Source organism: Crinia signifera, chromosome 19, assembly GCF_055691185.1.
Source record: "Crinia signifera chromosome 19, ASM5569118v1, whole genome shotgun sequence".
NCBI lineage: Eukaryota > Metazoa > Chordata > Amphibia > Anura > Myobatrachidae > Crinia > Crinia signifera.
The window spans coordinates 11,852,069-11,980,758 of NC_139226.1; the positions used below are offsets into that span (position 1 = coordinate 11,852,069).

Here is a 128,690-nt window from a genome sequence, read left to right on the forward strand (position 1 = left end):
AAATATTCATTCAGTGGAAAAGTACTCATTTAAATAATAATTAATAGGCATGCAAGCATAATTACAATATAAGACGTTACAAATGATTTTATTATGCACTTATCATATAATACTGTAGTGTATTATTGTTGCAATGAATAAAATGTTTCTTTAATTTACGATATTTTCTTTCTTCAATTTATTTGTGTCCTACTTTTCATTGTAAAAAAGTTGGTCACCTTATTTAAGCCGCTCTGCACCAGTATTTGTGTTTCTACTGAAATCCATGTTCGTCACTGGAAACAAGGGGGCAGATTTATTAAGCTCTTGTGGTCTATCCCTATATGGCAGTTGGTATGTGAATGAGGAAATAGGAGGATACGTTATTGTTAACCAGTTCCTGGACACTGAATCAGTGCAGCAGCAGCAGAAGCTGGAAACCCCTGTTCTGCAGGTAGGTGACCAGGGCCCCCCCGCCCACTGTGGCCTCTGCTTGTTATATTACTAAAGTGTGTATGATGCAGCTCCCTATTAGCATTGTGTTATACTGTAAGTGTACTCTATCCTCTGTATCCCAAGTGTGTTGATTCTGGACATAGATTTTGACGGCCCCTACTTTTACGCTGATCAACAACATGTTGAGTCTCCAGGTGTGGACACGCTATACAAGTTTTTTTAGTCTTAAGGCCTGACGGACGTACGGGCAAAAGTTTAATCTTCTGCAGTTCTCACGAGTTTTGGAAAGTGAAAGTGTTTTTTATTTAATAGGCCTTTAAGGGTCTGCTTAAGGGAGCCTGTTTATTATGTTGTATTCAGTGCTGTCGAGAGGGGGGGGGGGGGGGGGAGTGGATACTTTTTACTTATGCCTGAGTCTGATGGATTGTCCCGTGCCCCTGTGTTCCCCCCCCCCCCCCTGCTGCAGAGACCGGGCAGTGGGAGCGCGCGAACAGGCTTGGCTGGTGTTTAACACGCCACAGCACAAATCAGCTCGGAAGTAATGTTCAAACCATTAACCAATTACCCAAAGTGTATGTTGTTTATTGCATTCAATTAACTCATTTTCTTCTCCAATTACACTACAAATTAACCCTTCACAAACACAACACTGGTATCTAAATACCTGAGAAGATAGACGTGTGTAATGTGATTACAACATCATGGTTGTGTTTGCATGCAAGTATGACACAGGTTGACCTGTTGTAACTGTGTGTACTATTGTCCTAACATGACAAGCGTACTTGTGCGATAAGGTTGGAGCTACAGAATTGGCACATAATAGCAAGGGCCGCCACTAGAAATTTTGGGGCCCGGGACTCACTTAGCCCGGGATCGCCGACCCCCACACGCACCAAGTTAGTGTGGTGATAAGGGATCCCCAGTACCTCCCTGGCACAGCACCAGGAACTATAAAGCATATATATACCCTATATACACATAAGAACATAGGTTATGAGTCTCTCACCAGCTTCATTGTCCCTGCACATTACAGCCTCCCAACACAGCAACAGCAGTCACCATGATGTTCCTTCCCGGCACTGCACGGCATGCCGGGACTCGTAGTTCCCCCACAGCCTGTCATGACGTCACAATGACATTCCCCCCACCGCAGTCTATCCCCAATCAGATGGAGGCAGTCCCGTTGCGTTCCCCCGCGGTGCACCCCGGGAGATGTAGTCCTGGCCGGCCGCTCCCCCCTCACGCTCCCCGAGGAGCAGCCGGCGGTGTCTGGAACTACAACTCTCAGAGTCCCCGCGGCCTCCTTGGCTGACTGAGAGCTGCGCCGCGGCTGTTGAGCGTCAACATGGCGTCCGGGAGGCGGCAGACAAAGGCAACTGAGGCTGGGATGTGAGCGGCGGGGAGGACGCCGGGGGGGAATCGCAGCAGACTTGCCGGGTGAGGGACACTGGGTGCGGGGGTAGGGGGGCTGTGGGCAGCTGCCCGGAAACCTCCAGAGGCCGGGGCCCGGGACAACTGTACCCAGGGCACCCCCCTGTCAGCGGCCCTGGTAATAGCAGATAAGAATACTGCTGCATTTGTGGATAAAAACTAAGAGATATATAAGAGATATGAACGCAGGGAAGTGTAAATGGTTAAACTGCAAAGTGTGCTTCTGTGTTACTGCCATGTAGTTAGTTAATTGATTAATGAGAGAAACGTCTATGCTTCATGGGTGTATATTGTGCAGCTGAAAGTAATTTAGCTATTGTGCATGTTGATTGCCCGAGTGAATGTGGGCCCGCTAAGGCGGCTGGGCTGCGAAGCGTAAGAGTTGCTTTTTTTCAAGCGTGTGTTTTTCAGCTGAAATGGTCCGAGCGCTCGCTCATTCGAGTGAGGCCGCCGCCCAGCACTTGTTGTCACCACCCATGTACTGTTTATGCCCCGGTTGCCGCCCAGTTTTGCCACCGCGCCCATCAATACGCACATATTACGCCTATTTTGCCCGAGCATGCTCGGCAGGGTATTTCTGTTCACTGGGTCACATCCGTGCTGGGGTGACAGAACCTGCACATGCGCATAGTGAGCGTTACACATGCGCAGTAGGCTAAGAAACGCGCTCCAAACGAATTTGTATCCAAGCAAGTCAACCAGAATAAGGGCCACAACCCCTTCCATTGTCCATGCCCCTCCCATTGACCACACCCTTTTATATACCAAGGCCCAGCAGTACTTTCAGTGGCTCTGTTTGTATACAGAACGTCATAAGCTTTCCAACAACATATCACAATGCTAGAAAACAACAGAAATAGCCCGACCTTGGGCCTTATTCTAGTTCACTCTTTCTGACAAAATCCTTCTTAGATGGACAAAACCATGTGCACTGCAGGTGGGGCAGATGTAAAATGTGCAGAGAGAATTAGATTTGTGTGGGTTATTTTGTTTCTGTGCAGGGTAAATACTGACTGCTTTATTTTTACATTGCAATATAGATCTCACTTTGAAGTAAAACCCCACCCAAATCTAACTCTCTCTGCACATGTTACATCTGCCCCACCTGCAGTGCACATGGTTTTGCCCATCTAAGAAGGATTTTGTCAGAAAGAGTGAACTAGAATAAGGCCCCTTATGACAGCGCCCTTACCGGGCCAAATAATCCCATCTTTGAACTCACATTGGGGGTTATTCTGATCGGTGCGGCCAAACGTGCGTACGTTCCATATTAGCGTACGCTCTCCGTACGCGGCCGTTGAGGTTAAGTCCACCCACAAATCTGCCGCATACGTACGGCCAAAAACAACGTCGAAGGGGAGTGGCGTACAATTGAGCGTACGCCAACGTACACGGACGGATCAGCCCTTAGACTCCGACAACTGGCGTACAACAGAGCGTACGCCCCTGTTTACGGACGTCTCTCGTCCGTCTTCCCACCGACTTCTTGCGGCTATCTGAGCGTACGCCACCGTGCACGGATGGGTCTCTATTGTTTTCAATGGAAAACTCAGCGTATGTCACCGCTCGTGAGAGTGAGCGTACGTCCGTGCACGCTGGCATACCCTTCACATATATGGACCTGCAAATCTTGCCTTTCAACTATGATTAAGGCAATTAAATGAATTATTCTAATTGTTATTCAATTATTGTTTTATATTACCTCAATTGTCTACCTTAATGAACACCCTAATAAAAATACATTTTAACCCTCCTTACATGTATATTTATTATGTTCTAATGTTGCATTTTAATCACTATCTATGTGTCCCCACATTGCTGTTACTTTTAGATCAACTTATGTTGATGTTACAGTGAAAACGTTGACACATGTCGACTTGTGTAGATTGAGTGTGCTACTGTGTAAAGTCTATGAAAGCACGTAGTGAATGTGTATAACTGTTTAACAAATACCTACCTTAGCATATATAAGCAGGTCTTAAAAAGATTCTTATCTTAAATTAAACAAACCTTTAAATGTAGAGAAGTATAGAAACATAAGCTTCCAATGTGTTTGCGTGATGTGTGTGGCTTGCAGGTAGTGAAATCATGGTTTGGACTTAATAGGCTGCAGCATTGCTTATTACATTCAGGTGTATGTGTTTGGTAGTAATCAGCGTAAATTAGCAAACCCAGGCGTCCGCTGTCATGCGGTATCTGTAGGGGTGGTCTGAGGTGGCGGTTGGCGGCCGCCTGTTTTGTGTCCGAAATGAACGGTGCTTTAGCCGATCGTGCGGTAGTAGCACCGTTCATTTTTTGTGCACACCCCCGTGTAGCCCATGTTTACGCCCATTTTCCCTCATTATTTCGGCCGCTCCCCTCAACACGCCCCTATGCCGCCCCCAATGACCGTACTCTCACGTACAGGGTTTTTCGCACGGAGAGACCCGTCCGTAAGCGTTGTGGAGTGTTCGCGCCTGCGCATTGGAGATGGTACGCATGCGCAGATCATTAAAAACCCCGGAACGTACGCGTACGGCCCAGCCGCACGAACCAGAATAAGGCCCATTGTCCCTTAAAATGATAATGTAGTGTGCCAAGTGTGAAGTTGATTTGTTAAAGCATTCTAAAGTTATCGTGGAACATCCGCACACACACACACACACACACACACACACACACACACACACACAGGCACACAGGCACATCGTTACATAATTATATATGTAGATATACACGATAATGGTATTATAGTGCATATCGTCTACTATGGGACTCCTGTTATCTATACATGCAGTCAATTTTTTTACTATCTCGCCAGCAACAGAATGCTCAAGTAAATGACCGCTGAACGATATGGTTTAGTGTGTATGCACTACACCAGTGGTTCTCAAACTGTGGGTCCCAACCAATGTTCCCTCTAATTTTACAAAGTCTGTGTGCGGCTAAAGATTTTGGCTGTGCAACTTTGGAAGGAAATTAAAATTTTTGTTAGTCACTTATATATAACTGGAAAATGACGTTCAGCATTTGTGTTAACTTTACTTCAAAATTATATTAAACATTTGGTACTCTTTACCTAGAAGGGCGCCAGCGATTGAAATCGCGGGCGTCGGGGGGTAAAATCGCGGTCATCGCGGGCATCGCGGGTAAATCGCGGGTACATAAAAATCTGCTGCCCGCGATGACCGCGATTTTCCCATAGGGAACAATGTTAAAAAGGCTGATTGACCGCGATTTTCATGTAAAATGCCTCAATGCCCGCGATTTTGCCATAGGAATCAATGTTAAATGGGCTACAGAGCCCAAATAGGCACAATTAACCCTTAAATGTCCCCCCAAATTTTTAACGCCACCCCACGATCCACGCCAACCCGAAGCGTGGCGAGCGGAGCGAGCCCGCGAGGGGCGGCGGTACGCGTCCTCCGACCTTTTCATGCCCTACTATTAACGTTGGCGTGGAGTTGAGAATAGAATAGTGTGGCGAGCGCAGCGAGCCACCGAGCCCGAAGCGTGGCGAGCGCACGCGGATACCTTCACAGGTAAACGCGTCCCTTCGCGGACTTCACAGGTGTCCGCGTGGCCACGGACACCTGTGAAGCCCGTGAGGGGACGCGTTTACCTGTGAAGGTATCCGCGTCCCCTCGCGGGGCTCGCTGCGCTTGCCACGCTTCGGGCTCGGTGGCTCGCTGCGCTCGCCACACTATTCTATTCTCAACTCCACGCCGACGTTAATAGTAGGGCATGAAAAGGTCGGAGGACGCGTACCGCCGCCCCTCGCGGGCTCGCTGCGCTCGCCACGCTTCGGGTTGGCGTGGATCGTGGGGTGGCGTTAAAAATTTGGGGGGACATTTAAGGGTTAATTGTGCCTATTTGGGCTCTGTAGCCCATTTAACATTGATTCCTATGGCCAAATCGGGTCCATTAACAGTAAAATCGCGTCGGTCGGGCCATTTAACATTGATTCCTATGGGAAATCGGGTGCATCGCGTCGCGGGCATCGCGGGTACATTTATGGCTGGCCGCGACGCGACCGACGCGATTTCCATGTTTAACATGGGTTTCAATGGGAAATCGCGGGCATCGCGTCGGTCGCGTCGCGGCCAGACATAAATGTACCCGCGATCACCACGACGGGCGCCCTTCTAGGTAAAGAGTACCAAACATTTAAACATTCAAAACACAGCACACAATGTAGTTAATGGGTGAAACACACATTAATTGAGTCCAGAACTGCAAAAAGGGACCACTGCTGCTTTGTGCGCTCTTATAATGTCTGTGCGCACGCTCGGCGAGTTGTGTGCGCGCGCACGTGCGCACAGCTTAGAGGGAACACTGGTCCCAACCCCAAAGTGGGTCCCGACCACCTCAGCATGGGGTCACGACTATGTTGCTATTCATCAGGCTAATGTGTCTGTGGAGGGTGGACAGGGTATAACTCATTAAGTAAACACCCACTGCTTCCCTCTTCCATACCCCTGTCACCCTTTTCCATCCCCCCATTACCCACTGCCTCCCTGTCACAATAGCGGTCACTTCACTTCACTGACCACACATGTGGCGGCCATTCAGTAGTAACTTGCTGGGGTCCTGTAATCATTTTTATTGTCTGACGGGGTCCCAGAGCAAAGTAGTTTGAGCACCCCTGCCCTTCACATTTGTCTAGGAGCATAAGCAGTACCGGAGCAAAATAATTAACAATATCGTATAGAATAACTGCACCTTCAGGGTAAAATCCTGTTTGCAGAGGGATACGGCCACTAGCTCTGTGCACAGGTGCCGGACGGCTCCCCGACAGCCGGGATTCCGACAATCATTCCTCCGACGTCGGAATCCCGACTGCTCCCTCGTAGGGGTCCACGACCCCCACAGAGGGAGAATAAAATAGGCCACCGTGCCCGCAGCGTGGTGAGTACAGCGAGCCCACAAGGGGCTTCATTGCGCTCACCACGCTGTGCAGTCGGGATTCCGACGTCTGACTAGTGACTGTCGGAATCCCGACCGTCGGGGATTTATACCAAACCCCTGTGCACATCTTCTGTTTGCTGTATTAGTCATCTGGACAGTATCAGATATATAACATGAAACAGCAAATTTCAAACCAGGTACATATTTTGTATCTATTTATGTAGCCATTTCAATTATGGATCTAAATCACGGATGAGGAAACTACAGCCCTCCGGCTGTTGTTGAACTACACATACCAGCATCAGTGGTGTAGCTAGGTGCCACGGTGCCAGGAACAAGGGCATGTTCCCCCCCTTCCGACACAGAGTGGCAAGGAACGGCTAAGGCCATGGCCTATGTTCTTGACCAGTGGTTCAGCTTCCCACGATGATCAAAGTCCTCCTCCTCCTCCTCCCCACCCTCTAGAAAATGTATGAGAGTTAAGCTGTCAATGAAAAACACAGCAAACTCTGCCTTCTAAAGACGTTTTTTTTTTCTGTCTAGACTTTTTTACATATTACTGTTTTAGAAGATATTGAAGCAAAATTCATGTAGTGCTTCACAAAAAGACAAACTTGAGAATTATGATGCATATCATTCAGTTTTATGAAGACGACAAATGAAATGTGCAGAGTACTCTGAAACAGAACAGTCAGAAGGAAGCCTGTAGACCAGTGGTAGCCAACCCTAGCCCTCGAGAGCTACCAACAGTTCACATTTTCCAGACAACCTAGCTGCTGCACAGCTGCACTCATTAATCACTGACACATTTTAAAAGATACACAGATGGAGCTAATTAGCTCACTTGTGATTCTGTGAGGAGACCTGCAAAACATGCACTGTTGGTAGCTCTCGAGGACTAGGGTTGGCTACCCCAGCTGTAGACAAAGGGCTTATAGACCAGATTTAGAATAGAGCCTTTATATGCAGATTCACTGGCACACCCCATATACTAAAGGGGATATAATAAGGAAGGGGTACGTCTGGCCAGTAGGTTCCGCTCCTTTGTAGCTCTTGCATTCATAGGTGCCGATTTATGTTTTTGCTAGTGGGTGCTCAAGCCAAAAATATAGGGGAGTGGCTTCATGGGGAAGGGGCGTGGCCACAAAATAATACAATATATATATATATATATATATATATATATATATATATATATATATATATATCTGTAGAGGAAAAACAGCACTCCCAAAAATCTTTACACAACTGCTGGGGTGTCCATGTAACTCAGACCACAATCCAAAGAGGCCATATCTATCCAAGGAGATAAAGAGCGCACTCACCAGACTTGAATTAAAACTTCAAACTTTTATTTGATCCATTAAAAATTCCACAAGGCAAGGTCGACGTTTCGGGTCATCGCATGACCCTTTTTCAAGACAACAGACGCCTGGATCCCTGAAGCAGTGTGACAGACACTATCCCCTCTCCAACTCATATACCATGGGACACCTCCCCCTAAGTTAACATCCACCAATCACAGTTAGTAGTCATAAATCAGACTCACCTGTTGCTCTTTATATCAGGTGCATTCATGTTATTCACAGCCTTGTTACCTGGCGTGCGTTCCATATAGTCGGAAGAAGCTGTTATGCTTACTTCCTATCAGCGCATGTAATGCGTGTCACTAGATTTAGTGCATATGATAGGCTTACTATCGCTGACGCGCACAGCGAGCGTCACCGGGTTTTAAATCACAAGTCTCACAGCGTCTACATCACCGCGGTGATTGGACCATGCTAGGTCACGTGGACATGATCCGGCCTGTTTGTGTATTCCACAATGCTAGGCAACGGCCACCACGTTACTCCTATAGGTCTGTATGTAGTCACATGGGCGCAACATCAGGACTGTGCTATTGGTCAATTGTCATTGGTGTCAAATGATGCATGTAGCTGTCATCCAATTAGGAGCGCAATATAGCGCTGTCAAAATATTAGGATTCCAAGGGATACTTGTCAGATTTAGGAGGATAGTGTCGACACATTCAGCAATAATACACAAATTTATTAACAATAAAAATTAAAAAAGGAGAGGCGGTGTCAAACGGATCATCAGTCGACAGTGCAGAAACTGCATGTCGACCAGGCGATCAGTGGACACCAACTCACCTCAGACGCACATCAGTCTATAAATTCATATCTACTGGAACAGATTGTAGCTAGCTTATACAGCCTAGTGGTCCTGTAGACCGAACAGTGGTTATCATAAGCAAAGCATTCATAGAGCAAATGTTTAGACATCATAAGAAAATCATTAATAAAAAACTTCTTTGCAAAAACTTTTTGAAAAAAATCCCTGGAAAAAATTCCTTATAATAAAGATTATTCTTGTGTGAAAAATTCTTTGAATTGATGGGCACCAACTTTTATGGAAGAGAAAATTTTCAAAGAAAGGGGGACTCCTTTAAGTTCATTACTGATAATCAGTCAAATTCAAGTCTCATCAATCTTCTCAGAAAACTCAGTCCATGAGTCATATTGATGCACAAAGATTTTTGTCAGAGAAACATAGCCAAAGAATTCTTCTCATTCTTTGTCACACTGCTTCAGGGATCCAGGCGTCTGTTGTCTTGAAAAAGGGTCATGCGATGACCCGAAACGTCGACCTTGCCTTGTGGAATTTTTAATGGATCAAATAAAAGTTTGAAGTTTTAATTCAAGTCTGGTGAGTGCGCTCTTTATCTCCTTGGATATATATATATATATATATATATATATATATATGGAATAATGAGCGTCACTCCGGAGGGCTTAGTTCAGAAGTCATAATCTTTTATAAAGTAGTCAAAGCAGGATACATGTACATGAAGTCGACGTTTCAATACAAAGCTGTATTTTTATCAAGACCACATGTTCCTGAGATAGAGGTTCTATCTCAGGAACATGTGGTCTTGATAAAAATACAGCTTTGTATTGAAACGTCGACTTCATGTACATGTATCCTGCTTTGACTACTTTATAAAAGATTATGACTTCTGAACTAAGCCCTCCGGAGTGACGCTCATTATTCCTTTCCTGTTCTACACCAGAGAAATATATATATATATATATATATATATACATACAGAGCCAGATTAAGGTCTAAATGGGCCTGGAGCTGAAAATGATCAAGGGCCTATTATGCGCAATAATAGGGGTTGCGACCAGCGCCTAATAATGTGTGGGGATGTGACCAGTGTTCTGGTTGGGTGGTCTGCTCATGGGTGTGTCTCTATTTGTGTAAATACTTTCAACTAATTATATATGCCTGGAAAAGGCACGGGGCTTGCATAAGAAAAATGCAGGTAGTTATATTGGACCGGTGCCCTCCAAAGGTACACCCGCAGGACGCCGATGTCCTAAGATACTTGCGGGGTGAGGCGGCACTCCAGTCATAAAAAAATACTGAAAACCGAAACTTGGTAGACAACATCTCAGCACCTTTTATGTGGTCACCTAAATTTACCACACCATATACCCCTTATACAAATCATGCAACACAATAGTAACTTATACTGTACTTGCTTCTTACACATTATGCCACATGGAATGAGACAAAATTCACACCGACTGAGCAACAATTCACACTATGGCACACAGATTAAGGCAAAATTCACATTTTGCCACATGGATTGAGCCAAAATACACACTATACCGGGCATGTCCAAACAGTGGCCCTCCAGCTGTTGTGAAACAGCGGAGGCAGAGCGGGTACCACAGAAGCCGGGAGCAGCGTGTCTTGAAAAGCAGATGCCGGGGTGGACGCCACAGGACAGGTGAGTAGGATTTCCTTCCCCAGGTACCCATTTGGATTACTACGGATCCAGGACCCCGGACTCTTCAGCCCTGGAGCCCCGGACCCGGACCAGCCCCGGAACCAAGCCACCGGACCGGACCCAGGGACCTACCTACGGGATCAAGATAGGTAAGTATCAGTGTGTTTGTGTAATGTATGTATGTATTAAACTTTTATTTTTCATATGTGTCAGTGTGTATTTATTTAACTATTTTTTTTTCTGTGGAACTACAAGTACCAGCGGGCCCTTTAATGCCCCGCATGCTGAAACTTGTGGTTCTCCAAGTCCCAGCATGCAGGGGAGGCTTGCTGGGACTCATAGTTCCACAGGAAAAAACAATAGTTTTTATTCTATTTTTTTACACCATTCCATCAGCCCGATGCCCACCGCCCAGGGGCATCGGGGACAGTACCAGGCTTCAGCCTGGTCAGGTATGTCCTGGATGGGGGGGGACCCCTTCATTGGGGGGGTCCCCACTCCCCCAGGGCCCCTGGCCAGGCTGACTGGTCAGTAGGGATGAATATTTTGGCCGCGGGAACTTATATCATAAGTGTCCCCCGGCTGTGGCATTACCCTGCTGGCTGGTTGTGCCTGGGACTGGTTCTTGAAATACGGGGGACCCCTAGTCATTTTGTCCCCCGTATTTTGGGAACCAGCCCCGGACCTGGAGCCTGGGGCTGGTTTTAAAAAATCAGCAAAGCCCTATTTGTCGGGTTTCCTGATTTTTTAATCCTTCAGCCTGGTGCTGGTTACGGCTGTGGGGGGGACCCCACGCCGGTTTTTTTTTTTAGTCAAAGCTAGAACGCCCACATGGGCATTCCAGCTTTGGCAGTATAGTCGCAAGGATGGCAGCATATCGGTCGGACGTGCGTACACACTGCACTTTTGTTCCGATATGGGGCCGTCCTGTCGGATGAAAATTAAACAGCAAAGAACCGTCGACCGACCGAGTATGGACGGTCAAGACAGTTTTTTGCCGTTTATCGGTCGGTAGGGACAGTGTACACACCTATACAATTGAATGGCTGTCCGACCCAGAACGGAAGAACGGCCCGACAATTGTATATATGTGTACCCAGCTTAAGTCTTAAGAACTCCTCCAGCGGTGAGATACAGCATCTTAAATAAATGCATTTATTTACACAAACATTATCACCCCAATAGAGGGACTTTACTCTCGCCAGTTGTACAAATTGTGATGTTCCCCTAGCTGCTGCGCTATAGAATAGAATAGAATCAACTTTATTGGCCATGTATGCTTGCGCACACTAGGAATTTTTTGTGGATTACAGTGCAGCATCAAGCAGGGATGAAAAGGGGGGGAGGGAGACATTACATATATTACATAAAGACATTACAAGCATTTAATTTCTAGCTACGACTATGGTGGTCAGGTCGCCAAGTAGGGACACGTTGTTTGGCTGTTGATATTGGGATTGCATTCGCTTTGATTGGATTGTTCAGGTGATGGACGGCTAACGGAAAGAAGCTTCTTGCGGATCTGGACGTTTTTACGGGGATGGACCTGAACCGTCTTCTGGATGGAAGGATGTCGAACAGGTTGTGACCAGGATGCAGCTTGTCCTTCGCGATCTTCTCAGCACGTTTCCTTACCCTGGATGAGAACAGGTCCCTTATCGGGGGGAGGTCGGTCCCTATGATCCTTTCTGCAGTCTTCACTACCCTCTGCAGTTTTTATTTGTCGTTCTCGCTTGCGCCACCGTACCAGATTGTGATAGAGGAACATAAGACAGACTCCACGATGGCGGTGTAGAATACGCACAGCAGCTCCTGTGGGATGTTGAATTTCCTGAGTTGCCTCAGGAAGAACAGGCGCTGTTGGGCCTTTTTGATGCTTGTGGTTATGTTTAATCCCCATCTTAGGTCACTGGACATGGTTGTCCCTAGGAATTTGAAGGAATCAACCCGCGACACCACTGCGTTGGCTATTGTTAGCGGGGCTAGTGCATTTGGTTTTTTCCTGTAGTCGACCACCATCTCAACTGTTTTGGTGGGGTTTAGATCGAGGTTGTTGCTGCTGCACCACTGTGTGAGCTTCTCCACTGCATGCCTGTACGCGGTCTTATCACCAATTATCAGGTTATTTTTACGCTAATCAAATTTTAATCTTTTTTTTTTATTTCTTAATGAAATGTCTTACATTGTCTGTATGTATAGACAATCTTGCTATATCATTGATAATAATATTATTGTTTTAAATAGAAATACAACTAGCGCTGTTTTTACATACTCACTGCCTGTTCAAATAGCCTGACAGGACTCACTGTCTGTCACTGGAGTCAGATCATATGCCGGGCGGGCGCTGGGTGGTCCCGCTCCTGCCAACCTACTCCAAGAGCCTCTGCTTGTTGGGGTAAGCTGCCTTCTCGCACTGTGACGGGCGCACTGTGTGATCGCGCACGGTGGAGGGAGATGGAGGGGGGAGGTTGGCGCCGCCGGCGCTGGCATGAGGACGCGTAAGAATGCACACTGCGCAGGCCGTGGACTGACTGCAGGGCGGAAGTGTGCTTACTGTATGGCAGTGGGTATGATGACATTGAGCAGCAGCAATACGGCGGCCCAGCAGCGGCCAGCGGGACTCGGGCAGTCCGTGGATGCTCAAGCCCTTGAGCACCCACAGAATCGGTGCCTATGCTTCCATTCATTGGCTTCTCTTTTCTACCCGGGTAAGAAACCCTTGGCCATTGACAGTGTATTGCTTCCTCTCGCCTAACTTGCTATAAAACAGAAAGTTCCTGAAGTTCTTTTGGAAGCTCAGAGCAGATCTCACTGCTGCCCAAATCATCCCCTGCTCCTTAGCTATATGTATTTTAATACCCATCAACCAATAATGTAAAATCAGCTAACATGGCATCCAACATTGCCAGGCACAGTGCCAAGAGGTGTAAGACTTCCAGAGCCAATTCTTTCAGCAAATGTGTAGACATTGGACGATCAAGCCATATATTGGGGTTATCCTTTATTAAAGTTTGCTTGTAAGTCAGGAATGAAACTTGTGAAGATGACATGTTGAGACGTCCATGGAGTCACAAGTTCAGTCCCACTGCACCTAAGCTCATGACTTTGTGGCTCTGTAGATGTCAACTTGCAGGACCAAGCATAGGCTGAAACTGGTCTATCACAACATAGTCTGTATCTTCATCCTCAACCCTAGGTTACTAGGCATGGAGGTGTGGTGTGAAGTGGAGACCACCATGTGACAGTGCTGCAGGGGAGGCCGCATCTGACTGTGTGACCATGTTACAGTTACCAGGCCTGGAGGTGCGAGTGAGGTGGAGACCACGGTGTGACAGTGCTGCAGGGGAGGCTGTGTCTGACTGCGTGACCATGTTACAGTTACCAGGCCTGGAGGTGTGTGTGAGGTGGAGACCACCATGTGACAGTGCTGCAGGGGAGGCCGCATCTGACTGTGTGACCATGTTACAGTTACCAGGCCTGGAGGTGTGTGTGAGGTGGAGACCACCGTGTGACAGTGCTGCAGGGGAGGCTGTGTCTGACTGCGTGACCATGTTACAGTTACTAGGCATGGAGGTGTGAGTGAGGTGGAGACCACCATGTGACAGTGCTGCAGGGGAGGCCGCATCTGACTGTGTGACCATGTTACAGTTACCAGGCCTGGAGGTGTGTGTGAGGTGGAGACCACCGTGTGACAGTGCTGCAGGGGAGGCTGTGTCTGACTGTGTGACCATATTACAGTTACCAGGCCTGGAGGTGTGAGTGAGGTGGAGACCACAGTGTGACAGTGCTGCAGGGGAGGCTGTGTCTGACTGCGTGACCATGTTACTGTTACCAGGCCTGGAGGTGTGTGTGTGGTGGAGACCACAGTGTGACAGTGCTGCAGGGGAGACTGTGACTGACCGTGTGACCATGTTACTGTTACCAGGCCTGATGTGTGAGTGAGGTGGAGACCACCATGTGACAGTGCTGCAGGGGAGGCTGTGTCTGACTGTGTGACCATGTTACTGTTACCAGGCCTTGAGGTGTGAGTGAGGTGGAGGCCACCATGTGACAGTGCTGCAGGGGAGGCTGTGTCTGACTGTGTGACCATGTTACTATTACTAGGCCTGGAGGTGTGTGTGAGGTGGAGACCGTCATGTGACAGTGCGGCAGGGGAGGCCGCATCTGACTGTGTGACCATGTTACTGTTACCAGGCCTGGAGGTGTGTGTGTGGTGGAGACCACAGTGTGACAGTGCTGCAGGGGAGACTGTGACTGACCGTATGACCATGTTACTGTTACCAGGCCTGATGTGTAAGTGAGGTGGAGACCACCATGTGACAGTGCTGCAGGGGAGGCTGTGTCTGACTGTGTGACCATGTTACTGTTACCAGGCATGGAGGTGTGAGTGAGGTGGAGGCCACCCTGTGACAGTGCTGCAGGGGAGGCTGTGTCTGACTGTGTGACCATGTTACTATTACTAGGCCTGGAGGTGTGTGTGAGGTGGAGACTGCCATGTGACAGTGCTGCAGGGGAGGCTGTGTCTGACTGTGTGACCATGTTACTATTACTAGGCCTGGAGGTGTGTGTGAGGTGGAGACCACCATGTGGCAGTGCTGCAGGGGAGGCTGTGTCTGACTGTGTTACCATGTTACTGTTACCAGGCCTTGAGGTGTGTTAGGTGGAGAACACCATGTGAGGCTGTGTATGACTGTGTGGCCATGTTACTGTTACTGGGCCTGGAGGTGTGTGAGGTGGAGATCACCATGTGAGGCTGTGTCTGACTGTGTGACCATGCTACTGTTACTAGGCCTGGAGGTGTGTGTGAAGTGTAGAGCACTGTGTGACAGTGCTGCAGGGGAGACTGTGTATAACTGTGTGACCATGTTTCTGTTCCTAGGCCTGGAGGTGTGTGAGGTGGAGACCATGTGACAGTGTTGCAGGGGACTCTGTGTATGACTGTGTGACCATGTTACTATTACTAGGCCTGGAGGTGTGTGTGAGGTGGAGACCACCATGTGACAGGTCTGCAGGGGAGGCTGTGTCTGACTGTGTGACCATGTTACTGTTAGGAGGTGTGTGTGAGGTGGAGACCACCATGTGACAGTGCTGCAGGGGAGACTGTGCCTGACTGTGTGACCATGTTACTGTTACTAGGCCTGGAGTTGTGTGTGTGTGTGAAGTGGAGAACACCATGTGACAGGTCTGCAGGGGAGACTGTGTCTGACTGTGTGACCATGTTACTGTTACTAGGCCTGGAGGTGTGTGTGTGAAGTGGAGAACACTGTGTGACAGTGCTGCAGGGGAGGCCGTGTCTGACTGTGTGACCATGTTACAGTTATCAGGCCTGGAGGTGTGTGTGAGGTGGAGACCACCGTGTGACAGGTCTGCACCTGTCTGCACCTGTGTCTGACTGTGGGGTAGATTTACTAATTTTCCCTTAATGATCCTTATGGGCGCAGGTACGCTTCACCACTTTATCGTGCTTTCGCCCAAATCTATTATTGTTTGTTACCGACAGAGCATGTGTTCCATGACGCACAATTTAGTGATGTGGGGGGTGATGGGGCATTTAATGTTTATGAGGTTGGCTAGATAACTATGTTCTGGTGGGAGGACAGCTTGCTTGACTGCAGATATCTTCAGTTCCCAGAAATAGATTTCTTAGATTTTAATGGAATTAAAAACTAGAGGATCCCACCTACCAAATGGTATTGGGGACTAGGGGATCCGAGTTCAGGAGGCAGAGCAAATCTGCCAACGAGTATATAAAACTACATACCAGGTGTGTGGAGCTGGAGCAGTAACCAGCTGCTGGAAGGCTGATATTTCTGGTTATGGGAACAGTAGAGAGAAGCTACTAGTGTCCGTCAAGGGGGGAGAGTCCCAGCTTTTGGAATATACCCTCAGAGAAACTGTAAGTCAGACAGAACCTGAAATATCTGACTGGGAAGAGCAATCAACAGGCTTGAATGGGGACCACTGCTTTGAAGTCAGATATCTCCGGTTCCCAAGGGCCGATTTTTTTTAATTCTTGTACCCATGGAAAGAGGGGACCCCCAGGACATGGTGTATTTGAACAAATCGTGATATAGGCTTAGATAGTTATATTAGACTTGCAACAGTTAATACCAGCTTACTGGTGTCGTTCAGATGGTCAATTCTAAACACTACATGGGGGGTTATTCTGGTTGGTGCGGTGGGACCGTACGCAGTCAGATCTGGATTTTTTAAAATCTGCGCATGCGTAGCTTTCGCTATGCGCATTTGCAGCGACCTCACACCGCTCACGGACGGGTCTCTCCGTGCGAAAAAACCTGTCCGCAAGAACGCGGTCATTGAGGGCGGCATGGGGGCGTTTTTATGGGAGCGGCCGTAATAATGAGGGAAACTGGGCGTACACGGGGGTGTGCACACAACATGCACGGTGCCACAACCGCCTCGATCGGCGAACGCACCGTGCATTTTGGCACAAAAACAGGCAGACGCCAAAGAGTGCTCATGACCACCCCTAGAGATACCGTATGACTTTGATTAGTTTGATTACTACTCAAACACATACACCTGAATGTAATAAGCAATGCTGCAGCCTATTAAGTGAAAACCATTATTTCACTACCTGCAAGCCACACACAGCCCTCAAACACATTGGAAGCATATCTTTCTACACTTCTCTGCATGTAAAGGTTGTTTTCATTTTAGGTAATATTCATTCTAAGACCTGCTTATATATGTCAAGGTAGTTATTTTATAACCATCTACACCCATTCAGAAAGTGTTTTTTTTTCTACTTTAAAAAGCAGGACACTCAATTCACAGGAGTCGACATGTGTCAACTTTTTCACTGTAATACAAACATACCAGTTTTTTTATGATGAAAAAAGACACATAAACCACATCTAAGAGCAACAAGGATGTTTTTGGACTCGACTTCTACTTGCAAACAATTATTAAATAACACTTAATAATAAGTAATTGTCGTAATTGTACTTCAAAGGCAAGATTTGCAGGGCCATATATGTGAAGGGTATGCCACCGTGCACGGACGTACGCTTCCTCTCACGATCGGTGACACACGCTGAGTTTTCCATTGAAAAAGGCAAGACCCGTCTCTACACGGTGGCGTATGCTCTGATGTACGCCAGGTATCGGTGGCTAAGAGGGAGATCTGTCCATACACGGTGGCGTACGCTCAAGTGTACGCCACTCCCCATTGTCGGTGTCTGTGACCGTCCATCTGCGGCTGTTCTGTGGGCGGACTTACGCTCACCATGAGCGTACGGGAAACGCACGGTGTGATGGACCGTACGCACGTTTCACCGATCCGATCAGAATAAGGGGGTGTGGCCACTCAACAGGGGGCGTGTCCTTGAGTGTAGTGTAGTGTACAACACCATATACAACTTCTACACATTATGCAACAAAATACTAGACTCCATTAAACTTGCCCCTTACACATGATGCCAAATGGAATGAGCCAAAATTCACATAATGCCACATGGATTGAGCCAAAATTCACATAATGCCACACGGATTGAGCCAAAATTCACATAATGCCACACGGATTGAGACAAAATTCACATAATGCCACAGGGATTGATCCAGAATTCACATAATGCCACACAGATTAAGCCAAAATTCACAATACTCTTCATAAACAGGGACATTGTCCACCAAAGGCGGGCATTAAATGTCCATTACACGTTAAGTTACACGGCATTATGTCCATTATGTATTATGCCAAACACCATAATGCTTATTAAATATTATGCTACATAAGTGCTGCTTATCTACATGCTCATTGCCAAGGGTTTCATGCTCATTGCCAGAGGTTGCATGCTCGCTGACAAGTGATTACATGCTCATTGCCAAGGGGGCATACATGCTCGCGGTAAATGGGGGACAGCCGCCGCCAGGCAGAAGTGATAGCCACTGACAGTGGCAGAGCCTGGCTGTATTCAGAGCACTGCAGGTCCCGGCTATTTGAAATAATACCCCTTTCACACCAGAAAATGCATTCACAGGTTGGCCCCTTTTACACCAACCTAGTGCCTGCAATTTCTGGTGTGAGGGGGAGAGAAAACCACCCCTCCCCTCCTTTAACCAGTTATCTCAATTTACTGGCTATATCTTCGGAACCAACTGACCCATTTACATGAGACAAGTATCATATTGAAGAACTTTTGAGTGGGCTTTGAATTATTTTGGTCCAGTGAAACTGGAACATTTGGTTCCAGAGTAATCTGCCCTCAAAGAACATGAACAGCCATGAAATTACATTACAAAAATAAAAAATCGGTTTACACGCAATATCTCTGGAACCGATTAACCGATATACCGATATGGACCAGCCTGGTATCATATTGAAGGCCCAGCGATTTGGAATTGAATAAACTACAAGCTTCTGTGATGCCAGGGGGGGAACTGGCAGCCGTCCCGGGTGGGGGTCGGAATTGACGGTCCCATATTATCCTATGGGGAAAAAACGTTACAGCTTTGCCAGGCAATATCTCCTGTTCCCGGGGAAATGACAGGGGGGGGGGGGGGGGGGGCACGTGCCCGGGTAGCCCCCCCCCCCCCCCCCTGAATCCGCCACTGGGGCCAGCTGCAGTAAGCATAGGCTAGTGTAATAACTCAGGGCATTATTCTGATCGGAGCGGCCAAACGTGCGTACGTTCGCCATTACCGCACGCTAGCCGTACGCGGCCGTTAGGGTTAAGTCCACCCACAAATCACCCGCTTACGTACGGGCAGAAATACCGTAGAAGGGGAGTGGCGTACAAATGAGCGTACGGCAACGTACGCGGACGGCCCAGCCCTTGCACTCCGACAACTGGCGTACAACTGAGCGTACGGCGCCGTTTACGGACGTCTTTCGTCCGTCTTCCCACCGCCTTCTTGCGGAGATCTGAGCGTATGCCAGCTTGCACGGACGGGTCCCTATTGTTTTCAATAGAAAACTCAGCTTATGTCACCGCTCGTGAGAGTGAGCGTACGTCCGTGTACGCTGACATACCCTTCATATATATGGACCTGCAAATCTTGCCTTTCAACTCTAATTATGAAAATTAATTAATTGATTGAATTAATTAATGTGCAAAATAGTGGCCATGGGCTTAAAACATTGCTGAAACATCCTTTGTAGGTGTTAGATGTGGTTTATGTTATTGTATCATAAATACAAAACCTATGTTTGTATTAGAGTGAACACGTTGACACATGTCGACTTGTGTAGATTGAGTGTGCTACTGCGTAAAGTCTATGAAAGCACGTAGTGAATGTGTCTAACTGTTTAGCAAATACCTACCTTAGCGTATAAAAAGATTCTTACCTTAAATTAAACAAACCTTTAAATGTGGAGAAGTATAGAAACATAAGCTTCCAATGTGTTTGCGTGCTGTATGTGTGGCTTGCAGGCAGTGAAATCATGGTTTGGACTTAATAGACTGCAGCATTGCTTATTACATTCAGGTGTATGTGTTTGAGTAGTAATCAGCGTTAATTAGCCAACTCAGGCGCACGCTGGCATGCGGTATCTGTAGGGGTGGTTTGAGCTGGGGGTTGGCGGCCGCCTGTTTGGTGTCCGAAATGAACGGTGCCTTAGTCGATCGTGCGGTAGTAGCACCGCTCATTTTTTGTGCACACCCCCGTGTACGCCCATATTTACGCCCATTTTCCCTCATTATTTCGGCCGCTCCCATCAACACGCCCCTATGCCGCCCCATTACCCGTACACTCGCGTACAGGTTTTTTCGCACGTTGAGAGCCCGGCCGTAAGCGTTGTGGAGTGTTCGCGCCGGCGCATTAGTGTATCTGCGCATGCGCAGATCATGAAAAACCCCGGGACGTACGCGTACGGCCCGGCCGCTCAAACCAGAATAAGGCCCTCAGTGTGAGGACTGAGGAGTCATTCTGTGTGTTCCTCTGCGATACGGGCCACTACAGCACTAGCCGACTAACTGCTTACTCATAGCTACATCTATTTACATATCATAACTGAAATTCGGAGATGAATCAGTTTAATCATTTCCATCATACTTGCCTACTTTTGAAAACCAGTTTCAGGGAGATTCCTATAGCATACCTCCCAACTTTCCCGACGCGGGCCCCCCCACAGGAAAGAGCGGAGCTACAGGTCATGTGGGCATGGCCTCTATAATCAGGACAGTTCGGAGGTATGCTATAGTACTAAAAGCAGCAAAAAGAAAAAAATAGTGTAAGTATTGTACTGCATCCATACATAGCTCGCATAAAACACTGGGCGTTCCTCTGTTCCAGCCCCCTGCCCGCCCCCTTCCCTCCCCTGAGAGTGCGAACACCTCGGCGAGAGTGATACTGGACGTGAATCAGCCCCAAAGTGCATTATACACTGCCACCCCATATTACACACAGAGCCATATTACATTTTACACAGCCCCCATATTACATTATACACCACCCCCCATATTACACTATACACAGTCCCCCATATTACATTATACACAGCCCCCCATATTACATTATACACCACCCCCCATATTACACTATACACAGCCCCCCATATTACATTATACACCAACCCCCATATTACATTATACACCACCCCCCATATTACACTATACACAGTCCCCCATATTACATTATACACCACCCCCCATATTACACTATACACAGTCCCCCATATTACATTATACACCACCCCCCATATTACACTATACACAGTCCCCCATATTACATTATACACTGCCACCCCATATTACACACAGAGCCATATTACATTATACACAGCCCCCATATTACATTATACACCACCCCCCATATTACATTATACACCACCCCCCATATTACACTATACACAGTCCCCCATATTACATTATACACCACCCCCCATATTACACTATACACAGTCCCCCATATTACATTATACACCACCCCCCATATTACACTATACACAGTCCCCCATATTACATTATACACTGCCACCCCATATTACACACAGAGACATATTACATTATACACAGCCCCCATATTACATTATACACCACCCCCCATATTACATTATACACCACCCCCCATATTACATTATACACCACCCCCCATATTACACTATCCACAGTCCCCCATATTACATTATACACCACCCCCATATTACACTATACAGTCCCCATATTACATTATACACCACCCCCCATATTACATTATACACAGCCCCCATATTACATTATACACAGCCCCCCATATTACACTATACACAGTCCCCCATATTACATTATACACCACCCCCATATTACACTATACAGTCCCCATATTACATTATACACCACCCCCCATATTACATTATACACAGCCCCCATATTACATTATACACCACCCCCTCATATTACATTATACACAGTCCCCATATATAACATTATACACCACCCCCTCATATTACATTATACACAGTCCCCATATAACATTATACACAGCCCCCCACACACACACATTGCACAATTTGCACAATTACTCCCCCATATGACATTATATACAATATACATTCACCCCATAATACATTATAAACAGCCTCCCCCTATATTACATTATAAACACTCCCCCCCCCACAGTGCACAATGTGCACACAGTTTCTCTCCCATATATTTCAGCCCACACTCCCCAGTACACACAGCACTCACCTAGCTGTGTTGATCCTTGTAGGGGCCCTGTGTATGGTGGGAGCAGGCAGTGTGGTGAGGGGGAAGCATTGGGCACTGGGCAGCCGGTGACATGAGGAGCAACCAGCATGAGCAGGGCTGAGGCACGGAGTGTGGTGGGCGGAGCCAACTCCGGAAGCCCTGGCTGCTGCTTATGCTGACACTCCTGCAGTGCCCCTCCTGACTTCCTGATAGCAGCAGCTCGGCCACCCATATCCCCGCGGTGGCCGGCAGTGATGTTGCCGCACAAGCCCCGCCCCCTACGTTTCCGGATGTGCACATGCGCAGTCCGGATTTTATTGAGGGACCCAAAAACCGGGAGGTGCCGGTATGTTTCCGGGGCAGCGGGAGGGTAATGCAAATAGCGGGAGCCTCCCGCTAAATGCGGGAGGGTAGGCATGTATGATTTCCATTCATTCATAGAAAGTGTTCTCCTGTTTCAGTTAAACCTATATAACCGCAGGCTCGGGAGGGAGACACAGCTGAATGTTTTGTTTCTTATTGTCATAACATTGTAATGTAATTAGCACCATATTTATAGACGATACAGCTTGTGTATATCTCTCTATCCAGATGTATCATTATACACTGTGGCTTATAAATATCCCGTCTGGGTGCACCGCATCCTCATGTGTCGTATCTGTATAAATAAAACCACAAAAATACACTGTTAGATTGGGATGTGGTCATTTGGTCGACAGTCATTAGGTCGACATGGGTCTAGGTCGACATGGTTTGAGGTCAAAAGGTCATTAGTTTGACAGGTCGTTAGTTCGACATGTCATTAGTTTAACAATGTCTATTTCGACAGTCAAAATGTCGACATGGGGTTTTTCACTGTTTTTTTGAGACGACATGTGCCGACAGGCAGTATTTCATGCCCAACCATCCACTAGGGCGTGGTGGGAGAATAAAATAGTGTGCCGAGTGGATGCGGTGCACTTGAAACTGTGTCCATGTCGACTATGTTGACATTCAGGTAAAAAAAAACATTAAAAACCCCATGTCGACCTTTTGACTGTCGACATAGACATTGTCGAACTAACAATCTGTTGAACTAACGACCTGTCGAACTAATGACCTTTCGACTTAGAACCATGTCGACCTTTTCCCATGTCAACCTTATGGTGTCGACCTAATGACTGTCGACCATCATGCTGTAGACCAAATGATCCCAACCCGTTGAATTACACTGATCACTATGATGTGCGACTGATTGTGCATCTGTGCACAGTGGCGCAGTGGGCGTGGCTTTGCTGATGACACTTTCTGTTGGGCTTCTCCTGCGGCTCTGTACATGTGTAACACCAGCTGCGTGGTCGATGCTGCCGCCAGTGCTATTACTATGGGCATAACTCCCAACGGGTCATTAGGTCAAACAGAGGAAGGTCGACATGCACTGGGTTGACCACTGATGGTGGACAGGCCTTAGGTCGACACATGCAAAAGGTTGATATGACTTATGTCAACTGGGTCGAAAGGTTGACACAAGCATTAGGTCGAGGTTGGAAAGGTCGACCGTTAAAAGGTCTACATGGATATTTCAAATTTTTTGCCCTGAATGTCAACATTGAAACTGAAAAAGTGCACTGCGTATGCTCAACATGTTTCGGGCTCGGTGCCTCACTACGCTTATATTCTCACTCCTAGAGCGGAGGTTCTCAAAATGTGGGTTTCCGACCTTCTCAGCATGGGGTCACGACCCCATGTTGCTGACCACCAGGCTGCTGATTTTTCTAATCTCAGTCAGTAATTCATGGAGTCTGATAAATCTGTTGAATTGTCTGTTATTTTAGACTCCTCCCATCACTCTGTGCCTCCACAATGCTGCCATGTATGTGCTGTCTGCTGACTACACGTGTGATGTGTTATGGTATATCAGACTCCTCCCATCACTCTGTGCCTCCACAATGCTGCCATGTATGTGCTGTCTGCTGACTACACGTGTGATGTGATGGGTTATGGTATATCAGACTCCTCCCATCACTCTGTGCCTCCACAATGCTGCCATGTATGTGCTGTCTGCTGACTACACGTGTGATGTGATGGGTTATGGTATATTAGACTCCTCCCATCAGTTTGTGCCTCCACAATGCTGCCATGTATGTGCTGTCTGCTGACTACACGTGTGATGTGATGGGTTATGGTATATTAGACTCCTCCCATCACCCTGTGCCCCCACAATGCTGCCATGTATGTGCTGTCTGCTGACTACACATGTGATGTGATGTGATGGTATATCAGACTCCTCCCATCACTCTGTGCCTCCACAATGCCGCCATGTATGTGCTGTCTGCTGACTACACCTGTGATATGATGGGTTATGGTATATCAGACTCCTCCCATCACTCTGTGCCTCCACAATGCTGCCATGTATGTGCTGTCTGCTGACTACACGTGTGTTGTGATGGGTTATGGTATATTAGACTCCTCCCATCACTCTGTGCCTCCACAATGCTGCCATGTATGTGCTGTCTGCTGACTACACGTGTGATGTGATGGGTTATGGTATATCAGACTCCTCCCATCACTCTGTGCCTCCACAATGCTGCCATGTATGTGCTGTCTGCTGACTACACGTGTGATGTGATGGGTTATGGTATATCAGACTCCTCCCATCACTCAGTGCCCCCACAATGCTGCCATGTATGTGCTGTCTGCTGACTACACGTGTGATGTGATGGGATATGGTATATCAGACTCCTCCCATCACTCTGTGCCTCCACAATGCTACCATGTATGTGCTGTCTGCTGACTACACGTGTGAAGTGATGGGTTATGGTATATCAGACTCCTCCCATCACTCTGTGCCTCCACAATGCTGCCATGTATGTGCTGTCTGCTGACTACACGTGTGATGTGATGGGTTATGGTATATCAGACTCCTCCCATCACTCTGTGCCTCCACAATGCTGCCATGTATGTGCTGTCTGCTGACTACACGTGTGATGTGATGGGTTATGGTATATCAGACTCCTCCCATCACTCTGTGCCTCCACAATGCTGCCATGTATGTGCTGTCTGCTGACTACACGTGTGATGTGATGGGTTATGGTATATCAGACTCCTCCCATCCCTCTGTGCCCCCACAATGCTGCCATGTATGTGCTGTCTGCTGACTACACGTGTGATGTGATGGGTTATGGTATATTAGACTCCTCCCATCCCTCTGTGCCCCCACAATGCTGCCATGTATGTGCTGTCTGCTGACTACACGTGTGATGTGATGGGTTATGGTATATTAGACTCCTCCCATCACTCTGTGCCTCCACAATGCTGCCATGTATGTGCTGCCTGCTGACTACACATGTGATGTGATGGGTTATGGTATACTCCTCCCATCACTCTGTGCCTCCACAATGCTGCCATGTATGTGCTGTCTGCTGACTACACATGTGATGGGTTATGGTATATTAGACTCCTCCCATCACTCTGTGCCCCCACAATGCTGCCATATATGTGCTGTCTGCTGACTACACGTGTGATGTGATGGGTTATGGTATATCAGACTCCTCCCATCACTCAGTGCCCCCACAATGCTGCCATGTATGTGCTGTCTGCTGACTACACGTGTGATGTGATGGGTTATGGTATATTAGACTCCTCCCATCACTCTGTGCCTCCACAATGCCGCCATGTATGTGCTGTCTGCTGACTACACCTGTGATATGATGGGTTATGGTATATCAGACTCCTCCCATCACTCTGTGCCTCCACAATGCTGCCATGTATGTGCTGTCTGCTGACTACACATGTGATGTGATGTGATTTTATATCAGACTCCTCCCATCACTCTGTGCCTCCACAATGCCGCCATGTATGTGCTGTCTGCTGACTACACCTGTGATATGATGGGTTATGGTATATCAGACTCCTCCCATCACTCTGTGCCTCCACAATGCTGCCATGTATGTGCTGTCTGCTGACTACACGTGTGTTGTGATGGGTTATGGTATATTAGACTCCTCCCATCACTCTGTGCCTCCACAATGCTGCCATGTATGTGCTGTCTGCTGACTACACGTGTGATGTGATGGGTTATGGTATATCAGACTCCTCCCATCACTTTGTGCCTCCACAATGCTGCCATGTATGTGCTGTCTGCTGACTACACGTGTGATGTGATGGGTTATGGTATATCAGACTCCTCCCATCACTCAGTGCCCCCACAATGCTGCCATGTATGTGCTGTCTGCTGACTACACGTGTGATGTGATGGGTTATGGTATATCAGACTCCTCCCATCACTCTGTGCCTCCACAATGCTGCCATGTATGTGCTGTCTGCTGACTACACGTGTGATGTGATGGGTTATGGTATATCAGACTCCTCCCATCACTCTGTGCCTCCACAATGCTGCCATGTATGTGCTGTCTGCTGACTACACGTGTGATGTGATGGGTTATGGTATATCAGACTCCTCCCATCACTCTGTGCCTCCACAATGCTGCCATGTATGTGCTGTCTGCTGACTACACGTGTGATGTGATGGGTTATGGTATATCAGACTCCTCCCATCACTCTGTGCCTCCACAATGCTGCCATGTATGTGCTGTCTGCTGACTACACGTGTGATGTGATGGGTTATGGTATATCAGACTCCTCCCATCCCTCTGTGCCCCCACAATGCTGCCATGTATGTGCTGTCTGCTGACTACACGTGTGATGTGATGGGTTATGGTATATTAGACTCCTCCCATCCCTCTGTGCCCCCACAATGCTGCCATGTATGTGCTGTCTGCTGACTACACGTGTGATGTGATGGGTTATGGTATATTAGACTCCTCCCATCACTCTGTGCCTCCACAATGCTGCCATGTATGTGCTGCCTGCTGACTACACATATGATGTGATGGGTTATGGTATACTCCTCCCATCACTCTGTGCCTCCACAATGCTGCCATGTATGTGCTGTCTGCTGACTACACATGTGATGGGTTATGGTATATTAGACTCCTCCCATCACTCTGTGCCCCCACAATGCTGCCATGTATGTGCTGTCTGCTGACTACACGTGTGATGTGATGGGTTATGGTATATCAGACTCCTCCCATCACTCAGTGCCCCCACAATGCTGCCATGTATGTGCTGTCTGCTGACTACACGTGTGATGTGATGGGTTATGGTATATCAGACTCCTCCCATCACTCTGTGCCTCCACAATGCTGCCATGTATGTGCTGTCTGCTGACTACACGTGTGATGTGATGGGTTATGGTATATCAGACTCCTCCCATCACTCTGTGCCTCCACAATGCTGCCATGTATGTGCTGTCTGCTGACTACACGTGTGATGTGATGGGTTATGGTATATCAGACTCCTCCCATCACTCTGTGCCTCCACAATGCTGCCATGTATGTGCTGTCTGCTGACTACACGTGTGATGTGATGGGTTATGGTATATCAGACTCCTCCCATCACTCTGTGCCTCCACAATGCTGCCATGTATGTGCTGTCTGCTGACTACACGTGTGATGTGATGGGTTATGGTATATTAGACTCCTCCCATCACTCTGTGCCTCCACAATGCTGCCATGTATGTGCTGCCTGCTGACTACACATATGATGTGATGGGTTATGGTATACTCCTCCCATCACTCTGTGCCTCCACAATGCTGCCATGTATGTGCTGTCTGCTGACTACACATGTGATGGGTTATGGTATATTAGACTCCTCCCATCACTCTGTGCCCCCACAATGCTGCCATGTATGTGCTGTCTGCTGACTACACGTGTGATGTGATGGGTTATGGTATATCAGACTCCTCCCATCACTCAGTGCCCCCACAATGCTGCCATGTATGTGCTGTCTGCTGACTACACGTGTGATGTGATGGGTTATGGTATATCAGACTCCTCCCATCACTCTGTGCCTCCACAATGCTGCCATGTATGTGCTGTCTGCTGACTACACGTGTGATGTGATGGGTTATGGCATATCAGACTCCTCCCATCACTCTGTGCCTCCACAATGCTGCCATGTATGTGCTGTCTGCTGACTACACGTGTGATGTGATGGGTTATGGTATATCAGACTCCTCCCATCACTCTGTGCCTCCACAATGCTGCCATGTATGTGCTGTCTGCTGACTACATGTGTGATGTGATGGGTTATGGTATATCAGACTCCTCCCATCACTCTGTGCCTCCACAATGCTGCCATGTATGTGCTGTCTGCTGACTACACGTGTGATGTGATGGGTTATGGTATATCAGACTCCTCCCATCCCTCTGTGCCCCCACAATGCTGCCATGTATGTGCTGTCTGCTGACTACACGTGTGATGTGATGGGTTATGGTATATTAGACTCCTCCCATCCCTCTGTGCCCCCACAATGCTGCCATGTATGTGCTGTCTGCTGACTACACGTGTGATGTGATGGGTTATGGTATATTAGACTCCTCCCATCACTCTGTGCCTCCACAATGCTGCCATGTATGTGCTGCCTGCTGACTACACATGTGATGTGATGGGTTATGGTATACTCCTCCCATCACTCTGTGCCTCCACAATGCTGCCATGTATGTGCTGTCTGCTGACTACACATGTGATGGGTTATGGTATATTAGACTCCTCCCATCACTCTGTGCCCCCACAATGCTGCCATGTATGTGCTGTCTGCTGACTACACGTGTGATGTGATGGGTTATGGTATATTAGACTCCTCCCATCCCTCTGTGCCCCCACAATGCTGCCATGTATGTGCTGTCTGCTGACTACACATGTGATGTGATGGGTTATGGTATATCAGACTCCTCCCATCACTCTGTGCCTCCACAACGCTGCCATGTATGTGCTGTCTGCTGACTACACGTGTGATGTGATGGGTTATGGTGTATTAGACTCCTCCCATCACTCTGTGCCTCCACAATGCTGCCATGTATGTGCTGTCTGCTGACTACACGTGTGATGTGATGGGTTATGGTATATCAGACTCCTCCCATCACTCTGTGCCTCCACAATGCTGCCATGTATGTGCTGTCTGCTGACTACACGTGTGATGTGATGGGTTATGGTATAGTAGACTCCTCCCATCACTCTGTGCCCCCACAATGCTGCCATGTATGTGCTGTCTGCTGACTACACGTGTGATGTGATGGGTTATGGTATAGTAGACTCCTCCCATCACTCTGTGCATCCACAATGCTGCCATGTATGTGCTGTCTGCTGACTACATATGTGATGTGATGGGTTATGGTATATTAGACTCCTCCCATCACTCTGTGCCCCCACAATGCTGCCATGTATGTGCTGTCTGCTGACTACACGTGTGATGTGATGGGTTATGATATATCAGACTCCTCCCATCACTCTGTGCCCCCACAATGCTGCCATGTATGTGCTGTCTGCTGACTACATGTGTGATGTGATGGGTTATGGTATATCAGACTCCTCCCATCACTCTGTGCCTCCACAATGCTGCCATGTATGTGCTGTCTGCTTACTACACATGTGATGTGATGGGTTATGGTATATCAGACTCCTCCCATCACCCTGTGCCCCCACAATGCTGCCATGTATGTGCTGTCTGCTGACTACACATGTGATGGGTTATGGTATATTAGACTCCTCCCATCACCCTGTGCCCCCACAATGCTGCCATGTATGTGCTGTCTGCTGACTACACGTGTGATGTGATGACCTTCTGCAGTAATTTGCTGGGGTCCTGTCATTATATTTATTGTCTGATGGGGTCCCAGAGCAAATTAGTTGGGCACCACTGCCTTAGAGGATGGTAAGGCATTATATACCGCCTTTCGGCACGTCGGCTCAAAAAAATGTGAAAAACCTATGTCAATATTTCGACTGTCCTAATGTCAACTGAATGCTTGTGTCGACCTATCAGCTGTGTTGACCTAAGCCATGTCGACATTTTACATGAGTCGACCTAAGGTCTGTCGACCTTCAGTTGTTGACCCAATGCATGTTTTCCTTAGCTGTGGCCACATAGTGACTGTTTACTCTCCCAACATATAACCCACAAGAAGGAAGGAAGATGGGATGGCTAGACAGGAAACATGGATGACTGTAATAGGCAGCTGTGCTACTGCATTTTAGGTTTCAATGAACCAGTCAAATGTTGTTGTTGTTGTTATTACTATGACTATGATTATTAATAAAAACTTTTTCTTTTTTTTTTTATTACAAAACTTTTATATATTTGAAATCTGTGTAATGCACCTTCTGAGTCCTTGATGTTTATTTACAAAGAAACAGGTTCTAGTAACTGGTTGGTATACAGTCTCTAGGTCGACCACTGAAGGTGGACATGCATGAAGGTCAACATGACTGAATGTTGACATGGGGTTAGGTCGACAGGGTCATTAGGTGAACATAAGCGTTAGGTCAACATGGGGAATAGGGTTCTTCAGTTTTTTGAGCCGACATGTGCCGACAGGCAGTATTTGATGCCCTACCATCCACTAGGGTGTGGTGGGAGAATAAACCTGTGTGCCGAGCATGGTGAGCGTAGACCTAGCCAAAAAAGTCAACACCAATAAAAAGGTCACCATGGCGATAAGTTTGACATTTTTTGGGTTGAACTTTTTCACACTTAGGTGTGGACTGATTGGGAATAGTGAGGTGGAGGAATGATCCACCTGATCCAAAGCATGGCAAGGGGAAGCGGTACGCTAATTTGGGGTCCACGTGCTGCAATCTACAAACTGCCACCAAATAAAGCCATGAATAACTCCTGTCATCTCTTTTTTCTATGTCGACCGTTGTCATGTTCACTTTTTGCTTGTGTGTGTTCAGCTTTTGTCAATGTTGACCTTGTCCATTAAAACATCGACTGACAGGTTCCCGACGGCCACCAGCTATTCTCCCTCGTGGGGGTCCACGACTCCCATAGAGGGAGAATAGAATAGGTGGCGAGTGCAGCGAGCCACCGTGCCGACAAGGGGCCTTGTTGCGCTCACCATGCTGTCTGAGTCCGGCCAGTCGGGATCCCGATGTCAGGCTAATGACCGTTGGGATCCCAACTGTCGGACCCCTGTACCACACCCGGGCTGCACTACAGTGGTCTCAGGTTATGAGATGGTGGGGGGTTGGGATCATTTGGTCTACAGCATGATGGTCGACAGTCATTAAGTCTACACCATTAGGTCGACATGGGTCTAGGTCGACATGGGTCTAGGTCGACATGGTTCTAGGACAAAAGGTAATTAGTTCGACAAGTCATTAGTTCAACAATGTCTAGGTCGACAGTCAAATGGTCGACATGGGGTTTTTCAAAGTTTTTTTTACCCAAATGTCACACCGTCAACATGGATACACTTTAAAGTGCACCGCATCCCCTCGCATCGCTTGCTGCACTCGCAATGCTTCGGGCACGGTGCCTCGCTGCGCTCAGCACACTATTATATTCTCCCGCCACGCCCTAGTGAATGGTAGGTCATGAAATACCGCCTGTCGGCACATGTCAGCGGCCTCAGTGGTTTGTTCAAGATGTGGTTAAATGATGGGGGGTGCTGCGCACTTTTTGTGATTGATGTTTTCTGAAGGTTTTTCTGTGGTTTTGCTTCCAGTAAATCATGCAAACACATGCCAGGGACTGGCAGGGATTGCTGGAACTTGCAGTTCAACAGCTGCTAGAGAGCCATAGGCAGTTCAGTTCAGCACCTGGGTCCGGTGTGTCCATTTATATGACTACTATAGTATAATCCAGTGGTTCTCAAACTGTGTGCCATGGCTCCCTGGGGTGCCTCGGGACGCATGCAGGGGTGCCGTGGGTTGGTGGTACAGGACCAATACAAATTATTTATGGTTAATTGTATATGGGCAAAACCAGTGCTGGTGGCTGCCAATCATAAAATATGAGTACAATCAGAAGCAAATCCTGCCCTTTACCACATAACTGACCTTAATGGTGTGTACACACGGGCACGATATGGCTTCCGATGTTGCCGATATAGTGCACATCTCGATATAGTGCCATATTGCAAGCCTATTGTGTACTTTTTAGGGCTAACGAGCCCGATACGCTGCCGATGCGCGCTCCCGAGTGAGTGCAAATCGGCAGCGACATAGTGAGGGCAGGCAAGACTATATAGTGCAGATCTGCTCCGGCGGCCAGAGGGGCTTCTCCTGGGGCTGCAGGGCTGATGCGCAGTGACCCGGAAGTCCTGCGTATAAAGGACGGCGGGGGGTGTGGCCTCTGATATATGCATGGGGGGGGGCAGCGAGGGAAACTGTTGCTGTACCGCGGCCCGGGTGTTGCAGCACCCTGGTGACAGGTATTGTGTTCTCTTCTCTCCTTCATGCCATGCGATAATACCCTCTTTTATTTGTTGTTTTTTTTTTTGTTTTGTTTTTTGGCCAAGGGGTTCTGTGAAAAAAATCTGATAGTGTAGGGGTGGCGTGATTCAAAAAAGATTAGGAACCTCTGGTAAAATCTGTTCTTGTAACTGGGAATCCCCTCACCCTTCTTGCACAATATTTACAGGCGGAAGTGAGGGAGGAGAAATCTTATCAGAAGTTACAGTAGTCAGACAGTACAACGGGGTAACAGCAGCAGCCAGGACTCGGAGCCCGTACTCTGTGGGTAAGTCATTACCAGGCCCCCAGCACCTGGGTGTTATATTACCAGCGTTCCCTGTCCCTATAAGCAGTGTGTTATGTGCACAAGTTATGGGGCTGGCTGTGTACTCTGCCTCTATGCAGAGAAAGTCCTTCATTAGTTTTGTTTTCATTAGTTTGAAACTTTCTCCCCTCCCCCCTCCTTCTTCCCAGTACAGTACTCTTTATTCTTTATGTAGTTCCTTGGGGGTCAATTATGGATTAAAGGAGTAACAACCACATTTCTGATAATTGTATACTTACTGTGAGGCATCTACTTACCCCATGAGGCATCTACGTACGCCACGTAGGGCAGCTACGGCCTACCTAATGGTATCAGAGGGCCTGTCCTAATTATCTCATGATACATGATACATGATCGCACAGCTGGGAATCCGCACAGTAGCCGATTATCGATAGATTGCGCACGGGTACGGTTCACAGAACGCAAGCACGAGGTTATACCGCGATGAACTCCTGCTACTATTTTTGTTCGCTGTCCGTTTGCAAGGTGATTGACAGGGAGTGGGCGTGTGGGGATACGACCGACTGATTTTTGGTGAGTGCTAAGTAATACGTTGGTGTGCCGAAAAATACCCAGGAAGTGTCAGAGAAAATGTTAGGCCAGTTAGGGGAGGGTGTGTGACGTTAGAAGCAGGCCGGATGTCTGTATTCATCGCAGAGTAAGTCCTGCCCTGCGCGGTGGCAACGATGACTGGTGCCCAGTGTAAAAATTACTCAATGGTGAGCGGCTTCCGATGGAATTTGGACAAATTCGCACATCTGCAGCCGTACACATCCATCACATCCTATAGATTGTAAGCTTGCGAGCAGGGCCCTCCTACCTCGCCTACCTACCCTGTTGGTTTGTATCTACCCAGTTCGTTTAATCACTGTTGTTTCCAATTGTAAACAGAATCTGCTGCGCTATATAAGACACTGTAACGGAATCTGCTGCACTATATAAGACACTAACGGAATCTGCTGCGCTATATAAGACACTAACGGAATCTGCTGCGCTATATAAGACACTGTAACAGAATCTGATGCGCTATATAAGACACTGTAACGGAATCTGCTGGGCTATTTAAGATGCTGTAAGGAAATATGCTGCGCTATATAAAACCCTGTAACGGAATCTGCTGCGCTATATAAGTCACTGTAATGGAATCTGCTGCGCTATATAAGACACTAACGGAATCTGCTGCGCTATATAAGACACTAACGGAATCTGCTGTGCTATATAAGACAATGTAACGGAATCTGCTGCGCTATATAAGACACTGTAACGGAATCTGCTGCGCTATAGAAGACACTGCAACGGAATCTGCTGCGATATATAAAACACTGTAACGGAATCTTCTGCACTATATAAGACACTGTAACGGAATCTGCTGCGCTATATAAAACCCTGTAACGGAATCTGCTGCGCTATATAAGACACTGTAACGGAATCTGCTGCGCTATATAACAAACTGTAACGGAATCTGCTGCACTATATAAGACGCTGTAACGGAATCTGCTGTGCTATATAAGACGCTGTATCGGAATCTGCTGCGCTATATAAAACCCTGTAACGGAATCTGCTGCGCTATATAAAACCCTGTAACGGAATCTGCTGCGCTATATAAGACACTGTAACGGAATCTGCTGCGCTATATAAGACGCTGTAACGGAATCTGCTGTGCTATATAAGACGCTGTAACGGAATCTGCTGTGCTATATAAGACGCTGTAACGGAATCTGCTGCGCTATATAAAACCCTGTAACGGAATCTGCTGCGCTATATAAGACACTGTAACGGAATCTGCTGCGCTATATAAGACACTGTAACGGAATCTGCTGCACTATATAAGACGCTGTAACGGTATCTGCTGCGCTATATAAGACACTAACGGAATCTGCTGTGCTATATAAGACACTGTAACGGAATCTGCTGCGCTATATAAAACCCTGTAACGGAATCTGCTGCGCTATATAAAACACTGTAACAGAATCTGCTGCGCTATATAAGAAACTGTAACGGAATCTGCTGCGCTACAGATGAATCTTGCCTCGTTGTTGCTGGCGAACCGCCAGCAGCATGCTGCTGGCGATCCGCCAGCAACACGGCGCCTCTATTTGACTGAGACGCGCGTGCGTCCCCCACGCACGCGCGTCTCAGTATCCGGGCGGCGAGGCGGACGCAATACTGTCCGCCTCCCGCTCAAGGGGGCTGGGGGGGACCCAAGGCACTGCGGGGGGGTGCGGTCGCCCGGTGTGGGCACCGGGCGACCGAGGGCAGCACCGTCGGAAGGGGACGCGCGCGCACCCCCTTCCGGCATACAGATGGCGGCGGGGCAGGGGATGGCGATGGCGACGCCATCACCATCACCTGCAAAGATGAATCCCGCTACATCTGTATATAAGATGCTGTAACGGAATCTGCTGCGCTATATAAGACACTGTAACGGAATCTGCTGTGCTATATAAGACACTAACGGAATCTGCTGCGATATATAAGACGCTGTAACAGAATCTGCTGCACTATATAAGACACTGTAACGGAATCCGCTGCGCTATATCAGACACTGTAACGGAATCTGCTGTGCTATATAAGACACTGTAACGGAATCTGCTGCACTATATAAGACACTGTAACGGAACATGCTGCGCTATATAAGACACTGTAACGGAATCTGCTGCGCTATATAAAACCCTGTAAGTGAATCTGCTGCGCTATATAAGAAACTGTAACGGAATCTGCTGCGCTATATAAGACGCTGTAACGGAATCTGCGGCGCTATATAAGACACTGCAACGGAATCTGCTGTGCTATATAAGACGCTGTAATGGAATCTGCAGCGCTATATAAGACCCTGTAACGGAATCTGCTGCGCTATATAAGACGCTGTAACGGAATCTGCTGCGCTTTATAAGACGCTGTAACGGAATCTGCTGCGCTGTATAAGACGCTGTAATGGAATCTGCTGCGCTATTTAAGACACTGTAATGGAATTTGCTGCGCTATATAAAAAAACTGTAACGGAATCTGCTGCGCTATATAAGACACTGAATTGAAGCCAATTCATCCATGGCTGTTTTGTGGGTTAGGTTTAGGTGTGATACCGCCATCTCAGGAGTAGTGAATGCAGAAATAGGAGCAAGCTGTTGTTGCAGAGAGGAGGAGAGTACTTAAAAATTAATACATAATGTTTCTGCAGCCCTGAGGTGGATTAAAGGATTTCTGTGCTTTTGAGTTAGAAGTACTAGAGGACAGCATGCAGGAGATAAGGTTGTGATCTGAGAGAGGGAAAGGAGTATTGGTGAATGCAGACACTGAGCACAGCTTAGTGAATACAAGATCAAGGCAGTGGCCATCCCGATGAGTAGAGGAGTCAGTCCATTGGGAGAGGCCTAGAGAGGAGGTTAGAGAGCAGCGGCGTAACTATAGCACCGCAGCCCCCGCCACCGCGCGGGGGGGGCGCTGTGCATGTGGGGGCGCCGGGGGCTGCGGTGCTATAGTTACACCCCCCCCCCAATCCCCCGCAGACTTACCTATCTCGCTGGTCCCGACGGCTCCGTTCTTCTGCTGAGGACCACCACAAAATGGCCGCCCCCATATAGCACACAGTTCTCTGAAACTGTCTGCTGTATGTAGGCGGCCATTTTGTGGTGGTCCTCAGCAGAAGAAGAACGGAGCCGCCGGGACCAGCGCGATAGGTAAGGCTGCAGGGGATTGGGTGGGGTGGGTTTGCATGGGCGGCGGGGGGCGCCCCCCCCCCTAATGGCGGGGGGGCGCCCAAAACTTAGTTACTCCACTGTTAGAGAGAATAGTTTGGAGGTATAAGCAGCAGATTTTGGGCTATCAATGATGATGGTTGAGATGTCAGAGGAAAGGAAGTGAGGGAGCCAGGCAGAGAAATCTTCCAGAAATCGGGTTGGCTGCCTAGGTGAGCGATAGATAGCTGCAACACGCAGCGAGAAAGGAGTGTAAGTTCTGATGGAATGTACTTCAAATGATGTGAATGTGAGTGATGGAACATGTGGTATAACTGTGTATGTGAAGGATTGGGATAGTAATATTCCAACCAGGGCCGGATTTGTGCCTAGGCCCGTGGGGCACCGGCCTCAGGGCGGCACCAATTAAGGGCGGCAGGCTGGCTGACATTCTGTTAAATGGCACAGTGGATGGGCAGCGGCTAGTGACGAGTGCCACCGCCGCAGACATGAATTATCATATGTAGGCGGCAGCGCCGCTTGTCACTCGCCACTGCCCACCCACTCTGCCATGCACATTACATCACCGCTTAGTGGCTGGGTCCGACTGTCCCCCTGCGCGTCCAGAAATGGCTCAGGCTCACTGCTGCTGGCTCCCGCCCATTGGCTACAGTGTGTGAGCCGGAGAGAGACTGACGGAGACACTGTGCTAATCACTGTACTAATAAGTGCCTCCCTTCCTCCGGGTCCTCCATACAGTGAGCAGCCCAGAGTGCTTAAAAAAATATTAAGGTGGGCTACAGTTAAATTTTTATGAAATATATATAAATAACAATGTATATACATATATGATTACATTAAAATAGGGGGAGGGGGAGGGGCACAAAAATGTTGTGCCTAGGGGAGGCCTGACCCCTAAATTCGCCCCTGATTCCAACCCCACCTCCTCTGCTGTCACCAGGCCTGGGTGTGTGTTTGAAGTGGAGACCACCGTGTGACAGGGCTGCAGGGGAGGCTGTTTCTGATTGTGTGACCATGTTACTGTTACTAGGCCATTGTATAATTTCTGTAGCGCTCGCTGATCTAAGTCACTCTCTGGTGACTTCAATTAGTGGCACCCTGCTCCAAGAACAGGGCAGGCCGCCTCCATTCGCATGGAGATACCCAGCGTTTTCTTGGGTGCACCCAGTGTTTTCGTATGTATGTCAAGGACACTCAGGGCATTTGCATGCCCCCCACTGTAAGCACCCATAGTGAAGACCTGCACATGAGTGTATTCGCTTATGCTCATGGGCAGATCTTCACCATTAAACTCCCCGCATGGTTGAGTTCGGTAATCAGAACTAGGGCCTATTTGTCATGATCTTTTGGTTTGTCTGTAGGTAAAAACCTTTACGGTAATGTTTTATGTTTCTGTTAATAAGTTATGTTCTATATCTAATATATCTAGGAACACTTTAAAAAGCCTTGAAGAACTTCAAGACAAAGATATTCCGTGGATTAAATATTCAGCCAGTGGAAACTGTGTCACCGTCGAGGGAATAATTACCGGTATGGAGAACACGATGAGCCCCAATGTGGGAAAACCTGAGGTTGGGACCATCGCTTCACAAGCTGGAGAACACACTCAGAACATCAGCACAGAAGTAGGGTTGGTTAATGATGAAACTAAGCAGAGCAGCTACATGGAAACAGGTGAACTTGAGAATGATGTTGGTAAGCCAACAGGGGTTGACGCCACCATGCAATCTGAAGAGTCTGAGCATACAGAAGTGGGTGTGCCATACGAAGAAAGCTTACCATTTGAGGAGCCTCTGGCTGGAAACAAAAGTGGCCCGAATTATAACCAGCATGAAAAAGAGGGGCTAACTGACACCAATGATGAGGATCTTATGTTGGACAAGGCTGAAGCCAACAATATCCATACTGCAAAAATAGAGAAAACTACTGATGTCTTAAAAGATCCTGAGGCAGATATCAACCATACTTCAAAGAAGAGAAAGCCAAATGCCAAGAGGGAAAATAAAATTCATAATGCCAAGGCCAGTGAAGTCATGAATCAGATCAAAGTTACTGAAACCCTTGGTAATGTAGATCCCATCAACACAAACATAGGAGGCATTAAAGCACTATATAGGGAAGACTCTAAACTCAAAGCAGTTCTCAACACAACAAGGATTACGGCCACAAAGAGGTTGTCTCAATCAAAGTGGCCAAGTGGACATAAGAAGACCCAGCAGTGGACTTTGCTTGGTGAGTGGATTTCTATTAGTGTGGTTATAAATATGAAGGACACCGTCCTCATATGACTGTAAACTGGAATAACCCCTATATCTGTTTATGTAAGCAGTCATTACCAGTGGCGGCTCGAACCTCAGCGGAGGAGGGGGGCTGCTGCCGTGCTCCTGGTCCCGGTTTCCGCCGCTCCCAACCACCGTTCTTGGTCCCCGACATGATGGCTGGGGCATGCTCAGTAGCTTCTCCGACCCTCAGCCTCTGTGGGCTGCTTTTGCAGCAGCCCACAGAGGCATATTCAGGGTCCCAGGTCTGGCGCATGCATAGCATCATCCTTGTACTGTGCATGCGCAGAACCCGTTTTTATGCAGCAGCTCATATAGAGGTGTCCAGGAGGTAGGGAACACCTCCCAATGGGACTGCCTTGGTGACTGGCAGGTCAGACTTCCACACTCATAACCTTATAGAGAACAAGAGACACACAATCATCTGGCACCAGTATGGCATAGCTAGGGTTGGATCAGTAAAATGGCAGTGCCATATCAAGGCACAACAGCCCCTGTAGAACACTGCTGCCATCAATGGGGATGTGGGAAACCCACCCAAGGGGAGATATGCTACCATGGCACCCACACACTTGTCATGACCACCATTGCCTTAATTATACATATAGTTTAAAGACATTTACAGCAAGATACTGTGCTTGCAATGCCAAAAGTATGGGGGGGGGGGGGTAGTATACAGAACCTCCGATGGTGGTGACCAGGTGGAGATGTGGACGTGTGACATGATTTTTCCTATTGGCTGGTTTGAATTACCCACCCAGCTTAGCTGAGAAGGATCTGGGTGACTTTATGGGTTATCTAGGTGGAGATGTCCGGACCAATGAGAGGTTGGGGAGCAGGGTGCAGGAGTTGGTGGGAGCCATGGCAGAGGGTATGAGATGGCATCCCCGTAGACAGGGCCGGTGCTAGGTTTCTTGGCAAACCCCCCCCCAGCTGTCACATAATTACAATATCCACAATTAGTGGCACTCTGAACTAATTAAATACATCAAAAAAGGCATCATTAATTCAATGTTTCAGTGCTTTATGCAAATCGCATCTGCGGGTCACTGCAGCCTCTGTCTGGAGTGGACCCAGTTGGAGGCTGATTGACAGGCATGGGCGGGGCTGAGTAGTGCGATCGGTGGGTGTCCCTGTAAAGTCACCCGTACAGGGAAACCCATCTGGAGCTGTCAGTGCTGAGTGGCTTCGCTACAGAAAGCGCCGGGCAAGCAAGACATGGTGCACAGGGAGTGAGATGAAAAGGATGACAGCATGTGAGTGTTTGGCACAGTGTGGGTGCGCTCCTGGATTATCGCTGAACGCAACTTGTTCTCCTCCATACGAGGGGAGATGGACAATTAATATGCAAAAAAATAAGCGGGTGTAAGGTCAGGCAGGCGGCTATTGTTTGTGGTGACGGGCGTGGTGCGGGCGGAAACTGCACCACAAATTGGGATCCGTTGAAAGAAGAGTGTCCTCCAGCGGCCGGTGCCCTAGGCAGCTGCCTAATGGTATCTCCGGCCCTGCCCGTAAAGATCACATAGTATCGGAACATTAAATAGAAACTGGAAAGAAATTAATAAGATACATTTAGATAAAGCAATTTTTTTTTAAAGTGATGCAATGTCTGTATCTCACTTCTGAGATACAGACCCATTTGAGCTGCCGTTTAGTTTGTTTAAAATGCTGAAAATAATTGTCACCCTTCTTGCTACCAGGTAAGTATCGTGCAGTAGTTAGGTGACAGTCCTTTCTCCTTTGCAGGTAACACCACGTAAGTATAATTTAACAGATTTTTATTACGACAGATTAGCCAACGTAACAATGCAAATGGAACAGCGTTCACAATATTGGCAAACAGATGCCAAATTGTTTAATAACAAAATTACAACACAGACTTTATTAAACTGGAACGTGATCCCAAGGTGGAATAACTTGTTCTCCCTCAACGTTCCTATACGCAAAGATCATACAACCTTACCTTGGTTGTCACAGGTTAAATATTCAAATAACTCTTACATTCTATCAATATCATGTTTATAGTACTTAAAGCAGTAAAAACAGAACTTAGAAATTGAACTCAGCATATGGTTATGATATTATTGCGCAATAATGCTACGATTATGTGGGTGCGTGTCAAATCTCTAATAAGCGCTTTTTCTTTTAGGGCCCTATGTGATAAACCGGAACTTCTTAGTAACAGGTAAGCCTATATATTAATACCATGCTATTACAAACCAGTAATGACAGATAACCTCATACAGTATCAATCCTGGACTGATTTAGCCAGTAGCAACTATGTGTCTTTAGTTCACAAACAGTCTAAGCTGCGGCAGCATTTACTCATTAACCTCTCTGACCTTCACTGTGCACAGACTATGTTAGCAAAATTACCCTGAATATCCGGAGAAATGTGAAGAGTTAGGGATTTATTGTCTTTACTCCTTCGCCTGATTTCTCCTAAACTGATGTGGATGCTGTTTCTTCTAAAGTTGGGTTTAGCCCTCCTCCACGAGTAGCTCCTGAATGAAGAGGATACTGCACTAAGTATTGGCTGGCTGCCCCTGTACCCTGCGTTAGCTAGCTTACTTAAAGACCAGTTTATTACACAAACGGTAGAAACTCCAACTCGTGATGAGGCGCTCTTGGACTTAGTATTAACAAATAACACAGACTTAGTTTCAAACACGAAAGTAATTGAACAATTAGGGAATAGTGATCACAATATGGTTTCACTGGAAATCAACTTCAGTAAATTACATAAAAAAGGATCTGCAAAAATACTAAACTTCAGAAAAGCGAACTTTGAATTATTCAGGGAAGCCCTAACAGGAATTGGGTGGGAAACGGTTATGGAGGGGAAAAATGCAGAGGAAATGTGGGATACTCTAAAAAAGGTGCTTGATTCACTAACTATTGAATACATTCCTAAAGTAACTAAAGGTAAATTCAACAAAAAAAAGCCACCATGGTTGGACAAAGAAGTAAGGTCAGCTATCAACAATAAAACCAGAGCCTTTAAATTCTATAAAAATAACTTGAATGAGGAGGCGTTCGCAAAATACAAAGAATCAAACAAAACTTGTAAAGGGGTAATCAAAGCAGCTAAAATATTATATGAAGAGTGCATAGCCACTGAAAGCAAAACCAACCCAAAGAAGTTTTTTAAATACATAAATAGTAAACGTTTAATTAAGGAAAACATAGGCCCACTAACTGATACTAGTGGAAAAAGTGTTACTGAGGACAAGGGAAAAGCAAAACTGTTAAATGAGTTCTTCTCATCAGTATTTACTAAGGGAGAGCAGACTGTGGAACGAACATTTACCACAAACGGGACAAATAAGCCAGATCTCATTGTGGATTTCACGCCAAAGGAAATAATACTGAGGCTAAGCAAACTCAAAACAAATAAGTCACCAGGGCCAGATGGGATTCATCCGAGGGTATTAATGGAATTAAGGGATGAACTAGCTACCCCCCTACATTATATCTTTAGCAAGTCACTATCGTCAGGTATAGTACCAAAAGATTGGAGAATAGCAGAGGTAGTGCCAATATTCAAAAAAGGAAAAAAGGAAGATCCCGCTAATTACAGACCCGTTAGTTTAACATCAATTGTGGGTAAACTATTTGAAGGATTTTTAAGGGATGGTATCCAGGAATATTTAGATCATCACCGTCTACTCAGTACTAACCAACAAGGGTTCGTGAAAAATCGTTCATGCCAAACTAATCTACTAGGGTTCTATGAAGAGGTTAGCAAAAACCTCGATAATGGAAATGCTGTAGATGTGATTTTCCTAGATTTCGCTAAAGCATTTGATACTGTCCCACACAAGAGATTGATTAATAAAATGGAGAACCTAGGATTGGGTGAAAATATCTGCAGATGGGTAGGGAATTGGCTATGTAATAGAGAACAAAGAGTGGTTGTGAATGGTGCCGTATCAGATATGATACCGGTACTAAGTGGAGTGCCCCAGGGTTCGGTTTTGGGGCCCATTTTGTTTAACATTTTTATTAATGATATTGGGATAGGGTTACTCAGCAATGTATCCATCTTTGCGGATGATACAAAACTTAGCAAAGTCATCAAATCACCAGAAGATGTCACCATGCTTCAAAATGATCTTGCAATTCTAGATGAGTGGGCAAAAAAATGGAAGATGAGGTTCAATGTAGATAAATGTAAGGTTATGCACCTTGGGAGACACAACCAGTGTGCAAGTTACAACCTTAGCGGAGAGGAACTGGGTAATTCCATACTTGAAAAGGATCTAGGAGTCCAAATAGACAGCAATCTAGGATGTAGTGCCCATTGTAATGTAGCTACAAAAAAGGCCAACAAAATTCTGGCATGTATTAAGAGGGGAATGGAAACTAGGAACTCAAGGGTAATTATGCCACTATATAAAGCATTGGTGAGACCTCACCTAGAGTACGGAGTACAGTTCTGGGCCCCACACTATAAAAAGGACATCATAGAATTAGAAAAAGTCCAAAGGCGAGCAACAAAGCTTATTAGGGGAATGGAGAATTTAAGCTACGGGGAGAGATTAAGCAATTTGGGACTATTTACATTAGAAAAGAGACGTTTAAGGGGGGACATGCTCAACATGTACAAGTATATCAAGGGCCAATATAAGGAACTGTCACACACCCTATTTTCTACTAGAAAGGAATCTAGGACGCGAGGGCATGAGTATAGATTAGAAGAAAAAAGATTTAATTCAGCTAGTAGAAAGAATTTCTTTACGGTCAGAACAGTCAAACTCTGGAACTCTCTTCCCAGAGAGGTGGTAACGGCTGGCTCATTAAATGCGTTCAAGGCAAAGTTGGACAAACATTTACTGGAGAAAAACATCCATGGGTACAAATAAGAAATATAATTTGTCTGTAAAATACCAGAACCTACCAAATCAGCAATGGATATCTATACCAGGTTGAACTAGATCAGGGATCTTCAACCTTTAAGACAGCGTGGGCCACCTAAAAAAATCCAGTGAAGCCCGAGGGCCACTAAACTCTACTGCAGTATTTCGGACAGCCCCATAGAATCACAGCTCCCCTATAACGTCAGCACAGTCCTTCATAGATAATTGGCACAGCCGCCCATACTCAGCACATAACCCCCCCACACACACATACCCCAATAGTTTGATATTGAATAAATTGCACGCGCCGTAGGCGCGCTCCCAAAGAGGGGTGTGGCCTTATTAAAAGGAGCGTGGTCTAATTATAAAGAGTGTGAACTAGCAGGAAAACAATTACCTGACACCTCTTTTGCAACCTGCATGACCAGACATTGGTTACCGCAGGAATGATCTTTGTCCTGACACGCTTAAGTTGACTGAAGGCTGCACAGTGACATATAAACATGAAGGCCCACACAGTGAACTAGTATGCCTCACAGATCAAACCCAAACAATGAAAGGCTACTTAAATCAATATACACTGTTACACTGTTTATCCGTAATGCCCATTACACATTGTGCATCACACCATAGTGTCCATTAGACATTATGCCACACACCGTAATACCTGTTGTACTTTATGTCATACACCGTAATGCCCATTACACATTATGCCGCACACGTGATGCCCATTACACATTAATCCACACAAAATTATGCCCATTGCACATTATGCCCCACACTAATGCCCATTATGCCACAGACCATAATGCCAGCAGTACTCCTGCTTATACATATGATGCCCCAGCAGTGCCCCTCACCCAATGCCCCAGCAGTGCCCCTCACACAATGCCCCAGCAGTGCCCCTCACACACAATGCCCCAGCAGTGCCCCTCACACACAATGCCCCCAGTAATGCCCCACACACAATGCCCCCAGTAATGCCTGCAGCTTTACCAGGTCCCCTGCTCCCGCCAGCTGTACCTTCTCAACCTGCAGCTTTGCCGGGTCACCTGCTTCCACCATCCATGCCTCCTCCTGCAGTTTCGCCGGGTCCCCTCTGCCAGCTGTGCCTCCTCCTCCTGCAGTTCCTGCGCCAGGTCCCCTGCTCCCGCCAGCTGCGTTGCCTCCTCCCGCAGCTTTGCCGGGTCCCAGCTCCCACCAGACGTGCCTCCTCCTCCCTCAGCCACGCTGGATCCACTCCTCTGCCCTGCCTGCAGCCAATGAAAATCGGGTAGGCGGCACCCGGGGGGACTCCATTACGCTGCCTCCCTCAGCAGCATTTTCTTTTACTTTAAAAAAAAATCATGTGCATGGCGGGCAGGGGGCCACTGAGATCAGCTCCGTGGGCCACTCGTGGCCCGCGGGCCATGGGTTGAAGACCCCTGAACTAGATGGACGCAAGTCTTTTTTCAACCTTACCTACTATGTAACTATGTAACTATATATTGGAGCGGGCGTCCACTGACCTCAGCCGGGTTTAGCCCTCTAGCTATGCGGTGTTAGACTGTATGTGTTCTGAGCCTTGCTGGATACACTGGGGGCTGGTCTGGGCGGGCTAACACACTCACCACTGCCTCGGACCTCCCCGTTTCACTCCCTCCTCCTTACGGCACCTCCTTCCGGATGACGCGTCACCACTTTGCTAGCTCCGGCTCCACCTGACTCACGGAGACAGTCTGGGAACCTCCAGACATCAATCACCCCAGCCCGGTATCGGAGCAGCTCGCCGGAGTTCATGTAAGTCTCTGCTGCTTCTCCCAGCCACGCTCTCCACCGCTCCTGGCTGCGTAGCTCTGCCTCCTTCAATTTTTCACCGGAGAACTGCGACACAGCCTTTAACGGCTGCTCCTTTTATCCTCAGCCCCGCGTGCCTCACACACCAAGTCCTGCTCCCGCGCCGGGCAGCTTTATTGAAAGCAGGCTCCCCGCTGACAAACTCCTCTGAGCACGGGGACCGCAGCCTTTCCCTGCTATGGTAATAAAGTGCACAGTCTCCTCTGCAGCATGCGGGTCCACAGTACCCCATAGTTTTAACATGCATCATCATATGTACATATATACAATTCACCCCATTATGGGCGTTCACATTCTTCCCCTCTTAACATTTGCATGTCCCCATGCATCTCGACACCATTCCCATAACTCAATGGTTGCCGATTCATTTTCTAACAGGATATGCTCTAGTCTCGGTACCTAGATGGTACCACCCCTTTTGTACTTCGTTCGGAACGACGAAGTTCGGGTATGATCACTTTTAAAGATGCGGATTCTAGATTCTCTGACAACTTAGCCTCCCTGTCCTCCCCACAGGTCTTTACATTAACAGCATCATCATTTTCATTTACAACAATATTCACATAAGAATCGGTAACGGGCAACTCTACCACTCATAGGCCAAAATAACATCATCATGTGATCAAACGATTCCCAGGGTTGTTGAGAGGAATCCAAGGTCGCTACTGTGGTTGGTGCTCCGGTACATCCCTCTTTCAGAAGCATTTCCTCCTTCAAGGCCTGCGACCCAGAATATTTCTTTAATTGGCTGCGATGTACCATCCACACCCCTTCTACTCCCGGCCTTGAGATCTGATACGTATCCACTTCAGGGTATGGAATAGCAACGATTTTGTAAGGCTCCAATTCCCAAAACGGCTCCAGTTTAGTCTGGCGACACTTCTTCCTCCTCCAGACAAGATCTCCGACTTGTAATGGCTCTGCTTTTGTATCGGTATTGTAGTAATTGGTTTGCTGCTGTTGAGCCTGTTTCATGTTGTCATTGACCGCTCGATAAGCCACCTTCAACCGCTTCTTGTGTTCCTGTACCCAAGGACTTTGACCTCTCTCCTCGACCAGCATATCCATGGGGAACTCCACTCGTAGGTCCACCGGTACCTTTCCTTCTCTCCCGAACATTAAGTAAAATGGAGTATAACCGGTTAAGCTATGAATGGAGTTGTTATAAAGATATGTCAGTTCTGGTAACACAGCGGGCCACCCATTTCTGTCCGTCACTGAAAGTGCCGAAGCATTCTAATGAGAAATTGGTTAGCTCGCTCACAGAGTCCGTTACATTGCGGGTGATAGGTGGTGGTTCTCAGTTTTTTGCAATTATATAATGTACAAAGTTCTTGGGTACTCTTTACCTAGAACGGCGCCCGCGATCAGAATCGCGGGCGTCGGGGGTAAAAAATCGCGGTAATCGCGGGCATCGCGGGTAAATCGCGGGTACATCAAAATCGGGTACCCGCGATTACCGCGATTTTCCCATAGGGAACAATGTTAAAAAGCCTGATTGACCGCGATTTTACTGTAAAATGCCTCAATGCCCGCGATTTTCCCATAGGAATCAATGTTAAATGGGCTACAGAGCCCAAATAGCCCCAATTAACCCTTAAATGTCCCCCCAATTTTTGTACGCCACCCCACGATCCACGCCAACCCGAAGCGTGGCGAGCGCAGCGAGCCCGCGAGGGGCGGCGGTACGCGTCCTCCGACCTTTTCATGCCCTACTATCCACGTCGGCGTGGAGTTGAGAATAGAATAGTGTGGCGAGCGCAGCGAGCCACCGAGCCCGAAGCGTGGCGAGCGCAGCGAGCCCCGCGAGGGGACGCGGATACCTTCACAGGTAAACGCGTCCCTTCGCGGGCTTCACAGGTGTCCGCGTCGCCACGGACACCTGTGAAGTCCGCGAGGGGACGCGTATAACTGTGAAGGTATCCGCGTCCCCTCGCGGGGCTCGCTGCGCTCGCCACGCTTCGGGCTTGGTGGCTCGCTGCGCTCGCCACACTATTCTATTCTCAACTCCACGCCGACGTGGATAGTAGGGCATGAAAAGGTCGGAGGACGCGTACCGCCGCCCCTCGCGGGCTCGCTGCGCTCGCCACGCTTCGGGTTGGCGTGGATTGTGGGGTGGCGTACAAAAATTGGGGGGACATTTAAGGGTTAATTGGGGCTATTTGGGCTCTGTAGCCCATTTAACATTGATTCCTATGGGAAAATCGCGGGCATTGAGGCATTGAATGCAAAATCGCGGTCAATTAGGCTTTTTAACATTGTTCCCTATGGGAAAATCGCGGTGATCGCGGGCATCGCGTCGCGGCCGTTTATGTGCTGCCCGCGATGTCGCGATCACCGCGATGGGCGCCGTTCTAGGTAAAGAGTACCAGTTCTTGGAACAAGCAGTATTCGAATGCGGGCCCTTGATCTGTGAGTATGAGCTCAGGGAATCCGTATGGCCGAATAAACATCTTCCACAATGTTTCCGCCGCCACTCTTGCGGAAACATCTTTAACAGGATAAGCAATCATGAATTTCGAAAAATGGTCTACAATAGTGAAAGCATATTGATGTCCCGAACTACTCTGCTCCAGCTTTACATGATCTACTGCCACCAGTTCCAAGGGCCTCTTGGTAACTATCGAATGTAATGGGGCTCGCTGTTGTAGCGTAGGTTTTTCATGGCGCAGTGAGAGCACCAAGAGCACCAGTCCTCAATATCTTCCTTCATCCCCACCCAGTAGAAACATCTTCGCAGAAATGCCTCTGTTCTCTGCACCCCAAAGTGTCCAGAGTGATCGTGATAAGCCTGCAGAAGACTGTGCTGATGACCTCGAGGTACTTCGATCTGGGTCATGGGACTATGAGTTTGCGGGTTAGTGCCACAACGCACCAGCAGACTTTTCTGGATTCTGAGTTTCTGCCTTTGTCGAAGCAACTTAACCAATTCTGGCACGGCCTGCTCTTGTTCCCCCTTGCTGAGAGTCTTGTTAGCGATTAAGAGTTCCTTCAAGCTCGTGATGACGGAGCTTCCCAACTGAAGTTGCGTACACTTATATTCCGGTTCTTGTTCCACTAGCTGTTGTGCGGTTTGTCTGACACTAGGGGACGACAAAGGTTGCTTCTTAGTCTGCTCTGGTTGTTTTGCAAAGACGGCCTGGAACGCAGGCATTTCCACCTCCTCCCACTCATCTATTTCCTCCTCACTCTCCTCAGGAGCTGTTCTTCTAGACAAGGCATCCGCATTGGTGTTTGTCTTTCCACTACGATATCTGATGTTGAAGTTAAAGTTTGACAGCCTGGAAGCCCATCTTTGTTCAATTGCACCCAACTGTGCCGTGGTCAAATGTGCCAACGGATTGTTATCTGTATAGGCCACGAAGGTATGTCCCAACAAAAAGTTTTTGAAACCTCAGTAATTGCCCAAACGAGTACCAGAAACTCCAACTTGAAAGCGCTGTAATTTGAGTCATTACGTTCCGACTTCCTCAGACTTGCATAAGCAACGACCCTCTCGGTTCCCTGCTGTTTCTGCGAGAGGACGGCTCCCAAGCCCTGATGACTAGCATCGGTATACAGTACAAAAGGACAATCATAGTCCAGATAAGCCAGCACAGGCGCTTGGATCAGTAACTGCTTCAGGAGTTCAAAAGAGTGTTGCTGATGCTCGGTCCATAATACAGGCAAATTCTTTTTCATATTCGGCCTGGTGACGGCTCTGAGCGTTTCGTGCAAGGAGGCTGCAATTTGGGCAAAATCCTTAATAAAACGGCGGTAATAGCCCACGAAGCCCAGAAATTTCCTAACTTCGGTTAAATTGGTCGGAGTGGGCCATTCCCGCACAGCTGGTGTTTTATCCGGATCCGGCAACACGCCTTCTGCCCCTACTATGTGTCCCAAATACTTTACTTGGGTCTTCAGAAGATGGCACTTTGAGGGTTTAACTTTAAGTCCGTAGGCTGCCAACCTCTGAAAGACTTCGTTCAAGTGTTCCAAATGATCGTGATAAGTTTGGGAGTTAACAATTATGTCGTCAAGGTACAGGAGAACAAAATGAAAGTTTTTATCGCCCAAACAATGTTCCATGACGCGTTGAAACATGGCGTTGGTCAAACCGAAGGGCATTTTTTACCATTCGTACCAACCCATCGGGGTAGTGAAGGCGATCTTCTTCTGATCAGCCGGATCCACCTGCACCTGCTAGTATCCACTGGTGAGATCGAGTGTAGAAAAGTACGTGGCTTGTCTCAAAGCCGTAAGCGACTCCTCTATCCTTGGAAGCGGTACGCATCGCGTGAGTAACTTGATTCAGGCGTCGATAATCTACACAGAATCTGAGCGTGCCGTCTTTTTTTTTTTTGACCAGGACAATGGGAGATGCCCACGGACTATAGCTCTTCTGCACCACGCCAGCAGCCTCCATCTCCTCCAACATGTCCCGCAGCGGTTGGTACAAACTGGGAGCCAGCGGACGATACCTCTGCTTTATGGGATGGGCGTCTCCAGTTAAGATTCGGTGTTGAATCTGGGAGACTCTTCCGATATCTAATGCTCTTTGACTAAATGTCTCAGCGTTCCGCTGCACAACATGAAGCACTCCGGCCTTTAACTCCTCCGGTGTATTTAGTTATGATATTATTGCGCAATAATGCTGATGTGGATGCTGTTTCTTCTGCGGGCGTCCCCTGACCCTAAAGTCGGGTTTAACCCTCCTCCACGAGTAGCTCCTGAATGAAGAGGATACTGCACTAAGTAGTGGCTGGCTGCCCCTGTACCCTGCGTTAGCTAGCTATATATTGGAGCGGGCGTCCCCAGACCTCAGCCGGGTTTAGCCCCCTAGCTATGCGGTGTTAGACTGTATGTGTTCTGAGCCTTGCTGGATACACTGGGGGCTGGTCGGGGCGGGCTAACACACTCACCACTCCCTCGGACCTCCCCGTTTCACTCCCTCCTCCTTGCGGCACCTCCTTCCGGATGACACGTTACCGCTTCACTATCTCCGGCTCCGTCTCACTCACGGAGACAGTCGGGGAACCTCCAGACATCAATCACCCCAGCCGGGTATCGGAGCAGCTCGCCGGAGTTCACGTGTCTCTGCTGCTTCTCCCAGCCACGCTCTCCACCGCTCCCGGCTGCGTAGCTCTGCCTTCTTCAATTTTCACTGGAGAACTGCGACACAGCCGTTAACGGCTGCTCCTTTTATCCTCAGCCCCGCGTGCCTCACACACCAAGTCCTGCTCCCAGGCCGGGCACCTTTATTGAAAGCAGGCTCCCCGCTGACAAACTCCTCTGAGCACGGGGACCACAGCCTTTCCCTGCTACGGTAATAAAGTGCACCAGTCTCCTCTGTAGCATGCGGGTCCATAGTCCATGGTACCCCATAGTTTTAACATGCATCATCATATGTACATATATACAATTCACCCCATTATGGGCGTTCACATAATGATTTTTTTTCTCTTTTGCAGGATTTACATTAAAAAAACTGTGTTTATTCCTGCTCATGTCCTTCTCGGGTGCTCAATGTAAGTATGGTAGCTGCTAATGATATGGCATATTCCTGTTCACTTTGCCAGCTATTAGGATTGAATATGGCATTCTAGAACACGTACTGTACCTACATTATACGGCTCTCTCGGATATCAGGTCCGGTGCTGGAGCAAAACGAGGCACCTACCGAGTAGGGATGCCAATCCCGGGGCATTTTTTCAATCCCGGGATCCGGGATTGAAAAACGCTCAATCCCGGGATTCCCGGGATCCCGGGATTGGCATCCCCAGCAAAAAAAACCCCATTTTTAGCATAGTACCCACCCCGGCCGACCCGCACATCTACTTACATTAGGGTGCGGGCGGGCGGCCGGGAGTGGGTTTGGAGGTGCACAGTGCCTCCCGGCAAGTGCACCTCCATAGAAGACGGCAGGCGGGCGGCGGAGACGAGGCTGGCAGGCGGAGGCGGGCGGAGTCAGGCCGGCGTGCTGTCGGGAGGCGGGCAGGCGGAGGCAGGCCGGCGGTCACTGGTGACGTGTGGCCTGCGCAGCGTGACCTCTACTGTCACGCTACGCAGGCCCCACGCCGGGTCAGGCTACGGGAACAGCCGGGCAGCGTCTGAGATAGTGCTCAGACGCTGCCCGGCATTAGACTGATCCCGAAATCCCGGGATTGGATTCTCCAATCCCGGGATTGAAATCCCGGACTTTTTTAGGCCAAATCCCGGGATCCCGCCGATCCCGATCCCGGGATTGGCCACACTACTACCGAGGTCTATAATGTTCAGGATCAGCTTAAATACTGTCATTTATCCAGTAATTCTTATGCCATTGCAGTGCCCATTTGTGGTGTGCACACACACTAGACAATATCGTTGTCATCGTTTATCACCTAGTGTGTACGCAACTATACACACACTCAATCTATTAAAGAATCAGTTCCCCCCAAAAAAGATTACAAATAAATACTGGAATGTTGTTAAAATTCAGGCTGTCAAAAATTACACAGTCAAAATGACGGCACCAGAATTTTTGACTGTCACAATGTTCACCTGGTCGAAATGTCGGCAACTAAAAGGTCAATACGGACATATCATCGTCAAGGTCATAAGGATGACAGTCAAAATAAAAACAAATATAAGGTTGACAACCAAAATGTAGACAGTTAAAATATCAACAGTTATTGTTACGATCCGCCTCCAGCGGATCGGTGTAAATGTGCAGTTTTTCATATTCTGTGTGTAGTTTGTGTTTTCCCTGGATTCTGCTCCCTGGGTTTATTCCAGCCTGTGTTTGTGTTTGCTCGCTGGTGGCCTCCAGTAGTAAGCCTGGGCCATTGCAGCTCACTCTATGTGATTTGTTTAATTAGGCTTCAAGCCTGCAGTGCTCACCTGCAGGCAATGTGTAATTAGCACCACATTGTGCTCAGTATATAAACCCTCTGGTTATTCACTCCCAGGCCGGTTATAGCTTACTGTTAGCTTACTGATAGCTTTGTGTATCCTGCCGTGTATTCCCTCTATGTTGTGCTCCAGAGTCTTCCCGGTCCCAGCACCTTGTGTACAGCGTCCTGTGTGCCAGCTTCGTTTGTGCCTCAGTCCTCAGTACCTGCAGTGTCCTTGCCAGAACCTGCTGCCAGCCTTCGTTTCCAGAGTGTTCCTGGTCCCAGCACCTTGTATCCAGCGTCCTGGGTGCCAGCTTTGTTTGTGCCTCAGTCTGCGTGTATCTGGTCCTTGGTCACCTCAGTCCGCAGTACCTGCTTCATCCAGCCTGCAGTGTCCTAGCCTGAACCTGCTGTCAGCATTCGTTGCAGATAAGGGGTGCACCCTGCCAGTTACCCTTGTGCTTTACAGTATTGTATTTTGTTATATTCCATCGTTGAGCATTGTTGCCATTTGTATTTATTATATTACACCATTTGGGCATTGTTGCCATCCCTGTAGGGGTCTCAGTCCTGCACGTCAGGTTAAGTTAGAGGTCCTTTTGCTGCTGGTCTGCCTCCACAGATACATTGTCCTGAACATAAAACCTGCCTGTAGCGGAGTGGGGCGGGCATAATTCGCCCTTCAGCCGAGACGGGTACAGGAGAAGACTAGCTCCGCACGTATCTCGTGGACGTCAGGCTGGGGCAACAGAGTCAGGGAGCAGGTTTTCTGACCACCTACAGAACCGTAACAGTTATAATGTTGACATAGTAAAACAATAGCGAATAGTGACCAGTAAACAGTGATCCTGCCATGTCAGACTGATTGCAATTAGCGCAGTTACTAACGGTAGACCTTTCCTCACCCAGAGGCATATGTTTGTGATCCAAATGCCTAAGAACCCTTAAGAAGGCATCAAAGTGAAACGCGTAAGGTCTAATATATCTGAGCAAGCAGTATTCTATATGAAAGCATTTGGGGAATAACAATTTAATGGACTGTTTTCGGTATTATAGGTGCTCCTGTCTCTGCTCTGTGGAAACGCCTCATTTTTGAGTCTGAGGTGGACTTTACAAACCATCATTTATCTATCACAAGGAACTTGACGGTCGTATGTGAGCTCAGTCCGCCAAGCTCAGGAAAACTGTCCCAGTGCACAGAGGAGGAATCTTTTGTTGCCCTGATAAATGAGCACACCGTTCACCTTTACACAAGTAAACTGGATACAGACGGGCTGATCATGGAGTACGAACAAAATGCCAATCGGATCACGGTTCATCCATCAAGCATAGGTATGAAATCATTCATTTATGTGAGGATATAAGTTGGGGAAATCAGTTATTCTGTTATGACATCTTTTAGCACTCAAAGGAGAGATTTAGTCCATCGATTGGCCTCTAGTGGTCAATGGCGGTATTCACCTCATAAAGGTGAGGAGTAGTTAGCCTTTGATAGATAGATAGATAGATAGATAGATAGATAGATAGATAGATGGAGAAGAAAATAAGGTACATGTGTAGTTTCACGGCGGCCCTTCCCAGCGGATTGCATCGTATGCAAATCGCATGCAAACGATTTGCATACAATTTGCATATGATTTCATCCGCAATGCGATTTAGCACACCCCCACTATCCACATCAGTCCGAAGCGTGGCGAGTGCAGCGCGCCCCGTTAGGGGACGGGGTACGCGACCTGTTCATACCCCATTATCCACGTCGGGATGGAGTTGACTTTATAAAGTGTGGCAAGCGCAGCGAGCCACCGAGCCCGAAGCGTGGCGAGGGGACGCGAAGAACGAGCCCGAAGCATGGCAAGCAGTGAGCCCCGTGAAGGGACATGGATTACTTGACGTGTATTCCGCGGCCCCTCGCCATGCTTCAGGCTCGTTTTAGGTGTCCCCTCGCGGGACCCGATGCACTCGCCGCACTTTATGAAATCAACTCCACACCAACGTGGATAGTGGGGGTATGAACAGGTCGGGAGGGCACGTACTGCGTTCCCTCGCGGGGCTCGCTGTGATCGCCACACTTCGGGCTGACGTGGATAATGGGGGTGTGCTAAATTGCATCGCAGATCGAATCGTATGCAAATGCAATTTGAATACGATGTGCATGCAATCCGCTGGGAAGTGCCATCGTGAAACTACACATCTAAAATAATACATAAATGTAAGTTGTCGTCAGGTCAAAATTCAACATGAATTTTCCGTGATTTTCTCTCTGAAACTGACCTGTTCACACTTTACCATCCCAGCGGATGCGAAGGGGCGAAATCGGTACCGTACCTGGAGAATTGTGAGCGCAGCGAGCCGTGCGAGGGGACACGTTATACTTATACAGCGTCCATGTTGATCTATGTCCAGGGCCGGTGCAAGGCTTTTCAGCACCGCAGGCAAACTTCAACCTACCTACCCCCCCCCCCCCCCCCCCCCCCGCATGCTGCCAACAATACCCACTTTCCAACTCCATAAGGCATACTTGCCTAACACTCCAGAAAGGCAGGGAGGCTCCCCAAAATTGGGTGATCTTCCCAACCCCCTGGGACGATGGGCAAGTTCTCTGCTTTCCCTGGAGGCATCCCTTTGAAACCCACAACAGATTGCAAGGAGAAGGGGGCAGCAAAGTAGGTAAATTTGCCTCAAGGGAAAGTATGGGGGTGAGGTCTTAAGGTGCGTACACACAGGGGCGATTTTGGGCAAAGTCGCGGGAAATATGGTCGCTGAGCGACCATATTGCCCGCAATGGGAGTGTGCACCGGCGATATATCGCCGGGTGCACGCTCCCGTTTTTGCCCCTGTGGTGATCGCTGGTCGCAGGAACATGCTCCTGCGACCAGCTGATTACCGCTGCCGGGCTCCTCCCGGCAGTTTCTTTTTCATCAGCGACCATCTCTGGTCGCTGATGTAAAGTAGAAACTGAGCAATATATTGCTCAGCCATATATCTCAGCAATATATCTCCCCCGTGTGTACACAGCATTAGAAGTTCCACAGCAACCGCCTGCATTAAGTACAACAAGGATCCTCATAGACAACCTTGATTTTTGCTAGGGAGACTTGGTGGCGCTCCCCCAGATCCCGGGGCCCTAGGCAGCTGCCTAATGGTAGAGCCGGCCCTGCCTATGTCAATATAGAAACCCAATAAAGTAAGGCCATACATCAGCAATCTGCAATCCATGATTTCACCAGATATTTACCAGTGACTTGGAGATTTTTTTTTTCATATTCACATTGGATCTTTAATTCTGAAAATGCCCATACACCACCTAATTGTATTCTTTGTAGCAGTGATTGTCAGCAAGTTGGGGGCAATTTGTTTGGGGGCAATTCACTTTTTCCTGTATAACAGTGATGGCGAACCTTGACACTCCAGTTGTTGTTGAACTACACATCCCAGCATGCCCTGCGTCAGTTTTAGCATGGCCAAATAGTAAAACTGGAGCAGGGAATGCTGGAATATGTAGTTCAACAACCGCTGCAGTGTCAAGGTTCGCCATCACTGCTGTATACTGATACTGGCCTTTTAAGATTAACAGATCTATATTTGCTGAAAACGGTCTGCAAATCACTGAAAAATATCTGCAATATATGGGTGCAGATTGGGGACAAAAAAATCTCAGAATCTGCAAATCATTTATATATATATATATATATATATATATATATATATATATATATATATATATATATATATATATATATATATATATATATATATATATATATTTTTTTGGTGATTGTTGATCTATGGGGGCTTTTAGTTAAACTTCCTCTTCCACTTTAAGCTATTTGTCTTAAGGGCAGGCCCAGCTGATGAAAGAATGGTGACTCATCTGCAGTTAGAAACAAAAGGCATGACTTAGAATTGCAAGCAAAGCACAAAACTTGGAAAAAACATGGATATGGAGGATGAAAAGAATAAATTATTTTCAAAAGGATTTACGCTGGGTGGTTTGAGCAGCTTGATTGTGTAGGAATTTATGCAGATGAGGTCGTTGTGGAATACACAACGTGGATCAAGTGCTGGGGAGTGGGGAGGGGTTAGGTTACAAGGAACAGATTGATTGACATAAGGGAAGGAGGAGAAATTAGATTATAGTATGGAAGAGAAGATAAAGAGTAAATAAAAATAAAGAAAACAATATAAAATAAAAATAAGATAGAAAAAAAAACATATAAAAATAATAAAAAATTAAATAAAAATAAAATACCAATTCAATGTTTACACTCGTTGTTGGGGTTTGTAGAGGCAGTCCAGATATGTGAGAGGCTAAGCTGTCTTACCCTGCACTGAGATAAATGTTATATCTCTAGCCGCTGCTTTGTAAATTTTCCGGCGGAGCTCCGGGGATTTTCGGCGGTGACGTCACCTGCCGGCTTTTCTGTGGTAGCGGCGCTTGCTGGGCACCTTGACAAAGCACCTTAGCGCGTGAAACGCGTTGGATTAGATGCAGAAGCGTCCAGATGGAGAAACAAGCAAGCCCAGCAAGCGCCGCTACAAGAGAAAAGCCGGCACGTGACGTCACCACGAAAATCCCCGGAGCTCCGCCTGAAAATTTACAAAGCAGCGGCTAGAGATATAGGGGGAAATTTGTAAAAAATAGGTGTATTTGTATCCAGAAATACACTTATTTTTGACATTTACTATCCCGAAAATACGGCAATTCGTATTCGTCGTGATGTGCTATCAATACAAATTGCCGTATTTTCGGGATAGTAAATGTAAAAAATAAGTGTATTTCTGGATACAAATACACCTATTTTTTTTTACAAATTTCCTTTAGTAAATTTCCCCCATAACATCTATCTCTGTGCAGGATAAGACAGTTTAGCCTCTACAAACTCCAACAAGGAGTGTAAACATTGAATTGGTATTTTAATTTTATATTTATTTAATATATATATATATATTTTTTTTTTTTTCTATCTTATTTTTATTTTTTTATTGTTTTCTTTATTTTTATTTACTCTTTATCTTCTCTTCCACACTATAATCTAATTTCTCCTCCTTCCCTTATGTCAATCAATCTGTTCCTTGGAAAAACCATGCTGCACTGCAGTTGGGGCAGATGTAACAAGTGCAGAGAGAGAGCTATGCTGGGTACACGCCTACAGATTTATCTGTCCAATCTATCTGATGGGAACAAAAGTCTAGCAATGTATGGGAGCATATGAGACTCAACATTCAGATAAACTGATTAAAGTCAAATTGATTTATCAATTTAAAACCGAACAATCATGTTTATCCATTTCCCAGTGTTTGGGAGCAATTGACTGTCATTTTCTCCCATACATTTCCAGATTTTTGTTCTCACTAAATAGATTGGAAAGATAAATCTATAGGTGTGGGTACTTGTTTAGTTGGCACCCGCTACTTCTGGGTTCGGCGCTTGGAAAACTATCTAAAACAAAGTCCATGCCAACGTGAATTGGTTCATACCCCCACTATCCACGTTGGCATGGAGTTTATCTTAGCACGGCAGGCGTAGCGAGCCACCAAGCCCATAGCGTGGGGACACAGATGCTACTGCGACTGAGACGCTGCTGCCGTGAAACTAAACAAGTACCTAGGTGTGTACCCAGCTTTAGATTTGGGTGGGGTGAGTTCAAACTGAAATCTAAACTGCTCTAAATTAAATTAAATTAAATTATGGTGTTTTGTAATTGCATTGATGTGGGAGCACCTATGAGTGACAGAGCAACAGGAAAGATCCGCTCGTCTTACACTGCAATTTAGTTCTAATACACCCCACCCACAACTCTCTCTGCACATGTTACATCTGCCCCACCTGCAGTGCAACATGAGTTTGCAGGGCCGCCTATAGGAGGGTGCTGTGGGTACAGCTGTCTCGGGCCCCGGCTTCTGGAAGGGCGTGGGCAGCTAAGTTTTCCCACTACAACAACCCCCCCCCACCCCCTCCGACTGCCTCCGCTGTGCTCTGCACGGTGCACTGAACAAAGCACAGGCTTCTTCAATATAAAATAGCATAGAAGGAACCTCATCTCTCATCATACTCACCATTCCCCTCCACAGGGTCAGATTAACAATGGGGTGGAATGAGCTGCAGCTCCAGGCCCCCACATAAAAATAGGCCCATCCCCATGACAGTATGATGATAATAAGCTGACTAGCTGTCTACGTGTTCGATCATAAATTGTACATATTAAAATTATATTTAAGGTTTTCTCATAAAAATTCAGCATTTTTTTTTTTTTTTTTTTTTTTTTAGGAGACATTGGGTCTGAGAGGGTAGGGGGTGTACACACCCACATGACACTGGCCACACCCACATAGCACTGACCACACCTACGCAACACTGGCCATAGCCCCTCCCCTTCTCTAAATAGGCCCACAAAACATTTTCAGCCCCAGGTTCATGTGGCCCTTCAAAAAAATGACCACAAAAAGTGTGTTACCCCAGGTTGTACGCTCCCACATTTTGACCTACATTTTTTACAATTCCCAAAAAAACGGTATTCTTGCGATAACTTTTGCTGTCAAATACAGAAAAAACTGTTGGAAAAAAATGGGGAATCTGCCTGTACCTCCTAAAAAGCCAAACTAATATAGAGAAACAAGTCTATTCGTGATCCCAATAAAAAGGTTTGTGGTAATGTGAAAACAGTATTTAGCACCTACTTGAATTTTCCCCTATAAAGGCAAAGATTACATCAAGAAGACCCAGTAGTCTGATTTGCTACTTATTAGCCCCGGAGAACTGAGACCACCTGTATTCTTGTTTCAGACTCCAAGCCTATAGACGTAGTGAATACCATGAGGCATATTTATAGTAGGACAACCGAAGTGACTACAGCAGCTACCACGGAACCAGATCCTGCCAACACCAGAAGTATAAATGATGGACGAGAAGCTGCTGAGAGGATACCTGTCATGTTATCTGCAATATTTATCTCACTGCTGCTCATTATAAGGTACAGTAGAGTAAAGATGTTCTTGTCACAGTAGCAAACATGGTTCAACTCTAATGGGGCCTACACACGGGGAGATGTGCTGAGCGATGATAGATTACTCAGAACACCCAGCTGTATTGCTCAGCACACAGCGATGTGTGCTGAGCCAGGCGATGTGCGGGGCTGCACATCACTATCGCTATGGCCTGGAGCGATGTAGGGGTATTTTATAAGCCAGTGGTAGTGTGCGGTCAGGAATCGGGCCCCTCTGTGTCTGGCCGCTAGCTGTGTGCTGTCTCCGGTAGCGGAGGAGTAGTGTGCGGTCAGGAATCGGGCCCCTCTGTGTCTGGCCGCTAGCTGTGTACTGTCTCCGGTAGTGGAGGAGTAGTGTGCGGTCAGGAATCGGGTCCCTCTGCGTCTGGCTGCTGGCTGTGTACTGTCACCGGTAGCGGAGGAGTAGTGTGCGGTCAGGAATCGGGTCCCTCTGTGTATGGCCGCTGGCTGTGTACTGTCTCCGGTAGTGGAGGAGTAGTGTGCGGTCAGGAATCGGGCCCCTCTGTGTCTGGCCGCTGGCTGTGTACTGTCTCCGGTAGTGGAGGAGTAGTGTGCGGTCAGGAATCGGGTCCCTCTGTGTCTGGCCGCTGGCTGTGGGCTGTCTCCGGTAGTGTGCGGTCAGGAATCGGGTCCCTCTGTGTCTGCCCGCTGGATGTGTACTGTCTCCGGTAGTGGAGGTGTAGTGTGCGGTCAGGAATCAGGTCCCTCTGTGTCTGGCCGCTGGCTGTGTACTGTCTCCGGTAGTGGAGGAGTAGTGTACGGTCAGGAATCGGGTCCCTCTGTGTCTGGCTGCAGGCTGTGTACTGTCTCCGGTAGTGGAGGAGTAATGTGCGGTCAGGAATCGGGCCCCTCTGTGTCTGGCCGCTGGCTGTGTACTGTCTCCGGTAGCGGAGGAGTAGTGTGCGGTCAGGAATTGGGCCCCTTTGTGTCTGGCCGCTGGCTGTGTACTGTCTCCGGTAGCGGAGGAGTAGTGTGCAGTCAGGAATCGGGTCCCTCTGTGTCTGGCCGCTGGCTGTGTACTGTCTCCGGTAGCGGAGGAGTAGTGTGCGGTCAGGAATCGGGTCCCCCTGTGTCTGGCCGCTAGCTGTGTACTGTCTTCGGTAGTGGTGGAGTAGTGTGCGGTCAGGAATTGGGCCCCTTTGTGTCTGGCCGCTGGCTGTGTACTGTCTCTGGTAGCGGAGGAGTAGTGTGCGGTCAGGAATCGGGTCCCCCTGTGTCTGGTGGCTGGCTGTGTACTGTCTCTGGTAGCAGAGGAGTAGTGTGCGGTCAGGAATCGGGTCCCTCTGTGTCTGGCCGCTGGCTGTGTGCTGTCTCCGGTAGCGGAGGAGTAGTGTGAGATCAGGAATCGGGCCCCTCTGTGTCTGGCCACTGGCTGTGTGCTGTCTCCGGTAGCGGAGGAGTAGTGTGCGGTCAGGAATCGGGTCCCTCTGTGTATGGCTGCTGGCTGTGTACTGTCTCCAGTAGCGGAGGAGTAGTGTGTGGTCAGTATTTGGGTCCCTCTGTGTCTGGCCGCTGGCTGTGTACTGTCTCCGGTAGCGGAGGAATAATGTATGGTCAGGAATCGTGTCCACCTGTGTCTGGCCGCTGGCTGTGTACTGTCCCCGGTAGTGGTGGAGTAGTGTGAGATCAGGAATCGGGCCCCTCTGTGTCTGGCCGCTGGCTGTGTGCTGTCTCCGGTAGCGGAGGAGTAGTGTGCGGTCAGGAATCGGGTCCCTCTGTGTCTGGCCGCTGGCTGTGTGCTGTCTCCGGTAGCGGAGGAGTAGTGTGAGATCAGGAATCGGGTCCCTCTGTGTATGGCTGCTGGCTGTGTACTGTCTCCAGTAGCGGAGGAGTAGTGTGCGGTCAGGAATCAGGTCCCTCTGTGTCTAGCCGCTGGCTGTGTACTGTCTCCGGTAGCGGAGGAGTAGTGTGTGGTCAGTATTTGGGTCCCTCTGTGTCTGGCCGCTGGCTGTGTACTGTCTCTGGTAGCGGAGGAATAATGTATGGTCAGGAATCGCGTCCACCTGTGTCTGGCCGCTGGCTGTGTACTGTCCCCGGTAGTGGAGGAGTAGTGTGCGGTCAGGAATCGGGTCCCTCTGTGTCTGGCCGCTGGCTGTGTACTGTCTCTGGTAGCGGAGGAGTAGTGTGTGGTCAGGAATCGGGCCCCTCTGTGTCTGGCCGCTGGCTGTGTACTGTCTCCGGTAGCGGAGGAGTAGTGTGCGGTCAGGAATCGGGTCCCTCTGTGTCTGGCCGCTGGCTGTGTACTGTCTCCAGTAGCGGAGGAGTAGTGTGTGGTCAGTATTTGGGTCCCTCTGTGTCTGGCCGCTGGCTGTGTACTGTCTCTGGTAGCGGAGGAATAATGTATGGTCAGGAATCGCGTCCACCTGTGTCTGGCCGCTGGCTGTGTACTGTCCCCGGTAGTGGAGGAGTAGTGTGCGGTCAGGAATCGGGTCCCTCTGTGTCTGGCCGCTGGCTGTGTACTGTCTCTGGTAGCGGAGGAGTAGTGTGTGGTCAGGAATCGGGCCCCTCTGTGTCTGGCCGCTGGCTGTGTACTGTCTCCGGTAGCGGAGGAGTAGTGTGCGGTCAGGAATCGGGCCCCTCTGTGTCTGGCCGCTGGCTGTGTACTGTCCCCGGTAGTGGTGGAGTAGTGTGCGGTCAGGAATTGGGTCCCTCTGTGTCTGGCCGCTGGCTGTGTACTGTCCCCGGTAGTGGTGGAGTAGTGTGCGGTCAGGAATTGGGTCCCTCTGTGTCTGGCCGCTGGCTGTGTACTGTCTCCAGTAGCGGAGGAGTGGTGTGCGATCAGGAATTGGGTCCCTCTGTGTCTTACCGCTGTGTGCTGTCTCCGAGATTCCCGCTAATGTCAGCGTGGGGCAGATGACCGCTGATGTTTGAGGACAACGCCGGTAGCTCCCGTTGAATTGCTGGTCAGGCAAAAGCACAAGGAGACGCTGTTGATGCTGCAGACAGAACCGTAAGTGACACAATTTGGTTCGTCTCCAGGGCAATTGGAGACTTCTTCTGCCATCGGGAGCCTTCTTACTCTTCTTCCACCAATTAACAATATTATTTTCAAGTACCCCCAACTGGTCTACAGCAGACCCCCAGGGGTGCATCACAGACAGTGTAATGGTTAGCACAGCACTGAGGTCATGGGTTCGATTCCCACCATAGCCCAAACTTTGCGGAGTTTGTATATTCTCCCCGTACTTGCGTGTGTTTCCCCCGGGTACTCCGGTTTCCTCCCACAATCCAAAAATATACTGGTAGGCTAATTGGCTCCTAACAAAATGAACCCTAGAATATCTGCGTGTGCGTGTACATGTGGTAGGGAATATATTGTAAGCTCCACTGGAGCAGGGACTGATGTGAATGTTCAAATATTCTCTGTAAAGCGCTGCGGAATATGTATGTGCTATATAAGAAACTGTTAATAAATAATAAAATAAATACAAGTAACTCAGGTTGGGAACCGCTTCCCAAGAGCCTGCTACCCTACAACACATATTCAACCATCTCACCTCTCCCTTCCCATGTCTTCACTTTTTCCCTGCAGCGTATTCTGTCTTAGACGAAAAAAATGCAGAACCATTTGTTGGAAACTTCAAAAAGCCGCACAATTGGGAGGTAAGACAGGTCTTCCGGTTTGTATTATTTTTGCTTTTTCTCAATAGTAAATGCTGCATTAAGAGTTACTATTATAGAACAGGCAATACCAAACTATGGCCAGTTGTTGTGAAACTACAAGTCCCATCATGCCTTGCCACAGTTTTGCTATAAGGGAGAGCTAAAACTATGGCAAGGCATGCTGGGATGTGTAGTTTCACAACAGCTGGAATAGCCACAGTTCGGACATGCCTGGTAAAAAGTTTAATAGTATCTTTCCCGTATAATAATAATAATAATAATGGTCCCAACTAGAATGTGAATTATTTAGAGAGTGGACACTTATCTAAAGTATATATTTATATAACATTTTATGTACTTAATATCTGAATTTATACTATAATAGGCTTACAAGTAGGTAGGCTTTACATATTATATGCAGTAAAACCGTCCCTTGAAGCTGGTGCTAGTTAAAAGAAATCCAGGGGACCCCTATTTGGATTGTCCTGTGTTTTGTTTGTTTTTTAAACCAGGACCGGCTCTATGAGCCTGGGGCTGGTTATGCGCAGGAGGGGGGACCCCACGCGGTTAAAAAAAAATATGTTTTACTTTAACACATTTTTTTTGGACAGAACCATGCACAGATCTCAATGATTTTTTCGATTTCTGGTAACGTTTACCAAAAACCGCACCCTATTAAATTTGCGAGTTGTCTACTTTAAAATGGGAAAACTTCTGGTTGCGAATTGAAGTGTGTGAAAAAAAATCGACAGGTCTAAATGTGCGATTTTCGCGCAAAAAGTGCAATATTAACGCAATTTGCATCCTATTAAATGTGCGATTTTCGGAAAATGTGCAAAAGTCTAAAAATCGCACTGTATTAAATCACGCCCTTTATCTCTCTCTCTCATGTTACAGTGTTTGACTAATACTGTATCAACCTGTATGTGAATGTTATGCATACTGGGCCGGCGCCACCACTAGGCAGCTTTAGGCATTTGCCTAGGGCGCCAGCCACTGGAGGGTGGTAGTTGGGAGTAGGGCCCCCCGGATAGAGGTGATCGGCGCACCCCCCTCCCCTGGCCCCCGGAGCAGTATGGCGGCCGTTTCCCCCCCCCCCCCCCGAGCAGCACGGTAGCAGTATTCCCCACCGGAGCAACGCAGCAGGCACATTTAGCATCCTCCACCCCCACCCCCTATGAAGTAGCCCCCCCGCCCCTCTGCCCCGGGCGCTCCGGTGCCTGTATGTAGTAAATTGTTTATTTGCATACACTCTAATGGTCAGTGGCGTATGGTGGTAGCTTGGAGATTCTGTGTAAGTGCGGGCGCCGGGGGGCTGTTGTAATGCCCCCCTCCATCCCCCGCAGCTCCCCTCCTGGCTTCATTCTGATGCTATGGAGATGGACCTTCATAGAATGTCTGCGCTGCTTTATTATCGGCAGGGGGTGGAGGCGCTTAAATTATAGTTACGCCACTGCTAATGGTGCCCATACATTTGTGTGATCAGAAGCAACATCGCAATGTGATATCCCATCACAATCCGATCGCATCTTATGCTGCCCAAGTGCTTTTTTTCCAGCACCTGATGTCACATGCCAACTGCGATGCCACATCGAGTGCTGGAAGAGGGATGGCGGTGGGTGTCAGTGTAGCAGAGCTGGCGAGCAGCAGTAGTCAGCGGCAGGCATCAAAACACGTGGGTGGCCCTCTAATTGGCTGAAAGATCTCTTAGCCAATCAGTGGCCTCACATTTAGATGGCCGCTGATTGGCTGAGAGAGCTCAGAGGGCCACCCAGTCTTTTTAAATGTTTATTTTTATTTTTTTTATTATGTTGCCCGCCACTGACTATCGCCGCACCCCAGCCCTCCTGGCGCCCGCTCCAATACAAAGCTGCCTGCCGCCAGCGCTGTTGCTATCCGTTCCGCTACACCGCTGCCCACCACCAGCACTCCTGATGTCCGCTGATCAAATTGCAAGCGATCAGCATTTGGTTAAAAACCACATGTGATCACTCATGCAATTAGATTAATATTAAGTGCAGCACATAAGACCCTCAGACACGAGATTCGACCGGCGTACCCACACATCGCGTCGCACGGTACATAAAATGTGCGCACAATCATTCGATTTATCACACAGATGTGGTCGGAATCGAATGATTGTATACAATATCTCATAAGTGTATGGGCTACATTACTTTTCACATACAGTAGTGCGTACAGTCTTTCTAGATACACTATCCAAATGAATTTAAACATATATTATAACTGAGTTGCTTATTAAAAGGTATATGAGTTATTAATTATACATGTTTATAAATGAGAATGATAGTACATTTGATTGAGGAATATGAAAGGTTAATGAAACGAGGTAAATGGAGGGGGGGAGTGAAACCTCCCTTTCACAGATAAATGAAAAAACTTTTCCCCTTTATACATTCGGTAGGCAGAGAGGCGCCATATGACTTTCGCCAGGTGACACAAACCCTAGTTAAAGCCTTCTCCAGTCAATGCTTAGCCTGTATAACGCTGCTCTCAGCTGGCGTTATTAGCACTAGGCTCATCTCTGGTATTTTTTTCTTCGCTGGTATTGGATTTGTACTAAGGACACAGTAACAGATATTTCTGTATCTTGCAGATCCTGGAGTGGAAAATCAGAATAATGCAGATATGGACGTACAGTATCAGCTGATAAACAAGACATTGTTATTGGACATATAGAGGATACGTTGTGAGCATTGTACTTCTGATTAGAAATGGAAGGCAACACAAAATATTACTGACGTTTGTTTACTGACTGACAATGATCCATTGTTCTCCCTGCAATGATATTTTAATTAGTAAAAAAAGTTTTTATCTTTCTATTTGTCTACTGGAAATGTTTTACACAGGACTTACTAATATTCTTATTAAGATTTTCCTTTTCCCATTAGAGGTGCTACACAGGCTGCCTGCTGAGTACAGAGTCCAGTAACTTTCTCCGTGTCTCTGTACAGGAAATATACGGATGACCGGTGGGATTCCCTCGATCGGGATGCTGGCATCGGTATTCTGACTGCCGCCATTCTGATAGACAGAATCCAACAGGAGTCAGGTGAGTAAGCTTGCCTTCACCCTGCCCCCCCTTAACCCTCCCTCCCTGCAACCTACCCCTAACTCTCCCAGCCTAAACCTAACCACCATAACTAGTGCCTGACCCTTATACCCCAATGCCAAAACCTACCCCCTTCACAGGCTAACCCTAAATCTCTCCTCCCACAGGCTAACCCTACATCCCCACTAGTGCCTAACCCTTATACCCCACTGCCAACCCCCCTCCTAACTCTCCCCTCCCACAGCATAACCCTCTCCTCCTATTGCCTAACCCATTTACCCCACTGCCAACCCCCCTCCACAGCCTAACCCTAACTTTCCCCTCCCACAGCTTAACCCTAACCATCCATGGTAGTACCTAACCCTTATACCTCACTGCCAAACCCCCCTCCACAGCCTAACCCTAACTCTCCCCTACCACAGCCTAACCCTCTCCTCCTACCGCCTAACCCTTATACCCCACTTCCAACCTCCTCCACAGACTAACCCTAACCATCCCTGGTAGTACCTAACCCTTATACCTCACTGCAAACCCCCCTCCACAGCCTAACCCTAACTCTCCCCTCCCACAGCCTAACCCTAACCATCCCTGGTAGTACCTAACCCTTATACCTCACTGCCAAACCCCCTCCACAGCCTAACCCTAATGCTCCCCTCCCACAGACTAACCCTAACTCTCCCCCCCCCCCCCACAGCCTAACCCTCTCCTCCTATTGCCTAACCCTTATACCCCACTGCCAAACCCCTTTCCACAACCTAACCCTAACTCTCCCCTCCCACAGCCTAACCCTAACCTCTCCCTGCAGCCTATCCCTAACCTCCCCTCCTGCAGCCTAACCCTAACTCTCCCCTCCCACAGCCTAACCCTAACCCTCTCCTCCTACCGCCTAACCCTTATACCCCACTTCCAACCCCCCTCCACAGCCTAACCCTAACTCTCCCCCTCCACAGCCTAACCATCCCAGCTAGTACCTAACCCTTCTACCCCCCTCTATAGCTTAACCCAGGGGTGGGCAATAAGCGGCCCTCCAGCTGTTTATGAACTACAAATCCCAGCATGCCTTTCCCCTCCCACAGCCTAACCCTTATACCCCAATGCCTAATCTTACCCCCTCCCCCACCACCACCACCACAGCCTAACTCTAACCTTTCCTCTCCACAACCTCCCCCCGTAGTGCCTAAACCTCTGGTATATGGTAAATGCAGCTCTTTAAAGCCGCCGTGCCTTTGATGGTTTCGCCCATTGAATTTAAAGGGGAAATTATATTAAATACAAACCCAGGTATTTTTTTTTATTTATTGGTATTGCCTCTTTAAATCCAGTGGAAAACTCAATGGCATTGAGGTGCACCATAATTTACCCCTTCTGAGGGGCCCGGGTACTTAGGGCCAGATGCACTAAGCTTCAAAGGGATAAATGTACAGTGATAAACAACCAGCCAATCAGCTCATGCCTGACATTTTTCAAACACAGCCTGTGACATGTCAGACAGGAGCTGATTGGCTGGCTGTTTATCACTCTCCATTTTAACACTTTTGAAGCATCTGGCCCTAAGTGTCCACTCCCCCAACCCCCCTACTCTCCTCTTGATGGCAGTGGTGTCTTCCCACTAAACCATTCTTGTCCGGTATTTCCCATACTGTAGACCTGTGAGCTGATATGTTTTCATGTTCCCAGCATCCCAAATGTAAGTACACGGGAAGCGGTAGCTTTAAGTGGGGAGGTTGGGTTTAGGCACAAGGGGGGATTTGGTGTTAGACTGTGGGGAGGGAGGTTTAGGCATTTAGAAGTAGGTTTAGGTTGTGGGGTACAGGGCATATGGTTAGGCACTAACGGGGAGGGTTTAGGGTTGAGCCACATTGAGGAAGGGGGCAAGGGGAATGTGAGAGTTATCTGTACCCTATTTGTGTTGTGATTCCCTCCATGGGGATACCAACGTCTGTATTCTGACATCCAGCATCCTCACTGCCGTTCCTCCGAATGTATCCTGTTTACACATTCTGGTATCATAATTGTTCTCTACACTGCCCAACGTCATATTTCCTGTGAATGGCAAACTCAAAATTCAGAAGGGCAGCTCTAACTTACATCTCCGATCTTGTCTCATTGGTTGCACTCTGATGAAGCTTCCATACAGAAGTGAAACGCGTCAGCATGGGAGAATCTACTTGCTATAGCTGCTATTTAATATCTCTGTTGTCTTCCAGGAATTTGCACATTTAGCTCACACATTAGGCAGACGGGCTTGGCCATACTGTATCCGAGCTGGCGAAATGAGTGACCTGACAGTAGATTTGGATTTCAGAGGAGCGGTAATAGGACTGTGTTACCATTCACTCTAGAATCTCACCATAGGAGTACCTGATGAACGTCAGACATATATTATCAGTAATTGACAGAGACGGGGATCATCTGCAGTGTCTGCAGCTGCTGTTATTTATCATTATTGACTTTGTATTTAATCTACTTTATGTGTCATATTTGTTCCTGAATTTAGGGGGTTTATCTACATGATTGGACTAGAGCACAGATTCTCAAACTCGGTCCTCAGGACCTCACAGTTCACGTTTTTCAGGTCACCCGGCAGGTGCCCTCATTAGTCACTGACACACTTTAAAAGATCCACAGGTGGAGCTAATTATTTCACCTGTGATTCTGTGAGGAGACCTGCAAAAATGCACAGTGTGGGCTCCAGAGGACCGAGTTTGAGAACCTGTGGCGTAGAGGTTAGACAACTGATAGCACTTACCAGTGTTCACGTAGTCTCTCCATCATACACATACAATGCTATAGACAATACAGACAAGAAAAGTCCTGTGATTAAATAAATATTGTGAACCAAAGATGCAGGTATAATGGATGGTTATATTAAAGTCTACCTTTTTTATTATCACAAATGGAAAAAAAAATCTTTGTGTATTAAAAACATGTATTTATATACAGTATATGTCTATTGTCCGTGAGTCTCCAAAACACTGCCATCTGCTGGCAGAGAGTGAATCTACACCTCTTTCTCACACATGCACAAACATAGAAGGTAGCAGACTAGCTTTCAAAGAGCTTACTATTATGTACATAGGCAAACGCAGGGGGGTTTCTGGTTGCCCAGAAACCTCCTTCTCTTGGCAAGTGTCCTAAATTATGACAATAGCACTGGTATATAATATGGTCAATAGAGCTGCCACCACATCATGCAGTGTAAGGGACAGAGCGGAGCTGCTGCACAGGCCCAGTGTACCAGCTTCTTCTACCACCTTTACTGTATTTGAGGATCTGAGCCCTCAAACATCATACTGGACCAGAGAGCAGCTACCAGGAGGAAGAGACATGAGCCTTACCATGAAGTGGGAGATTGAGAGCTTAAGGTGTGTACACATGGAGCAATAACAGCCTATATTATAGACAATCTGTACTGTTACATATTAATACTGTATTCCATATACACAGTATATTGTGTAAAAATACCAATTTTTAGGGATGCTACCGCTCCCCCAGACTCCCGTACTTATCGCAATGTGCTGCAGAGTGGGAGATTTTAGATTACATTTGGAAACCCATCCAAAAAATCATGCGTTTGCCACTGATGTATCATATATGTATCCTAAATCAAAGAAAAGTACTGTGATTTGGGTGTGGCATAGGGTACCGACAGTCGGGATCCCGACCGCCCGGACTCAGACAGCATGGTGAGCGCAACAAAGCCCCTTGCGGGCAGGGTGGCTCGCTATGCTCGTTGCCTATTCTAGTTTCCCTCTATGGGGGTCATGGACCCCCACGAGGGAGAATAGCGGGTGTCCGTCGGGCACCTGTCTGTTGGAGTTTTGACAGTCGGGATCCCAACGTCGGGTAAATGACTGTCAGGATCCCGACTGTCGGGATCGCTGTGATTTGTGTGGTAGACCAGGGGTAGCCAACTCCAGTCGTCGAGAGGTACCAACAGTTCATGTTTTCCAGATCTCCTCACAGGTGCACAGGTGCACTCATAACTCGCTGACATTTTATAAAAGATCCACAGCTGGATGTAATTACTTCACTTGGAGAAGACCTGGAAAACATGCACTGCGTGGGCTCCTGAGAACTGACTTTGAGAACCTGTGTTCTTGAAGGTGCTAAATAAATAAGAAGTAGAATCTGATGGGATGTTGCTACGGGCAACCAATCAGATTCTACTTCTTATATATGTTGCACCTTCTAGAACACAGGTTCTCAAAGTCGGTCCTTAGGACCCCACACAGTGCATGTTTTCCAGGTCTCCTCACAGAATCCAATGAAATTATTAGTTTCACCTGTTGATATTTTAAAATGTATCAGTCAGTAATGAGTGCACCTGTCGGGTGACCTGGAAAACGTGATCTGTGTTAGGTCCTGAGGACCGAGTTTGAGAACCATGCTTCTAGAAGATAATAGACATAATTTAATTGGTTGCTATGGGCAACATTCCATCTTCACTAGAACTCCCATCTTAGTAAATGACCTCCTTAATGCTCCTCTGGGTAGACTTCTTCTGGACTATAAATTCTGAAAAATAAATAAATAAAACAACCTATGTTGTGTATACTGGAATGCAGTCAATATACCAACAACCACTGGCAGACAGTCAAAATGCCGACATTTAAAATGTTGGCATGTCAAATAGTCAACATGTTTTTTTTTTTTATTATTTTACTCCCATTTTTATGCCCACTTGGATTGTGAATTAAGAACAAGTGCCAAGAACGCCTAGGCGATATTGTTCACATAAAAAGGTCTTTCTGAGCGATATAGTAGACAATATTGCCCAGTGGGTACTCTCCCTGTCCCTAACGACAGGGCCGGATTGCCCACTAGGCTCGGTCTATGGGTGGCACCTGATGGTGGGCGGCAAAGCATCCCCCTCACTGGCCAAGGTTCACCGGAAGGGGGGGGGGGGGTTGCATATCATGGAAGAGAGGGAAGGGCAGGAGCCGGGCCTGTCTCCCCCTCTCAGCCTTCTACTCACCCAGACCTCTGCTGCTCAGCTCCCCGTCCATATGGGTGGGTGGGGAGGGGGGCAGCGGCGGCACACGGGTGAGGGCAGTGTCGCGGTGCTCTCGGAGCTGGCATCGGAAAGTGTGTATGGGGCTGTTAGATTATAATAGTGTTTTTGCATTTTTCTTAAATGTTGCTTGTAAAATACTGGAGAAAAACATCATATGTGACATTACAATACAATGCAATCAGTAAGGCCGGCATATACACACGTCCTTCAAGATAATTTGTGTTAGAGAATTATTAAATTGTGTTTTGGAAAGCTGAAATATGCACACATAACATATCACAGATGGTAAGCCTCTACTGTCCAATGAGTGCGCAAATGACTGTTTAGAAGCGATGAGAACATGGGTGTATGCAGTAAATACCTCTGAGTCCCAACGGTCCTGCATTCAGAAGGACAGTCCCAGTTTCCTATGACAGTCCTGCTGTCCCAACCATGAGCAGCAGTGTTGGGGGGGAAGGGGCAGTTGTGGGGAGCACACATCGATGCTGCGTATAAATGCTGAGGATTGATAATACAGGGCGGGCCAACATCTTGGAGCCAAAATAAACACAATTACCAAGTAAGAAGCTGCACATTTAACACAAACCGCACCACGAAACCACTGCAATGCTAACAACACAAGGGGAACATTCTAAACACAATTACCAAGTAAGAGGATGCACATCTAAAACAAACCACATCAAAGAAACCACTTCAACACTAACAACACAAATGGAAAGTCACAAATACATGCACATTACTACAATTATACAGTATGTAACCACAGTTTAAAAAATACCACAAAACCGTTATACAGTACATTAAGCAAATAACATTATTTTCAATGCATACACCAAAAAAATGACATCCCCCCCCCCCCCCACAAAAAAAAAGGCAAATAAACATGGCCATAACAAATATGCTGTATAATACTGCTTTCACATTGCAGAAATGGGTAATGACACGGTATTCTTAAATGGGACTTTAAAACGGGTCTGAGCCTTGAGACCTTTCACATTGCAGGTGAAAACCATTCTAAAAATCATTTAATACCATTCAAACATTCAACCCGTTTAACCCCCAAGGGACACGTTTCAAGCCATTGAAATAGAGCCATTCACACTGCCAAAAAAACGGCTTTGAACCGTGTAGGACTCTGCTTTTTAACCGTGTTGAAATACCGGTTAACGTTAACCGGTAAATCAACTCTGCACTTTCACATTGCAGCCTTAAACGTTTTAAAATGGAAAAAAAACGGCAATATACCGTTTTAAAAGTGCAATGTGAAAGGGGTATAAGTAAGATGACATTACTATCCATTACACACCATACAAATATAGGTTGCAGTTCAAAATCCTTTATAAAAACAGGTTTTGCAAAAATACATCCAGCAAAGTGTGCGACAATTTACCAGCAGGGCATGTGCTAGGGTGTACAGCACCCCCTGCAAACTATCATTTTGCACCCTTCGTTCCATAACCCATAAAGGGACAGCGCACATTATAACAATGGATGTGGTCTTAAAAGGATGGGATGTGGACACACAATAGTACCCCCCCAGGGCCGGTGCTAGGGTGTCTGGTGCCTCCCTGCAAACTGAAATTTTGCGCCTACCCTTCCATAGCCCATAAAAAAAAGCAAAATCTGCCGCTGTCCTGACCCCCGACACCCGCTGGCGCTACTTCACATTGCTACTTCACAGCACTATGCTACTTTGCCAGCAAACAGGGAAGAGGTTTGCTAAGAAAGCCTTTTTTTGTAGTATAAGCTGTCCCAGTGCCAGTGACACATTGCGTGTCAGATAAACCGGCGCATGCGCAGAACACACAGCCGGGGAGGAGCGCACATCCGTTATGGGAGACAGCGTATCCCCGTCGAGTGGGGATAACGCACTTCCATAACGAAAACATAAGGTATGATACAATCGGGCGAACTGGGGGTCCGCTTCACCACGAAAAAGTGGTGAAGCGAGACTATCAGCATAACGAACGTTAGGGACATGATAATAAATCTACCCGAGAGAGAGAGAGAGAGTCACACAGAGACAGGTATAGACAGAGAGAGAGATAGCAAGACAGGAAGGCAGAGATAGACATAGACAGAGAGAAAGAGAGAGGGGGAGAGAGATTGATAGATATAGACAGACAGACAGACATAAAAACAAACTCACTTAGTCAGTCAGCTCCTCCTCTGTAGGGTTGATTTAAAATCATTGATGGTTTGTGGCCGATGTCGAGTACTTTTGCCATCGATGTGGGAGTACCAGATGGTTTCCCTACATCGATGGCAAAGGAGAAGCAATGTTTCCTTTTTTTTTTTTTTTTCAAGGTGCCGGGACACGGGGCATAATTCTGACCCCCGGAAGTCCCGCCCCCGTGTTCTGATTGGCTCACGGGCCATACAGTGAAATATAATGGATGACCATCGATAGCTAAAACTATCGATGGTTATCCATCAAATAGTTTGCCACTATTGATGGCTGGGTGCAGAATTGCCATCAATGGCAACCATCGATGGCGTCTGCACCGATGGCCATCCCTACTCCTCTGTACTGTCCCGGGCCGTCTCTCTTACCACTGATAAGGCCATAATTCCACACAGTGGGATCACATGGGGGCATCTAGTGGCTCCTAGCAGTACTGCAGAGCCTTCCTCTGCCGATCACTCTGCTCTGCCTCCCCCGACCCTCGTGCAGGACATCATCGGCGCTGGTGAGAGCATCATGTTACCGGCGCCTCTGTCTGTCATGCCATGTGACAGGCAGTGGCAAGGTGCAGAGCAGGAAAAGCGCCTCTACTGGTCGGCGCCTACCTGCTTTGCATCCCTCGCTGAGTGGGTTGCGCCGGCCCTAGTACCCCCCAATTCACATGACGCCATAGAGTAACACAACCTTTTTCCCATTGCACCGCAGGTAGTGACCATGATTCATATTACACACATTGTAGAGCCCCTTATTCACATCACTCCACACAGTGGTACCACTTATACATGTTACGCCACACAGTATTGCCCCTTATACAGATGACCCTGCACAGTAGTAACCCTTATACACAATGCCCACAGCAGTAAAGCATTAGCAAAGATGCTCTGTATGAATGAGCATCTTTGCATGTGACTTAGGGGCCCATTTATCAAGTAACATTTGAGGCTAAATCGGGGTTAACCGCAAATATTATGTATCACTGAAATGTATTAAAGGGGACCGCAGCAGGAATCTCCGATCCCTGCTGCGATCCCCCTCCTGCACCGTGGCCGGCCGCATCCCCCATAGGTTTCTATGGGGGATGCGAAGCTGCCCGATGTATCAACATCGGGCAGCCCGGCATCGCACCCCTGGGCTATCGCCATTCTGTTATGGCGACAGCCCATTGTAGCCTATGGCTACACATCGCACTGCCGAGCAGGGCAGTGCGGTCAGAGAGGTCGGCGGTGGTCAGCGCATAACCGCGCATGCGCAGACCCCCCGTCTTCTGGGTCAGGGCTTCGCAGGGACGGGCTCCTTTCAGAGCCCTGTCCCTGCGTCCCCATAATGATACATCTCGGCGGTATAAGATGATACCGCAATGCGATGCCCGGCGATGTCATCACGCCAGCTTCGCAATATAATGATAAATGTGCCCCTTACCCTGTTAAAATTGTAAGTGGGAGAAACGGAGGAGGTTGTGAAGGTGATAAGGATGTGATCCAAAAGCGGAATGGGGCGTTAGTGAATTCAGAAACAGAGCATAGCCTAGTGAACACAAGATCAAGGCAGTGTCCCTCCTTGTGAGTAGAGGAGTCACACCATTGGGAGAGGCTGAGAGAGGAGTTTAGAGAGAGGAGTTTAGAGGCATGAGGAGAAAGTGGGCTGTCAATAGCGATCATAGGCGTGCGCATGGGGGGTGCCGGGGGTGCACAGGCACCTCCTAATGATTGACACCCCCAGCACGATTTTACAGGGGCTGGCAGCTGACACTGTCTGGAGAAGGAGCAGTGGCAGCAGAGTCTGTGCTGCGGCCGGGAGCGCAGAGATAATGATGTGCAGTGCAGGTCCTTACTGCACTTTTGGCATTGTTAGCCGTGCAGGATGACTCGGAGACAGAGCGGAGAAGGGCTGTGTTACAAAGGAGTCAGTGGGCGGGGTTACACGGGAGCCAGGGGCGGGGCTACACGGAGGTCCCTACTGGCCTGCTCACATTGCTGCTGATGTCATGGAGGGAGAGGAGGGGCAGCTCCACATCCTTCCAGACCAGGGCATGCCCATCAGGAAGATTACCCTCTGTTCCTCAACAGTGAGTAGAGGGAATACTTCTGTGTGTGTGTGTGTGTGTGTGTTTTTTGTGAAATTAGTTATGTAAGGTGGGTTAGCATTAGGTTGGAGGAGGGAGGATTAGATTTAGGCACTAGATGGGACATAGAGTTAGGCTGTGGGGGAGGGGCTTAGGTGGAAAAAAAGGGAAGGTTAGGCGGCAGGGCAAGTTAGTGCATCAATGTGATAGACTGCAGGCCGCATGGTGTGTCAGAGTGAGGGAGAGCGCTAGGGTTATAGAGCACAGGCTGCAGGGTAAGAGAATGTGTCAGTGTCACAGAGCGCATGCCGCAGAGTGGGGGAACACATCAGTGTGATAAAGCGCAGGTCGCAGGGTAGCGGAGTGTGTCAGTGTGATTTAGTGCAGGCCGCAGGGTGAGGAAGCATGTCAGTGTGATAGAGTGCATCAGTGTGTGATAGAGCACAGACCGCAGGGTGAGGTAAGGCGTCAGTGTGACAGAGCGCAGGCTGCTGAGTGAGGGAGCGCGTCAGTGTGAGGGAGCGTCAGTGTGACAGAGCGCAGGCTGCAGGGTGATGGAGTGCATCAGTGTGAGATAGCGCAGGGTGATGGAGCGCGTCAGTGTGAGGGAGCGTCAGTGTGATAGAGCGCAGGCTGCAGGGTGATGGAGTGCATCAGTGTGAGAGAGCGCAGGGTGATGGAGCGCGTCAGTGTGATTTAGTGCAGGCCGCAGGGTGTGGAAGCATGTCAGTGTGATAGAGTGCATCAGTGTATGATAGAGCACAGACCGCAGGGTGAGGGAGCGAGTCAGTGTGATAGAGCGCAGGGTAAGGGAGTGTTCAGAGTAATTTAGTGCAGGCCGCAGGGTGAGGGAATGTGTCATTGTGATAAAGAGCAGGACACGGGGTGAAGGAGATTGCTCCATCTAGAGCTCCCAGATAGCTGATGCTGTTGCTTTGCGCAGTTAAGGTAGGTAATATTTGTCTCCAACACCCTGTCCCATGTCACTAATACTCACACGCCACTGTCACCCATATGCCACTATCACTTACTATCACTGTGTGGCATAATGTGTAATGGGCATTATGGCATGTGCTATACTATGTAATGGGCATTATGGCATGTGCTATACTATGTAATGGGCATTATGGCATGTGCTATACTATGTAATGGGTGTGTGACATGTAATAGGCATTATGGTGTAAATTTTTGGCACACACTGTCCCTATTTTACAAAAATACAGGGTGTGGCATTATGTAGAAGGGCCATTAATATGTGTAGCATTATGTGTGATCTGGGCATTATGGTGTGGCATTATGTGCAATGGGCATTACTGTGCATGGCATTTTGGCGGGCACATTCCCTGTTTCTAGTACACGTGGGGGGGGGGGGTGATTCATTTAAAATGCATGTACATAAATAAATCACCTACAGTATTTAGTTTGCACAGCCCAGTAGGCTGTAATATACATCCCCAGTAGATGTGATGGACAAGCCCAGTAGGTGGTGATGGACACACCCATCTAATGGTGCACCCCCTAAGGAAATGGCCTGCGCACGCCTATGATAGCGATAATGAAGTCACCCAGGATGATGGTGAAGATGTCAGAAGAAGTATGGGAGCCAGGCAGAGAAATCTTCCAGAAATTGATGTTTGGGAAGCCCAGGTGGGCGATAGATAGCTGCGACATGCAGAGAGAAAGGGATGAAAACCCTGATAGAGGGAACTTCAAATGATGTGAATGTGAGTGAAGGAACCAGTGGTAGGACTGTGTATGTGCACAGCTGGGACAGTAATACAGGGCCGGTGCAAGGCTCCGGAGCACCCCAGGCGAGTCGGGGTGTGGGTGCCACGGTGCAGGGGGGTGGGGTACCTGTTGCGCCGTCTGGGGAGTGGGCTGGAGGGTCCATGCTGGCGTCTGACAGGAGCCTGCAGTGGTGTCCTTGCCGCGTGGGTACCTGCGGCGCTGTGTATAAAGCTGGCAGTGGCGGGGGTCCCTGCAGTGAATAAGAAATAACTAGCGCTATGCGGTGACGCGGGAAGCGCTTCTGTTTTGAAAACACTGGCCGTACGCTGAATCTCAGCCAATCAGCGTGCGGCCGGTGTTTTCAAACCCAGCAGCGCTCCCCGCGCCGCCGCATAGCCCGGCGGATAGCTCTAGTTATTTCTTATTCACTGCAGGGACCCCCCACAGCCGCCAGCTTTATACACAGCGCCGCAGGTACCTGCGCGGCATGGACCCCCCTGCCCGCTCCCCAGACGGCGCAGCAGGTACCCCCTTTGCACGCGGGGCGAGGGGCAAACTGCCACCCTCCAGTGGCTGGTGCCCTAGGCAAATGCCTAGACCTGCCTAGTGGTGGTGCCTGCCCTGCAGTAATATACCTAGCCCACCTCCTTTAGGGCCGCATTTATCAACTAATATTTGCGGCTATTGCGCAAATATTAATTAACGCCCTAATGTATCAAAGTGGGACCGCAGCAGGAATCTCTGATCCCTGCTGCGATCACCCCCTGCAGGTTTCTATGGGGGATGCGAAGCTGCCTGATGTATCAACATTCTGATATGGCGATAACCCATTGTAGCCTATGGCTACACATCGCACTGCCCGAGGAGGGCAGTGCGGTCAGAGGGGTCGGCAGGGTCAGCTAGGGTGACCAACTCATCCCTTTAATCCGGGACACATATTAATTACACAGTTTCTGTGGATGGCTTTCACCTGGTTTTAAACTGCCACAGAACCTGTGTAATTAATATGTGTCCCGGATTAAAGGGATGAGTTGGTCACCCTAGGGTCAGCGCATGTGCTGACACCCCCCCCCCCCCCCCCCCGGCTTCCATGTCAGGGCTTCACAGGGGCGGGCTGTCCCTGCACACTCAAATTTCATACATTCAGCCGGTATGATCGCATTTTACAATGCGATCCTAGGCGGTAGTATTCCGCCCAGATCGCATTGTAAATGCGATTAATGATAAATGTGCCCCATACTGTTACCAGGCCTGGAGGTGTGTGTGAAGTGGAAACCACCATGTGACAGTGCTGCAGGGGAAGCTGTCTGATTGCGTGAGCCAGGTTTCTGTAATGGCCAGAAGGTTGACGTTGCCAGAGATGAAGAGGTCATGGGCAGATGTTAGTTTATTGCAAACAGAGCGTGCATTCAATAAGGTACATTTTAGTGACTTGCAGGGTGATGGGATACATGTGACATTTATGAGGTTGGCTAGATTTCTATATTGTTATGACTCAGCTAATTGTGAGTGTGGCAGGTGATTAGGGCCTGGATTTGTGGATATATCACCAGCCAATAAAAGCAGAAGAGCTAAATAAATATTAGTGAAGGTTTGTGAATATTTGGTGTAGTGACAAGTTTTGGATGATAAAGTGCATGTAGAGAAAGAAGTAAAAAGCTCATGAGTGTTAAGAAGAGGGGAGTGAAGAATGGAAGCACAAATGTGCACAGAGGGGATAGTTGTAGGGGTAGTGTAGGATGAGTAGATTTGGAAAAGAATTCCATGACATGATAAGAAAAGGAGTAGTTTGGCGAGCATGCTATCAGTTATAAGGCTAAAGTTAATATCAGAAGGAAAAAGTAATAGTTCTTTACCTTTCCTTAATGTTGTCTACAGCAAAAGGACTTGCGGGTATTATGTGCAATGAGAGGTTTGTACAGAATAAATACCAACAATTGCAGGACACTTGGAACATTACTGATGGATCAGATCCAGTGCTGAGGATCCAGGTTACACAGTCAGGAGATGCATGCTGAGAGTGGAGGCCAAATTGTCCTTTGTTGCGTAAAATGTCTTCACTGGTCCGTTGTATGGATAGATTGTTTGCCTTCAGTGTAACATCGAAGTTCTTTTTTTTTTTTTTTTTTAAACAATTTTTATTGTTTTGCAAAAATAGAGCAGAATAGAACAATATATACAACAAATGTCAGAATTAGTTGAACACGATTGTATAACAAATTTTCAAGTGTTGTAGTATACATAGTTTTCAATAAAGAAATTGTAAAATACAATAAATTGTATCGTTTCTATGAAGTATTCTTAACATATTAGCATTATTCTATACATCACTCTAACAATAGTAACACGTGGGTAAAATAAGGTTAGGGAAGAAGAGGGAGGAGAGGGAGGGGGGGGGGGGGAGACATGAGCCAAAACCTATCATAATTTCCAGTATAAGGTTCAGTTCTTTCCATATTATCTATCAATTCTCAATAATTAGATCTCTCCGGGTCCACAGACATCACATTAGGGTGGGGATGAAAGCTATAACTGTCGAAGGAGGAACCAGGTAGTGGACTCAAACATTTTTTGTATTTGTAATTGTACCTGCTGGTCCAGACTCAGTATATAAATTTCCCATTTTTTATAGAAGCGCGGAGCCCCTTTCTCCAGATCAGATCTCATTGCTTGTCTTTCATAAAACAGGGTACTCAGGATAGATTTTTTTAACTCAGTAATAGAGGGGCCAACTCCATGAATCCAATGTGTAAGAATCAGTTTTTTTGCTAGAGTTAGAATAATGGACAAAACAGGTATGATCTGGGGTTTCCTAGGGCCGAGGTCCCAGACTTGATAACATAGAAATAGACATGCAGTCGGGTGCTTTCGTAGTTTCAGGGAATAAATACCATTTATATAATTGATGACTTTGTCCCAAAAATATCTAATTTTCCTACACTCCCAAAAGTTATGAATGTAAGAGGCATTGGATTTTTGGCACTTGTAACATGCCCCAGTATCAGTGGGGACATAGTGCGCTCTCTGCTCTGGAGCCATATATGCTCTATTTATAAATTTGGAATGGGTTTCTTGCAAAGCAGCCGACTGCAGATGCCTCATAGAGAGTGACAATTTGTTATATAAAGTATTTGGCTCTGGAAGGTCGGGGATATCCAGTAACCATCTAGTGTGGAGTTTCTGAAGTTGCAAATCCTTCCCTGCCAAAATAAGTTCTGAATATAAATATTTGATCCTATAGCCCAGCACATAATCCGGGCGTATTAAAGACACAATTGGGTCTGTCTGAGTGGTCAAACTCATGGAGGGTGGTTGAGACTGCACAAAGTGTCTCGACTGGAGATACATATAAAATTGTCTATTAGGTAGATCAAATTTTTCTACCAGTTCAGGGTATGGGCGTATTGAGCCCCCCGGGTCAAATAATGTACGAACATTAGATATACCCTTGTCTCTCCAGCCAAGGAACTCCGCATTATCAAGTCCCGGGAGGAACTGGGTTTCCCCCATAAAGTTGTAAATGGGGATGATGTATATTGTCTGTGCAATATTTTATTAATTTGCCTCCAGGACCTGTAAGTGTCCTTAAATATAACTAAATCTCTGATTGGTTTGGGTATTAACCTTATTGGGGCGTGTAATAACGCTGCTGGTGAATAAGGGTGGAATAATTGTTTTTCAAGAGAGGGGGAAGTATATTCTGCCCTAGCTGTGAACCAGTCCGTGATATATCTGAAATGTGCCGCCAGAGTAAATGCTTGTATATCAGGCATGCCAAAACCTCCATCCGCCTTGTTAAGTTTTAATCTAGTATAGGGTACACGTGCCCCCTTTCCCGCCCAGGCAAATTTAAGAAACAATGATTTGAATCTTTGCAGATCTCCCTTTCTGATTTGTAGTGGCAACATCTGAATAAGGTAGGATAGCTTGGGAAAGGCTATATTTTTAATTACAGCTATCCTGCCCGCTAGAGACAGCGGCAATCCCATCCAGCCATTCAAAAGTTTTTCAATCGATAGGTATGAGGGGTTAATATTTACATTATATAGGTTATCTAGTTTTTTAGGGATTTGGACTCCCAAGTATTTAAGCGAGTGCGTACATATGGCAAACTGAGAAGTGAAGGAGGGGGAGTTAAAATATGCTGAGGAGGAATTCAGTGGTAGTAAACGGGATTTATCATAATTTACCCTAAAGCCCGAGAAGGTAGAGAAACGAGATATAATCTCTTGTATGGCAGGGATCGAAATCGTGGGATTGGCTATGAATAAAAGTATGTCATCCGCAAAGAGACTAAGTTTGATCTCCATATTTTTCACCCTTACTCCAGTAAATTCGCTCGTAGCTCTCAGAGCTATTGCTAATGGTTCTACTGCGAGTGCAAATAGCAGGGGTGACAGAGGACAACCCTGCCTGGTGCCTCGATATAGTGAAACCGGGTCCGATAAATAATTGTTCGTTAAGATATGGGATTTTGAGTCTGTATATAATAGCTTAATAGTGCGGATGAAGTCCCCTGGTAGCCCAAACCTTTCCATGGTATCATATAGGTGTTGCCATGTGACTAAGTCGAAAGCTTTCTCAGCGTCCAATGAAAGCAAAGCATGGTGTCCGGGCTCCCCAGTGGACTCCACCCACTGCATAACTGTGAGGGCCTTACGAACGTTAAGAACTGAGTGGCGTCCCCAAACAAAACCTGTCTGATCAAGGTGTACCAGCGAGGGAAGCTTGAGTTTGAGTCTATCCGCTAATATTTTTGTAAAAATTTTATAATCAGAATTTAAAAGGGATATGGGTCGGTAGGAACCCGGGAGTAAAGGGTCTCTACCAGGTTTGTGTATAATTTTAAGGAGGGCCGAATTAAAGTATAATGGAGGAGGTGTTCCTTGTAACATGGAATTATATAATATGGATAGGGGTTTTACAATTTTAGGGGCCAGTAATTTATAATATTCATTAGATAATCCATCCGGGCCTGGAGATTTACCTATTTTAAGTGTCTTAATCGTAGCTAATATCTCTTCCTCCGTTATAGGTGTCAGTAGAGAATTTGAGGAATCTGGATCTAGGGTTGGATGTGTGAGAGACTCCCAGAAAGTCTCCCCCCGCTGGTCCCCCCCCGAAGGTGGAGCATACAATGTCTCATAGAATTTATGAAGTGTGTCAGTAATCTGCTGTCCAGAGTGTACCACTGAACCATCTACTGTCTTAAGTGCTTGGATTACACTAGGGGGATGCTGGCCTTTCAATAAATTAGATAGCAACCTGCCTGATCGATTACCAAATCTATGGAATCTGGCTTGTGACAGAAATGTGATTTTGGACTCTAACTGGGTTAAAAGGGCATCAAATAAAGTCTTTTTTTCATTATATTTAGCTTTGTTGGTCAATGTTGGGTTATTTTGGAATGTTTGGTACGCTTCGGTTAATCCCCTCTGGGCATCTAAATATAATTTTTGGGCATCTTTTTTATGTTTAGAAGTGTAGGAGATAATGTTTCCTCTTAACACAGATTTAGAGGCCTGCCAAAACAATGAGGGGGATTCTTCCTCTGCCTGTATATTATTATGCTTGTATTCCATCCAAGATGCCTCTAACATATTTCGAAAGTTCTGAGTGTCTGTAAGCTGTGATGGGAATCGCCACTGTCTGTTAGGGCCTTAACATCGAAGTTCTTATTTAAATGAATGCTATCCTTTGAAGAGCTGTCCTTAGGAGAGATGGACCTACAGGCCTCCCTGCTGCTTATTAAATAATGGACTTCTAACATGTGTCACTCTACACTAATTACACCTAGGACCCCGTGAGACCCTCCCCCAGCAATAGTTTGGTAATAAAACTTTTTAAACAAAGACACAAACCAAGATACAAACTCTAAATTAGCTAAGAGTCATGCCCTCTAGCTATAGTCAGGAGATAGCAAACATTTCAGTTAACAACCCATCAAATGCATAGGCAAGCTATTGTAGATAAAGCGAGGGCTGCCTAAGCCAGAGCGTACTTAAGAGGCTTACATTTTTTGGGTTGGCAGGAAAGAGTTAATGACTGCTAGTTGCCTAAAGTTGGTTTCAGTTTAGTGGTCAACCTATGGGAGAGCTTAGGGGCGTGAGCTTAGGAGAGGGGTATATAGGCAGGTCCTTACAGGAAATGCTTCCTCTTGGAAAAGTTCTTCAGCCAGCAGCATGCAGTCACAGCCCAGCAGCATGCAGACACAGCCCAGCAGCATGCAGTCACAGCCCAGCAGCATGCAGTCACAGCCCAGCAGCTTCTCCTCAAAGCTAAGTGCCTGCTTGTGCAGCTGATATTTATCCCCATGGCCAAGTAGTGCTGTTATCCAGCATGTCCCATCCCCAGCACTCAGGCCCCCCTCCCTGCCTGTTTTCTGGATACTACCTTCCCTTCCAGGGATAGTGCGCCTCCTCTAACCCCCCCCCCCCCCCCCACCTCCTCACAGCATGTCCCGGCTCCCCCCAAATCCCCACCCGTTCCGTAGCCCACAGCACGCTGTCCCCCCCCCCCCCCCCTGCCGGATACTACCAGGGCCCGATCCGGGCACCCGGATCCGGCACAGCCACTGCTGCCTCGCAGCGGCGCTATCCCCCCGCCCCTTCCCCTGTGCCTCCCGCGGGCTCTCTCTTACCGCACGCCACTTTCCTTCCGTTCCCCTTACAGCGTCCCCGCCGGGTGCCGGCAGCCACGTGGTCTATGACGCGACGGGCGGCACTTCTGCCCGCGCGTCTATGCCCGACCCCGGCACCTCCGGGTCGGGCGATCCAACACCATACCCACTGCACTCCGCACATCTCCCACCCGGTTCCAGGTCAGGGGGGGCGCAGGGTTTAACGCCGCCACGCAAGATGGCGGCTCCCGGGTGCACGGTCACCCACAGGTACCCCCGTTTCAGGCCCGCCCCCACCCCCATCTGCCGCCATTAAATAAGGGGCCTCATTCAGCCCTGGTTGGGGCTGCGCCGGCCGCCGAGTTAACCATCCAGCACCCCCTTTCGCCCCAGCAGCGAATTCCCTGCGGTACAGGCCCCTCCCGGGCCTGGGGTCGTGTGTCCCCGCCCGTCCTTCCCACAAAGGAGACCGCTTATCTCACCTGTGCCTCCCCTGTCCTCGGCATGGGTACGAGCACCGGTGACCGCTCCACCACTGCCCGCGGGGTACAGGGGATGGCGGACTTCGCGGCCCCCTACCCCGTGCCCAACCGTGGTGCCAGCCCCCACTCCACGCCAGGCCCCAGCGGGCTTGGCGCGGTATACCTGGGCCAGGGCCCCTGCGGCTCTGGCTCCCGGATTGCGCCGGCTGGTGTCCGCCCAGTCCCAGTGCTCGCCAATTTTGCCACACCCTTGGGCCTTACCCGGCCCGGGGATACGGGCAGGGGGACTGGTCCCAATCCAGCCCGTCCGCCTTGTGGCCTTACCCCTCCCAGCAGCATACGCTCACGGTGGCCAGGACACCTCTTTCGCCCGTCCAATTTCCTGCGCTTCCCCACTCCCCCCCCCCCCTACGACGGTCCCCAGCCCACATGCACATTCAATTCCCACCTGTGACCATGCTATAAAAGGGCAGGGTAGGCCACCGTCGCCCTTGCCACCATTGGGGAAATGGCAACCGACCATCGATGGTGGATGACAGCCGATGGGTGTTACATATCGATGGTCGGCCATCGCCATGCAGACAGAATACAGTGCGGGCTTCACAGGTGCCTGCTCGGAGCTTCCCTCCGCAGCCAAGGCAAAGGGCGGTACAAAAAACTATTATTTTATGCTTGACATCGATGGGGGGGAAGCCATCTGGCTCTTCCACATCGTGTCCAAGCTAGTTGACATCGGCCATAAACCATCTATGTTTTCCAAACTTCAAAGACCATCCATGTGGGGCCCCACCAGGCCTTGGCAACGCCCAAAATATTGGTGACAGCCCCATCGGATACCTCTCTCCTGGAAGTAGCTCAGATCGAGGGCGCGTTAGCTTAGCATGAGGGGGTAGCGGGGCCGGCGCTTTCATTTTCAATATTAGTCTGGGTTGGTCTTCAGGGCCAGGGGGTTCCTCCCCTTGTTGTCAGTGTATAGTGTTGTTGGCCAGCTGTACCACGCATACATTACTGTGGCAACACCCCCCCCCCCTTCATTAGTAGCGCGCATCCCCCGTTTGTGGGGACCTTGTTCGTTACTTTAGCGGATGGTCAGGGTTTAACATTTTCTTTTGTTTCCTCCGAGGTGTTACCCAGGATCCGGTGGAGTCTTCTGGATCCCTGCCATCAGCCGGGTTCGATGCAGTCCTGACGCCCCCCCCCACCACGTGCTGTCAAGAGATAAACTGGTTTCCGTGCAGGCTTCCCTCACGCTTCGGCCGACGGGAAGCGGAATTCCTCCTCTAGGTATTCAGACAGTACCAGCTTTTCGAAAAGGCCCTGGATATTATCCTGGGTTTTTGGTGCTGATCCACTTTTGGCGTCGCCGCCGCAGGCCTTGCGGCGGCTGCAATATTTAGTGCTGAAATTGCCTGTGCGGGCAGCTACCTGCGCAGCGGCCAGCAGGCTTCCTGACTCTTCCGTTCAGGCAATGGGGACGATGGAAGTCCGCTGCAATTAGGATTTATATAAGGTAGATAAGATTTGGATGTAGTGCGCCTGTGGCGCTGACCCAAAAACGCTGTTTACCCGCTGGTTTTGGAACAGCTAGTGTTCCGGAATCAGGGGTGTGAAGGACTTGCTTGCATTTTTACCTCCGGCCCACCTCCCCCTTCCGGGACACACGAGAGGTTTTTATCAAGTTTTCGACTTCACTTGGGTCCATTGTACTAACTTACCTTGTCATACTAATCAATGCAATGTATATTTCTAACGGTTAGGAACTTTTTCTTTCAGGCTCCCCTTCAATAAGGATAGGGGGTTTTGTTGAGGTATAGTTCAGTTTTAGTTTAGGATAACGGACACTTAGGTGGGTCTTCGCGGGTGGCATGCGACGGCTCTTAGAGCTCATCTAGTTAATCTCTTAAGAGCCTGGCGGTGGCGGTAGGGCGTCACGGTCCAGCGGTCACTTGTGGCATGAGAGGGCGCTGGGAGGCACTACCCCCGGGAAAGACGGCGGGGTGTCCTGCCTTTGCGGGGGGGCGCTGTGGGCACTTCGTCAGCGGAGTGTCCACACCAGCCAGAGAAGGGGTGGTGAGACTTCCCAGCGTTAGGTTGTGCCTTAGTCGGATGGGGCCGTCTCAGTCGTCCCCATGTTAATATCAGTCAGTTGGGGCGTTTAAGTCGCCGCCATTTTTGATGTGACTAGAGCTGGGCGCCGTGACGCCTTATTGCCAGCCCTTTACGAAGAAGGGTCATACCACATAATAAATATACTATGCCCTTTAAATCTAATTGCTTTGGTGTCCGTGTCGTTATTGTGTCAGTGTGAGTTATTCTTTAGTTAAGCTAGCTTAAAGTGTATGCTAAGGTTCAAGCCAAATAAATGTATAGACGCCTTAAAGATACCTTATGCCTATTGCAATGCTATCATTCCTAATCACCCAATTAGACAACTGATATTTCAGTTCAAACAATAGAGATAATCTGCAGGGATATTCTAAAAGAGTTACAAACCAGTTTCCTAACAGATTTGGGGCGGGATTCTCTAATAACCCCATGCAGCACATCACCGGCACTCGCAGTGTTAATTGTCGCATATGCAGTAACATATGCGATTATTAACGCAAAAGCGATGGGCGGCGATGTGCTGCGGGTCCCACCTCCCTCCCTGAACCCTTACCGAGCTGTGTGAGGGCTCCTTTTCCTCCTCCCTGCACAGCTTCCGGGTGCAGGGAGGAGGAGATCACTGGTCTGGGCAGCACAGCAGGAGGCTGCCCGGACACAGGTAGGGAGGGCATCGCGGATCGGAGGGGGGCACGTGGGGAGGCGAGGGACGCGAAAGCAAGCCAATAGGCTTCCATGGGGTTACACCATATATAACTGGCGTAACCGTCCACAGCGAAGCCCCAGCGGTGGGGCTTTGCTGCATATGAAAATGCGGCAAAAACCCCGAAAACCGGGTTTTACGGAATTTTTAGTTTGGAGAATCTCGCTCTGGAATAGGGAGTTGCAGAGCAAGAGGTGTTGCTTACACACGTAATGCCCACAGTATTTTATTTATTTATTAACAGTTTCTTATATAGCGCAGCAAATTCCATTGCGCTTTACAAAGGAAACAGTGATACAACAAACAGGGTATTTACAGACAGTAAAAAGGTATGAGGGCCCTGCTTGCAAGCTTACAATCTATAGGGAAATAGGCATTGATACATAAGGATAGATATTGTATTCTTTATTGCATCGATTCCACCCGAATGCAAGGTTCTGTGGCTGGTTCTGGAATTTGATAAGCTTGCCTGAAGAGATACGTTTTTAGGGAACGCTTATAGGTTTGGAGACTGGAGGAGAGTCTTATTGTGCTTGGGAGGGCATTGGTAGTGCCGCTTACACATGTATTGCCAACAGTAGTAGTGTTGCTTACACATGTAATGCCCATAGTAGTAGTGCCACTTAGACATGTAATGCCCACAGTAGTAGCGCCGATTACATATAATGACCATGGTAGAAGTGTCCATTACTAATTCTCCTAATAATGAAAATAGCCTGTAAATGACTTGCAAGGTAGGGAGGGGGTGCAGGGCAGCAGCAGTACCTGGAGGCAGCATGGGCTCCATAGCAGTTAGCGGCAGACTGGAGACTGAGGGGCTGCTATTCAAGCGAACATACACACTGATGTCTATCATGCAGTTTTCAGCAATCAGAGGTGTAACTAGGTTCAGTGGTGCCAAGGGTGAATAAAGAACGCATCATAGATAGATAGATAGATAGATAGATAGATAGATAGATAGATAGATAGATAGATAGATAGATAGATAGATAGATCAGAAAAACAAGAAAACAAAACTGCTAGAATAGAATTTTTTTAAACAAAAAATTAACCCTAGAATGTCTGTGTGTGCATGTACAGTACATGTGGTAGGTAATGTAGATTGTAAGCTGCACTGGGGCAGGGACTGATGTGAGTGGTTAAATATTCTCTGTACAGCGCTGTGGAATATGTGTGCGCTATATAAGAAACTGTTAAAAAAACAGTTGGTAGAGATACACTGAGCTGTGTGTGCAGTAGGTGCAGTAAGCGCACATGTGACAGATGTAGGAAACGGTAAAAGTTTTGCAAGCTGCGGACTGGAAAGTCCCATTCTAGAACGGATCTCTAGACCAGGAATTAAAATCTTATGATAAACCTCCAGTTGCGCAATCTGTAAAGGTCCCTGTTTACTTCGGGTAAAGGAGATTCTGCTGACCTTGGCTTTCAGTAAAATATAATTAACATATTCTCTTGGTAGAGTATACAGTTCACACCATCCTTGCAAAACTCCTGTGTGCCCCAGATGTAAATGTTGCAATGCTCCTGGGCCTGATTCAGGTGTGGTTTGAGCAGATATCGCGGTTGTGTACATGAAAGCAGAAGAGATAGCACAAATATGGTAACGGCTCCTGCATGTATTCCTGGTATGAGCTCCGTCCTAGAATGCTGCTTTCTACCAACTGCGACACCACTGACCGGCTGCGTGACCCATGAGTGCATGTGATCCGCCCTCCACACGTCCAAGCAAGAGGACAGGAGATGTCCATCCTCAGACAGAGATCCTCGCCGCAGATCCATGCTACACCTGCACACTATGGGCGTTATTCGATGAGGCTGATTCGCCAGGTTTTTATGGCGATTTTGTGCTGTGAAAACGGTGAATCACCCTATTCAATGACCAGATGGCGAATACATTTCAAGGTTTTTTTCGCCATGATTCACCGAGTAGCAATCGCTATCTTTTTATGGTGAAGTGGAATGTGAACTTTTAAAATAAAATGTTTTGTTTTTTAACTTTGGTGTTAAAAAATCAGGAATTTTATTCTGAGGAGGGGCATGCTATTTTTATTCATGTGCTGTAAGCACATGAATATATATTTAATTTTTTTTTACACAGACCAGCCAGCAGGGGGCCGGAGCTGAGCCGATCATTACATATTCATATATTCACTTCACCCGATCATTACATATGCATGATCGGGTGTAGTGAATATACCCGGTCCCCTGCTGGCACCCCCGGGGGGCAGCCTGTGCTGCCTGGCACCCGGGGAGCCCACCTCCCCCCCACAAACGTTCTGGGGCAGGCAGGGAGACTTCCATCTCCCTGCCTGCCACCATCCTCAGGCTCCCTGCGGCGTCTGCCGCAGGAGCTCAAATTCGCTGGTCAGGGGCAGTGAGCCCCTGACTCGTTGAATTCTGGAGCCGGCGAGGCTCCGGAACGTGGCGAATGTGCAGCGAATCCGAAACAGGATTCGCTGCACGTCGTCAGTATTCTCATTGAATACTGCCCTATGGGTCCAGCTAATTTGCTAATCACCAAGACTCGCAGAGGCGTTGAGACCTGAATCAGTCACCAGTGTTTAAAATCTTGGGTATGGGGATAATCGGGGTACCTTCAGTCCCCTGCCAGACTGCCTTCATGGCTGCCTGTGCCCGGGGCTCAATTAGAAACAGTTTATTTAATTTATTCCAGGGTTGCCTACACTCCTGGAATGGGCAAGAGGCTCCCGAAAATCAGGTACCCCTCCCGCATCTCCCCCCACAGCAGCATTCATTTTCCACAATTTGCGCCTTGCTGGGGAAAAAGGGGTGGGGCTAAAGATACAAACTGCGGCCCGTGAACGTCTACATCAGGCCCCGCCCCCTGAAGTGCTGTCGACAGTCTTTCTCCCGGAGAGGAGACTTTAAAAGTAGGCAGCCCTGATTTATTCTTGTCTTATAAATCTTGTGTGAAATTGGATATAGCTTTTCTGTAAGATACAGTGAGAGACGAAATTGGGGGCCCAGTACTCATTAGGTTGACTGTGTCTAGGTAGACAGTCAAAGGGTCGAAACATGAAAAAGGTCAACATGGTCAAAAGGTTGACACCAAGCAGAAGGACGACATGGAAAAGGCCAATACCGGGGCATTTTTATATCCTCGGATTCCTGGGATTGGCCTCCCGGCCTTCCCTAATAAAGGAAAATATTGCATAGTGTGTACACACAATCCAAACAGTGGGCCTGATTCTGAGTTGATCGCTAATTAGATCATTTGCAAACGATTATCGAAATGACTGCACATGCAGATGTACAAATTGTGCAAGCCCGAGTTGCAACATAAGATGCATATGAATCAAACGCAAAAGGAACAGAGGCTCTGTGATGTAAGAGCCTGTCCCAGGGACAGAATAATGGAAGGGTCAGACCTACATGTGCACAGACAGCAAAGGTATTTTGATAGATCGGAATTGCGGATGGATCTGCGGATGGACAGCGTTCAGTGATAATTTCGCAATTCTCTTACATATTTGCACGGATGTTTTCTCTTTCTGGGGGAGATTCTCTAAGAATCTCCGCCCCCCTTCGCCGCCCATCGCATATTTAATTAAGGCAAAGGACAGCTATTGCGTTAAGAGCTGTCCTTTGCGGTGAGAGTCGCCGGGTCCCAGCAGGTCCCGGCGGCTCTCCCCTCCCTCCCACACCCGGCGCTGCTGCTGCTGCTGCTGCTGCGCCGGGCTCTCCTCCTCCCTGCACCCAGAAGAGGATCAGTGCAGGGAGGAGGTCACAGGTCCGGGCAGCACTGCGCTGTGCTGCCCGGACACAGGTGAGGGGGGAGGGGGCGATGCGGGGGGTCGGCGCGGGGCGGCAGAGGGTTGCGATAGAAGCCCATTGGCTTCTATGGGGCATCGCCAGATTTTTCTGGCGATGCCCCCCGCCGCGGTAACCCGGCGGGGGATGCTTACAGCATCCCAAAATGCGGTAAAAACCCTGATAAGGTGTTTTTTTACCGCATTTTTAGCTTAGAGAATCTCCCCCTCTGTCTGGACGGCGGCTATTTACTTTCTGTCATCTGCAACTTCTTATGCATTGCCTGCCCATATACTTGTGTGATCAAATGCGATGGGACATCGCATCTGATTGCATCTTATGTCGATATAAATGTAACCAGATGGCTAACAAGTAAAGTGCGCAGTTTACGTACTGTGTCCGTAAACCACTAACCCTTTTATTCCTAGCTACGTGTGAACAAATCGTAGCACAGCGTAGCAAACCTTGTCCGTGTATAGTACACGCTAAACCGATACCTATGAAGCGGTAACCTTTCACAGTACTTAGTACCCAATTAGAGTACACCTTTTAAGGACAATTTCCTTATTAAACCTTTGTCACTAAATGCGAATAAAAGCCAAGACTCAAGTATAAATTACGAAATAAGGAGATAGTCTCCTAATAATGTATTTAGTCTCTAGTGAACAGCAGGGGGTTACAGAAAGAGAGAGGAAACAATATAACACAGTGTACAGTTTGTTATACAATACAAAGTATGCTTTAAACTACTAGGGGAAAAACAACAGCTATAAAATATAATCAGCCACACTATAGAATATACATACAGGAATGCAACAGTTACCGTCTCATCTAAAGCGCTGGCGCAACCCGGTCTGAGCTCGCTATAGTCTGTCCAGATTTTAGCCCAGGGGAGTAGAGGGAAAAACATACCCAATTTGGTGCCCAAGTGCTTTTTTTCCAGCACCTGATGTCGCATGCCAACTGCAATGCTGCATCAGGTGCTGGAAGAGGGCCGACGGTGGGCATCAGTGTAAGTAGAGCGGGTGGTAGGAGTGCTGGAGTGTGGCAGTAGTCAGCGGCGGGTGGCAAGATTTGAAAAAAAAACATTTAAAAAAACTGTATGGCTTTCCGGTTCACACTCAGGCGGCTGCTGAGTGGCTGAGAGAGCTCCCTCTAAGCCAATCAGCGGGCTGCCCAGACTTTTGAAATGTTTTTTTCTTTTTTTCAAATTCTACCACTGCCACCAGCTTTGCCGACTACCGCCACATGCCAGCCTTCCTGTCACCCGCTCCGCTGCAACGCCGCTGGCCACCAGTGCTCCTGCCACCCGAAGATCACTGATTGCATTGTGAGCGATTGCATGTGGTTTAAAACCACATGCGATCGCTCATGCAATGCGATAGATATTATGTGCAGCACATTTGACCGGTGGCCCTGCACATCTTGTCGGGTGACACATTTGATGTGCATACAATCCTTCCATTTATTGCACATATGCGGTCAAAATCGAAGGATTGTATGCAATATCACCCTAGTGTATGGGCAGCATTAGACTAGCAATCCACGCTGAGTAGACCCAATACTTCTATGAATAAAATCGATACTCGAAAAAATCAAAACTGCTGAAGGGGTAAATTTACTAAAATGGGAGTTCTATTGAAGATGTGATGTTGCCAATAGCAACCATTTAGATTCTGCTTCTTATTTATTTCACACCTTCTAGAATATAATAGAGAGAATCTGGGCAACATCTTATATTCAATTTTCTCCCATTTTAGTAAATGTACCCAGGGCTGGATTAAGCCTTTGGGGGCTCAGGTCACTTTAGACGGGGGCCCCTCCCACTTGTCATTACTGGCTGCAAACGGGAGAATATAACAATGTCACTGTGTGACTGTGCCCTCCCCTTAATCCGACCCTGAATGTACCCCTATGTGTTTGCCAGTCCAATCACATGAAAAGCTGCTGTGGATTAAGTTGCTAATTGCTCATTGCAATATGCCTCAGTTATGTTTATTACAGCAGCTTTTCTGTTGTATGTTCGAAAATAAAAAGTGATGCAACTCTCCCCAATCCCCCCCTTCTATTTCTACATAAGCCTCCAGAACCTGGCGTAATGACGACAGATAAAATTCCAGTTCATAGATTAGAGGAAACGCCACTATCCAGGAAGGGCAGTGGCACGTTCCACAGATCCCGGTAATGGTTATTATCTGCTGATTGTGAAATTGACTTGTTATATTACAGCTGAAAAGTCCATGTATTATAAAGCAAGTGCCTGACAGATACTAGCAACTGCAACTAGCTGCAATACCGCCTTCAAGACATATCCAGTTTTAGTGGCTTAAGTTTGTCACATGTTTTATACACACACACACACACACACACACACACACACACACACACACACACATATATATATATGAACTAAAACCCCATTATTTATTTATTGATTATTTGAATGTTAAGGTAAGTTAGTTTGTTGTAGTGAGTGCTGGGCCCCCTGTGTTTGTATTTACTAGAGTGTGTGGTCACAGGCCACCGCACCCCACCCTGGGATGTGGGTGCTGTTTGCACCCCATTCCTAGGAATGGCGAGTGTGTTGGTACTTCTGTATCTATATATTTGGGTTGATTTTTAATTAACCTCTGTTACTGTGATCATAGCTTTCTCATGCACCCTTGATAAGCTCATTTACCTGAAACCTGTCACAGCTGCCCCTTTAATACTAATTCAGGTGCTGTGTTTGGGATTGTCTCACCTTATAAAAGCCATGTTACTTGGCAGTTGAGCATTAACCCAGAGAAAAAACACATGTTCATTTTAGCTATGATGTGTAAGCAGGTGCCAGGTTCCCAAGAAAACCAGTTAGTGTAGGACTTGCAGTGAAATGGGGTCCCTTGGCGATGGGCTGCAAGCTTAAATGCATTGATCAATTCATGAACTAAAACCCCATTATTTATTTATTGATTATTTGAATGTTAAGGTGAGTTAGTTTGTTGTAGTGAGTGCTGGGCCCCCTGTGTTTGTATTTACTAGTGTGTGGTCACAGGCCACCGCACCCCACCCTGGGATGTGGGTGCTGTTTGCACCCCATTCCTAGGAATGGCGAGTGTGTTGGTACTTCTGTATCTATATATTTGGGTTGATTTTTAATTAACCTCTGTTACTGTGATCATAGCTTTCTCATGCACCCTTGATAAGCTCATTTACCTGAAACCTGTCACAGCTGCCCCTTTAATACTAATTCAGGTGCTGTGTTTGGGATTGTCTCACCTTATAAAAGCCATGTTACTTGGCAGTTGAGCATTAACCCAGAGAAAAAACACATGTTAGTTTTAGCTATGATGTGTAAGCAGGTGCCAGGTTCCCAAGAAAACCAGTTAGTGTAGGACTTGCAGTGAAATGGGGTCCCTTGGCGATGGGCTGCAAGCTTAAATGCATTGATCAATTCATGAACTAAAACCCCATTATTTATTTATTGATTATTTGAATGTTAAGGTGAGTTAGTTTGTTGTAGTGAGTGCTGGGCCCCCTGTGTTTGTATTTACTAGTGTGTGGTCACAGGCCACCGCACCCCACCCTGGGATGTGGGTGCTGTTTGCACCCCATTCCTAGGAATGGCGAGTGTGTTGGTACTTCTGTATCTATATATATATATATATAATGCTCGAAGTGGAAATTTTAAAGTGTGGGTGTGGAAAAACAAAGGATTATGCCCCCACAGTGCCAATAAGTATGCCCCTACAGTGCCAACAATGCCCCCACAGTGCTAATAAGTATGCCCCCCACAGTGCCAACAATGCCCCCACAGTACCGATAAGCAGTGTTGCAAGTAAGGGGGTACGGCGTGGTACGGAGTACCTGTAAGAAATATGTTGCAGGTACGCAGTACCACTTACCCCCTGAGCCACTGTCAATTCTATTTTTATTTTAAGTCTAAATATAATGCATCCGCAGCCCGCCCACCCAGCATTATAATTGGTGCTGTATGCAGCTACCGGCTACTGCTGATTTAGCCTGTCACACTGACAGGCAGCAGCGGCGCCGACAGCATGAAGAGCAGGCTCCACAATTGTAAGCACAATCTGCCCGGCTCTCCCCCAAGCAAGAGCCAACCCACCCCCAGTCATTATCGGTTTTTCATTCCCTGTCTTCTGATTCCATGCTACTATTGTCATTTAGTCACTCCTCTAGCTTTGTGTGACCACGCCCCCTCATGACACAAAACCACGCCCATTTTGGGTGGAGGCTATCAGTACCACCAAGAAAAAAATTCTACTTGCACCACTGCCGATAAGTATGCCCCACAGTGCCAGCAAGTATGCCTCCACAGTGCCAGCAAGTATGCCCCCACAGTGCCAATAAGTATGCCCCCACAGTGCCAACAATGCCCCCACAGTGCCAACAATGCCCCCACAGTGCTGATAAGTATGCCCCCACAGTGCCAGCAAGTATGCCCCCACAGTGCCAGCAAGTATGCCCCCACAGTGCCAATAAGTATGCCCCCACAGTGCTAACAAGTATGCCCCCACAGTGCCAACAATGCCCCCACAGTGCCAACAATGCCCCCACAGTGCTAACAAGTATGTCCCACAGTGCCAACAATGCCCCCACAGTGCCAGCAAGTATGCCCCCCACAGTGCCAATAAGTATGCCCCCACAGTCAGGGGCGAATTTAGGGGTCAGGCCGCCCCTAGGCACAACATTTTTGTGCCGCCCCGCCCCCCTATTTTAATGTAATCATATATGTATATACATTGTTATTTATATAATTTCATTAAAATTTAACTGTAGCCCACCTTAATATTTTTTGAAGCACTCTGGACTGCTCACTGTACGGAGGAACCGGAGGGAGGGAGGCACTTATTAGTACAGTGATTAGCACAGTGTCTCAGTCAGTCTCTCTCACACTGTGACTGACTGAGTGCAGGGAGGATCTGCGCGCCGATCAGCTCAGCTTCTGGATACACAGCAGCCAATAGACTGTGTGTGTGTAGAGTAGCCAATGGGCGGGGGGGCTGGCAGCAGTGAGCCTGAGCTATTTCTGGATGCGCAGGGGGACCGTCGGACCCAGCCACTAAGCGGTGATGTAATGTGCATGGCAGAGTGGGTGGGCAGTGGCGGGTGACGAGCGACGCTGCCGCCGACATATGATAATTCATGTCTGCAGCGGCGGCACTCGTCACTCGCCGCTGCCCACCCGCTCTGCCATGCTCCTATTTAACAGAATGTCAGCCAGCCTGCCGCCCTTAATTGGTGCCGCCCTGAGGCCGGTGCCTCACGGGCCTAGGCACAAATCCGGCCCTGCCCACAGTGCCAGGTGTTCCCCAGCAGCAGCACACTCACCATTGTTGCTGCTGCTGCCACTGGGGAGAGAACTGGGTTGGCGCCGCTGCTTCCCTTTTCAAGGGAGGAGAGCACAGCGCACCGCGCGTCTCTCCTTCCCCTCACTTCCTTGTGGCTGCGCCGTCCGCCAATCAAAGCTCGCGCGCCGGCTCCCGATCTCTGATTGGCGGACGCCGCAGTCACAGAGACACACAGTTAGGGGTAGGAGAGACAAGCAATGCTCTCTCCTCCCCTCAGGGCGCATAATGGAGGGGCGGGTGGGCGGCGGAGGTAAAGGCAGTGTGCAGACACTAGTCACTCTGCACACTCCTATTACTTAAAAAAAAAATACAGTGGAGAAGTGGCGGTATACCATACCGTTGTATACCGCCCCACTTCAACCACTTCCACATATAAATATATATATAGAGAGAGAGAGAGAGAGAGAGAGAGAGAGAGAGAGAGAGAGAGAGAGAGAGAGAGAGAGAGAGAGAGAGAACACACATACTGTATATTTTTCAAAACTCAGCTACAGAATGGATATCAACGGCTTTCAATTAATTGATTTAAACTAGCAGAGGAGGAAAGGTGCCCCCTTGAGAGCAGGAGCCCGGCGGCAGATGACTCCATTGCCTCCCAGAGTTCTGCCCCTGTCCAGGTTTAAACGTGGGTCTTTGTGAATCATAGACTGTGCAGCTATATATAATTTCTAATGATATACTATGGGCCTGATTCAGTCCCACTTGCTAAGCAGCGGTCGTTCGATGCTTAGAAAGTGGATAAATGCCGCCCGCCGGGTGAACGCCCACCTCCGCCCTGCAAATCCCTTCGGAAGCATGTAAATGGATGTGTATGCTGACACATCCGTTTGCATCCAAGCGTACGAGGGGGGGGGGGGGGGGATCATTAGATGGTCGCCAACCATCGAATAATTTTTTCCCCCATTCCCAAAAAAAGTCAATCTATACTGACTTTTATTTGGCTCAGAAATGTCAGAGAACGAGACGTCATGGGACGTCAGGCGCCTGCCCCGTGCAGTCTTTGACCCGCCTTTTGTTCGCATGAAGTCAATAACAATATATTGGTATACTATATCCCCTTACACTGTTATCTCTCTAGAGGATTGCAAAATATTATCCTGAAATAAATGGATAGATATAGATATAATTGTATCTGAGTTCATTTGGGGAGCACTTATATTGTGCTGTAGTAAATCCTAGATTAAATATGGTGGGTGAGCTCCATCCGGTGGTCTGATAGGCTAATTACAGGCAATCTATTGGTATATCTGTTGCAGCACAACATAGAAAAGATGCATCTCTGTAGGGAATATATATAATAAAAAAGAAGCAAAGAGAGACAAAAAGAAGGAAAAGAGGTGAAAATGATGCCCCTGCAAGCTGGTTGTCACACGGTAACTGCTGCTACTTGTTGTACATGAATTGGCTATGCCCGTCCCTTCAGTGAGCTGGTTATCCGTGCTTCAGTTGCAGAAAATGGGGTTGAATAAAATTAGGTATCTCCTGTCCACGTTAACGGAGGGGGCCCTCTGGTTGGCCTAATTGCCCTTCAGTCGTGAATGCGTGTACCCAGAATGACCCACTTGTTCTTGACTGTCTTGCGGTTGCTTGGCCTATCTACTATGGTCCAAGTATCGTTCTCTCTCAGTGCTGATAGCTCTGTGTCTATTGCAGATTTCCATTTCGCCCAATCACTGCACGCTTTCGCTTCTTGAATACTCTGAGGTTCACTGAAAGCAATATTCGCATATTCTTCCTCATATCTCCTGGCTGGTATGCCCTTGTTGTCTTACAGAAGCTCTATTAGTTGGTTCGCTTCCTTCTTCAGTATTTTCTGTTGCAGGTATGCTTTCTATTTCACATACCTCTACTAGTGCTTGCTTTTCTTGCTCTTTTGCTTTTGTGGGTGATGCTGTCTCTTGAAATATCACATCTCTTGATTTCAGGAGACGTCTGTTCTCTGCATCCCAGAGCCTGTACCCTTTGCTCTCCTCACAATAGCCTAGCAATATGCACTGTCTTGATTTTGGGTCAAGTTTCTTCCTTTTCTCCTTTGGTATATGCGCATAAGCTCTGCTCCCAAAGACACGGAGGTGACTGATGTCTGGCTTCTTCCCAGACCAGGCCTCTAAGGGGGTTTTTCCCTTCACGGCCACTGTAGGTGTTCTGTTTTTCAGGTATACTGCAGTAGATACAGCTTCTGCCCAAAAACTCTTCTCCAGGCCAGCATCGTTCACCATCGCTCGTGCTCTTTCAACGATTGTTCGGTTCGCCCTTTCACTTACGCCATTCTGTTCAGGCGTGTAGGCCATCGTCAGCTGATGCTTTATGCCATGTTTTCTGAGAAAGTCGGTTAGAACTTCATTTTCGTACTCTCCCCCATTGTCGGACCTCAGGACCTTTAGCTTTAGGCCCGTCTGAGTTTCCACTAGGTTCTTGTACTCCACAATTTTCTTGACCACCTCACTTTTCTTCCTTATGAAGTATACGTGTGTCATTCTTGTGGCGTCATCGATGAGAGTCATGAAGTATTTGTAACCACTGGTTGACTCCTCTTCCATTGGTCCGCACACATCTGTGTGCACCAGAGCTGACTGTGATTCTGCTCTGCTCGCTGACTTGGGAAATGGGCTGCGGGTCTGCTTGCCTTTTATGCAACTCTCGCACACAGGTCTTCCGGTGTCCTTCACTGTGATTCCTGTTGCCATTCCATCAGCTAATTTCTGGACATTATCATATCCTAAGTGTCCCAAACGTCTGTGCCAGAGTTCCATCGACTCATTTTCAGCAGAGGCTGCCAAAGCTACACATTTCTCTGTGTCTAGGACGTATAGTTGGTTGCATCGGGTTGCTGAAGCAATTACAGTCCCTCTTTCATTATGCACCATACACTTGCCCTTTGCAAACTGGACTCTGTAGCCTTTTGCCTCGAGTACGCTGATAGCGATGAGGTTACTTCCCAATTCTGGTACATACAGGACGTCTTGGATATCTGTGACTACTGTCTGTCCCTCAATTCTTAGTCTCACTGTGATTGTCCCAACATTTGAAGCAGTAAGGACCTTTTCACCAATCCCGGTAACTGTTGTGGGGTTACACTGTGTTAAAGAATTGAACCACTCCTTGTTGCAGCTGAAGTGTCTAGAGGCTCCCGAGTCCATGTACCAGAGATCCCTCCTTGGCTTGTCTGTTACATTCAGTGCTGACTCGTTCTTCTTATCATGCCGCTTGTGCATGCCACTAGTGTTCTTCAGCCTGCATTCTGAAGCCTTGTGCCCTACTTTGTGGCACACATAACATTTGAATGTGCATTTCTTGGGTTTCGCACCCTTTGCTACTAAGGCAGAACCTTCAGCTATGGCATCCTTGTGGATTCTCTCTTGGAACTGTAGTAGTTTGGCTCTCACAACTTCAGTTGTAAGCTTGGTTTCATTTGACTCCAGTGCGACAACTAGGAAGTCAAATTCTTCTGTCAAGTTCTGCAGCATTACCATCGCCACTTCTTCCTCATCCACTTTTGCTCCTACACATGCCAATTGCTGAGCTATCGATAGTATCTTATCAATATAATCGTTCATGTCCTTGCATGCATTCAGCTTTGTTCCATACAGTGTGCGTCTCAGACTTATCCTTCTCATTAAGCCTTTATTCTCATAAGCACCTTGTAGAGTTGTCCACATGTCCTTAGCGGACTCCTTCCCACAGATAGTAGAATAAACATGCTGCTCCACAGCCAGGCCTATTGTGCCAATGGCCTTGTCTACCTCTTCTGGGTTTGGACTATCTCCTGGGGCTATTGTGACTTTCCATAGCTTCTCCCTCTTAAGCTGCATTTCCATAGCGAACTTCCATGTAGTATAATTCTCTGAGCCTTTGAGCTTTGGAAAGTTCATGCTATGCCCTGTACTGTGCATTCTCGTTAACTCTCCCACAAATGGCAATTTAGAAATAATTCCTTTGTGTTCTTTTATGTACTGCGCTAGCACTTTGTCTTCAGGGGGTTAATCTTCGCGCACGTGACGTGCTGGGCCCATAACCTATTGGCAGAGTGTCTATAAGTACGTGCAGTGTGGTTGTAAGACCTCACACTTAGAAGATATAACCAAATGAAGGGTTTATTCAAGTGGCAGGCTTGTAGGTTACAACAGTACTTTAGTAGTTAACTTCAAGCGGTAATACAAACTGGTACATTGGGAACGACAGTCTCTGGTTGTTACTTAGCTGTAGCGTTTTGGCGCGTGCAGGGTCAATGACAGTTTGCTGGTTTACGCTGCGGTATCTCTCCCAGTCTCGCTGCTGCCAATGATGACTGATCTCCCTGTGCAAAAGGTCACGCTGGTAACGGGATTACAGCGGGGACTTGCTCCTATGCGCTCCGGTGCACGTGGAGCTACAAACAGCATGGACGGAGTCACATACGCTCTGAGGCACACACTACGCGGGGACTTCCTCACAGGAAAGGGAACGCTGCCAGCAGGGTCAGGGGTCTCTGCCCTGCTATTCGCTTAAGCGAGCTGTCACTCAGGGTGACGCCTAGCTGCGTTGGCTGCAAGGGGACAAGGCAGACTGTAAGCCTTACACTAAACAGTGTATGGAGACAGGCGCTGAGCGCTGCAATCTAACAGGTTCTGCTGGGCAGGCCTGGGGGGCCCTGTGCCCTGGACCTGTCCCAGAGTAGTGTTAGGGACTTGTCCTAATGAGGTAACCTGGACGCGGTGGACAAGCCGATACTAATGGCCATTACTATGCTAATAACCTCAAATGCAATATAGCAAGATATTAAAAGGTCTAGCATATATATTTAGTGTGCACCTGCAAACTCCTCCTCCTGCTTGCTGCACTACAAGTCTCAGCAGGTAGCACCTCATATGTCCAGGGTGTGCAGTTTAGGGCCCCTCCCCCTATGTACTATATATTGTGTATTCATACACACTGGAAGGAACTAGAGACGCCTTCCTCCTAAACTTGCACCCCACCCACCTGTCCCAAATTGATTTTAATTAGGTTGGAGTCCCAGCATTCAAGACTGCACACCTCAGCTTGGCACTATGAGGGTAAGTCCTACTATACATATATGCTGAGTGTAAGTCTGTGGGACCGTGTTTGGGGCTCAGGGCTCTTTGGGCTGCTGTTGCTGGGCTGCTCCATGGCATCATATCGTATACTTTCAATCACCCCTTTAGTTTGTTTAATATATATGTAGCACCCTTCACATTTATTATTACTTCTTACCTTGGTAAGTCCTATCACATATAATTTCCCCTATCCCTTTTACTATCACTTTAATTTTACACTAATGTGATGCCATGGGGTGGTTCTGCTGGGCAGGCCTGGGGGGCCCTGTGCCCTGGACCTGTCCCAGAGTAGTGTTAGGGACTTGTCCTAATGAGGTAACCTGGACGCGGTGGACAAGCCGATACTAATGGCCATTACTATGCTAATAACCTCAAATGCAATATAGCAAGATATTAAAAGGTCTAGCATATATATTTAGTGTGCACCTGCAAACTCCTCCTCCTGCTTGCTGCACTACAAGTCTCAGCAGGTAGCACCTCATATGTCCAGGGTGTGCAGTTTAGGGCCCCTCCCCCTATGTACTATATATTGTGTATTCATACACACTGGAAGGAACTAGAGACGCCTTCCTCCTAAACTTGCACCCCACCCACCTGTCCCAAATTGATTTTAATTAGGTTGGAGTCCCAGCATTCAAGACTGCACACCTCAGCTTGGCACTATGAGGGTAAGTCCTACTATACATATATGCTGAGTGTAAGTCTGTGGGACCGTGTTTGGGGCTCAGGGCTCTTTGGGCTGCTGTTGCTGGGCTGCTCCATGGCATCATATCGTATACTTTCAATCACCCCTTTAGTTTGTTTAATATATATGTAGCACCCTTCACATTTATTATTACTTCTTACCTTGGTAAGTCCTATCACATATAATTTCCCCTATCCCTTTTACTATCACTTTAATTTTACACTAATGTGATGCCATGGGGTGGTTCTGCTGGGCAGGCCTGGGGGGCCCTGTGCCCTGGACCTGTCCCAGAGTAGTGTTAGGGACTTGTCCTAATGAGGTAACCTGGACGCGGTGGACAAGCCGATACTAATGGCCATTACTATGCTAATAACCTCAAATGCAATATAGCAAGATATTAAAAGGTCTAGCATATATATTTAGTGTGCACCTGCAAACTCCTCCTCCTGCTTGCTGCACTACAAGTCTCAGCAGGTAGCACCTCATATGTCCAGGGTGTGCAGTTTAGGGCCCCTCCCCCTATGTACTATATATTGTGTATTCATACACACTGGAAGGAACTAGAGACGCCTTCCTCCTAAACTTGCACCCCACCCACCTGTCCCAAATTGATTTTAATTAGGTTGGAGTCCCAGCATTCAAGACTGCACACCTCAGCTTGGCACTATGAGGGTAAGTCCTACTATACATATATGCTGAGTGTAATGGCCCCCATACACTAGCCGATTTTGGTCAGATTTCAGCCAGATCAGTCGGATCTGGCAGAAATCGGACCAAAATCGGCTAGTTTGGATGTCCCCTCAGATCCGATGCGCGGTCCCGTGCGCATCGGATCTGCGTCGGGTGGTCGGACCTGCTGCACGTCCGACCACCCGACTTGGGACCTAGTGGGGCGGCGCGGCGGTGGAGGGAGGAGGGGGGGCTGGGGACGCTGCGGGGGACACAGGCGGCATAGAGCCGGGCAGGGGGAGCCGGCGGGAGCTGTCAGTATTGAATAAGAAAAAAAAAAGCCCATACAATGCATGGGCGGCCTGTGATTGGCTGAGCGCTCTCTCAGCCAGTCAGCAATTGGCTGAGAGAGCGCTCAGCCAATCACAGGCAGCCCATTCATTGTATAGGCTTTTTTTTTCTTGCACTGACAGCTCCCGCCGGCTCTATGCCGCCTGTGTCCCCCGCAGCTTCCCCAGCCCCCCCTGCTCCCTCTACCGCCTTGCCGCACAGACGCTGGGGGACAGCGTCCCCAGCAGCGGGGGACACAGACGCTGTCCCCCGCAACTCTTGTCCGTGATGGAATGCGTGTCTCATGGAGGCCGTGTTGGCAGCGATCGGAAGGTGAGCGCAGGTCCTGTGCGTGTGCGAGGGACAGGTGGCTGGTCACTGGCGTCCTGTAATCTCACTTCTCCAGTTTCTGGGTATGTCTGAGGACACGCTGCATTTCCATCCACGCACATATTAACCTACTTGCAGCCCCGGCCCAGGAATTCATTTACAGGGACTTGTAAACAGTTTAATTTAGACTAATCTAAACACTTTCTGTTTAGAAGATGTCACATGTCCCCGCAGCTCCCTCTGTAGCCCCCACCCCCCTGCTCCCCGGGTTTTTTACATGTGATAAATCGAGACGATTTATCACATGTAAAAAATGGCACATCAAGTGCCAGTCTAATCAAGCTCCCCCGGGGAGCAGCCGGGGAAGCTCAGGGGGAAGTCGGGGGCGACTTGTCCTAAGGACAAGTCGCCCTAGTGTATGGGGGCCTTAAGTCTGTGGGACCGTGTTTGGGGCTCAGGGCTCTTTGGGCTGCTGTTGCTGGGCTGCTCCATGGCATCATATCGTATACTTTCAATCACCCCTTTAGTTTGTTTAATATATATGTAGCACCCTTCACATTTATTATTACTTCTTACCTTGGTAAGTCCTATCACATATAATTTCCCCTATCCCTTTTACTATCACTTTAATTTTACACTAATGTGATGCCATGGGGTGGTTCTGCTGGGCAGGCCTGGGGGGCCCTGTGCCCTGGACCTGTCCCAGAGTAGTGTTAGGGACTTGTCCTAATGAGGTAACCTGGACGCGGTGGACAAGCCGATACTAATGGCCATTACTATGCTAATAACCTCAAATGCAATATAGCAAGATATTAAAAGGTCTAGCATATATATTTAGTGTGCACCTGCAAACTCCTCCTCCTGCTTGCTGCACTACAAGTCTCAGCAGGTAGCACCTCATATGTCCAGGGTGTGCAGTTTAGGGCCCCTCCCCCTATGTACTATATATTGTGTATTCATACACACTGGAAGGAACTAGAGACGCCTTCCTCCTAAACTTGCACCCCACCCACCTGTCCCAAATTGATTTTAATTAGGTTGGAGTCCCAGCATTCAAGACTGCACACCTCAGCTTGGCACTATGAGGGTAAGTCCTACTATACATATATGCTGAGTGTAAGTCTGTGGGACCGTGTTTGGGGCTCAGGGCTCTTTGGGCTGCTGTTGCTGGGCTGCTCCATGGCATCATATCGTATACTTTCAATCACCCCTTTAGTTTGTTTAATATATATGTAGCACCCTTCACATTTATTATTACTTCTTACCTTGGTAAGTCCTATCACATATAATTTCCCCTATCCCTTTTACTATCACTTTAATTTTACACTAATGTGATGCCATGGGGTGGTTCTGCTGGGCAGGCCTGGGGGGCCCTGTGCCCTGGACCTGTCCCAGAGTAGTGTTAGGGACTTGTCCTAATGAGGTAACCTGGACGCGGTGGACAAGCCGATACTAATGGCCATTACTATGCTAATAACCTCAAATGCAATATAGCAAGATATTAAAAGGTCTAGCATATATATTTAGTGTGCACCTGCAAACTCCTCCTCCTGCTTGCTGCACTACAAGTCTCAGCAGGTAGCACCTCATATGTCCAGGGTGTGCAGTTTAGGGCCCCTCCCCCTATGTACTATATATTGTGTATTCATACACACTGGAAGGAACTAGAGACGCCTTCCTCCTAAACTTGCACCCCACCCACCTGTCCCAAATTGAATTTAATTAGGTTGGAGTCCCAGCATTCAAGACTGCACACCTCAGCTTGGCACTATGAGGGTAAGTCCTACTATACATATATGCTGAGTGTAAGTCTGTGGGACCGTGTTTGGGGCTCAGGGCTCTTTGGGCTGCTGTTGCTGGGCTGCTCCATGGCATCATATCGTATACTTTCAATCACCCCTTTAGTTTGTTTAATATATATGTAGCACCCTTCACATTTATTATTACTTCTTACCTTGGTAAGTCCTATCACATATAATTTCCCCTATCCCTTTTACTATCACTTTAATTTTACACTAATGTGATGCCATGGGGTGGTTCTGCTGGGCAGGCCTGGGGGGCCCTGTGCCCTGGACCTGTCCCAGAGTAGTGTTAGGGACTTGTCCTAATGAGGTAACCTGGACGCGGTGGACGAGCCGATACTAATGGCTATTACTATGCTAATAACCTCAAATGCAATATAGCAAGATATTAAAAGGTCTAGCATATATATTTAGTGTGCACCTGCAAACTCCTCCTCCTGCTTAGAGCACCACATACCAACAGGAGCTCCCTGGTTAGGAGACCAACATCCTCCTCTCCAAGGAACTTAAGTGGCAATAACATCAAAGCCCACCAGGTAGAGCACCACTCAACATCAGGAGCTCCCTGGTTTGGAGACAACAATCTCTCCCAACCAACATCCCCTATACCGATATCCTCTGTACAGGACACTCACCTGGAGGCAACCTAGGAACGGATACAGGACAATTTCCTAACCGGACTGTGGGTGAATATCCCTGCTCTCTATATTTATCTGTGATAATTTCAATTTCTTTTATTTGATATTTATTATACAGTTTTTATATGCAATATTTTTTCAGTAATAAATGTTTTAACCACACCTGTTGCATGCATTTTTAGCGAGCGCGGTCTCAAATCCCCTTTCTTTCCATTTACCTTTCCTTGGGTTTGACTTCCCAAGCTCCGAGACCTCTGCTTCGGCCAAACAACTCCTCTCAGGCGCCCTTGGGCCACCTTTGGTGACGCTCCCATTTTTTCCAAACTGAATTCAACCCAACACTTTTTTTTTTTTTTTTTTTTTTACTTTTGCAAAAATTCACATAAACAACATTTAAAATACAATACATTACATACAATACAATAAACACCTACAACCCCGTGGCCGGTCACGCCCCCAGCTAAACATAAAAGATCCTCACCTATATGCTAAAAGAACTAAGGCTGCGGGTAACACCACATCATGTTTTCTCCTCTGCTCCCAAGTTATCATCATGCGCATAAGCATAAAAAAATATAACATATAATTATTCCTAGCCCCACCTTCTAACCTATTGCTCAATATATCTATTAAATATTTTCCTGTGAACTACAATCTTAATTTGACTATGATCATTAAAGTGTCGTGAACTTGTTGCGGGTACCACCACTACCCAATTCTTATCGTGAATAAAGTGCATACGTGATCAGAGGCTACACATGTTAGCCATCGCTCATACGAAGAAATAGAAATATAAAAACTAAAAAATAAGTAGACAACTAAAGTGAAACACAGTGTATTATACTGAAATATAGAATTTAGAAGTCGTCCACCGACCCCAAATCCTATAGAATTTAGCAAAACACCCTCGTGTGGCATATACGTATTTTTCATGAGAACAGGTAGTATTAACCAAATTAATCCACTCCACCACCGAGGGCCCTTCCTTGGCCATCCACTTCCTTGCAATAATTACTTTAGCACACGATGTTAAGATCCTAATCAATTGGGTCCATTGCCCGCTTAGTCGGGTATCCACCACCCCCATTACCAGACATATCGGACCAAAAAGGGAACTGGAAACATCCAGCTCCAACAAAACATCACAAATAGCCACCCAGAACGCCTGGACATCTGCACACTCCCACATTAAATGCCAGTATGTACCAGGCTCAGCTCCGCATCTCGGGCACCCGGCATTGGCGGAGTTCCCCATATGCCTCAGGCGCTCTGGGGTAAAATAGATTCGATGGAGGACATTGAATTGGACCTGCTGGACCGAAAGGGCCATTGAAGATTTGCTTGGAGCTGATATAACCTCCCTCCAGTCTATTAACAAGATCTGGGGGATAACCCTGGCCCACTGGGTTCTCAGCTTGTCCAATCCACTTTCTTGTTTAAAGGAGTGAAGATATTTATAAAGTTTTGAGAGGTGCTTCCTGGGGCCCAATTTCCTAACAAATACCTTGCAGGGTGCTTCGCTTATATTCAAAGATCCATTCCTTAGCATGCATACTAGAGCGCTCCTAACCTGCATGTAGTTAAAGCGGAATTTACTGTGGAGGTCATGCCCCCTTTGTAGATCCTCAAAGGATCGGACGTTCCCCCCCCTGTACCCATGATCCTACTGCCAACAAACCTCGATCCTCCCACACACCCCCAATTTGATCTTTCATTTTTTTTTACCTCTGTCAGGGAAAGAATCGAGGTTTGAGGGTCTGTATCCACAAAGTTAGTCCACCTCTGTACCTGTCGCCATATGCGTATGGCTTGATCCATCAAGGGAGGTGCATTACCCCTTATTTTCCCCGCCAGAAGCATTTGCAGCGGGGACAACCCACCTTGCACACCCGCCGCCAAGATTCCAAATTCCTCTATACCCTCCCCTCTCTGCAACCATGGACAAAGGTGGCACAGCTGGGACGAGTAGTAATAAAGTCTAAAATCCGGGAGGGCAAGACCGCCTTCACTTCTATCACGATTTAATATAGATAATCTAATCCTTGGGCTTTTGTTTTTCCAAATAAACGACGAGAGCACACTGTTCAGCTCGTGGAAGAATTTTATACTTATATAGCTCGGGGAATGGAGAAGCAGGTACAGCAGTTTAGGTTGAATACACATCTTCATCAGGTTAACCCTCCCAAGTTGCGACAGAGGTAGTCCCACCCATCTGCGACACTTAGCTTTAATTTCCCTTACTAAAGGCCTCAGATTATCCGCAATGTAATCCCGTGGGTTATCAGATATCATAACACCCAGATATTTAAATCTATTGGAGGACTTTATCAGGCAGGCAGGCTGGATGCCGGGAGTCGTGGGGCCCAAATACATAACATGGGACTTGTCCCAGTTCATTTTAATACCTGAAATACCCCCAAATTCCTCCAGGAGGTTAATAATTACTGGTAAGTCAGCATCCGGATTATCCGAACCAATAAGGAGATCGTCGGCATACAGAGATACCAGTTTGCTCCCACCTTTATTATTGCAACCCAGCTCTTTCCTGAGTATGTGAGCCAGGGGCTCCACTGCCACCGCGAACAACAGCGGGGACAGCGGACACCCCTGCCTAGTGCCCCTAGCCAGTGAGAACGAGGGGGAAGTAAACCCATTAATTGAGATTCGGGCTAATGGCTGCCGGTATAGCAGTTTAATCCAACCAATAAACCCCTCCCCAATGCCGTAAGCTCTTAAAACAGGCCATAGGTACTCCCATTCAATCACATCGAACACTCTACTAGCATCAAATGACGCCACTGCCGCTGATTTTTTGCCCGATTTAATAATTTGAATATAGGATAGAACCCTCCTGAGGTTAACCGCAGTCGATTTTCCGGGTCGAAACCCAGTTTGGTCTGGGTGTACAATTTCATCCAACACCCTCCCCAGGCGATTGGCTAATATTTTGGCAAAGATTTTTGCGTCCGTGGACATAATAGATATCGGTCGGTAGGATTCGATCCGGGAGGGATCCTTCCCGGCCTTTGGAATCATAATTATATACGCTTCTTCCATAGAGGGCGGAAGCCTACCTTGAGCCTGAACGTCACCCAGCAACTGCCACAATGGTGTTGCTAGCACATTAGAATATTTTATATAGAATTCCCCTGGTAACCCGTCTAAACCCGGGGCCTTGTTACGGGGGAGAGCCTGGATTACCGACGTTACCTCCTCTAACGTAATAGGAGAGTCCAATAGGTCCTTGGAGGCCCCGACCAGTTTCGGGAGTTCCAATGACCCCAGGTAGTCAGCAACAGTTTCACTACTGTTCAAGGACTGGGACGCATACAGTTTTTTATAGTATGACACAAAGCTAGATACAATAGTGGGAGTATCCGTCACAATATTACCATTGTCCTCCTTAATCTCAGAGATGAGATTAGAGGAACGTTCGTTCTTGGCCATCAACGCTAGCCATTTCCCACCCCGATCCGACTCTACATAGCGCCTATGATCCCCGATTTTAACTCTCTGACATGCGGCGTCTTGGACGTAATCACGCCATTCATTAAGAGCCGCCTGCCATACCGTCCGATCCGCCTCCCGCCCGCTAGACACGTAGTTATTTTCAAGTTCCCCTGCCCTGCCCTCCAATCTTTCCGACTCCCCACGATATTTCTTTTTTGCATAGGCAATCTTCTTAATAAACACCCCCCTCACATAGGCTTTGAAGGAGTCCCATACGATTGAACCACATGCCGTACCCGAATTCAGCTGAAAAAACTCTCCCATTAACTGCTCCACTTCCTCCACCTCACCCATTTGTGTAAGCCAGAAAGGCTGCAGTTTCCAACTCCTGTATCCAGCCTGCTTAGCCAACTCCAGGTCCAACGTAATCGGGGAATGGTCCGAAATACCACGTGACCTGTATTCGACCGTCTGAACTTTATTCAAAAGATCTTTGGACACAAGCACTAAATCCAACCGCGAAAATACCCCATATGAGTCGGAGTAGCATGAGAATTGTTTACGATCGGGATATTTTAGCCGCCACGGATCCCACCATCCCACCTCCTGGATGAAATCCCTAAACTTGCTGCCCTCATGCATCGGCTGCACCCCAGGCCTCCATCTATCTAATCTAGAGTCTAGGACTTTATTAAAGTCGCCAAGGCATACAACCGAGGCACGAGGGAAGCAAGCCGAAAATTCCACTGCTTTCTTAATGACGTCATAGGAAAAAGGGGGAGGAATGTAGACCGCCAATATACACAGCTGAATTTGATCGATACGGCCCTCCATAAAGATATACCGCCCCCCCGGATCAATTTGATGGCTACCGAGAGAAAATGCTAAGGACTTCTTAATTAGTATGGCAACCCCCCTAGACATATTGGTAAATGGGGCATGAATGACTGAACCAATCCAGGGCCGCTTCAGGGCAGAAGACTTTCCAGCGCACAAGTGGGTCTCTTGGAGGCATATTATCTCTGCCTCATACTTCCTACATTGACCCAAAACAGTCGCCCTCTTGACCCTGTCATTCAGGCCCCTGACATTCCATGACAAAAACCGCACTCCCATAAAGATTCAAAGAGATTATTTCCCAGCTCATCCAGCAACAATGGTAACAGTCCCAACATCAAATCTAAACATTCTTGGAGGTGACCGGACCACGTAGGTTTCCCAACACATTTAAGACATACATATACACGACCCCCACCCTCCTCCCCCCTCCCTGTAAGCCCATCCATGGGCATACCTACCCCAATTCGACACATACCCCCCCCCCCTGTTTTGAGGCTTAGTCAACCAACCACAAAAAGACCCCTCCCAGCTCCCCCCTTCCCCCGGCCTACTTTACTTTGAGACCACCAGCGAGGCCGATATCAAAACATAGCCCCCCATGTCTCCACATAGGGGACCCACCGCCAGTTTAGCTAACCAAGACTTGACGCTTCCCTGGGTATGAGCGGTCTAGCCATTCCGCAACATCACCTGGGGAGAAGAAAATATTAGACACACCATCAACCACCACTCTCAGTTTGGAAGGGTATAACATATTAAACTGAATGTTCAGGTCTCGTAGGCGGGCCTTAACCAGCTTGAACTTCATTCTGTCCCTCTGGACCTCCAAGGGAAAATCGGGAAAAGTGGAAATCTTCTTCCCATTATGTCCCAAGTCCCCCTTGTCCCTAGCCAACCGCAGAAGAGTATCTCTGTCCTTGAAATGCAAGAACTTGGCAATAATTATTCGTGGTAATGCCCCTGGCACAGGGGGTCTCCCTGGAATACGGTGGGCCCGCTCAATCGCAAACTGGGGGGAAAAAACCTGTCTTCCAAACGTTTGGACCAGCCAGTCCTCTAAAAACTTTTCCGGCTCTTTACCCTCAACTCTTTCATCAAAGCCTAAGAATCGGACATTGCTCCTTCGCAACCGCCCTTCCATGTCGGTAAGTTTTAGCTTCAACTCCCCCACTTGTGAGGAGATGCTTTTAATTTGTGAATTTAGAGGGGTGGTCATATCCTCTAAGGATGAAATACGGGCCTCGACCTCTGTCATACGTTCTGTCATTTTTTCAGCGTCTTGTCGAATTAGCATAATGTCCGACTGTACCTTGCCCAGCTGTTCCGCAAGGCGGGTTTCACATTTATTTATAGCTTCAATGACCTGCTGTAAGGTAATATCCGGAGTAGCCTGGGCCCCATCTCCCTTACTGGGGGAGGATGTGGGGGTTGATGTACGGGAACTACCTCCCGGCTGGGTTTGAACCTGAGTTCTGGCGTACCTCTCCAGCCTGGCAGCGGCCGCAGTCTGACCTGTTTTTCCCATACTCATCAAACAGAATGGAGCCGCCTGTTTTTTTGATAGATTAAGTGATAGTCACTAACACCCAGCCTTAATCCGCACACACCGTTAGCCCGAAGAAAACAATAGGCAGGGGGCCAGTATCACAGTCCAGTATTATTATGCTCTGGCCAGCTTTATCACGCCCTACTTCCCCGGAGGTGCCAGTTATATTTATGGTCACCGACTCATAAGGGCATAGTGGGTCCGGTCTGTGCACCTTACATCCACATATCACACTCTGAATCAGGGCACTCACGGTTACAGCATATACCGAACGGCAGCCACAGTCTTCAGGCACGGCAGCCACAATCTTCAGGCAAACCAAACACCAGGCCAGGCTGCGGGTCACACAATGGTTCTCCCACTGGGGGCAGATCACGGGCTATTCGGGCAGGCGGGCTCCAGGCTGGGGTGTCCCCACATGCGCCAGCTGCACTAGAGAGATGCCGCTCACGTGGACGCCAAATGTCCCGTGCTTACAGCAGGCGCGCGCTGGTGATGTATCCACGTGCAGCTCTCTCCTTAACCGGGATCCTCAGCACGGAGTGCTACTCTCCCCCAGGGCTCGAACAGCAAATCGGGTCAGCTCAGGAAGCATGCGGGAAGGACATAGCCCACGGCCGGTCTCAGCTGCCCGGCTCCATTATCGGGCTTCCATACACGCCGGAGGGGGAGGGAGGTGGGAGCGCGTCATCACGCGCTACGCAGCGTGCGCCGTGGTCCGCCTCTTCCCTCGGAGTAGTGTTAGGGACTTGTCCTAATGAGGTAACCTGGACGCGGTGGACAAGCCGATACTAATGGCCATTACTATGCTAATAACCTCAAATGCAATATAGCAAGATATTAAAAGGTCTAGCATATATATTTAGTGTGCACCTGCAAACTCCTCCTCCTGCTTGCTGCACTACAAGTCTCAGCAGGTAGCACCTCATATGTCCAGGGTGTGCAGTTTAGGGCCCCTCCCCCTATGTACTATATATTGTGTATTCATACACACTGGAAGGAACTAGAGACGCCTTCCTCCTAAACTTGCACCCCACCCACCTGTCCCAAATTGATTTTAATTAGGTTGGAGTCCCAGCATTCAAGACTGCACACCTCAGCTTGGCACTATGAGGGTAAGTCCTACTATACATATATGCTGAGTGTAAGTCTGTGGGACCGTGTTTGGGGCTCAGGGCTCTTTGGGCTGCTGTTGCTGGGCTGCTCCATGGCATCATATCGTATACTTTCAATCACCCCTTTAGTTTGTTTAATATATATGTAGCACCCTTCACATTTATTATTACTTCTTACCTTGGTAAGTCCTATCACATATAATTTCCCCTATCCCTTTTACTATCACTTTAATTTTACACTAATGTGATGCCATGGGGTGGTTCTGCTGGGCAGGCCTGGGGGGCCCTGTGCCCTGGACCTGTCCCAGAGTAGTGTTAGGGACTTGTCCTAATGAGGTAACCTGGACGCGGTGGACAAGCCGATACTAATGGCCATTACTATGCTAATAACCTCAAATGCAATATAGCAAGATATTAAAAGGTCTAGCATATATATTTAGTGTGCACCTGCAAACTCCTCCTCCTGCTTGCTGCACTACAAGTCTCAGCAGGTAGCACCTCATATGTCCAGGGTGTGCAGTTTAGGGCCCCTCCCCCTATGTACTATATATTGTGTATTCATACACACTGGAAGGAACTAGAGACGCCTTCCTCCTAAACTTGCACCCCACCCACCTGTCCCAAATTGATTTTAATTAGGTTGGAGTCCCAGCATTCAAGACTGCACACCTCAGCTTGGCACTATGAGGGTAAGTCCTACTATACATATATGCTGAGTGTAAGTCTGTGGGACCGTGTTTGGGGCTCAGGGCTCTTTGGGCTGCTGTTGCTGGGCTGCTCCATGGCATCATATCGTATACTTTCAATCACCCCTTTAGTTTGTTTAATATATATGTAGCACCCTTCACATTTATTATTACTTCTTACCTTGGTAAGTCCTATCACATATAATTTCCCCTATCCCTTTTACTATCACTTTAATTTTACACTAATGTGATGCCATGGGGTGGTTCTGCTGGGCAGGCCTGGGGGGCCCTGTGCCCTGGACCTGTCCCAGAGTAGTGTTAGGGACTTGTCCTAATGAGGTAACCTGGACGCGGTGGACAAGCCGATACTAATGGCCATTACTATGCTAATAACCTCAAATGCAATATAGCAAGATATTAAAAGGTCTAGCATATATATTTAGTGTGCACCTGCAAACTCCTCCTCCTGCTTGCTGCACTACAAGTCTCAGCAGGTAGCACCTCATATGTCCAGGGTGTGCAGTTTAGGGCCCCTCCCCCTATGTACTATATATTGTGTATTCATACACACTGGAAGGAACTAGAGACGCCTTCCTCCTAAACTTGCACCCCACCCACCTGTCCCAAATTGATTTTAATTAGGTTGGAGTCCCAGCATTCAAGACTGCACACCTCAGCTTGGCACTATGAGGGTAAGTCCTACTATACATATATGCTGAGTGTAAGTCTGTGGGACCGTGTTTGGGGCTCAGGGCTCTTTGGGCTGCTGTTGCTGGGCTGCTCCATGGCATCATATCGTATACTTTCAATCACCCCTTTAGTTTGTTTAATATATATGTAGCACCCTTCACATTTATTATTACTTCTTACCTTGGTAAGTCCTATCACATATAATTTCCCCTATCCCTTTTACTATCACTTTAATTTTACACTAATGTGATGCCATGGGGTGGTTCTGCTGGGCAGGCCTGGGGGGCCCTGTGCCCTGGACCTGTCCCAGAGTAGTGTTAGGGACTTGTCCTAATGAGGTAACCTGGACGCGGTGGACAAGCCGATACTAATGGCCATTACTATGCTAATAACCTCAAATGCAATATAGCAAGATATTAAAAGGTCTAGCATATATATTTAGTGTGCACCTGCAAACTCCTCCTCCTGCTTGCTGCACTACAAGTCTCAGCAGGTAGCACCTCATATGTCCAGGGTGTGCAGTTTAGGGCCCCTCCCCCTATGTACTATATATTGTGTATTCATACACACTGGAAGGAACTAGAGACGCCTTCCTCCTAAACTTGCACCCCACCCACCTGTCCCAAATTGATTTTAATTAGGTTGGAGTCCCAGCATTCAAGACTGCACACCTCAGCTTGGCACTATGAGGGTAAGTCCTACTATACATATATGCTGAGTGTAAGTCTGTGGGACCGTGTTTGGGGCTCAGGGCTCTTTGGGCTGCTGTTGCTGGGCTGCTCCATGGCATCATATCGTATACTTTCAATCACCCCTTTAGTTTGTTTAATATATATGTAGCACCCTTCACATTTATTATTACTTCTTACCTTGGTAAGTCCTATCACATATAATTTCCCCTATCCCTTTTACTATCACTTTAATTTTACACTAATGTGATGCCATGGGGTGGTTCTGCTGGGCAGGCCTGGGGGGCCCTGTGCCCTGGACCTGTCCCAGAGTAGTGTTAGGGACTTGTCCTAATGAGGTAACCTGGACGCGGTGGACAAGCCGATACTAATGGCCATTACTATGCTAATAACCTCAAATGCAATATAGCAAGATATTAAAAGGTCTAGCATATATATTTAGTGTGCACCTGCAAACTCCTCCTCCTGCTTGCTGCACTACAAGTCTCAGCAGGTAGCACCTCATATGTCCAGGGTGTGCAGTTTAGGGCCCCTCCCCCTATGTACTATATATTGTGTATTCATACACACTGGAAGGAACTAGAGACGCCTTCCTCCTAAACTTGCACCCCACCCACCTGTCCCAAATTGATTTTAATTAGGTGGGAGTCCCAGCATTCAAGACTGCACACCTCAGCTTGGCACTATGAGGGTAAGTCCTACTATACATATATGCTGAGTGTAAGTCTGTGGGACCGTGTTTGGGGCTCAGGGCTCTTTGGGCTGCTGTTGCTGGGCTGCTCCATGGCATCATATCGTATACTTTCAATCACCCCTTTAGTTTGTTTAATATATATGTAGCACCCTTCACATTTATTATTACTTCTTACCTTGGTAAGTCCTATCACATATAATTTCCCCTATCCCTTTTACTATCACTTTAATTTTACACTAATGTGATGCCATGGGGTGGTTCTGCTGGGCAGGCCTGGGGGGCCCTGTGCCCTGGACCTGTCCCAGAGTAGTGTTAGGGACTTGTCCTAATGAGGTAACCTGGACGCGGTGGACAAGCCGATACTAATGGCCATTACTATGCTAATAACCTCAAATGCAATATAGCAAGATATTAAAAGGTCTAGCATATATATTTAGTGTGCACCTGCAAACTCCTCCTCCTGCTTGCTGCACTACAAGTCTCAGCAGGTAGCACCTCATATGTCCAGGGTGTGCAGTTTAGGGCCCCTCCCCCTATGTACTATATATTGTGTATTCATACACACTGGAAGGAACTAGAGACGCCTTCCTCCTAAACTTGCACCCCACCCACCTGTCCCAAATTGATTTTAATTAGGTTGGAGTCCCAGCATTCAAGACTGCACACCTCAGCTTGGCACTATGAGGGTAAGTCCTACTATACATATATGCTGAGTGTAAGTCTGTGGGACCGTGTTTGGGGCTCAGGGCTCTTTGGGCTGCTGTTGCTGGGCTGCTCCATGGCATCATATCGTATACTTTCAATCACCCCTTTAGTTTGTTTAATATATATGTAGCACCCTTCACATTTATTATTACTTCTTACCTTGGTAAGTCCTATCACATATAATTTCCCCTATCCCTTTTACTATCACTTTAATTTTACACTAATGTGATGCCATGGGGTGGTTCTGCTGGGCAGGCCTGGGGGGCCCTGTGCCCTGGACCTGTCCCAGAGTAGTGTTAGGGACTTGTCCTAATGAGGTAACCTGGACGCGGTGGACAAGCCGATACTAATGGCCATTACTATGCTAATAACCTCAAATGCAATATAGCAAGATATTAAAAGGTCTAGCATATATATTTAGTGTGCACCTGCAAACTCCTCCTCCTGCTTGCTGCACTACAAGTCTCAGCAGGTAGCACCTCATATGTCCAGGGTGTGCAGTTTAGGGCCCCTCCCCCTATGTACTATATATTGTGTATTCATACACACTGGAAGGAACTAGAGACGCCTTCCTCCTAAACTTGCACCCCACCCACCTGTCCCAAATTGATTTTAATTAGGTTGGAGTCCCAGCATTCAAGACTGCACACCTCAGCTTGGCACTATGAGGGTAAGTCCTACTATACATATATGCTGAGTGTAAGTCTGTGGGACCGTGTTTGGGGCTCAGGGCTCTTTGGGCTGCTGTTGCTGGGCTGCTCCATGGCATCATATCGTATACTTTCAATCACCCCTTTAGTTTGTTTAATATATATGTAGCACCCTTCACATTTATTATTACTTCTTACCTTGGTAAGTCCTATCACATATAATTTCCCCTATCCCTTTTACTATCACTTTAATTTTACACTAATGTGATGCCATGGGGTGGTTCTGCTGGGCAGGCCTGGGGGGCCCTGTGCCCTGGACCTGTCCCAGAGTAGTGTTAGGGACTTGTCCTAATGAGGTAACCTGGACGCGGTGGACAAGCCGATACTAATGGCCATTACTATGCTAATAACCTCAAATGCAATATAGCAAGATATTAAAAGGTCTAGCATATATATTTAGTGTGCACCTGCAAACTCCTCCTCCTGCTTAGAGCACCACATACCAACAGGAGCTCCCTGGTTAGGAGACCAACATCCTCCTCTCCAAGGAACTTAAGTGGCAATAACATCAAAGCCCACCAGGTAGAGCACCACTCAACATCAGGAGCTCCCTGGTTTGGAGACAACAATCTCTCCCAACCAACATCCCCTATACCGATATCCTCTGTACAGGACACTCACCTGGAGGCAACCTAGGAACGGATACAGGACAATTTCCTAACCGGACTGTGGGTGAATATCCCTGCTCTCTATATTTATCTGTGATAATTTCAATTTCTTTTATTTGATATTTATTATACAGTTTTTATATGCAATATTTTTTCAGTAATAAATGTTTTAACCACACCTGTTGCATGCATTTTTAGCGAGCGCGGTCTCAAATCCCCTTTCTTTCCATTTACCTTTCCTTGGGTTTGACTTCCCAAGCTCCGAGACCTCTGCTTCGGCCAAACAACTCCTCTCAGGCGCCCTTGGGCCACCTTTGGTGACGCTCCCATTTTTTCCAAACTGAATTCAACCCAACACTTATTTATTAAGATGGGAGTTCTATTTAAGATGGGATGTTGCTATGGGCAACAAATCAGAATCCACTTATCTATTTATTTTGCACCTTCTAGAATAGATAGTATCTTATTGGTTGCCCATAGCAACAATGCATCTGAAATAGAACTCCCATCTTTGTAAATATGCCACTTAGATTTTGCACCAAGACGGCAATGACTAAAGGCCCGTACACATGATGTGATTTGGGGCTATTGTTGCGATTGAGTGATCTCACTAGATTGCTTAGAAAATAAGCCCAGATCACACTGTGTGTACAAGGGATAGCGATGGCAATGTGCAGTCCCGCGTGTCACCATCGCCCGCAGGGATAGACAGTGCCTAGAGGACCACTGGTAAACATAGGTTCTTGGTTCAATTCTATAAAAATGATGCCAAGATTTGCCTAATTGTCAGCCAACCATCTGTAATGGCTGAGAACCCTCCCACCCCCTCTGGTGATACATGTTTGATTAGAATATATAAGCATGTCTTGTCTCTACTCATGTACTATTTCAGATAAGGAATACATCATCAATCTAGATGGTAAAATGTCAACTTATCTCCAAACCGTGGGTGTATTTGGATCTTTTCGTACACATCTATAAACAGGTTTACGGACGGAGGTGCGATGTTACTACCCATAGCGGTACCCTCAGTCTGGAGAAAATAGCATCCACCACATATAAAATAATTGCAGGTCAAAGTAACTTCAAGTACTGTAGCTCCAACAAGAACTTGACAGGTGAATCAAGCTGATTGTTGGACACTAATGCCTCCTTCACAGTTTGCGTACCCAGAGCATGGGGTATTACTGTATATAATGACATAATCATTACCATTAGATGTTTTTTATTATATGGTATCCAGGAGATTTTCTGTAGATTTGGTTTTAGATCTTAAATGCAGTCATCTCTCGAGGGCTCAGTGTAATAACCCATCCTGAATTCATTCACGTGCAAAGTCTGCCTGACGATAATGTTTTGTTTCTTAAACCCGTTCCTCAGAGACTGCTGCATCTTAACTGCCAGCCATAGTTTTATTAGAGAGAGAGAGAGAGATTGTAGGGACTCTGCTCTCACTAAATTAACTGATATTAATAAATAGTGGAGATTTAGTTCATGAATTGATCAATGCATTTAAGCCTGCAGCCACCTTCAAGTGACCCCACTTTTCTGCAGATCCTAACACTATTGGTCAAAATGGCTGAGGGTTACCTGTTGATTTTGAAAACAGTTGCCGCACGCTGATTGGCTGAATCTCAGCCAATCAGCATGCAGCAAGTGTTTTCAAGCCCAGCAGCGCTTCGAGCCCCGCCGCCCGGCCGCCGGATAGCGCTAGTTATTTGCTAATCACTGCAGGGACCCCGCCACCAGCTTAATTCACAGCGCCACAGGTACCCCCGCAGCATGGACACCCCTGCCCGCTCCTGCCAGACGGTGGCAGGGAAACAGCGCCGCAGGTAGTGGTACCCCGCGGCACGGACACCCCTGCCCGCACCTGCCAGCACCTCCGCTCACCTCCATGTGGGGGACGAGGGGCAAACTGCTGCGCTCCAGTGGCCGGCGACTCAGGCAACCAATAGCATGTACTGTATAACTTTTCAGTTATATTAACTGTTATCAAATACAAAGCTTACATACAAGTGACATACCTTTATACCAAAGCCCAAGTGTACAGCGATCACCTCCGTCACGGGACCTCCCACTTGGCGTGCGTGAACTGCTGCATATGACATCATCAAACAGAGACCTTGAGGGACGCTGCCCGGTTACCATAGTAACCACTATGCCGCTATTTGCATCTCAAAAGCAGACATAAAGTTACAATTATAAGGCTAATGATATGGTAACAAATGCTGCTGACCGAGCTGTATAAGTGCAGAAAAAAATATTATATCAGCAAATAAACATTATTAGGAAATGCAAAGAACTTCTGAAAATATGCAATTATTGAGCTAATACACCAACATTTCCTATTACTTGATATAACAGCAAATGAACATATTTAGGAAAAGCAGGAATAAGAGATATTTTTATTAAGGCGCTGTGGTGCCAGTGTCCCCAAATGAAAAATCGCATTGCATCGCATCGCATGCAACCAAATCGCATGCGATGCGATCGAGGCGATCGAGGCGATTTTCCCATAGGATTCAATGTTAAATGATCCTGTTCATACCCCGACTATCCACGTCGGCGTGGAGTTGATTTTATATAGCGTGGCGAGCGCAGTGAGCCCCGTGAGGGGACGCGGAATACATTTTAAGAAATCTGCGTCCCCTTGCGGGGCTCGCTGCGCTCGCCACGCTTCGGGCTCGGTGGCTCGCTGCGCTTGCCACGCTATATAAAATCAACTCCATGCCCACTTGGATAGTGGAGGTATGAACAGGACCATTTAACATTGACTCCTATGGTGGAAAATCGCGTCCATCGCATGCAATTTGGTCGCGATGCGATGCGATTTTGCCGAAAATCGCATCGCATCGCATCTGATTGTATGCCTTAAGTTAAGGCATACAATCAAATAATCGGGCGCCCAGATATTACACAAGTACCAAACTGTTTTCCATATATGAAAAAGTTGCTAGTCAAAATTAATTCTAACATTTGTAGAATAGCAGTTACAATATCTGAAGAATATGTACTTTTTGCTAGTAAAAAACCTTTTGGCTGCCAATAGTCCAAAGTTGTGAGGAATAGAGGTAAATAGATTTAGCACATCAATACCGGCTAGCCACGCCCCTTCGGGTATATTTGGTATTGCGGCTAACTTATCCAAGAAACTTGTGGTATCTAATAGAAAAGTTCTCTCACGTTGGATTAAGGTTGGAAAATGGAGACCAGGAAGATGGCCACTGGTTGAAATAAAGACCCACGGGCTGTTATTATTGGTCTGCCCGGGGGAGCCGTTAAGCTCTTATGTATTTTCCGGATTGGGTAAAAATGAGGGACCACTGGGTGAGACGGAATTAATATATTTTTAATTGCAGAGGAGATAAAGCCTAAATCTTCAGCTCTCTGTGTAGTTCCTTTTTGCATCGGTTCGTGGATCTTGCGCCAATCTGGTATATACCGATCTATCGCCCACCTTTTTTTCTGCCTCTTGACGATAGTCCTGCAAATCTTGCAAGACTATACCTCCCCTCTTGTCTGCAGATCGTAGGACTATGGATGGGTGTTCTGATAGTCTTTTGAGAGCTTGACGTTCCAACTTGGTTAAATTCGGATGTGTCTTTTACTGGCAACGATGCCGCTTTTTCTACTAAGTTTTCCACCAGTCTTATAAAGGTCTTAATGCTGGCATTGTTGCTTACGGTTTCAAACGAAGATGATGATTTAAATTGTTGCAACTTTGCTGGAATTGGTGCTATAGTGTTGTCGTCTGTTTTATTTGAAGTGTCTTTTGAATCTTTATAGAAGTGCATGTTTTTCCACACTCCAATTTAAATTGTTAAAGTCCACTGAAGGCACAAAGGATAAAGTTTTGCTTAACAGACTCAACTCACTATCTGAAAGTTAATATGAGGAGAGATTGAAGATTAAATGTTTTTCACTTTCAGCGGATGGCCTACTCTTCCTCTGCCTCCAGTTATACATACACACACACACACACACACACACACACACACACCAAACACAATGGGGGTTATTCTGGTTCACTCCTTCTGGCAAATTCCTTCTTAGATGGACAAAACCATGTGCACTGCAGGGGGGCAGATGTAAAATGTGCAGAGAGAATTAGATTTTGGGGAGTTATTTTGTTTCTGTGCAGGGTAAATACTGGCTGCTTTATTTTTACACTGCAATATAGATCTCACTTTGAAGAAAAACCCCACCCAAATCTAATTCTCTCTGCACAAGTAACATCTGCCCCACCTGCAGTGCACATGGTTTTGTCCATCTAAGAAGTAATCTGCCAGAAGGAGGGAACCAGAATAAACCTCAATATGATACATCTAGAACAATAAACTTTTAACCAAGGAAAACAAAAAACAAAAGTTAGTAATTACGTAACTACCATCGGAAAACCAAATGGGGCGGGGGTAGATGGGAAGCTGGCAGCCTCCTGACTCGTGCACAGGAAACAAGGAGGTCCAGTCTCCTGTCCCATGCATGCCCCCTGCATTAGCATCTATTGCATCATCAGACAGGCTCGTTATTACCCATTATTTCTGCCATGTCATTTATTTAGTTTAACACTTGCTAAGCTGGCAGCTTATTAGCATTAACAAGGGGTTGGATAAGGGGGACCCCATCTATTGTATCAACCCAGAGCCCCACAATTTCTGATGGCTTGCAGCCTTGTCTGTAGCACCATATTTTTTGGGTTGTTCCTTTCAGCTCACACATTCTGATGGTTGCACATATGCATTAAGGCATACCGGACCTGTAACTGGAACCAAAGTGCTAATATCATTGATCACTTTCATTTTTATACTTTGCCAGGACAAAGTAATATCAGCGCATGTGTCCCAGCACGCTAATTCAGAGTCTCATAGCCCAATATAGCTTAGTCCCGAAGGGGTTAAATGAAACTGGGGTGTAGTCGCTAGGTCAACAAGCATTAGGTCGACACAACTAGGTCGACAAGCATGAAGGTCAACATGACTGAATGTCGACATGGGGTTAGGTTGACACAAAGATTAGGTCAACATGGGGAAGGTCGACAGTCAAAAGGTCGACATGGGTTTTTTTTTTTCACTTTATTTTAGTCGACATGTGTCGGCAGGTGGTATTTCAGGCCCTAACATCCACTCGGACATTGTGGGAGAATCAAATAGTGTGCCAAGCATAGCGGAGGGGACGCAGTGCACTTTTTTTAGTGACCATGTGGACTGTGTCGACATTTGGGTAAAAAAAGTGAAAAACCCATTCCTCCCAAATGTCCCACTTATTGCGGGAATGTCCCGGATTTTTGGGACGTTCCCACATCCCTCGCGCGGCCGGCAGTGTCCCACGGCAGGGGGGGCAGTTGGGGGTACCCCATGTCGTCCGGGAATAGACGCTGTGCACATGCGCACAGCGTCTATTTTTGCAGGCAGTGGTGCTGGGGGCTGGCCAGCAGCTTACAATTGCTCATCCGTTCCTTCAATTTGATTGAAGTTTCTCTTACATGTTATATATATATATATTTGCATGACTATTTATTCTCCGTCACAAGAATTTATCATTGTTTTTTTAGCATCTAGGATGCTTTTTTTTTTTTGTAATATTGTTTTATTGGTAAAGTAACGATAGTACAAGCTTTTCAGACATATAAGAGTATTGAAGTACAATAAACATTTCCGATTTTCACGGTTACATACTGAGAAAGTACAGTCAGATAAGAGTAAATGATTATATCGTGTATGAGATTTCAAACATGTCTTCATGGAATTGTAACTAGAAGGGGGGGGGATCCTTTTTCCAGTATGGACATATTATACCATGTAGTGAGGCAAACAACATTTCTAATAGCATCCCGATTCTACGTCATGGTACATATAGGATAATCTAGGGAACATGAGGGATGTAGAGATGGGTTCTGGATGGATCCATCTCTCCAGTATGGTCTTTTTCGCTGCCGCTGCCACTCTGGCCAGTAGCAAGCGGGTTTCTGTTGGAATCTAGAGGTTGTGACAGTAACCTAGGTCACTGTCACTTTAAGAGGCGCTATCTTACTCAGTCAAATTAAATTCACACTGTTTTTTAAAGAATATACAATATGGTTTAAAATTCACTAGTAATTATCACAAGGGTGGTGTTAATTTTTTGGATATCGCGCTCACAGTTGAGGATGGTGTAATCCAGACAGAAACATATGTGAAAAGTGTTGACCAAAATAGATACTTGAGCTACCAAATTAGCCACTACTACAAATGGAAAAACCACATCCCAAAGAGTCAGTTCATGCGTATGAGGAGGAACTGCTCTACGAATCTGGCCTTTGATAAACAGAGTGAAAATATTCATCGGTCCTTCCTTGAGCAGGGCTACCCCCCCTGAACTGTTACAAGAGTCTTTGGCTGTAGTTAAACAAATGAATAGGGAGGATCTTATACTCCATAACAAAAAGTCAAAAGAATACAATCACATACCTCCCAACTGTCACGATTACAGCGGGACAGTCCCGATTTCGGGTCCTGTCCCGCTGTCCCACCCGGGGCAGGCATTGTCCCGCTGCGGGGGGTGGCAGTTGGGAGACCCCCCAATCTAGTAGAATAGACGCTGTGCGCATGCGCACAGAGTCTATTCTCGTATGAAAATGAGGTTGCAGCTAATTAGCATAAGCCGCAACCTCATTTGCATACGCACCGCCCCCTTTTCGGGCGCTCGAGTGTCCCTATTTCTACAGGTCAGAAGTTGGGAGGTATGCAATCGGAAACAGCAAAAGATAAAAGATTCAGGGGCTGTATTTGTTACACAGTACAACGTTAAAGCATTAGAAATTAAGAAAATAGTAAAAAAGAACCTTTATCTTCGGAAATCAGACGAAATCCTTAATAAGGAAATCAATTTCAACAACACAGTAGTCTTCAGAAGATCACGGAATCTAAAAGAAAGACTGGCACCCAGTTTTTTTCAAAAAAGAGAAAAAAACGAAAAATGTTGCTACAACATCCACTTGGTTACCACCTAAGCCAGAGGGCTATCATAAATGTGGGGGGAGTGGATTAGGGGGTTCATGCGTCTCATGTCTGTCTGTGGATAGAAAAACTACAAAAATTGTATCATACGTATCTGGTGAAGTTTTCCCTATAAAGACGTTCATTAATTGCAAAACGAAATATATTATTTATGTTCTAACTTGTGGATGCGGTCTACAGTATGTAGGCCGCACAATTAGAAATCTCCATGTGAGATACATGGAGCATAAGAGGAACATTACTGCAATGAACAGGAACAACAGCTTATATAGACATATGGCAGGCTGCCAGAGGGGAGATATGAAGGGGATTAAAATGATAGGGATAGAACAAATCCTAAGTACTCCACGAGGTGGCGACAGATATGTCCAATTGTGCAGGCGTGAAGCTTTTTGGATTTTCTGCTTAAGAACATTGAGCCCTCTAGGTCTCAATGACACTATAGAACTCAACGGTATATAGCCTGAGTGTAGTCTCCTGTCTGTACTATCTTATGGAACAATTGTCCCGATTTATGGGTTCTGGGTATTGAGTGAATCTATACCACAAAAGGGTATGATGACTTTGGAAATTGGGGGTGGGGGTGGTAGGGGTAAGGTATACATTATATATTTGTATCTATATTCTTACCTTATTTTATTTGTATATTTACATTTATATTTATATTTATTTCTATTTTTATTTATTATTTTTTCATTAATATATTATGTTTATAATTGTCACGCCATTAATGGTAGTATTAATGATAAAAATTTCTACTATGATTACTATTACAAGTATACATGTATATCATTTAGTGGATCTATAAAAGGAAAATATCGGCTAATAGATATGGTGATATGGTGACGTTGTCACTACACAATGATGTTATGTACCTCTAAAAAGTATATGAAGATACTATGAATAGATGGACTCGCTGACCGCCGACTGACCTCTCACCTAATCACCTCCTCCCACTCCCGTGTCCAAGACTTCTCTCGCGCTGCCCCCCTGCACTGGAACCACCTCCCGCCACCCATCAGGCTATCTAATTCCCTTACCTCCTTCAAGCGCTCCCTCAAAACCCACTTTTTTCAACTAGCCTATCCCTCCTCCTAACCTCTTTTGATCCTCCTATCCTGCCTCCGTTCCCAGGGCCGGCAACAGAAATCTTGGGGCCCCGTACAATGATATTTCTGCCCCCCCCCCCCCCCTAATCCCAAATCCACACAATGCTCTTCTGCATGAGCCTCATTTAACCTTTCGCTGCTCCAGATCCTGCTTCCAGCTAGTACAGGCAGTGGCCGTGCTGGGGCATGGAAGCTCTGGGGCCCTTTAGTTCTCTGGGGCCCGTCACACTTGTCCCCCTTGACCCCCCCTGTCGCCTGCCCTGTCCGTTCCCCTCCGTTCCTACTTATCCTATTGTATTTCGTTCGTCCACCCACCTATTTTTAGTATGTTAACTCTTATGAGTAGGGTCCTCCTTCCTCACGTACTCACCCTACCTCATTACCTCACCTGTGCTCCTGTCCTGTTCTTCCCTTCCTCTACTTCATCTTCAGTCTCCTCGACAATTTCCACACCTACTTCTGAACTGATGCTGATTTTAGTTCTACCAGCTATACCCCTATTTATACTGTAGTTTTCAACACACCCTGTACGTTATAGTAAAACAAGACATCTTTTCCCTCAGCACACTGAGCAATGCTAGTAACCAATCTTGAACACTACATGATAATAGAATTCAGAGATATTGGTTACATATACCTGCGCAGGTGTATGCTATGCCCCCAAGCCGCGTCAAGGCTTCTCTGTATATTGGGGGTCCCTAGCGCTATATCTAGGTGCAGGGTGCGGCACCCCAAAAACCATAATAAGCTGGGAAGCCCAGTGCGGCATGCCAGTGATATACTAAGTGTTAATAATTAGTGATAGGAAGCCGAAGCTATATAAAAGGGAGAGATAAATGAATGTAATTAAAATAGGATAGAGATAGTGTTAGTGAGGGAAAAGTGTTAATAGAATGTAAGAACTAATTGAGCATCTACCACTATCCATATGTATGTTGTTAGAGGCAGAAGGGAGCCCATATTAGGAGGAGATGTGAGTCCTGATATGCCACATGGAGTAGTCAGGGGTTGCTCCAAGGTAGGTAGCTCTTAGTTTGGATATATCAAGTAAGGAGCCATTATCATGTGGCTCCTTGCTGGTTAATCGTAGACCCAATTTAGGGTAACGGTGGTGTGGGGTGCGGTGCTCCTGGACTGGATGGGCTGGGTGCCTTTAGTGCGGCATGCTCTTACATTCTATTAACACTTTTCCCTCACTAACACTATCTCTCTCTTATTTTAATTACATTTCATTTATCTCTCCCTTTTATATAGCTTCGGCTTCCTATCACTAATTATTAACACTTAGTATATCACTGGCATGCCGCGCTGGGCTTCCCAGCTTATTATGGTTTTTGGGGTGCCGCACCCTGCACCTAGATATAGCGCTAGGGACCCCCAATATACAGAGAAGCCTTGACGCGGCTTGGGGGCATAGCATACACCTGCGCAGGTATATGTAACCAATATCTCTGAATTCTATTATCATGTAGTGTTCTAGATTGGTTACTAGCATTGCTCAGTGTGTTGAGGGAAAAAATGTCTTGTTTTACTTACCCAGTATTTAACCCCTCCCTCATGCACCTGGGAAATGCTACTGAACTAATTGAGCATCTACCACTATCTGTATGTATGTTGTTAGAGGCAGAAGGGAGCCCATATTAGGAGGAGATGTGGGTCCTGATATGCCACATGGAGTAGTCCGGGGTTGCTCCAAGGTAGGTAGCTCTTAGTTTGGATATATCAAGTAAGGAGCCATTATCATGTGGCTCCTTGCTGGTTAATCGTAGACCCAATTTAGGGTAACGGTGGTGTGGGATGCGGTGCTCCTGGACTGGATGGGCTGGGTGACTTTAGTGCGGCATGCCCTTACATTCTATTAACACTTTTCCCTCACTAACACTATCTCTATCCTATTTTAATTACATTCATTTATCTCTCTCTTTTTATATAGCTTCGGCTTCCTATCACTAATTATTAACACTTAGTATATCACTGGCATGCCGCGCTGGGCTTCCCAGCTTATGATGGTTTTTTGGGGTGCCGCACCCTGCACCTAGATATAGCGCTAGGGACCCCCAATATACAGAGAAGCCTTGACGCGGCTTGGGGGCATAGCATACACCTGCGCAGGTATATGTAACCAATATCTCTGAATTCTATTATCATGTAGTGTTCTAGATTGGTTACTAGCATTGCTCAGTGTGTTGAGGGAAAAAATGTCTTGTTTTACTTACCCAGTATTTAACCCCTCCCTCATGCACCTGGGAAATGCTACTGAACTAATTGAGCATCTACCACTATCTGTATGTATGTTGTTAGAGGCAGAAGGGAGCCCATATTAGGAGGAGATGTGGGTCCTGATATGCCACATGGAGTAGTCCGGGGTTGCTCCAAGGTAGGTAGCTCTTAGTTTGGATATATCAAGTAAGGAGCCATTATCATGTGGCTCCTTGCTGGTTAATCGTAGACCCAATTTAGGGTAACGGTGGTGTGGGATGCGGTGCTCCTGGACTGGTTGGGCTGGGTGACTTTAGTGCGGCATGCCCTTACATTCTATTAACACTTTTCCCTCACTAACACTATCTCTATCCTATTTTAATTACATTCATTTATCTCTCTCTTTTTATATAGCTTCGGCTTCCTATCACTAATTATTAACACTTAGTATATCACTGGCATGCCGCGCTGGGCTTCCCAGCTTATGATGGTTTTTTGGGGTGCCGCACCCTGCACCTAGATATAGCGCTAGGGACCCCCAATATACAGAGAAGCCTTGACGCGGCTTGGGGGCATAGCATACACCTGCGCAGGTATATGTAACCAATATCTCTGAATTCTATTATCATGTAGTGTTCTAGATTGGTTACTAGCATTGCTCAGTGTGCTGAGGGAAAAAATGTCTTGTTTTACTTACCCAGTATTTAACCCCTCCCTCATGCACCTGGGAAATGCTACTGAACTAATTGAGCATCTATCACTATCTGTATGTACACCCTGTACGTTACCTTGTAATTTTTTTTTTTTGTTTGCTATGTACGGCGCTGCGGACACTTTGTGGCGCCTTATAAATAAACGTACTACTACTACTACTACTACTAAACTTGTATAAATACCATCATGGGGCTGGCAATATGAATGAAAGAGAGGCTTGGCAAATGACACAGTGAGAGGCGAATTAAAGAAACTAATATGGTGGCACGTAATCAAAAAGAGGCTTGGAATCGAGTGAGTCGGGACGTCACTATGGCTGCAGGTGGCTTAAACATCAAAACGAGGCTTGACACGCACAAATTAAAATGGCCGCCGCAACCTATATATATAGGACGCGAAAACGAGGCTTGACACGCAAA

General features: G+C 47.4%; 1 protein-coding gene across 1 annotated transcript; it reads left to right on the top strand.

Annotated features, from left to right (window-relative positions):
• Positions 1–384: 384 nt before the first annotated feature.
• Positions 385–65,757, top strand: LOC146042121 (uncharacterized). The gene is made up of 8 exons (XM_083162041.1): positions 385–433; positions 37,911–38,713; positions 40,910–40,945; positions 50,906–50,962; positions 53,366–53,641; positions 59,094–59,280; positions 62,846–62,916; positions 65,534–65,757. The coding sequence occupies exons 2-8, from the start codon at positions 38,014–38,016 to the stop codon at positions 65,614–65,616; spliced, it is 1,410 nt and encodes a 469-aa protein (XP_083018167.1). The 5' UTR covers positions 385–433; positions 37,911–38,013; the 3' UTR covers positions 65,617–65,757.
• Positions 65,758–128,690: the final 62,933 nt, after the last annotated feature.

What these genes read in the sequence shown, in the direction of transcription:
- LOC146042121 (XM_083162041.1), top strand. Translation starts at nt 38,014, where the DNA reads ATGGAGAACACGATGAGCCCCAATGTGGGAAAACCTGAGGTTGGGACC. An exon ending in GTCCTTCTCGGGTGCTCAAT is followed by an intron (nt 50,963 to 53,365) that starts GTAAGTATGGTA and finishes TCGGTATTATAG; the next exon opens with GTGCTCCTGTCTCTGCTCTG. An exon ending in GGTTCATCCATCAAGCATAG is followed by an intron (nt 53,642 to 59,093) that starts GTATGAAATCAT and finishes TTCTTGTTTCAG; the next exon opens with ACTCCAAGCCTATAGACGTA.